This window comes from Camelus bactrianus, chromosome 20, assembly GCF_048773025.1.
Source record: "Camelus bactrianus isolate YW-2024 breed Bactrian camel chromosome 20, ASM4877302v1, whole genome shotgun sequence".
In the NCBI taxonomy this organism is placed as follows: domain Eukaryota; kingdom Metazoa; phylum Chordata; class Mammalia; order Artiodactyla; family Camelidae; genus Camelus; species Camelus bactrianus.
This window is the reverse complement of record NC_133558.1, coordinates 13175999-13320177: the sequence shown is the minus strand read 5'-3', so window position 1 is coordinate 13320177 and position 144179 is coordinate 13175999. Positions and strand designations below refer to the sequence as shown.

Genomic DNA, 144179 nt, shown 5'->3' with positions numbered 1-144179 from the left:
TCTTGATGGATGTATTTTCATGATCGGAAGTCAAGGTAAGTTTAGAATTTTTCGACCGCTTGGTGTTGTGTGTCTGCAGCACTCAGCCCACCCCTCTTCTCTTCTCATCACCAGCTCCATCCTGTACTGTGAGGGCCTTGTGGTACATGGCACACGTGGACACCCTCGTCTTGCATCCAAGTTCTGTCTACCTTCTACCACCTCCCCAACAGCCGTCCACGGCTACCTGTAGTGCTAGGAGTGCGTGTTCTAGCTGTTTTCTGTCTGCCCTTGGGCCAGACCTGGAGAATAGACCAATGCAGACCCTGGAGGAGGCCTCAGGGTTATTTGGGAAGGGAATTCCAAGGTCTTGGGTACCCGAAGTATGATCTAGAGAGAGGTCATAAGCTCCAGAGTGATGTGTCCTTTTGGCCATGAATGGAGCACATGGGCAGAGAAGAGCAGGACTGAGCTCTCTGAAACGTGGGGTCCAGGGCAGCAGCCTGTCCTGCCCACATCCTACAGTGGCTACCAGCTCACTTCCTGGCACCTAAGTGCTGAAACTACCCCATTCCTATTTAACAGTGTCTTGCTTATTTCCCTAAAATAATTGCTTTTATAAGCTTCTGGACAAACACTAGGAGAATAGGCCAGGAGAAGGAAAAGCAGCTTCCAGATATTACTGGAAGTTTGCGTTGCAGAGAGGCTGTTGAAAGCAGGGAACTGAAACCATCCTCTTACCCTTGAGGATGCTTCTTCAAACATGGCAGACTCTCTGAACAAGCAAATGCATCGGCTCCTCATGTCACGCAGTCCCCCTCCCCAGCGATGCCCGTGCTGCGTGCTCTCTGTCATTGCTCCCCTTTCAAAGGACACCAGCAGGGCGAGTTGTGCTGGGCCACCTTCACCCCTCTCTGGTGGTCATCTCCTAGCTCTTGCCATCTGGATCATCCCATGTGGCATCACTGATTTCTTTGTGGGTCAAGACCTGACCTGGTATGTGCTTTTTCTCCCACGGAATTCAATCCATCTTCCTCTGCTTACCTCCTGTTGAGTGACTCATCTAGGGGTGGAGGGGGAAAGCCGGCCACACTTGAAAAAATGTGCCTTTGGATCCTGGTGATTTAATTGCTCTGTACCTCACATTTGATTTTTTACTATTTCAACCAATGTGATCAGAGAGATGAGAATAAAACTATGTGTTGACATTTCCTCATTGCACATTGGGAACCAGAAAATGAAAAGAAGAATGACCTTTTTCTCTGGTGGGGGTCATCTCCTTTTCACCTGAACTGTGTTCCTTAGCTCATTTCCTGCCAGGTGTAATTTCAGGTTCAACCTGTTTTTGAAAGTTGTGAATCATATCAGTGACTCAAAGCCAATTTGGGGAGGAAAAAAAAAAGCTAATCTATCTGTTTATAAAGAATCAAGCCTGGTAGAGAAATGAATGATTATTCCTGGAACTTTTGGCAAACACCCACCAAAGCATTATTCATTCCTTCATTCAGCAAAAATATGTTGAAGCAAAAATACTCTCAATGGATGGTGTCATATATAAAGGCAGTTAAATACTCTTCTGAAAGATGCATAGGTTTTTTTTTTTTTTAAGCTGGTTTCTTATTTTTCTCATGAGGGAAACAAAATTTAGAAGTAGTAGTTACTATAAATTTGTCAACTGTGATATTGTTTTGAAAAAGAGACAACCCAGACATACTGTGATAATGAGTTGATACATTAAACATTTGTTTTCTAAATCGCAGAGCTGGGAGAGGCTTCAAATATCACGCATACCACTTTTCCATTTCACTAATGAGTAAACCGAGTCCCAGAGAGGGTGAATGACTTCCTGGGGGTTGCACAGCCGGTCAGCCTGTGGCAGAGCCAGACCCAGAGCCTGGACCTTCCATCTTTCCAAAGCAAGCGCCCTCTCCAGGCACTTTCACGTATAGTTACTGTTTCTTTATTGTGAGAGCAAGGCATAGCTCTCTTCTGCTCTATTACTTGATATTCAGATACTGTTGCAAGATAGGTATTACCCTCCTTGCTTTAGAGAAAGGGAAGGCAAGTCTAAGAGAAAAATGTCATTTAATCAATGGTTTCCTGACTGGCTAGTGGCAGAGTTAGGATTGGAAAAGGCAAGAATCCCATCCCCAAGGTCACATTCTTCCCAAACTTGAGCACCACTTAACCTACACGATGCAGCCAGGGAGCATGTTCTTACTGTTTGGCATCTTTTCTTATGTAACCAAGACTGAACGGGGATGAATGAGACGCTGTCCCCAAACTGACATGTTTGTTTATTTGATCATTCATTCTTTCGTTCATTATTCTCTGGGTAAAGCACTGAGTTAGGTGCTATGGAAGAGAAAAGGAATGGGTAACAAGCAGGCCCGTCCCTTGTGATAGCCAGTGTCTGCAAGGGACTATAGGACTCGTTCACAAATAGCGTTAGTACGAGGTGGAATGGAATAACAGATTAAAAGTGGTGGGAAGTCTTACAGGACTTCCTGTCTGGGAGGAAAAGAAGATACTTCTATATGGTTGAGAAGGTTTAAGGACTTCTCAGGGAAGGATATCTTGGGAAGATTATGAGTTGTTTTGCTCTTTGAAAACAGTTCCTCTCGATGAGGAAAGAGAGGGAGGTTTCCTTCCAGAAGAATAGGTATAAAGACTTCATCAAAGAATAATTTGAATTAATGAACTTAAGGGGAAGGTGAGGAAGTCTGGATTTTCCATATGGGTCCTTGGAAAATAACAAAAAAGCTTCTAAACTTCTAGACAGCTGAGTCTTCTAGAATGTAAAAATCTAGATGCTAACTAAAATATAGGTAATGACTAAAAATACATAATTTATTACATTTGCTGGGCTCTTGCTCTGAGTTATGTAAATTTGAATGAATTGGTACATAAGTAAACTTTCCAATTTTGATGGAAATAAATAAAAAGTCAGTTGAATAGAAAGAGAGTCACTTGGGCAAGAAACAATCAGTTATTTTTGGAGGGATTTTTGTGATTCTAAGTGGCGAGTCTATGAGGGCAATAAAATATAAAATCAAATACCTTCACTTGTGAAATTATACAAGTTTTCATGATCCCTTTGGGCATTTTATTTTATTTTTTGTTGTTGTTTTGGGGGGAGGAGATAATTAGATTTTTATTTAGTTATTTATCTTTTTTTTTTTTTTAATGGAAGTACTGGGGACTGAACCCAGGACCTTGTGCGTACTAGGCATGTGCTCTACCACTGAGCTATACCCTCTCCACCTCTCTGAGCATTTTAAACTTTGATAACTTAGATTGAAAGCAGGTAAAAATTTCAAAGCACATTTAGATCTGTTTTTGGTTCACAACCTAATAGCACAAGGCATCCTAATTCTGAGTTTGAGACCCTCTGAAAAAAATTTTTTAAAATGGCCCTATAAATGAGAAGGAAAACATACCCTGAAACTGTTAAATGAAAGCCCATAGCAGTAGGCGGAGAAAAAGTTCACTTTGCCTTTAAAGACTGTTCTCAGATTTATTACTACCGTGCTCACAAGGTGGTATTTATAAAGTGTAAAGAATAATAACAACAACTGTAACTTCCCAAAGAGCTATAAAGAGGGCTCCAGCCACGTCTGTGACATTTTATTTCCTTAAAAACATCTGAAGCAAACACGGGGAAAATGAGAACAATCTGGATGGTGGTGACTAAGAGCCTCTAATTTTGTTCTCCCCTCTTTATTGTCTGTTTGAAATGCCTCATCATAAAACACCTGTACGCAGGCTTTACGAAGCCTTGATCATTTTTATAAGTCCTCAAATCATTCTGCAGAGCCACTCCTATATCAGTGTGTTGATTTACCACTGGGGAAATGACACAACGAAAATGACAGTGTAGAGTGACTAGGACTTCCAACCAATTAATGGAGATAGGGAAAGTGACTGGTAGAGGATCAGGAAATTTGGAGGGGCAAGAACTTCTCCCATCTTTAGCATCCCCAAAGCTTGTTGATGTCTTGTTGATGGCATTGTGCCTGGCAGGGGCTCTGAGTCATCTTCCTTCAGTGCAGTTTCCCTTACCAGTAGGCATTGGCTAAATGCCGTCTGAGGTGATTTGGCTACTGGAGGACTCAAGAATGTCTTTTCCAAGAGTTTAAGAAAGGTGTCCTACCCACAAAGCTGGGAGGAACCTCTCAAATATTTTTCCCATCAATTTTAGGTTTTCAGAGATTCAGGGAAGAAGGGCCAAATGTATGGTATCCAGCTGGGATATCTGACCATCTTTTACTAATAGCTTGTCCTCCTCTGTCTCATTGTATGCTTTTGATGAGAGGGCAGGAGATTTAGCTGCAGAAAGCTTTACCAAAAGGGATGGTGGTTATGGGAAAGCATTTTAGAAAATGTCCAAATTTCCCACTAGCATTTTTTGATTTGACAACACTGCCAAGTACAGTTTATTACATGCTAGCCTTGGGGTCCCTTATAGCTATCAGATATAGTTTCAGGGAAATTTGTAAAAGAGATGAGGGCTGTTCTTACTACCCAGTGTGGAAGACTGAGTGCTTTTCATGAGACAGTTACGGTGGTCAGCATTTCTTTGCGTGCGTTATCTTGTTTGATTCTCACACCATTCTTTAAGATAGGGAGTTTCCCTTTTTTAATCATAAGAAAACAGGCTCAACACTAAGAAAACAGTATGGAGTGTTCTTAAAAAACAAAAAATAGAGCAACCATATGATTCAGCAATCCCACTCCTGAGCTATATCCAGAAAAGATGAAAACTCTAATTCAAAACAACACATGCTCCCTAATGTTTATAGCAGCACTATTTACAACAGCCAAGACATAGAAGCAACCTAAATATCCATCATCAGATGATTGGTTGAAGAAGGTGTTGTATGTGTGTGTGTGTGTGTGTGTGTGTGTGTGTATTCCATTCTATACATATATACAGGTATACATATATATAATTGTCCATATTCCAATATATATAATGGAATATTACTCAGCCACAAAAAAGAATGAAATATTGCCATTTGCAGCAACATAGATGAACCTAGAAATTGTCATATGTAAGTAAAGTCAGTCAGAGAAAGACACATATTACATGATATCACTTATATGTGGAATCTAGAACTTAATACAAATGAAATTATTTACAAAACAGAAATAGACTCACAGATGTAGAAAAAAATTTATGGTTACAAGTGGGGAAAGGAAAGGGGAGGGGTAAATTAGGAGTATGGGATTAGCTGGTACAAACTACTATAACTAAAACAGATGAGCAACTAGGATTTACTACATAGCACAAGGTACTATATTCAATACCTTGTAATAACTTGGAAAATAATCTGAAAAAATATATAACTGAATCACTTTGCTGTACACCTGAAATGAACACAATATTGTAAATCAATCATACTTCAGTTTGAAAAAAGGAATAAAACAGGCTAGGAGGTTTAAATAACTTGACAAAAGTCACTTAGTAAATGGAAGAGCCAGGATTTGAACCCAAGTATGCTCAGATGCTACAGGTTAATCTCTTTTCAAAGCTCCTCCCTTCATAATTATCTTTGGAAGCTTTACATTTACTTTATATACTTACTTAAGAGAGATGGCGATGGAGCTGGAAAGAAAAGGACTGGAAGTTTGGCAAAAAGGTGGTCTGGATTAGAGGCATATGGCTGGGCATAAAAAAATGGGCACAAAATATGAAGATTTTGGTATCACATTAATACCCATCAGAATGTATCAGTCATCGGAGATGCACTAAACAACCAAGTAAGCAAGATGATTCTGGCCAGTTGACATTAGCGGCCTTCTGTCATTGGCCATCCTGGAACTGGGCACATCAGTGGAGTGGCCACAGTAGCAAAGATGGCGGCTAGGCGTGTGACCAGCAGCATGGGCTCCAGCTCACCAAGGCCCACTGTGCTACTGTTCCCTCCGAATGTCCAACTTTGCTGTTTCTAAAAATTGCTTTGGGTATTTTAGTTCTTTGGCAATTCCATATAAGATTAAAAAAAACCTTATAAATTTTGACAAAAAGAGAACTGGAATTTAAATGGGAATTCTGTTGAATCTGCAGACCAATTTGGGAAGAACTGCCATCTTAACAAATATTGAGTCTTCCAATTCATGAACGAGGTATAACCTCTCCATTTGTCCCCTTAAACCTTCTTTAATTTTTCTTTGTTTTTGTGTGTTTTATAGTTTTCAGTGTATAGATCTTGAACAATTTTAATTTTATATAACTTTTCTCTTCATTTTTTTCCCTTTAAGTACCTGAAAAAATAATTCTCAGAAAATAATTGGGCATATCTGTAGCTTGCAAAGTGTTGCTCACACAAGTAAAATGAGCAGAGCCAGAAAGAACTTCAGTGGCAAATAAGAATATATAATTATTTTTTAAAAATTTTATTGAAGTATAGTCAGTTTACAATGTGTCGGTTTCTGGGGTACAATGTAATGCTTCAGTCATACATGTACCTACATCGATTCCTTTCCATATTCTTTTTCATTATAGGTTACAACAAGATATTGAATATAGTTCTCTGTGCTCTACAGTTTAACCTTGTTGTTTATCTATTTTATATATAGTAGTTAATCTGCAAATCTCAAAAAAAAAAACAACGTGGAATGCTTCATGAATTTGCATGTCATCCTTGCGCAGGGACCATGATAATCTTCTCTGTATCATTCCAATTTTAGTATATGTGCTGCTGAAGCAAGCACTAATTATTTTTTTAATTTAAGAAATTTATTAACCAAAATTTTGAACAGTTTTGAAAAATTTAAACAAATTCTTTTCAAAATTAATTTGGATGGTAGTTTTATTATTTATTCACTCATTTATCTCTTTCACAAATACTTCTCTTTTCTAATTTAACATTTTTTTTTATTGAGGTATAGTTGATCTAAGCAAATTCTTAATGAAGGTAGGCTGAGTTCTATATTTTCCTAACTAGTGTGGGAAAAAGGATTTATTTTGAATTTGGCGATGCTTTCTTACTGAGTTTTCACCAGAAGTTTTCCTAATGTTAGATCACTCAATACCTTTCCTCAACATACAGGAAACTCTATGTGGATTGCAGACAAACTACATAGATAATTCTTCCCAAAAGAAATAATCTCTTCTCTATGCCTGTCAGAAGTCATTGGTAGAGAAGGAAAATCATTAAAATAAGGACAACTAGAGATGAGTTTTCTGATGCCTGCAAAAATCCGCAACATAGAGATAAATAATTCACGTTTTATTGTAAAGAACACAAGACTGGCTGAAGAGTAGACACAAGCACTTCAGTTAGAAACAGGGGTCCTCAGAGAGGAAAAGGGGAATCAGCACCATCACGGTCTCCTGATGGCTCTGCAGCTCCTGCCTGCTTCATCAGCAATGAGTGAGGTAGTGCTTCCAATTAAGAAGTCATTTAAAATAATTTGCAAAGAGCAGGGACATGTGAAGTGTGAGAAGTTCCTTCCAGAGGAGCCCTTCAGGGCTAGTGATGATAAGGCTGACAGCCATTTGGGACTTCAGAATCTTACTCTGGCAGCTTGAAAGAACATCTAATCAGCGAGTACAGTGATGTTAAAAAAAAAATGTGGGAACCAGTATACAGTCTTGGGCCAGGTAATTTTCAGTGGCAAAAAGTCTTCATGTACTCCAGGAATCCTGCTAGTCTTTTTTTGTTTGTATACTTTTTGTTTTGTTTGGGGAGAGGGCTGACAGCATTAGAGGCTTTTCCCTCCCAGTTTTATTGAGAAATAATTGACATACATCAATGTGTAAGTTTAAGGTGTACAGCCTGATGGTTTGGTTTACATATATTGTGAAATGAGTACCACAATAGGTTCAGCTAACATCTGTCTTCTCAGATAGGTACAATAAAAAGAAAAAAAAGAAGAAAAGAATAAAGAAAAAAATTATTTTCTTCTTATGGTAAGAACTCTTAGGATTTACTCTTAACAGCTTCCCTGTATATAATACAGCAGCGTCAGCTCTAGTCATCGTGTTGTACGTTCCATCCCTAGTACCTACTTATCTTCTAACTGGAAGTTTGGACCTTTTGACCACCTTCTTCCAATCCCTCTCCCACGAGTCAGATCCCTTTCTCTATGAGGTTATAGCACATGCCTTTAAGGTCCATCCATGTTGTTGCAAATTGTAGGATTTCCTTGCTTTTTAAAAATGGCTATGCTATATTCCATCGTGTGTGTGTGTGTGTGTGTGTGTGTGTGTGTGTGTGTGTGTGTATGCCACAACTTTATCCATTCATCCATTGATGGACACTCAGGTAGTTTCCATCCTTGGCTATTGTAAATACTGCTGTGAACATGGGGGTGTATGTATCATTTCAAGTTAATGTTTTCGTTACCTTTGGATACATTCCAAGAGGTGGAGTTGTTAGCATAGTAGTTCTATTTTTAACTTTTTTTTTTGAGGATCCTCCATATTGTTTTCCATAGTAGTGGCACCAATTTACAGTTCCACCAATGGTGAACAAGGGTTCCCTTTTCTCTACATCCCAGCCAGCATTTTTTATCTCTTACCTTTCTATGATGGCCATTGTAATGTGTGTGAGGTGGTATCTCATGGAGGTTTTAATTTGCATTTCCCTAAAGACTAGTGATATCCAGCACCTTTTCATGTACCTGTTGGCCTCGTGTATGTCTTCTTTAGAGAAATGTCTATTCATCTCCTTTGCCTATTTTTTTAATTGAGTCATTTGTTTTTTGCTGTTGTGTTGTATGAATTCTTTATACGTTTTGGATATTAACCCCTTATTAGATATATGATTTGCAAATATTTTTTTCCCATTCTGTAGATTATCTCTTTGTTGATGGTTAGAATATACAATTTTTATGTATATACTTATGATGGTAATTATGGGAAATAATGTGTACAGAAAAATAATGGAAAGAACGCAAGAGGAGATGATAGTAGTGGCAAAGGGAATTTTTCTGAAACCCCACATAAGAACAGAGAACACAGGGGCTCTCTGAGACTCATCCAGTTTCTGCAGGGTGGTAGCCAGGCGCTCCTGAGCTTTCAAGATAGCATTTAAAAATGACACGACGTGTAATAAACAAATCAATATTTTTATTTAGTAGTGCTTTACCTTATGAATTTACACTGATATTCCAGGAATTCTGCCACTGATCAAATTGTTTTGGATTCTTCTTTTGAGTCTCTGGCATATTCTTTGGAAACCTTTCAATGGTAAAAAGACCATCATTTGTGGACAGGCATAATTTTTAGAACAGAAGTTACCTTGATCCCAGGGCGGTAGATAAAGTTGGTAATCCAATGGGTCACACACACAACCAAGATATAAACAATAAAATGAGACTTATTTTATGTATGTGGCCAGACTGACTCTAGTTCTGGGTAAGAGGAGCCCGGATATTGGGCCTATGATTTAGAGGACACTGCATATATCACAAATGCACTAAAGAATAAAGACACGTGGAGCCTCTATCGCTCAGAGTCTAGTGCTCAGTACTGGTACAGTAACTCACATCCATAAATCATCTGCCCCCATGATTAACACTGTTCAGACCCCAGTGCTGTGAGGTGGTACCTCTGCCAACACCGCTTTGGAGAGTCAGGCGATTGCAAGCGTTAGCCATTAAGAGAAATTAATAAACTAGTCAAATACATTTTCTCAGAGAGCTGCATACAATAGATTCTTACTGAAGGAAGATTCATTTCCCAGGTAGTGTTCACTGTGTACTTTCAGCCCCTCTTTATGTTGCAATTTGTGATGGAGGAGACTGTTCACAAGAATTACACATGGTAGCTGAGGAAGATTTTATAATATTGAGCAATTCATATGACTTATAAATACAGATGTAGGTCTGGATGTAACGTGTATGCAGTATGATTCTAATTCTTTACATTAGCTACTAGATGGGCACTGAAGACTAAAATTGTGAGTGATTGTGTTTTTATAAATATGTAATAATGTTTATTTAAAATCTCAAAAAACCCAACTTTGAATAATTTGATTTAAATTTTAATATTCATTCATTGTAATTTGTAACCTCCCACTATTTCAGTAAATGATTTTAAAAGTTTGGAAAAAAAATGACTTTTTTGGAAAGTACACACGTAAAAATTGTAACTTTTTGATTTTTAACTGTTACTTTAATTTACATTTTTATGAAAATGCATTCAAATAATATATACTTTGATTACACATACTTTTTGACTTTTTAATCCTTTAAATCACTAGCATCAATAGAATACAAATTGTGTGAAAATCTTGATTAGCACCACATAACCAGTGATTTTTTTTCCTAAGAGGTAGGAAAGGGAAAGAAAAATTGTGAAATGAATTTATAAATTATATGTCTTTATTTTTTTACTTATCCAAGTTTGCCAATCTATGAGCAAAATATACAAACTTATGCAAATGATAATCAAACTCAGTTACTGACTTTTAGACATATAAAAACCACGGCTTTACAGGCAGTATTTTTCTTTTTACTACAAAGATATATTTGTCAGATGAGAAGAATAGAGCATATTTTACTTAATTGTTGGTTTGATTTATAACTTTTAATTATTAATACGCGTGTTATGTGGATCTGAATTTCCACTCTTCCTCCAGGCTTTGCAAATACTAGGGATGAATCTGAGGCGTTGTAACAAGGAAATTCTAGTACCATTTTGAACACTGTGCTCATAATGGTAATATTTCCAAAGATGACCATGAAGGATAACACTCACTTGCAGATAATACATCTATTTTAAAACTACTCATCTTCCTTTATAGCAATAGCTCCTGATCACTGATCACATGCTTCAGCATGAACACTAGACATGCGTGTTCCTAAAAGATGATGTGTAAATTAGATTTCTTAAGTGATTTAGACGGATCACTTCTTGAAAAAACTGCCTATGATCAATTTGCTGTTGTAAACAGTCTTTTAATAAAGACAGTTATCATCTTTGTAATTTACATATTTTTGGAAATCCACGCTCGCTTAAAACTGTGGTTCAACCTTGAGTGCACACTGGAATAATCTGGAGAGAGTTTAAAAAAATACTAATGGCCTGTCTTACCCCAGGAGATTTTCATCTACTTGGCCTGGAAGAGGGCCCAAATACCAGCATTTTATTAATGCACTTTTTTTTCTTGCTTAAAACTTTTACTTTGAAATAATTATAAATTCACAGGAAATTGGGAAAAAATCTACAGGGAGAGCCTGTGTAATGATAACCCCCCCAATGATAATCTTGCATTCAGTATAATACAATATCAACTCTAGGAAAATTATATTGGTGCAGTGTACAAGAGCTGATTCAGATTTCATGAGTGTTATATACGCTTCTGTGTGTGTGTTTCTGTGCATTTTAGCACACGCATAGAATCGTGAAACCACCACCACAATATACATACAGAACTATGCCATCACCACGGGGTAATGCTCCCTCATGCTGCTCTCCCACATCTCATCCCTGGCAACCACTGATCTGTTCTCCAGCCTTGTAATTTGGTATTTCGAGAGTGTTATGTAAATGGGATCATATAGTATGTGATGTTTTAAGGCTGGCTTTTTTTCACTCAGCATAATTCCCTTGAGATCCATCTAAGCTGTTGATGTATCCACAGTTGGTTCCCTATTGTTGTATTGTACCCATGGGGTGGGTGTTTCCCAGTCTGTTTTACCATTCACCCACTGAAGGAGATTTGGATTGTTTCCAGTTTGGGGCTGTTATGAATACAGCTGCTACAAACATTTATGTGCAGGTTTTAATGGGAACCTAAGTTTTCATTCCTCTGGAGTAAATAACCAGGTATGGACTTGCTGGCTCATATGGTAAGTACATGCTTAGTTTTATAAAAAGCTGTTAAACTATTTTCCAGAGTGCTGTACCATTTTACACACCCACCAAGAATGTATGAGTGGTCATTTCTCCCCATTCTTTCCAACATTTGATGGTGTCACTTTTTTTTAATTGAAGTATAATCAGTTACACTGTGTCAATTTCTGATGTACAGCATCATGTCCCTGTCACATATATATATATCCATATATTCGTTTTCATATTCTTTTTTGTTAAAGATTTCATTAAAGATATTGAATATTGTTCCCTGTGCTATACAGAAGAAATTTGTTTTTTAAAATCTGTTTTATATATAGTAGTTAATATTAGCAACTTTTGAACTCCCAGTTTATCCCTTCCCACCCCCTTCCCCCTGGTAACCATAGGTTTGTTTACTATCTGTTTCTGTTTTGTAGATACGTTCATTAGTGCCTTCTTTTTTCTTTTTTTTTAATTAGCCATTCTGGTAGGGGTATAGTGATATTTCATGGTTTTAATTTGCAGTTCCCTCATTGCTAAATATGTTGAACGACTTTTCATGTGCTTGTTCACCATCTATACACCCTCTTAGGCGAAATGTCCTTTCATGACTTTGACCCATTTTAAAATTGGATTGTTCACTTTTTATCATGAGTTTTCAGGGTTCTTTATATTTTTCTAGAAACAACTCTTGTTGGATATATGGTTCGTGAATATTTTCTCTCACTCTGTAGCTTGTCTTTTTATTCTCCTTTAAGGGTCTTTCACAGAGTAAAAAGTTTTAATTTCAATGAGATCCAAAATCTTTTTTAAGGATCATGCTTTTGGCATACAGCCTAAGAACGCTTCACCTAGCCCGAGGTCCTGAAGGTTTTCTCTTACTTTTTTTTCTGAAAGGTTTATAGTTTTATATTTAAGTCTGTGAACCACTTGGAGTTAATTTTTGTATAAGATAAGAGGTTTAGTCTCAGATTCAGTTTTTGCCTGTGCATGTCTGTTTGTTCCAGTACCATCTCCTGAAAAGGCTATCCTTTCTCACTTGAATTGTTCTTCCATCTTTGTCAAAAGTCAGTTGGGCATATTTATGTGAATCTACTTCTGAGTTCTCTTCTGTTCCATTGATCTTTGTATCTGTTCCTCCATCAGTCCCACACCATCTTGATCACTTGGCTATTTATATATAAGCCTTAATATCAGGTGGAGTGACTCCTTCCAATTTATTCTTCTTTTTCAAAATTGCCCTAGTTATTCTAGGTCCTTTGCCTTTACATATAAATTTTAGAATAAGCTTGTCTATATCTTGCTGGGGAATCACCTCAGGAGATTTTGGTTTAATTGGCCTGGAAGAGAGCCCTGGCATCAGTAATTTATAAAAAGCTACCCCAAGGTGATTCTGATGTGTAGCCAAGACTGTGAACTTTGGTTTAAAGCTAAACACACATAAAGATTACCCTGGGAGACTACATGACTCAAGCGTTGGCTTGAGAGTTTGAAAAACAGGTGGGATCTTCTAAGAAAATGAACCATGAAATGAAATTTAAAGAAGTGAAAGGAAGAGAAAGACACAGAAGTTTCTTTATAGCCTTGGAAAGTAGCCCCCATTAGATGCCCAGCAGAGTGGGAGGAAGCCTAGGTTTGAAAAAGTAGCTCAGCTAATCTTGATGAAGCTCCAAAGAATGAAAAGAATTGGTCTCCAGCCACGAAATTCCCACTTTGGCTTGAAAACAAAAAGAGACTTAGGTGTGGCCAAGGCCACACCTGTTAGAAGCAAAATACTCTAGATAGGTGTGGTACAATTTAGTAATGTGAAAACAGTGTTCCTCTATGCAGATGGTGCTAGCAAGAAGTGCTGAAACTTTAAAGGATTTTAAAAGGTTTTTGAATCCTGAGCCATATTCAAGAGCCCATCAGGAATAAAATTTCAAAATGGCAGACATAGTAATATAGTTGTTGCTTTCTTTCTTTTCCTCTTCTTTTTCTTTTTAACTAAAAGCCTTTTAAGCTGTATCCAGTGAGTATCACTGTTATTGCTTTTCTTACAATCTGCCGGGAATTTACAGCAGCCATTGGTGAAGAGATGACCGTGTGCTTAAGGAGGTATCTGCTCCCTTTAAATGCTGCTGCTAGTCTTCCCCTAACTGCAATTAATACATATTTCCCCCATGGCTATAGAAAGGATGGAATGATTAAAGTGATACTGTTTCAGAGTGAAATACAGTCCTTTTTCTATTTTTTTAAATTTTTATTTTTTATTTTTTGGGGGGAGGTAATTAGGTTTATTTATCTATTTATAGGGGGTTGAACCCAGGACCTTGTGATGCGAATCAGGCACGCTACCACTGAGCTATACCCCTATGCCAACCCCTCACCTTTTTCTGTTTTGAAGATAACCAAGTAGTTGGCAACACAAAAGTTTGGGTCTGAAGACGGAAATCTAAGAAGGCTAAATATCTATTAGCGACGACATATGTTTCTCAAGGCTCCTTTCAGCAGTGGCCACAATGCTGGGAAACAGAAAGCTTTCCTTCTTCACATTTTCTTCCTGTTGTTCCAATTCATTGCCCTTCACCTGATGGTGAGTCTTTATTCTGTTTTCAGTGATCTCTCTCACAGGGAAGGGTTTGTGCCACCTGCCTCCCTGACTCTCAATTTCATCTCCTTGGGGAATTTTGGTTAAGGTGAAGATTCCTGGCCCCCAACACTAGCCATTCTGCTTCGGAAGATCTGCTATGAAGCCCCCACCTCCCTCAAATCTGCCTTTTTGACAGGTACTTTGGATCGTTCTGATACTGGTCAGGTCTGAGCCTGCTTTGAGGTTTGCCGTAGCAGAGGGGTGGCTGTGATAAAGATGCTTTTAAAATACACCTGGCTTGGGGACGAAGGTGGCAACTTTATCCAGACACTTCTCATCTTACTTGTATCTTAATTGTTCCAGGATGACCACTGTCCTGCCCAGATTTTACACTCCATTTGTCCCCTTTGCTTTTGGTTCTGTTTTGGAAGGAGAATACTGGTGATTTAAATGAGAAATTAACTGTAAAGACCCAACTCTTGGAGATCTCCTAGTCGTCCATCTGCTCTCCAGACCCTTTTCTCTAGAGTTGCTTCTCCCATGAAATGCTCTCTGTTCTCTCTCAGCACCCACAATGTCGATCTTCTGTTTTAGTTCCCATGATTTCGTGGAGAATTTGACTGACTCCATTGTGTGTATATACATGTATATATATATACATACACATATACACATACATACCACATCTTCTTTATCCAGTCATCTGTTGATGGACATTTAGGTTGCTTCCAATTCTCGGCTATTATAAATAGTGCTGCAGTGGACACTGGGGTGTATGTATCTATTCGAGTTAGAGTTTTCTCCAGATATACGCCCAGGAGTGTGATTGCCGGATCATATAGTAAGTATTTTTAATTTTTTAAGGAACCTCCATACTGTTCTTTACAGTCACTCCACCAATGTACATTCCCACCAACAGTGTAGGAGGGTTCCCTTTTCTCCACGCCCTCTCTAGCATTTATTATTTCTTTGAGGATGGCTATTCTGACTGTTATGAGGTGATAACCTCATTGTGGTTTTGATTTGCATTTATCAAATAATTAACAATGTTGAGCATCTTTTCATGTGCCTCTTAGCCATCTGTATTTCTTCTTTGGAGAAATCTTTGTTTAGGTCTTCTGCCCATTTTTGGATTGGGTTGTTTATTTGTTTGTTGATATTGAGTGTTTGTATATTTTGGAAATTAATTCCTTGTCAGTCACATTTTTTGCAAATATTTTTTCCCATTCTGTTGGTTGTCTTTTCATTTTGTTTATGTTTTCCTTTGTTGTGCAAATGCTTTTAAGTTTAATAAGGTCCCATTTGTTTATTTTTGCTCTTATTTCCACTACTCTAGGAGATGGATACAAAAAATTATTGCTGTTTGATTATGTCAAAGAGCATCCTTTCCCCAGGAGTTTTATAGTATCTGGTCTTACATTTAGGTCTTTAATCCATTTTGAGTTTATTTTTGTGTATGGTGTTAGAGAGTGTTCTAATGTCATCCTCTTTCATGTAGCTGTCCAGTTTTCCCAGCACCACTTATTGAAGAGATTACCTTTTCTCCATTGTATATTCTTGCCCCCTTTGTCGAAGATTTATTGACCATAAGTGCCTGGGTTTATTTCTGGGCTTTCTGTCCTGTTCCATTGATCTATGTGTCTCTTTTTGTGACAGTGCCATGCTGCTTTGATTACTGTAGCTTTATCTGTAGCTGTAGTATAGTCTGAAGATCTAGAGATTTTTTAATATAATGTCCTTCATTAATGGTGAGTCAGTCTTTTCTTGAATACCCCAGGGGACAGGAAGCTCACTCCATCCATTTTATTTTCAAAGTTATAATTGTCACTAATACTCTTCTCCATTGTTTTTATGAAATAGTTTTATTCTGTATTTTGGAGATAATTGGGATAAATGGCCACAGGGACACTGCTAGCCTACAAAGTGCTTCTGTGGAAAAAAATTAGAAAAAACTACAGCTCCTTTCAAGATACTTTACTGTCTTCTGTGGAAAATTATTCAATGTACCAATTTTGTAGCACAAGGCACTTTTTTTGCCACCAGTCAGAAAATTGTTGCCCTAGAATACAAATCTTTGATGTCTATGAAGTGAGTGGTACCTTTAAATGCAGTCCTTTGTGCAGTGCACCACTCACACATATAAACATGGCACCCTTGAGTGACCACTGATTCATACAGTGCTTTATGGTTTAGATAAGCTTTCACAAAGCTGATATGATTGGCTCTTCACCCTAATCTGCAAAATTGGCAAAAATAATTATCCTAATTGTATAGATGAAGCCAACTGAGGTTCAAATTGTTTAACACATGCCACAGATCACATAGCAAGTAGTAGGAGACCTTTCTGAACTTGAACTTTCATCCAATATAGTTCCTACTCTTTGAGTTTCATATCATTTGTAATCTCAAGTGAACGTATCCTTGACTTCAGACAAGTCATTGATAAAAATGTCTGTAAGGTGAGGCCTGTTGGGGGAGGAAGGGGAATCTGTTGAGTGACTACTTAGCGCCAGGGACTTTATCTGATGTGACCCCAGTCTCTCTAGGAAGAGTCATTATATCCATTTTACAGATAAGGAAATAGACTCAGATTCCCAAGTGCATCCAGTTCTGTCTGAACTTGCGGCCTCCCTCTTCCTTCTTTACATGACGCTACGTCTCACAAGGCAAGTCTCCAAGAGTACTAGATTTTGGACTTCCTGCTGTTTCTTACAAGTCAGTATCATATTTTGCTTATGCTTGGTTGTCTCCCTCCTTCCATCTTTCCCAAATATTTTTTTTAAAAAATCTGAGTTAAATAGAGCCTGCAATTGAAACTATTTTTTAAGATACCCAACTCCCCCCTACCCTTTGGTGAACATTTGCAATTATGAAATCAGAATTCCTCCTTGAATACTTCCCAAGAGTCTTTTTCCATTTAGAGGAGTACTTGCTGATTAATTGATAGTAGGCACTCAATGAAGATTTTTAGAATTTAATTGAAGGATTCCCAGGGAGCTAGCACACTTGATAAACCTTACAACCACAGGAATTTTAATTTTATCGTTGCTTTCATTTGAGAATACAGTTTATTTTTTATTTTTTTGTTCCTGTCTATTTTTTACTCAAGTATAGTTCATTTACAATTTTATATTCATTTCAGTGTACAGCATAGTGATTCAGTGTTTTTACGGATGATACTCCATTAAAAGTTATTACAAGATAATGGCTATAATTTCCTGTGCTATACAATATATCTTTGTTGCTTATCTATTTTATACATAGTAGTTTGTACCTCTTAATCCCATATCCCTAATTTGCCCCTCCCTGCTTCCCTCTTCCCATTGGTAACCACTAGTTTGTTACCCAGTTTTGTTTCTCACACACTTACACAGAAACTTCAGCCCAGGAAGACTGGGTTCATAGGGGTCACAGTAGGGGGAAAATCTAAAATTTTCACAGCTGGCAGGAGAATCCCTTTCAGGGAGAAAATTCATAATAGAGTTGATAAAATAGTTGTCTTTATGTAGGAAAATAATAAGACCATTTATAGGCAGGATTTTAAAGAGCTTGGCAAATAAAGAGATAGTTCAATTATTTTACATTAAAAATGAGGGAATTCCAATAAACCATCACATATGTGGTCAAACGATCTTCGAATGGGTGTCAAGACCACTCAATGTGAAAAGGACAGTCTAAGATTGTGCTGAGAAGCTGGAAATCCATATGCAAGAAACTGAAGTTGGGACTCTATCTCCCACCATATCCAAAAATTAACTCAAAATAGATTAAAGACATAAACATAAGACCAAAAACTGGAAAACTAGAAGAAAACATAAAGGAAAAACTTCATGACATTGGACATGGCAGTGATTTTTTAGATATAACAAAAAAGCACAGGCAACAAAAGTGAAAAGAGAGAAATGAAACTACATCAAACTTTAACACTTTTGTGCATCAAAGGATACGATCAATAGACTGAAAAGACAACCAATGGAATGGAAGAAAATATTTGCAAATCGTATATCTGATATATCAGAATATATAAAGAACTCCTACATCTCAACTACAAATAATCAGATAACCTGACCAAAAAAAGAATAAAGGAATTGAACAGATGTTTCTTTAAAGATGATGTAAAATGGCCAAGAAATAAATGAAAAAGTGCTCCACATTACTATTAGAGAAATGAAAATCAAAACTACAATGAGATATTACCCATGAGAATGGCTACTACTGAATAAAAACAAAACAGAAAATAACAAGTGTTGGTGAGGATGTAGAGAAATTGGAAGTCTTGTACACTGCTGGTGGGACTGTAAATGACACAACTTCTATGGAAAACAGTTCCTCAAAAAATTAAAAATAGAACTACCATGTAGTAACCTATAATGAAAAAGGGTATGAAAACGAATATATGTATGTATATGTGTGACTGAAACATTATGCTGTGCACCAGAAATTGACACATTGTAACTGACTATACTTCAATTAAAAAAAAATGGAACTACTATATGTTTCAGCAATCCCGCATCTGGGTGTATATCCAAAAGATTGAAAGTAGGGTCTCAAAGAAATTACACACCCATTTTGATAGCAGCACTATTCACCATAGCAAAGAGGTGAAAAGAGCCTGTGTCCATCAACAGATAAATGGCTAAACAAAATGTGGTCTGTACATATAGTGAATATTGTTCAGCCTTAAAAAGAAAGCAAATCCTGTCACATGCTGCAACCTGGATGAAACTTGAGGACATTATGCTTCATGAAATAAGCCAGTAACCAAAAGAAAAATATTGGATGATTCCACTTACATGAGGTAGCTAAAAGTAGTCAAGTTCATAGAAGTGGAAAGTAGAATGGTGGTTACCAGGGGCTGGGGGGAGGGGATGAAGGGAGCTGTTGTTTAAAGAGTACAGACACTCCTCTGCTCAAATCCCTGCAGTGGCTCCCCACTGAAATCAGAGGAATAGTCAAAAGTCCCAAATGGCCTGGGACTGGCCCCCCAGACCTCGCTGGCCCATCTCCTTCCCCTCTCCCCTCAATCACTCCGCTCCAGCCTTCCTAGCAGCCCGATGTTTCTCCACCCTGCCAGGCCTGCTCCTGTCTTTGGATCTTTGCACTAGACAGTTCCTCTTTCTGGAATGTTCTTTGCCCAGAAATCTGCTCGGTTAATTCCTTAGCTGCTTTCAAGTCTCTGTTTAAATGTCATCTCCTCAGTGAGGACTCCTCTGGCCGCCCTATAAAACACTGCAACATGTGAGCCCTGCCCCCACTCACCCTTCACCCCGCTGCACTTTTCTTTTATTCAGTTCACTCATCATCTTCTGGCGTGTTAGTATTATTTTTTATGTTTTTTGGTTACATCTTCCCCTGTGAGAGTTATGGGAAGGGTTAGGAGAGGGATTTTTGTCTGTTTGGGGTTGATGTGTATCCCAAGCACCTAGAATAGTGCTTTATAAACAACAGTTCCTCAATAAACATTTGCTGAATGTTGACTCAGTCCTCACAAGCAAAAGCACTGTTTTCCCCAGTGAATCCAGGCATGCTAATCCTGGAGGATGCATTAGGAACAACAACAACAAAATGTCCTGTGATCAACGAAGCTTAATGTCCCACTCTTGGAGGTTGACAACATGAGAACCTGCTAGTCTGTTTTTGAGATACTGTTAAATCATTGGCTAATAATGATTGAAAAATGTTTGGAAGTGGGTGAAAGTTGCAGAAATGGCACAATAGGCGTGTAGGAAAAGGGCGAAAGGAATAGGGACAAATACCTACTTTAGTCCTGTAAATAACAGACTTCCCTGTACACTCAGCATTTGGGGCTTGCAGCCCAATGTGCTGACACCAAAGGCCACGCAGGCTGTGAACAACAAGCCGGATGATGAGGATTTAAGTGAGAAGTCATGGGTACCGTCGGCGGCATTGATTTCCAAGAAGCCACCGACCCCTTCATTCTAAAGCATTGTTCTTGGCACTGTTATTATTGGACCTAGGAATCAGGCAGAAGAACAAAGAGTGAAGAAATAAGGTAAAAGTAGGAGTTGAGGGAGAGTCCAAGTGGTCTCCGAGAGGAATATGAGGTGTAGGATTAAAAGATTAACGCGGTGGGGCTTCCTGAAGCCTAAGATGCCCTGGTCTCAGCAGCAGCACCCACGGTGTGGCTGGGATAGGGATGGAGAAAGTGCCACCAAGCACCTCAGGGCACCCACAGCCTCTAGGGCTTGTTCTTTTTTTTTTTTTCCTGCAGCCAGTGAATCCTAGCAGCATTCGCAATAGGTTTTTGCCCATCTCTCTGTCCTCAGACAATATGTTCAATCAAAACTTTATTATTCATAGGATGCCTTTTTGGCAAAAGTAACTATTTGGAGCACAGCCAAAGAAGCAGGAAGTTAAGAGAAAAAAAAACAAAAACAAAACAAAACCCTCTGAATTCCCAAGATAGATAGCATGACGTTTACTTCAAATTCAAGCACAGCCGGCCCTCCGTCTAGTTAGTACACGCAGTTCGTGAACAGCACTATGTTTCCATACACGCTTGGTTGAATCTGCGGGTGTGGAGCTCGCGCATAGGAGGACCGACTGTAAGACTTGTGTTTCCATGGATTTTGGAATCAGCGGCAGGTCCTGGAACCAGTTCTCCTCGGATATGTGGGGACCACTGTACTTCAATTCTCCAAGAACTCCTTGGGCACTTAGCCAAAGCCTAGTAATTCTATAGAGTTCACCAACTCTTAGAAGAACCAAAATAGCCATCAAGGCAGCAACAACTGAAATATGAGAGGAGACTGAAAAACTAGAAAGTAGACCCAATAATTGAAAAAAAGTTTACCTATTTGGGCATAGTTCAGTGCAGGGACAAACTCTTGACAAGTCAGCGGACTCCAAAACGTCACTGTATTTCTTGATGCATCAGTAAAAATTGTGATCACTAACTCTATTTAAGTATGCAGGGACACGTGCGATCCATTGGAGACATAGCTTCTCGAAACACTAAAGTTAAAAATAAAATGTTAGTTTGTAGAGGGTAAGCTTCAGTTGAGCAGAGGTAATTAATTTTTTTTGAACAATTACTTTGTGACAGGTTATTTCACATATAATCATTCCCTCAGTCATACCAGCCACAAGAGATCATAACTCTTATTCCCATGTTATAGAGGAAGCTGAGACTTGAAGAAGATAATTGATTTGCCCAAAGTCACAAAACCAGTAAAAAAGGCAGTACTGGTTTTCTGATCCAGTTCTGTTTCGCTCTAAAGGCTGGGTTGTTTAGACTTTCATTACCTGTTTCTCTTCTGTGTTTTAGGCTCCAATCCTGACCACTCAGAAATTGTACAAAATTGTATTTATAAATATTGTTATGTGTGTTTTTAGTTGTTGGAATTTTGTTAGCAGGCTTTATTTATTTATTTATTGAAGTAAAGTCAGTTTACAATATGACAATTTCTGGTGTACAGCATGTTTCCGTCATACATAAACATGCATGTATTCATTTTCATACTCTATTTCATTATAGCTTACTACAAGATATTGAATATAGTTCCCTGTGCTGTACAGTAGAAATTTGTTGTTTATCTATTTTATATATAAGTAGTTAGTATCTGCAAGTTTTGAACTCCTATTTTATCCCTTCCCACCCCTTTATCCCCTGGTAACCATAAGTTTCTTTTCTATGTCTGTGAGTCTCTTTCTGTTTCATAAATAAGTTCATTTGTGTCTTTTTTTAAGATTCCACATATAAGCGATATCATATGGTATTTTTCTTTCTCTTTCTAGCTTGCTTCACTTAGAATGATGATCTCCAGCTCCATCCATATTGCAAATGGCATTATTTTATTCTTTTTTATGGCTGAGTAGTATTCCATTGTATAAATATACCACAATTTCTTTATCCAATCATCTGTCGATGGACATTTAGGTTGTTTCCATGTCTTGGCTATGATAAATAGTGAGCAGGCTTTATTTCTGCATTCAGTTATCAGGGACTAACTTCTGCTTTGAATTTCTCATAACTGGTTTCTTTCAGAGGTTGGTGTATTATTTTGGATTCTTTTGTCTTTAGACATATCAGCATCTCCCTCATATAAACAGGTTAGTGTGCTGAGAGGATTTGTGTTGATTTATCTTGAATGACTAAATGATAGTATTCTTGGGAGAAAATGCTACATTTTCAGCAATAATAGATAAATTTGGTAGGTGCTTAGTTATATTAATTTCTTAATTTTCTGAACACGTGCAAATATGAAAACAATGTTTAACTGTGATCTCAACTCAGAAAATATGTTAGGCAGGTAGGCGGCAATAGATGCTTCAAGCAAACACAGAATGGTGGAGCTAAAATGTATAGAAGTGGAGACTTGATGGCAAAATCTAAATTCCTTATGGTTTTGTGTGGATGATGCTTAAAGAAACTGCTTAAATAAAAAGCCAGAATGATATCCATCGTGGGTCAGTTTAGACCATTCTCTGGATCAGATCTCAAATGTTAAGCATGGACTTTAATACCCTATGCAGGCAACAATTTCTGCTGTTTTCCTGAAGGTGGACTCCTAGTATAATAAAAAGATTTCTGTGTAATAAAAAGAACAATAGAACAGCCAAGTTTGAATCTTAACTTTTGCTGTTTACTAGCTGGATAAGCTAGCTGCAAATTGCCAGAAACTGAGGATTCTCATGAATAAAAATGAAGATGATGATGACATAATAATAAAAATGATAATAACACCTGCCCTTTCAACCTCTTAAGGTTGCTGGGAAGATCAAAGGGGACAATATAAGAGAATATATTCTGTAAATATACAACACCATTATGCAAATATGTGTTATTGTTAGCATAGTAATTTATTTTTATATGGGTTATGTCATTTTATATGGGTTATGTCATATGTAGATGGTTTTAATTAGTTTTTTAAATATATATTTTTATTGAGGTATAGTCTTTTTACAATGTTGTGTCAATTTCAGGTGTACAAACATACAAAGAAGAGCTCATACCGATCCTTTTCAAACTCTTCCAAAAGATTGAAGAGGAGGGAAAATTCCCAAACTCAGAATTAGTTTTTATTGGTGATTATTTCTGGTTGAATCATTAGAATGTATCCTCTGGAAGGGTTATACCTTTGTAAATTTTGAAGATGACTTTCATTGAGTTTTGCTGTTTGAGCATCTTTGGCTGGTTCTGGATTGGCACGAGACTGGTGTTGAATTTTTTCCAGACAATAGTCTCCTGCTGCCCCCCTGAAACATGCCAGCATCTTTTCCAGGTCTTTTTGTCTGGCCTTTAATTTTGGACCAGTCATCAGAACCAGCACTGCAGCTTCTGATGACTTCACATTCTGAGCATAGCTTCATAAAGGTTAAAAACCTGAGCTTGATAGCAAACCTCATTCTACTGCAGGTAGAAAACAGGTGAGATGTGGGGGGAGGCCTGTAGCATCACCCCGCCACCTCATTTTGGAATAGTAAGTACAATTCCTGTCCACAGAAATGACGGGCGAGTGGGTGTGTGAGTGGGCCTCTTGCTGAAGAGAGAAATGTTTTGATTCAGAGGAGGCAATGTGGCATAGTGCCCGAGAGCCCAGGCTCTGGAATCAGGCAGGCATGTTTTATTTAACCTCCCCAAACAACCAAGATACTTAAACTCTCTAAACTCCAGTTCCCTCATCTGTAAAATAGAGATTATAATAACTACCACATGAGTTATTGTCCCTGGTAAATGAGAAAACTTTTGTAAAGTTATCTCAAACATGTAATAATGATCATTATTTTATGATTGACAGAGGATGGAAACCGAGCTAAAAGGGAAGGAAAAGAGGATGATGGGTCTGTGGTGCAGCTCTTATATATCTTAGAATCCTGTCTCATCCTGCAGAAGCCAGTTTAACTAGCCTATGGTGTAACTGATCCCTCCTCTTGATACTGCATCATCCAATAGTTTTTGAGCATTAATTGCACTAGAGTATCAGTAGAACAGAATTATTAAGATTTAAGTTCTGTGAGGTTTCATTTTCAAGATCTAAGCATAGTTCCCGCATCTTTAAGGGAAACTTTTAGACTAGATTATAATCTGTGTTTTGTTGAGCAGAAGGAAATCTGTGGAGGGTTCATCTTCTGTTTTTCAACCTACGCCAATGTGAAGACTATTTTTTGAAGTCTGAAGAGCATAGCTTTGTGGAAAATTATGAGTGGTCTGCGTGTTTGCTTTATAAATACTACCCAAACTGGCCTACTTTTCTGGCAGTTCACATTTAAATGTTGATTTTTTTTTTTTAAACAGTGCTTTCCAGCCCCGTCTGCCCTCAAGACACCTCACTTAAGCTGTCATCTTGCTCATGATTAAAGGAACATCACTTCAATTCTGGTCAGTTTCAGGACTATGTGATATTAAATGAGCCTGTCTAGCCTAATTGATCCTCAAGCACGTGTGTGTGTGTGTGTGTGTGTGTGTGTGTGTGTGTGTGTGTGTGTGTGTGTGTATTAAAGCAGAGGTTGTCATCTGGTGGTGGTAGCCTCCTGTAAAGTCTCCATGGGGACAGGGAGTGGTGGTAGGAACAATTTTTTGCTCCTCAACAGGCAACATGAGTTGAGAAACTCTGGCCTGGCCATTTAAAGTTCAGTGCAGTTTTCTGGTTGATGAAACTCTTCCAGGAAGGCCAGGGTGAGGCCTAGCCTTGGAGGGAAAGTTGTTATCAGTGTCTGACAGGCCTTCAGTTGGACTTGAAGCTGGAGGCATTATTGCTAACAATGTTTAGTTCTGCCCAAAGTTACTGCCCCCGTTTGGTTGGATTCTCCATCCACTAATCGTTGGCTCCCTGGCTCAGTAACAGCTCCCAGGTCAACTGCTGATGAAAAGCTTTGGGCTTGAAGCCTGGAGATTCACACCAACTCACTTTTTTTTTTTTTTTCCCCCTACCTATCCGATTCCAATACTGCTTTCCTGAAAGTCTTCTTCACCAGTGAGCATACAGCAATTCCCGGAAAGGATCAAGACTTTCATGATTCTCAAAACCTATTAATTAGCTGAAAAAGTTTTCCAAGTGCCAGTGATACACTTGGGCGTCTGAGGACAAAGAAGTGAACGGGTCAGGTACCGCTTTTTAGAACTCAAAGAACTGATCAGAATACACACAATATAACAGTGGCACTTTTTCTTACAGGGGTGAAATACTTCTCAATCCGAAGGGAAGGGCCCATCAGAGATCAGAAGCTAGCAGTCCTAGTGTACGCTGTGACCCAGACCACGTCAGATCAGGGTGTCGGAAGCTAGGTCTTGCCCACAGGAATGCAAGGGAAGAGAGGAGGCTGGGCTCTGGGGCGCTGGCTAGCAGCTCCGGGGTCTCCCTGGGCTTCCAGCCACTGGCAGAGTAACCCTCTGCAGCAAGGACTGTACCGGAGAAAGCTTGAAAGGAAAGCGCAGGAAATCTTAGTCCGCGCGGGGGGTGCCGAGACTGCAGCGAAACCAAAACAGGGTGGGGCCGGGGTGCTCCCGAGTGCAAGGCGCCCTCCTGGGTGGCCGGGGTGGAAGTCATTTGGTGTGGCGGGGAGAGAGGTCGAGGAGCTCTGGAGAAGGAAGAGGAGCTTCCCCCCGCCCCGGGGCTGCGCACCACCAGGCGCAGGGCTGGGCGGCGGCGCCCGCTTGCGTCGCTTTCCCTCTCGGGTCGGCCCGGGTTTAGGCCGGGCAGGGCGGGCCGGGTGGCGCTCGGGGGCCGGGCTCGGAGTCCCACTTTTCCGCCCTCCCCTCTCCTCCCGGGCGGTCCCTGGCGGCCGGGCCAATGAGCGGCGAGAGGAGGGGAGCGGGAAGCAGAGCGCGCTGGGCCGCGGCCCTCCTACCGCGCCCGTGGCCGCAGCGCCAACGCCAAGTTTGCGCCCGCAGAGTTTGCGCTTGTTCGCGTCCCCCGGCTCGCGGCTGGGTCCCCGCGAGCTAGGCGGCCGCGCGCCCCTCGGGACAGCCACCCAGGCGCAGTCTCGGGCGGGAGGACGCCGAGCAGGGTGGCGCGGGCTGGGGCCGGGGCAGCCGCCTCCCGAAGATGCAGGATGGCAGCAGAACCGCCGTCCAGCCTCTCCTACCGCACCACGGGCTCCACCTGTCTGCACCCGCTCAGCGAGCTCCTGGGCATCCCGCTGGACCAGGTAACTGCGGGCGGCTGGGGCGTGAGCGCAGGACCCTTCCCCGAGTCGGTGCGGGCGTGGAGCCTGGGGAGAGTATCTGCCTCCGTCCCTGCCCCCATAGCAGATTTCTCAGCTTCAAACTAGACAGGTGGATTTTTTTTTTTTGAGTTGACTTTTTCTCCTGTAAGTGTGAAAAAATTGGTACACCCCGCACAGCAGGTTCGAATAAACTTTTTTTGTTTGTTTGCTTGAAGTTTTGGGTTGCCTCGTTTCCTGTAACCATGTTCTGAAGCATTCTGATAAACGAATCAAATGTGTCTTTCATCAGTGGCCTCTAGTCTTTATTATTTTTATTTTAGATGACCCTACATAGAAACTAAGGCTGATTAACCTATAAGCAATAGCCTATGACTTTTGCATGGGAGACCCAGGTTTTAGACTTCAGCAGTGAGGCTTGTGAAATCAGGGTGACAGTTATTTAGTACCATGTATGATATCCATCGGCAAGGGACAAGGGACACAGGATGCTTTGGTTTTTTGTGATATTCCGAAGACCTTAGTATATTCAGTCCGTCTGTCCTTGAGGGTCCAGGATCCCTGTGGGACAGGTTAGTGGGGGAAGAGCTGTTGAAGTTGTTTGGACTGTCCAGGAACTGTCTGCTACCATTAAAACTAAAGATAGAAACAAAGAACAATAATTCCAGGTAAGAAATCTTCCTGAGGGTTTGAGGCTGTCTTAACTCATTTTCTTGTCTCTTTAGGTGCTGCAGGCTAGGTCTGCCCCGTATTTAGTAGTGAGTCAATAAATACACAGTTGACTCTTGAGTAACATGGGTTTGAGCTGCATGGGTCCACTTATATGTGGATATTTTTCAATAAAGAAGTTGTGGTATCTTTATGCAATGGAATACTACTCAGCCATAAAAAATAATAAAATAATGCCATTTGCAGCAACATGGATGGATCTGGAGATCATCATTCTAAGTGAAGTAAGCCAGAAAAAGAAAGAAAAAAATACCATAGATATCAATTTTATGTGGAATATATAAAAAAAAAGACACAAATGAATGTATTTACAAAGCAGAAAGAGACTCACAGACAGAAAACAAACTTATGATGACCAGGGGGGATGTGTGTGGGAAGGGGTAAATTGGGAGTTTGAGATTTGCAGACACTAACTACTATGTATAATATAAGCAATAAGTTTTTACTGTAGAGCACAGGGAACTACATTCAATACCTTGTAGTAACATATAATGAAAAAGAATATGAAAAGGAATACATGTATATGCATGACTGAAACATTATGCTGTACATCAGAAATTGATACAACATTGCAAACCGACTATACTTCAATAAAAAAATGGAAAAGAAAAAAATGGTAAATACTACAATCCTGTACCATCCGTAGTTGGCTAAGTCCACAGATTCAGAGGAATGGCAGATACGAAGGGCTGAGTGTTAATTACAGGAAGATTAACCCCCATGTTGTTTGAGAGTCAGCTGTGCTGGGTTAAGTGGGATTGGGTGAGACACGTGGGGGAGGACCTCCTGTACTCCTGACTTTGTTTTATGCCAAGTTTTCGCCCAGTTTTCTTCCTCTGCTTCTCCCTGGTGGTCTTTTTCAAAATTCTTCTCTCCTTCAAACACGCACATATCTGCTGCTCTTTCCACTCGCATTCCTTCAGCAGTGAGGAAGTGAGACCTGGACGTGTGCCTTATCCCAGGTGCTGTTTACCGAGCCACCCTTCTACCTGGTTCCCTTTGCAGATCTGATTCCGAACTCCACCTGATCTGACTGTTGCCTTCTCATCAGCTGTAAAATCCAGAAGGTCAGGAAATTGGGAGACGTGTCGGATGCTAACCCCTGCTCTGGCAGTGAGGACGTAGTGGCTGCCACGGACCTAGGCCAAGGCAGAAATAATAGCAAATTCTTTAGCCCTGAAATGAAATATGACTCAATAGCCGAATTTCCTTCAGGGGAGTTTACTTTGTCCTTACTCCTCCCTTCCATCACGATTTATTTTAATTGTGTTTTCTGTTTTCAGCAATGCCACACAGCTAGAGAGAGGAATCCAGGGAAGTTTTCTTGTATGGAAAGAGACAGATAATGGACCCTGGAGATTTATGACCGAGAGGTGCTAGTACGATGGTATTAAGCTCTTTATAACTGCATCTACCCCCACCCCCAATCTGGATTTCTGTTTTAATTTATTAAAAAAAAACAAAACACAGGAACCTGTGGGATGTTTAAACCTGGGGAGGAGGGATGGCTCAGGTGAACTGAAGGAAAAATGTGGACAACGGGCCAGGAAGGAGCACCTGTGCTCTCTTCGATCTTAGGACAGCCCCCCTGCCCCCTAGCACAGTCAACTGCATGTGACTTTGGTGGAAGAAGTGCTTGAAAGAGCAATGCCCCAGCCAGCTTATTTTAGGCCGCGGGAGCATCCCAAACCATAAATAATGTGGTTTGAGGCTCAGCTGTGGCATGAGAGTTTGGAAGCTTGATGTGTTTTTCTCCCTCACACTTTCAAGGGCTTTTAAAGGTCTTAGATGTTAGACTGACTTGGGGGTGATTCCTGCTCTGCCAGAAATCTTCCTTTGTGACCGCTGGCTGGATTCTACCATCCTGGAGCTTTAGGGTCCCCACATGTCAAATGGGAGATGTCAGTAAGACATACCTTTTGGAGTTGAGACATTTTATGTGGATATAAAATGCCCTCCATCAAGAAGGTCCTTGAATCAGACAGGGTCCTGGCAGGAAGCAATTCAACTCAATGGGCTGCAATGAAGAAACTTTAAAGAACTGCTTAGAGGGGGTGTGGGTGGCATCAAGGGAACTGGCAAAGGATGTTCAGATACTAAGACCTGGACGCTGGAGGGGTCCAGGGAGGGTGTCCTGTTGCCAGGATGCAGGGGGGAGGCAGAGAGAGGACCTCAGCCCTTCTGCTCCCCGTCCCCCAGCCTTTCCATCTCTTGCAGTGGCCCTCAGTGGGTGGCTGGCCTGGGGCGCCTGGGTGATGTAGGGGCTCCTCCTGGGGCACAAAATGGGAAAGAGAAAGGTGGAGGCAGCTCTGGTGAACAGTCCTAGGATAAGAGCACAGTCCTTGAACTATGTTTGCTCCTGGCCCATTAAGGAGTGACTTTTTATTGGCCTGCGATATACTAAAAATAAAACATGCCTCAAGTTACCCAAATAGCTCTTCTTATGCCACTTAAAGGTATTGAGTCCTTTCCCTAATGTGTTAACATTTTACATGTGTATCTGTAATTTCTGAATTGACTGCATTTCTGAGAATGTCTTTGGGCTTCTGGGTCTCCCCGTGTCAAGTAGTTTATTATCTGCAAAAACTGAAATATCTGCTGAGCTGTTCTACTGTGTGAGTGAAGAACTCTTTAATCATTTTTCATCTGATTCCTCCAGTTATCTGTTCTCTTAGCTCCTGGCGGGGAGCCTGTGAACAGTGGTTTTAGTTTCCAGGGACTTTAACTAGCCTGGCCTCCTCCTGAAGATGTTAAATGCAAAATCATTTTATTTAATTAGAGGGCAGCAATTCAGATCTAGAGTACAGGACATGGATGATGACTTAGGGGCCTCCACACGTGCTTCCCAGATGAGTTTGTTGAAAACTGCATTTCTAAAACAATGAGTCCCTTTCTGTGGAGCAGATGTGGAGCTCAGGCAAGGAATGGAGGATGACTAAAGTTTTGCTTTATTTTTTCTTTAAATCATCTGCTCACACCCTCTTTTCTTTGCTTTCATTGTGGGCAGTGACATTTAACCTTCGAAGTTTGCAAAGTTAACGCAGCTGCCAGGATGGATGTGATAATGCTGACATTATTAATTTGTGTGGTACACAGTCATATCCTGGGACCTGTGCCGGATGGGAAATTCCTGGTTTTAAGGAATTTACAATTTGGGGAACCTTGAGTGCCAAGGCTATTTTTACCAACCGGCATCCTCCAAATTTGTGTGTTTGCATAAAGTATCAATTTGGTATTAAACTAGGATTCTTGGTCTGGATTTCAATTTTTTCCCCCCAATTTAGCATCAGCAGAAAAAAAAAGAGCAAAGGAAAAATAGATCAGGACATAAAGAATTCAGGAAATGATTTTTCAGATTAAAGCAGCTAAAGGTTTGGGTTTATTCAGGTAAGCTTGTGTTACAGTTTAAAAGGCTAAATGAAGGAAGACCAGCTCTAAAGACCCGGCCCTCTTGACTAATGGTGATACCAGCTGTGGGTTTTGATGATTCCACCAGGGCCTCTGACCACAAAGTGTCTTTACCTGCCTGAAGCTTTCAGTCACCTGGTTAGTTCCCCAGCCGGTTCGTGGAAAGCAGCCCAGCCTTCAGTTCTCTTCTTATCTAAGTCTTGCCCTTAGTTAATAACTGAGCTCACATTCCACAGTCATTATTAAATCAATTAAATATTTATTCACATCACTAGCAGTGCCAGGCACCTGATCAGGTCGTAGAAATAGAAGGCTAAAAAAAAATCAAGGGAGAGTTTATACACCATACAAGCATATAAATGCTGTATACTCACAGACCTGTGTAGGTGCTAATAGAGGTCTGTAGATGGTACCCTAGTGGCACAGAGATGGGAAAACCACAGGGCACCTTGGACTCCTGTAGAATTTACTGTTTACCTTTGAAAAGGTTTGCATTTACACTTGGTGCATAGTAAATGTTACCTTATTTTGTTAAGTATTCTGCTGGGTTTATATGCTGAGTTTCCAACTAATTTAAAGTCTCCTTGAGGTCCAGGTTTTCTCTCTCCTTGTGTTCCAAGCACGTAGTAGGTGCTTAAGAACTGTTTATCATTGGTAACAGTATACGCCAACGTTAATGATGTACATTACCAAACTTTGATATACAGAATCTTATTGTTGGTTTTTTTTGGGGGGGGGGCAGGGGGAGGTAATTAGGTTTGTTTGTTTGTTTGTTTGTTTGTTTATTTATTTATTTATTTATTTATATGGAGGTCCTGGGGATTGAACCCAGGACCTTGTGCATGCTAAACATGTACTCTATAAAGAATCTTGTTTTTAAAGTGGATAGTAGATGGGCCTTTTGAGGGAAAGAGTTCTCCACTGAACACCTCCCCCCCTGTTGGTGCTGCCTCCAGGCTGTACCCTTGGGTTTTTGACTTGAACAATCCGCTCGTCACACTAGGACTTTCCAGCTCAGGATGCACATGGCAGGCCACAGAATGTCCTTCCTGCAGGGAGCCTTATTTTTTTTTTTTTTTTTTCACCTCAATCATTTCTGCAAGGCCAGCCCTCCTCTTCCCACTTAATTTTCCTTTCATTGTCTGATATTGAAAATCATTGGCTTATGGGAGGAAGATCATTTGGTTAGAGCACAAACAACAAATACTGAGTTTCTGCTGCGTTCCAGGAATTCCCGGGACTGTGCCAGGCTGTGATGATTCAAACATGAATTAAAAAGGGCCTATCCTCGAAAAACTCACTGTTGGGTGGGGCGGAGACAGAGCAATCCCCCAGTGTTGCGCATATGCGGTGCCTGGATGAGCGGCCTCAGCCTTGAAACTTGTTAGAAATGTACATACATTCTCTGCCAGGCGCCCCCTCTGCTACTCTGGGGGTGGACCCAGCCGTGGGTGATTTAATGAGCCCCCCACGTGGTGCTGGGACACCTCCAAATTTGAGAACCACTGCTGTATACAGATAACTAGAATACGAATTAATTAAGTGCGGAGGAGGGGGGTGAGGAATGGTTGTCAGAGAGCGTCTCACAGGTGGGGAGGAACACGAATTGGGTCTTGAAGGTCAAAGAAGAATTTGTCAGGCAAAGTGGGTAGAAAGAACCGCACGTACAGAGGTGGGGAGGTGTGAAATTGTGCACTTCGTTCAAGGAACTGTGTCACTGGAGTGGCTGGTGGGGCTGCACTTGCGAAGACCGGCAGACCCTAGGTTGGGGAAGTAGGCAGGGGCCACATCACCAGGAAGCTGGAAGACTCTGACAAGTTGTTTGCACCTCATCCTGTAGACCAGGGGCGGCAGACTTTCTCTGTGGAGGGCCAGACAGTAAATACTTTCGGCTTTGTGGCTGTACGGTCTTTGTCACAACTATTCAGCTTTGCCATTGTAGCCTGAGAGCAGCCACAGACAATATGTACATCACTGGGCATGGCTGTGTTCTCCTGAAACTTTATTTATGGACACTGAAATTTGAATTCTGTGTAATTTAGACGTGTTGTGAAATTTTCTTCTTTTGACTTTTTTTTCTCCAACCTTTTAAAAGTGTGAAAACATAGTTAGCATGCAGACCACACAAAACAGGCAGGGGCTGGAATTGGCCTGAGGGCTGGAGTCTGCAGATCCCTGCTCTGCGCTAATTTTCCTCAAATTTGGTAGATGGGCCATCGTCAGAATCTATTGCCAAGTATGCTTTTTGGATCCGGCCCAGACCTAGTGAATCCGAATGCATATCAGTCAGGGTGAAGGGACTCCCCAGGTGATTCTCGTGCCCACTGAAGTTTAGACACACTGACCATCAAAGGGAAGGCATTGAAGGGTTTAAGCTGTGAAAGGGTTGTTTTGTGAAGTGGGGCAGGAGGTCATGGCTAAAGGGTGCAGGGATGGGGGCGGAGCAGGGGTTTTGAGGATGAGTGGATGTTTAGAGTAGTCTTTATGGGGGAGCAGAGGAAGAGCTGAATGGGGACAGTTTCATGATGCTGAGCGTAAACAGCCCACTGAAAATCACCAATTTTAGAATTTGTGCCAATATGTCATTTTTCTCTTTCAGCAACTCCTTCGAGGAGCAAAAGGAAAACAGACAGTTGGGCGTTTGCAGGGAAGGATTTTGGAACCTTAAGAAGCAAGGGTGTTGAAAGATGCTGACAAGTATTGGGGGTGATGAAAGTGAAAAGGGAAACATCTAGAGATTGAAGGGATGTTGAGGAGCAGATGCAGGGGAAGTGAGAGAGGCGGGGGCCGGGATATTCGAGTGGAAGATTCCTAGTGAAGCTTCCCTGGGCGGTGATGAAAGTCAGGGTGGTGACGTGGGGGTGGGGTGAAAGTTGATTCGCTTTAGCAAGGCGAGAGACTGGGAGGTTTGGTGGATTGTCCACCTAAACACTGAAGCTGCCCAGGTGACTGGGGATGCGAGGTGGAGAAAAGGACTGTGCGGAACCTAAGCTCTCTAGGAACGTGGAGACTGATGGATTCTGACAGCCTGGGGAAGGTATAACCAGCTCCACTATCCAGGACTCTGCCAGCTGCTCTGCAGGGCACATCTCATTCAATGTTAGGAGTCTGAGTGAAGTCTAGAGGGAGGTACTTCTTGGCTGAAAGGATGGTACCTCTCCCAAAGGGCTTTGGAAGAGCTCTCCTAGCCTGTTATAAAAGGAGGCAGCAGCTGAGACTGAGGAGGGGCGGTCAGCCTGCTGTGTTCTTTGAGTGCCCACCATCCCCTTTTCCCTCCAGCCTATCCCATCCTAGGGGTCCGGTGCACACTGAGCACTAATTAAACACTATTAAGTAAATACAATACCAAACAAAATGCATTCAAATGCTTTCTAAAAAAAAATCAGTTTTTAAAATTAATTAATTAATTAATTAATATTTTGTATTAACATATAGTTGATTTACAATATCGTGTTGGTTTCTGGTGTACAGCAGACTGCTACAACTACAGCAGATTTGGTTACATATACATATTCTTTTTCAGATTCTTTTCCGTTATAGGTTGTTATAAGATATTGAATATCTCTGCTATACAGTAGGTGCTCGTTGCTTATCTATTTTATGCATAGTAACGGTATCTGTTAATCCCATAATCTTAATTTACTCCTCCCCGCTTCCCTTCCCGGTTGGTAACCATGAGTTGGTTTTCTTTGTCTGTGAATCTATTTCTGTTTTGTAAATAAGTTCATTTATATTACTTTTTAGTTTCCACATTAAGCAATATCATATGATGTTTGTCTTCCTGACTGACTTCACTTACTGTGATCATCTCTGGGTCCATCCCTGTTGCTGCCAATGGCAATATTTCATTCTTTTTTTCCACATGTGGCCTCTTAACCTGATGTCTCAGATATTCATTGGTCTTTCTGCCCTGCCTGACTCTGAGAGGCTTCTTTCTATAGTTACTTACCGAGCACTGGATGCCAAACACTGGGCTGGAGAGGGATATAGATATTAATTAGGGTCTGTGCCTTCTAGGAGACAAATCTATATGCACTTGTTAAATTATTTTATTCGGTGAAAGCTCTTGTAAATAAATGTGCTGAATGCTGGAAAAAATGTGTGCACATGGGCCTCAGCTGCCCTGGGCCTGTCTTGGTGAAGGCGGCGGTGGGGTGGCAGGTAGCACTTCCTGGGAGCTGCTGCTTTTGACGGAGAAGGGGAAAGTGCAGGGGTGGGGCCAGGTGGGACAGGCAGATCATTCCAGATAGAGGAAGCTGTTGAAGCAAAGGTCCTGAGACTGGAGAAAAGATGGAAAGGTGAACTTTCTTGGTGGGCGTGACTGACGATGAATCATAGTCATCTTGCTGCTTCTTAGCATGAAGTTATGAACTAAATAAATGTTGGTTCCATTGGAGTGGAATTTTATTTACATGCTTATATTGGAATGAATGACTAAATCAAGGTAAAATTAGGAGCCAGTTCTTTTTACCAACCGGTTAGGCCTGTTTATTATTTGGAACCTGCATTTCAGATCGAATAGGCCTAGTTTCTGATTTGAAAGTTGATGAATGGCCCAGTTGATGGGAGTTAAAAGTTAATCTTACGTTGTTTAAATATAAAATTCTCCAGTTCCGTTTGCATCATGTGGCGTTGATAGGCGCATTGCTTAGATGCGATTATCAATGTGGATATTAATGTCATTTTGGGGGCCCAGTTGTCTCAGGTTTGTGTGGACAACATGTAGAAATTTCCTTTGGCAGTCTAAAATCAAGTCGCATGTATGTAAAGTGCCACATACCCGGGCACTCCCAACTGTTTTCAAAGCGTGCGCTCCAAATTATATTTATCAAGAAAAATTTCATGAAAAGATTATCTGTCTAAGGAGACACAATCTGGAGTATCTTTTGTCACAGCAATTTGTAAAAAGAACTCAGTATGTGTAATTTAATAACAGTGTTTGGCTGTGTGCTTTTCAGAAGCTTTCTATTTCAAGTCAGTCAACCCTTCCAGTGAACAAGGGGAAGAGACTTGCCGCAGTCTTATTAATGAGAATTTCTAGCAGTTTTGCCAGGATAGCACAAGGATAGAGAGTGGCCCCTGGGAAAAGGAACTTCAAGTAGTGTATACTGGTTAAAAATATGCTTTATGGAAAGACCGCTGTCCCTTAGGGCTTAAGAAACGTGACCATCTGGCAAAAGATGAACTCATTAACCCATTTGTAATGTGTTTTTTAGTTATCCAGAGAAAATAGGCACTTGGTGAATCATTTACCAACTTCCTTGTAATAGTGGGGCTCTGCTCATAACTTTGCTATCAGTGGTTAATCTTCTTTGAAGTATGGTTTTGAAGGTCCACACCAGCATTAACGGGGCTCTAAGTGTTGCGTTAAGATTTTGGGGCGGGTGGGGGTGCAGGTGGCGCTGGGGATTTCCTAAGCCATCCTATTACTGTAAATATTCCATTCTCAGGTTTGTTTACCCAAACAGCACCACAGAGCTTGGGTTCTAGTCTCATCTGAAAAAAAGAGCAGGGGTACATTTGAAAAGTTTTTGTTCTGGTGGTTCTAAGTTCTTATTTCAAGCAAGTAATCAGAATGAAAAATACTGTGGTTTGTTTCCCTAACCCCCCCACCCGCCTCACTTTTGTCTCAGTCATCATTCTGTGGCTCTCGTTTGGAACAAGCTCAGCAGAGGTATTCAGCAAAAGGTTGCTGAGGCCTAGAGGAAGTTGCTAAATTCAAAAGTCATTTGGTGAAATTTCATGAAGTGGTTTAACTGTGAACGTCACTGGTCTTTCTTCCAAGCAGTCCCACCCCCACATTATTTTTTGCGCTGTCTTAAAAAAATTTTTTTTTTGTTTATTTATTTACCTTTAAATTACTGTTACTTTACTGTTTATTAATCTTTTAATTGCTTTTTATTTTTTGCTTTTTTGGTTTTTATTTTATATAAATACAGTTTAAAAAATTAGTTTTCTGCTGAGGTAGCTTATGTACTTAGTATCAAAATCACAAGGCAGAAAAAGGGATATAGTGAAATGTCAGTCCCTGTGGTGTCCCCTCCCTTCTGTTTGCAGCTGCCCAGGTCCCCCCCCCTGGCAGCTGGTGGCATCCTTTTAGATGGGCTATGTGTCCACGCGCACAGAATCTTTCTGTCTTTTCTGACACGAAGGATAGTGTACGGTTCTTCCACTCCTCGTCTTTAAAAAGAAACTTAACAGTGTCTCTCAGGGATTGATTCATATCTGCATATTCAGAGCTCTCGTTGACTTCCTTTCTGCCTTCTCTGAAAGTTCTGTTTCTGTGGCTTCCAGGAACGGCCTTGGCCTTTAGCTAAGACTGAAAGATGTGCTGGTGTCGGTGGATGAGACGGGAGGGAGAGCACGAGGGCCACTTACAGTGGGACGTTTTGGGGCATGAGCACTATGCTCGGGGCAGAGGGCAGAAGATGGGGCTTGCCTCCAGTTTCCCCTCTGAGGGAGAGGGGTACATTCTGGACTTAGGCACTAGGTCATTAATGATGCCCTGCCCCTTGTGCCTCAGGGATGAAAATGGTTCTGTCTCTAATCAGCCTGGTGCCAGCGCACGGCTCCAGAATTCCTGGTACCTCCATCTGGTGGAAACGATGCTCTTTATGACCAATTCAGCTCTAAGACTCTGTGATTCCAAGATCTTCAACAGTAGCAAGGAAGGCTTGGGTTTGGATTGTAAAGGAACACTTCTTGAGGGTAAAGCCCACAACCTGAGGCTTTTTCTTTTTCTTTTTTACTTTTCAGTGGATGTACCTGTATATTTGACTTTCTTATTTCTCCCAGTGAAACACACGCAGCATTTCCACGCATGTTGGCTGAAGTGTATCGGCTCTCCGGCTCTGGAATCTTTTTTCCTTTTATCTTCTTATTAGAGTAAGGTCAGAATGCCTTAGGAATTCGTGTGCTTTACTCTGGAAATAAGATCATGCAAAAAAGCGCTTCTGTTTCTTGTTTACTAGGGATGTTGAGCTGGCTTTCCTCATTTCTCTGTTCCCAAAGGTAATTGCCCATTCATCTCGAGACATTTAAGTGTTAACTCACCTGCAGGTTATTTAACAAAATGGAAGCAAATCAACATGTCTATGAAATTACATTCACAGAGCCATTTCCTGCACTTTGCGGAGGGAAGGACAAAAAGATTTTTTTTTAACATTTTGAATGTGTAGGGCCTGGATTGGAGTTTATCAAAAGGGTATAGTGGAAGACAATTTTGTAGTCTCAACCTTATCGAGTTAACATTTACCTCAGTTTTATAGTTAGCTTGACGAAGTTGCAAAACTTAAGTTGACATGTGTTTATCTTTCTAGTGAGGTATTCAGTGTCTTTATGTATATGTCTATCTTTATCTGATGGCCAGTTTTGTTATCTTAGTTTAAAAGAAGGACAAAAAGAGGCTTATAAACTAAAAATAATCGTTTCATCAAGATACAAGGTGAGGCCCAATTTTATCTTAGGAACCAGTAATGAATTATGACTGTGCTTCTTCTTAGTGAGTCCAAACTGCAGAGACAGTTTGAAGGAAGGCTGTTCAATGATTTAGAAATTGGCCACTTACATGTTTTTGAAAGAACTGGAAAACCATCTCGTATGTACTTGGCAACTCTCAAATAAATACTAGAGTTGCATGTGTCGAGACGTGGTTCTCTGTTGTAAAGTTTCTAGATGATACGGAGAAGTTAGAAAAGAGCAGGAAATACAGTTCTAAGAACTGGACTGAAGGTTGCTAAACAAAAGGAGATGAACTTGAGTAAAAGAGTTGACCAAAGATGGTGAAAGCCACAGACAGTGGCGTGGCCATCAATGGGGACCATAAAATGCTGGCTAGGTGACCATAGGAGGGCGTGCCACTAATGTGTCTTATTTCCTGAAGAAGGCCTTGAACTTGATGGCTTCAGAGAACTCCTCTGTCTTGTCGTTGTGTAATTACTCCTCTTTAGCTCAAATGAATATGTTAAAGTTCTCACCAGTATTTCAGGAAGTGACTTCCGTGTCATTTAAGGTTTGCCTTTTGCTTCATAATAATGGATCATATTCTATGGAGATTAAAAAACAAAACTTATTTGGGAATACTTTTAAATTTACAGAAAAGTTTTAATGATAGTACAGAGAGTTTTTATATATGTCTCCCCCAGTGTTCCTCAAGACTAAAACACTTGTCAAAACTAAAACATCAACACTGATATATAAGTATTAAATAAATTCCAGACTTTTTTGAATTTCACCAACTTTCCCATTCATGTCCTCTGTCTGATCTGGGATTCTGTACCTTAGAATTCACCCATTTCCAATTCAGTGTTTTTCAGTATGTTCACAAGATTATGTAACCATTGTCGCAGTCTAATTTTAGAACATTTTTTGTCCCACCTGAAAGCCCTGTGTCATTAGCAGGTCCCACCTCCTCCCAAGTTCTACCTCTCCACACCCCCTCACCCCTCAGCCCCTGGCAGCCACTAATTTGCTTTCTGTCTATAAATTGGCCTATTCTGGACATTTTGTATAAATGCAATCATATAATATATGTCTCTGTGATTGCTTTCTTTAATTTTCAAGGGTCTTTGGTGATTTTTGATTGGATGCTCATTCTCTGCTGTACTTTATCTGGGAGAATATTAAGACCTGATCAAAGCACCATCTTTTTGAGAGAAGTAGGATTTCCATCTGCCAGGGTACCTGGGAGCACTCCCAATTTAGGGGTACCAAAATTGTGTTTCTTATTTTGGATTTTTTTTTGAGGGGGTGGCCATATAGAGCATGTGAACTTAGGCCTCCAAACTCAGAAAACATCATCAATAAAACCAAACAACTGATTGAAAAATGAGCAGATGTTCATGTCCCTGTGAACATAAATGTCCTGTTCTAAAACAAAGGAGTTACATGTATAAGATGTACACTGTGGGGAATATAGTCAATAACTATGTAATATTGTTGTATGGTGACATATGGTCACTATATTCAGTGTGGTGATCATTCTGAAATGTATAGAAACATCAAATTATTATGGTGTAAATGGAGCTAATATAGTGTTATAAGTCAATTATAGTTCAAGAGCAAACAATCTCATAGGAAGAAAGATCAGATTTGTTGTTACCAGAGGCAAGGGTGGAGGGAGAGGGAACTGGATAAAGGTAGTAAAGGTACAAACTTCCAGTAGCAAGATAAATAAATACTAAGAATATAACATACAACAGGATAAATACAGTTAACACTGCTATATGGTTTATATGAAAGTTGTTAAGTGAGTAAATCCTAAGAGTTCTCATCACAAGGAAAGCATTGTTTTCTGGTCCTTTAATTTGTATTTACATGAGATGATGGACAGTCACTAAAGTTACTGTGATCATTGTTTCATGACGTATGCAAGTCGTGTCATTACGCAGTACATCTTGAACTGATGCAGTGCTGTATGTCAGTTACATCTCAATAAAACTGGAAGGAAAAAAAAAAGAATCAATCTACCCTTCAGGAGCTGCCTGGGAAGCTGGGAGTCAAGAGAAGACGTGACTTTTTGGAGCATAAATACTCTGAGTATTGGGGAAAGGTTTGTCCGAGCATTTACTCCTTTAGGGGCTTGCTCTAAATTTTTGCTCACTTAGGGATGTCGGGTCCCCCACGGTGGTCAGGCACCTTGCTGTTTCTAAGCCAAGCCAGGTTTGTAGGCGTGAATGTGTGTTGCGCTGCTTACTGTCCGCGGCCTGCCACGTCTCGTTCCCACAGAGACTCCGAGGCAGCTTCGAACACCCTCTTCTCTAGGTGCCCTTTCAGTTTGCAGGGTTGCCGCTTCTGACTCACACAGGCAGACCTCGCAGATGCTGGGGGTTTGGTTCCAGACCAGTACGATAAAGCGAATACTGCAATAAACTAAATATCACAATAAAGCAAATATCGCAATACAGCAATTTTTTGGTTTCCCAGCGCCATATGAAATTTCTATTGACACTGCACTGTAGTCTGTTAAGTGTGCAGTAGCATTATGTTTTAAAAAACAACGTACACACCTTGATTAAAGAATGCTTTATTGCTCAAAAATGCTAACCATCATCTGACTACACAAGGTTGCCCCAAACCTTCAATTTGTTAAAAAAAAAAAAAACACATTATCTGTGAAGCACAGCAAAGTGAAGCACGATAAAACCAGGTCTGCCGGTATAGTGTTCCCATTTCATGTTTAAACTTAGGTAGAAAACCAGTGCGCCGTTAACGTTTCTTCTTATCTTGACCTGACCTACGGAAATTTTTCTTTTTCTGCTTATTCTTTCATATTAATTCAGCCAGGAGTCTAACTCTTAAGTGACATGACTCTGTTTCCTCCTCTTCTTTGCCGTACCTCTCCTGGTTTGGTAAATTGTTCTGAGTTTGTAAAGATCAGAATTTGGCACTATCTTTGCAGGGGAAATGAGGAGAGGACAGTGAGCTCCAGGGCACCGTAGTAGCCGTTTGCCCTGGAGAACGCTCCCCCTGAATTGTGGCAGGGCCGCTTAGAGGCTTGTGCTGGATGTGTTCCATGTGCCTGGTTATGGAATTTTCAGAATTATCCTAGCAAGAATTTTATTCCTAACAGGAATCTTCTTCCCTTCCTCATTTTACAGACAAGATGATCTAGGCTTACTGAGATTAGATCACTTGCTCAAGCCGGCTACTGGTGGAACTGGTTGTCGGACACCAAAGTCGTGCTCTTTTCCTTTACAGTGTACTTGACTATTTCGCTCGTATCTTCGGGTTTAATAAAATGTGGCCGCGGTGAGATTAGACCTTTGAATTAAATGGTTATTGCACACGGAGTTGCCATTGGTCGGTGTTTAAACACTCCAAGAAGCTTAGGAATCCTCCCTCAGGTCCTTAGGAGGACTTTATGTTAATATCTGAATGGGCAAGTTGTGGTGGTCAAAGATGTTTTAGTGGAATAAACATAGGAAGTTATTTTTATCCCGAAGATGTTTAAGTTTGAAAGAAATGTCTCCAACCAACTTGGTAAATAGTTTTATAACCATATTTACAGGCTGCAGGTTTTGCTTAAGCTGAATGGCTTCGGCTTTGCTTTCCATGTGTCAGAGTGTGGTATGTGTTTCGTTAACTAGATGTCAACCATTGGGAGTAACTCAAGGCTCTGTGGCTTTTCTTCTGAATTTCTGGTTAGTTTGTTTACTTTCAGAAGTAGATGCTTACTTTCTCATGTGGTTCTCTTAAGTTCCAGAACCAGATAGAGTTTAAACTCCTTTACATTGTCCAGGTGTACCTTTGATAGAAGATTCCTCTTTGTGCTACTCTGTCAAAGGCTCCCCCGGGGCTCAGCTCCAAAGCGATGATACTTCAGGCTGGCCTCGCTGGCCCTCCAGGTTCAGACCCGGGGCCAGCCAGGCAGGAACTTGCCTGGTAAGCTTGCTTCAAAGAGCAAGGTCTTGTCCCTCCACACTAGGTCACATACTGCCTCTCTTTCTGTTTCTCATCCCCTCGCCCCGGGCTGCAGGAAGGGTGATGACACTCAGGGCACATGCATTTTTAAGTGCTTGGACCTGGAGAACGAGGACAGTAGGAATAGTTATGCTAGAAGCATCAGTGAAGATGGAACACTTGTTGGCACAGCCACCATGGAAAACAGTCTGGAGGTTCCCCACAAGACTAAAAATAGAATTACTCTATGATCCAGTAGTCCCACTTCTGGGTATATTTACAGAGGAAATGAGATCACAATCTCGATGAGACATTTGCACCTCCGTGTTCATGGAAGCATTATTCACAACCGTCGAAACATGGAAACAACCTAAGTGTCCAATCATGGATGAATGGATAAAGAAAGTGTGGTGTATATATGTGCAACAGAATATGATCCAGCTCCCTCCCCCACCTCCAAAAGGGACATCTTGCTATTTGTGACAACATGGATGAACCTTGAGGGCCTTATGCTCAGTGAGAGGAGTCAGACAGAGACAGACAAGCACCGTATGATTCCACTTACATGTGGAATCTAGAAAAGGTGGCTTCATGTTCAAATACCCATAATCATGTTGAAAAGCCATAGATTCTTGTTCCCTGGGGTGATGGAGCCCCAAGGGAGGGAGGAGATGGAATGCCTGCAGATGAAGACATAGCTGGAGCTTTCAGCAGACTCCAGCCCTCTCACCCTCTCACCCCCACTTCCTTCCTCCCAGTCATTTATTGATGTGAAACCATACTTGAAGACAGGGAGTCAGAGCTGGTATTAACTCCCTGTGAGGGCACGCAGCTAACCCCCCTTGGGTCTCAGTCTTTTTGTTGAATGGAGATGATAATACTTGCATCATAGCTTTGGAAGAGAATGGAATGAAAACATACGAGAAGTGCTAAGGCTTTAGAGAATAAAAGTAATTTTGATTATCATGTGTTAGACACTGTCCTAGGTGCTAGGCTTACAAAGATGAGTAAAACTTGTTCCTTGCTTACAGAGAACTCAAACTTAGCTAGAATGCAGGCATGCAAAAAAAAAAAAAAAATGCAATGATATGTGACAATTAAAACATTAGAGACATACAGTAGTACACCTGTAGGCAGACACCTAGCCTTGCATGTGTGTGCAGAGATGGGGGTGGGAGGGTAGGTGGGAGGAGATGGTTTCCAAGAGGAGAGAGGAGGTGGGGAGTTGGGAGTCAGATGATGGCAGGAGTTGGGGTGTACTGGAAGGGCTTTAAGCCTGGAAGAGGCGTGGCTAGATTGTTGTAAGCAGTTCATACGGTAGAAGATTGTTTGCGTGAGTATAGACCACTCACTCACCACAAACTTTGGAGAGGCTTATAGACACACGGGGGTTAGTTACCCATCCAGGGATTGAGGCTTCGCCCTCAGCCTTGGCCTAATGTCTAGAGTCTGCTCTCCAGAGTAACTGCCCATCTTTTGTACCATGTCTGCTAGTGTGGGCTTCCAGTATGGTCTAGTCTACCTGGGTTGTCACCAACTATTCTCTGCCCACCAGTTGTGAATGGCCTCACTGTAGACAGTGCCCTGTCTTCCCCCTGCCCCTCCCCACCCCATCTGCACAGTGACCAGGGATGCTCTGATCAACAGAGGTGGCTTTGCCAGCCCGGCTGGACTTCCCTGTTAGGGCAGCATCTGGATGGTTCCCAACACGGCTCCCTCCTGGGTAGCCCGGATGCTACATCCCTGCCTCTTCCTGCCCATCTTGCTGTGAGTTATTGTCCATGGATTCCTAAGATCCCGTTCAACTTAAGGAGAAGTGATGTCAGAGATTTTGGAGCTGCATGGCAAACCTTGGGGGCAGCACCTTGCTGGCAGCAGTCACTTGATGGAGTCACAACTGTTCAGATCCTGTTCTTAGCTTTGTTCATTAGTCTAGAGTCTTGCTTTTTGTTGGTGGACTTACACTTGATGGGGCTCAGGGATGGACACCAGCTGAACAGAATGCCATTTTATCTGTTCACTGGGACTCATACAAGTGGTAACCAGGATGGAAATACTGATGTGGGGTTGTCATTCTATTTCTATCCCATATAGGAGACTTTCTCTATAAATTCAAAGTATAATCCGCAGTAAGTGGAGCCAGCTGGGTGGGCATCTGGGGGGGCATGGTGACTGAGCTATGCCGGCCACGTGGAGCCAGCTGCATCATATGGCCATGCCTGGGTCAGATGGTTGAAGCACCTCTTCACCTATAGGGTGCTCATGTGGTCAACTCTTTTTTTTCTTTTTTTCTTTGCTGTGTAATAAAATCCTTGCAGACCTCCCCTTTCTGTCAGCACATTATCTAGATCATAGTACCATGGATTAGATTACGTTTATTTTAGTTGCATTCCAGCCTTGAGGACAGGGCGGCCTGCCAGGTGCCTTGAGTGAGAGAGAAACAAAGGCAACAGAAGACCGGGAGTTCTCTTTGGCTGGCGTCACGGCCTCGCCTCTCTGGACAGGAGTGAGAGATAAGGCCAGGGGATTTTTCCAGTGTCTGGAGAGCACTGTATGTCAACTTGTTCTTTTTAGAAATGTAATACTGACCTTTTCCATTGCGTTTTCTGATTTTTTTCTTCATTGCCGAAAAATTCACCATCGTTTTCCAGAGTTACAGAAACGATCGGGGTTTGGGGGGGTTCCATTTGTACCCTCACCTGTGGGTTGTGAGCCAATTGAGACGTGCACAGGGGTCAGCTAGGGGTCTGGATAACACCTTTGATAGTGAGAAAGCTGAAATGGAGATGTCAGTGTGGTCCTGGGGTTAAGTAAGAGCTCCTGCAACCTAAGTGGAGCTGATTTACCCCAGGGATGGGTGGAGCAGCTGCACAGAGCTGCCTTGGGGGCTTACCCATTGTGGGAGGGGGCAGGGAGACTGGGCAGCCTTTGGGCAAGCATCTCAGGAGAGAGGGCCGGAGAGCGGATCCTCAGTGCATCGCTCCCCTCTTCTAAAGGAAGGAAGGGTCTCCCTAGTGTCAGGCATACCCTCCCTCAGCAGACCGAGTGAGGAGGAGGAGAAAATGGAGCACAGTTTCTTCCCAACGTTCTAGAGATGAGAAGCCTTTGATTATGTATGGGCCCAGGAGGAAAGGTCTGAGTAATCTTGCGTGACTCAGATTCCCCTAACAACTTTGGAGGCAGGCCGATACTCCCATTTTATAATGGAGGAATTTGAGTCATTTGTCTGGGGTCACCCAGATCTATGTAGGAGAGCAGGGACTCAAACCCAAGTCCCCCAGACTGCAAAGCCCAGGCCACGCTCTTCCACCAGGTCACGTATGAGAAAATGTGCATACTGTCATCTCTTCCTTAAACTTACTGTAGGTGTAAACTAGTCTCCCAGCGATCCAAGGCACTAGATCATAAGTATATGTACCTGCGTCCTTTAATCATGCTCTGTTGGAAGCACAGTCCCCCTTTGGATGGTCCCCCTTTTTCATCTGGTTCCCCACGCAGATGTGAGCTCTCTCCTCCGCATGCCCACGGGCTCCCTGTCTCCTGTGTGCGAGGACCGATGATGCGTTAGTGGTCTGTTGTACCTGCTTTACCCCTCTCCCCGGAAGGCGGGCACCACAGCACCTGCCGTTTTTGTACATCTAGCGCCATGGAGCACAGTGCCTGGCCTCGGACGGGCTCTCTGGGACTAGTTATTGAACTGAATAAATGTAAGTGGCTGCTTTTCACTCACTTAAGAGTTCAGGAGAGAAGGAAACAGGAAGAAGAGGAAAAGGCAGCAGTTGAAAATAGAATAACATGGGGGAAGGACGAAGGAGGACAGAAGGGAACTGATAATAAGAGGGTGAAGGAAAAGAAATTTTAAAAAGAAGGAGAAAGGAGAGGTTACACTGCAGGCATCTGGGGAGGGCTGGGACATGCTTCCTCCTCCACCTGAGATGGTCCTACCCCACTGAGTGGCTCTGACCACCCTTGCCTTGGGGTGGTACTTAGGGACAGGTCGCCACAGCAGGGCCCAGTGTGGCCTCTTATGTGGCCAGAGCATCATTCACCATTCATCCCTCTCCGCTGCAGCCACCAGGATGGAAAATACACTCCATGGGCAAGTCCTTTGGCAGCTGCGAAGTAGACAAGGTTAAATGATCTGGTTTCTATTTTTAGCTTGCTGTTAGCACTGCCTAAGACTGATCAGTTCAAGGTAATCATTTGCTACTTTTTCTACTTTAATTATATGTCTCATTAAACTCAGTTTGGGTGACATCAAACTGGTTTCTGGTCCATTTCACTTTCGTTAATTCTTAAGTTTTAAGTTCTAATTGAGCCTTTGTGTACCTCCAATTTGAAAACATTTTACAAGTTTACGTAAGATGTCATTTATGAAATGAAAGTTTTTCCTCAAGTCACTTGTCCATGGATACCCTATATGTTTTTAAATTTAAAAATGAAAATTAACAAAATAATTGGTATTTGTTGGGTGGTAGAGGGGAGAGTTGGTATCATATTTAAAGGCCAGAAATTAGAAAGACGAGAAATTTAAATAATGTTTGGGGCAGCTCAAAGTGGAATTCTGTTGGCAGATTCACCAAGGGCAGGAACTCTTGAGTTTAGTGGGCAAAATATCAGAGCAGCTGATTCTGTGAGGGACAGAATGTGGGGTGCAGGCCATCCAGGGCCACTGGTGGTTATTAGAACAAGAATGCGGTTAGTGAGCTGCCCATGAGGCCTGTCTGAGCATCCAGACTGGGAGGCCCTGGGGAGAAGGCAGGACTGAGCAAAGGGTGGAAACCGGCAGGGCCGGGGTGGGTAAAGGTGGGCAGGAGAATCAGGGAACATACGGAAATGGCCACTATTGTGACCAACGGGGATGGAAATGGTTGGGAAAAAAGAATAAAGGGGAAATTAAAGAAGGTTGGAGGACATTAAACTGCATCAGAGGTTTGTTAAAAAGAGCCCAAGAAGTGTCTACCTTCTGGGCAATGCAAAGATCAGCCAGGCAAGGATCCTTTCTTCCAGGAAGAGACAGTCTAGTCATGGAGCTGACATGTGCGCAGACACTTAGGGTACTGGACAGTACGTGATGGGTGCTGTAGGCTGGCATCAGAGTAAAGGGAAGGCAGGTCTGAACCCTTTTGGTTGCTGTTTGCTGCTTAAGGTAATGACGCAGGAGAGACTGTAACTTCTTGGCGATCAAAGGCCAACTCACAAGTGAAAGGGGACGAAGCACCAGCCTATTTTTAATTGTTGAAACACCAAGAATTAGTGTCTTTAGTAGTGTTTTTATTAACCTATGGGCAGGTAATTTTTTTTTTTTTTTGGCAGGTAATTCTGAATGGTAGGTTAGACTGTTAAAAAAAAATCCCATGTTTCTAATATGTATGAAATATTTTGTAAACTGTCCAGTTCTATTCATCCTTTTAGTTAATAATTACGAAGCTAGACTTCTTTACTATCTTTGAAATGGAGCAAAACCTGATGGTAAATGCCATTATCTCTTCTGCCTCTTAGTCTGGGACAGCTCAAAGCTTCGGCTTTAAGAAAAAATTAGCTTTTACGCACAATGCTGCACTATATTAACCCTGAAACAAACCCCCAAACACACATGCCGACACAATGAAGCTCCAGATAGCTCTTTGCTGACAGCTCTGATGACGCGATCGGGTTCCTCGGTGTGTATTGCAAATAGATGTATCTTTTCCAACAGGGATTTTCTTTTCTTGGATTTCTCTTGAAGAGGAAAATACAAATTTGTCTTAAGAACTTAAGCTTAAAATTCTCCATTTAAGGGGAAGCAGTGTCCCTGCTATCAGATAATTTCTCCCCTGGGCCTTTCTGGCTATCTTATTTTTATTAATTAAAAAACATCTTTTTGGCTGGGTTCTTAAAGGGGACCAGCTTTTAGGGGAGGGAATGGTTTGGATACGTCCCTCTGTTTGCCCTGCTTGCCTGCAGAAGTCTTCATCCTGCATTCAGAAATGCCGGATAGTGGCTTTGCGGTGAACTCTCTCTCGACTGTCCTATTAAGTGATATATCCAGGGTGAATTAACTCGTCTCCTTTGGATGTCACTGCCTCCCTCCTGACAGGCACCCATCATGTCAGTCACGGAAGTAGAAATCAGGGGAATCTTAAAAATAGTAACTAACTTTTTGCTTTGAGAATTCCTCTCCACAATTGGTTACTTGGTGTCTGTTTTTTTTAGCGTGGATCCCATGAGTGGAACTGTTTTCAAGTACTCTTAATTTCCTCCAGCTACTCACAAGAAGGAGCCCTTCCTTCTTGAGCCTGGAGTCACCTCTCCCCTGCCCCCCCACCCCGTGTCACACACAGCAGGGCACGTTGTGATGTGTGGGACCCGGGAGCGGCCGCCTGGAGCTGACCCGTGTGGCAGTGCTGCTCACCCTTCCGCAGAGTGGTGGCCGGGGCACCTGGACTCCTGATATTTTTTTTCCTATTTCTCCCTCACATGTCTTAGTTTTTCTCTTTTGAGCATACTAAACAACATGAACCATATTATGAGGCTCAGGTTGTTTAAACTCTATCTATCTGTCTATTTATTTATTTACTTAAATGGAAGTACTGGGGATTGAACTTAGGACCTCGTGCTTGCTAAGCACTCACTCTGGCACTGAGCTGTACGCTCCCCCCAAGGCTCAGTTTTTTCATGAGAGAAGAGCAAGTGCATCCTTACCACCGGGAAGAGGTGGTCCGCTGACACCCAGGCACGTTGTCCATATACATATGTGTCTTCCTCGGACCAAGGTGGATTTGACAGCACCACAAGCATTGTGATTCATGCCATCACAGGTTTGTTTAGTTAGTGTGCTATCATTTTTAAGATTCCTTCAAACCCTTTGTTTTTTTGTCAAACATGCAAATCTCTGCAGAAGTCCTGACAGTTATTATTAATCCCGTTTTTCATTGGAGTGCACGGTGGCCCTGGGAGGTGGCTGGCCCCAGGTTGTTGGGGCCAACCAGGTAGTCGGAGGAGTTTGGCCCCAGGATGGAGAGGGAGCTGCTTTCCCCCAGCCTGGCGTGTGCTGTGATGTGTAGGACTGGTCCCTTGGGCATCGAGAAGAGGTGGGTAGAGTAGGAGAACATCAGGTTAGACTGGCATTTGCTTTTCAACTCTAGAGAAAGAAATCAAGCAGTTTTCCAGCCAGCAAAGCCAGAGTATAATTTCGCCATTACTCACGTAGCTGTGATCTTCTGTAAAGCCAAGAAGGGAGAGGAGCTGGAGAGTCATTCTTTGGAGCCACCAGGTGTGGGCGCCACTGAGTGATACCTGCTGTGGCTGTCTTAGTGTTCCTCCTTTCTCTCCTAGATTTTCTTTAGCTTTCTTCTCTATGCCTTTTCCCATTCTTATTCATTCATTCTACGGAGATTAAATGCTTATTATGGGCCAGGCACTGTGATAGGGCCCCAGGATCCAGAGAGACCATCACATTCTATTGGAAAAATAATTAGACTTCATCTAGACTTTTAATTGCTTACACTATGCTGCCAATTCTAAGATCTCTGAGTTTTAGAACAGTCTTGTAAGACGCAGCAGTTGAACTATATCCTTTTTGTCTTTTCCCTCCTTATTTCCTTCCCCAACATTTTTGTCTTTCTCCTTTCTCTGTTCTTTAAACACAGTATTCCTAAATATTTACTGGCACTGCCTAGCTCCTCACATAATCCTCAGATTTTAAAATGTGTCTGATTTCTGGTCTGTTTCCTCCTAAGTCAAATAACATTTTAAATTTCTTTTATATCCTATTTATGAACAGCCAAATGTATTTTGACTCTATTTCAGGTATTTTCCAAAATGAGTCATTAATCATTTCTGATGAAATGGTTCCATTCAATTGTGGTATCTTTTAAAAACCTGTTTAAGTCTCTAGGATGATTTTGTGGAATTTTAAGATTTAAATCCTAGATTAACTTGCAGAAGTTTTTTTTTTTTCTTGTATGGGAACTGAGGGCTAGAAAATACCAGTTTCTATTACTCACAGACCACAAAATTCCGATTTTGTGTGACATGGAAGAGACTTGCCTTTTCTTCATCGAGTGTATCCAAGCCAAGCTGTATTCATACATTTCTACACTTTTTTTTTTTGCCATTTTCCCATGTTTTTGTGCATCCTATCATGTTGAAATTTGTATTAAATATACAGTTGATCTATAGATCAAGGTTATATGTATATATATGTACATGTGTATACGTACATACATATTTTACTTTTATGAATTTGCAGGAATTTTCACTGTAGTTGTAGCTTTCCTGGGGATTTACTTCTCTTGGAACAGGAGAACAGGGCATTTGCTATGTACAGATTTGGAAAGGCGAGAAAGGTGATGTCACATTCTGTTTGGTTTTAAGAGCAAGAGTTGAGAAAGCAAAGCAGTAGTTCCTCCTTTGATTTTGGAGGTATAGGATCAGAAAATGCAGGAATCAACTTTTCATAGCAGTTTATACCACAGCGTATTTATCATCTTCTCTTTTGTTTTCCTTCTGTTAAAGAACGTAAAAGGATTTCCTGCGGTCAGCAGTGCTGCTGGGGTTGGATTGATGGGGTTAACTGTAATGCTTTCTGTTGAAGATGGCAGTAAGGATGAGATATGAAAGACATCATCAGGTTTGGTTTTATTAATTACGTCTAAATAGATGTACAGGAAATAACATTGATAATTTTAAAAAGTGACACCTGTAACTCAAAGAACACTTCTGATGACATTACCCGTGGCTCCAGAACAGTCCATCCTTGCATATCAAACTTTCAATAAACATTTTCTGAATGCCTAGTAGAGCCTGGAACTGCATTCTTTACAGAATGAAGAGTAAGCATGGTCTTCAGATCCTTTTATTACTTGTTCTCTGCTCTGCCGTTCCTTTATCTACCTTTTCTCATCCTCCTAAGAGTTGCTGACCAACCTCCCTTGCTCCTGAGCCTACCATTCATTCATTCATTCATTCACTCCAATATTGAGACCCTAACCTATAGCAGGCACTATGGATACATTGATTGAAAGGGTAGACATGACCTCTGCCTTCTCAGGTCATGAGATCATTACAGCACAGCAAGAGAAGATGTGACCGCAGACGCTTAGGGTGCTGTGGGAACAGCAGAAGGGAAGCCTTCCTGGAGGAGTTGCCTTCTAAGCTGAGATTAGAAGGATGGAGGAGGAGTGGAGGGAGGGTTGAGCACTGTCAGAGGTGGGGAGATTAGTTAAGCGGCTGTTGACATCGTCCAGGTGAAATGGATGGTGGCCTGAATTCAGGCAGATGTAGCAAGGGAAGCAAATATTTAAGAGAGATGTAGAAGGTAGATTAATAGAGTGAGGAGATTGATTCTCTTTATTGGGTTTAAGGAAGAGGAGTTCTCTGGTTGCTGGCCTGAACAATTGGGTGGTTGAAGGGCCCGCCCTAAGATAAAGAGGCTTAGCAGAAGGACTGGCTGAGGGGGAGGATGATGAGCTCTGTTAGGACACAGAGAAATTTATGTGTCTGTGGTTTATTCAAGTGCGGATTCCAGTAGGTGAGGGGGTGTATGCGAGGGATTCAGGAGAGACATCTGGGCTGGAGAAGAAGATCTGTAAGTCATCTGCTGGCATTTGGAGGCACAAGATTAGGAGAGATTCTTTGGCATGTGACGTAGCATGAGAAGAACAGCTGCCCTGGGATGTCCCCAGAGGGGACCGTTTTAGCAGGGCGAGCGGCAGGGGCAGCTCACAAAGGAGAGAGTTAAAGAGCGATCAGAAAGGGCAAGACAGCCAAGAGAACGTGGTGTCAGGAAGTCAAGAAGAAAGCAGAGTACAACGCGCAGCATCAAATGTTGCCGAGAACTTGAGGCAGTCGTAGACTGGGTAGCATTCCTGGGCTTTAGCAGACAAGGAGCTGGTAACTTGGTCAGAGCAGTTGTTTCGGAGCGTTAAGGATATGTTGTGATTTATGGCATGAAGGGCAGGTTAAGAAACAGGGTATGATTTTAGGGGTTCTTTGTAATTAAATTTTTAAAATACAAATCCTTCACCCTGCCCCATCTTATGACTCTATAGGTGGGAAAATTAATAAGCACCAAAGATAAGCTTGCTCACTACTTGAAATTTTTTTAACCTGTAGTTGGTCATTTGTTTCTTGCCTTTGAAAACCATTGTCTTGTTTGTTGTTGAGAAGGCTCAGGTTTTTTGTTTTTTGTTTTTTAATATGGATGCACAATTCCTTTGACTCTTGGCCCAAATTGGAGTTCCCCTTTTATTATAAACACATATTTTAGAGAAGGTGATTACATAATAGGAACCAAAATAGCTTAGTTCCTAGGGAGCAGGGAGAGTCACAGATATTCGCACTTTGATGGCCCACGGGTGCACGATGGCTCCAGGTCTTGGGCCTCACCACTCTTGGAATTGTGACATTTGTGTTGTATCCCATCGGGCCCCACAAGAGCTCTATTTTACAAAGGCTAAATGGTGATATGTTTAATTTTCAACTTAAACTGAATTAAAATTAATTCTTTGTTGAGACTTTTGAGAATTTCATAGGAGTCTGAGATAATTGGTCACACCCTAGGGTGTTGCATAAGAAAATATAGCCCTGGTTCTGCATTTTCCATTGTCTCCAAAGATCTCTCACAGTAGCATCTTAAATAGTAAGTAGTATTATGAGCGATGCGAAAGTGGATCTGTCTATGGAGGGCACTTTCTGTGGAGTGGTGAAGTTTTTGCTTTAGTCCACCAGGAAAGAAATTGTTCAGGTTGGGTTTTTTGTTTAGGAGACAACATATTGTTGGGGAAACAGGTGACTTGGGAGTATGTTTCCCTCTCTCTTGTTAAGTAACCTTGCTTAACCTCTCCATTTTTTCCCACTGAGAAAATACTGATGATATTTGTACCTGTTGTCTCCCTAGTGACATGAAACAACCAAACACAGTGCCTGCATGTGTGTGTATAGTTGCTTTTTATAAGAAAGGCGACACTATCGTATTATAGAATAATTGATTCCTGCTCCATGCTGGTTGGGCTTATATTTCTTGATTAATTCTACTATTTCAATTATGTAATGTCTAAGAATTTTTAAATAATGAGGAGATTTTTAAAAAATGTTAGAGTAATGAATATGGCTTCTTTAAAGCGCAGTCATGAGCTCATTTGAATCTCATTTGGGAAAGAAGATGGACTAATTGCATTTTTTACATTCAGGACAGGTGTCTGACTATACAGGAGCTTATTATGCATTTGGTAGGCCATCAGTGGTTGGGGGTGTTCATCATTTCTATGCTTTTTACTAAAGTATGTGCAGAGAAATTGATCAACTCTAGTACATTTGAGATTTTCTCCTTGCCACTGTGTTGGGTAAACAGCTTGATAGAAAACAAAGAAAGAGATAATATCTAGCAATGCATTAAAAAGTTTCTTTTGTATAGTACAGGGAACTATGTTCAATATCTTGTAATAACCTTTAATGGAAAAAATATGAAAACGAATATATGTATGTATATGCATGACTGGGGCATTGTGCTGTACATCAGAAATAGACACGTTGTAACTGACTGTACTTCAAAAAAGAAAAATCTAGCATGCACTGAGCATTTCATGCTGGGTGGGCACAGGGCGAATCAGTTTACATGTATTAACTCACTTAGTTCTGTGAGGGTGGCTGTATTATCATTCTCATTTTACAGAAGAATTGGAGACACAGGTTAAATAACTAGCTAGGGTTGCAGAGCTGGGATCCAGTCCTCAGCCTCTGACCCCAGAGCCTGTGCCCCTAACTCTGTGTTCTGCTACGTCTCAGCACTGTCTGCCCTCCCCCACTGCGGACCTGCAGTGGGCTGAACCTGAAGATATGGACGGCCGACTGTACTCGGCCATTTTATATAAGGGACTTGAGCATCCCCAGATTTTGGTATCTGCTGGGGTCCTCGAACCACAAATACTGAGACACCGTGCTGTTGACTAAACCTAAGTGCATTCATTCATCTGCATGAGTTCCTTTTTACAGTAATGAAAATGTTAGTCTAGTGGCTAATAAATGCACTGGCCAGAGGCCAATAGTAAATGAAAAGGTGCTCAACCAGTGGTCAGGAAACTGCAGATTGAAATTACTATGTTACCAGTTCTTTACCTGACTGGAAAAATCTCTTTAAAGATTCATAGCATCCTCTGCTGGCAAGAGTGAGGGGGTAAAACACACATCCTCATGTGTAACTGGTGGGGCAGGTGGGAGTAAAAAATTATTTCAATTTTTAGAGAAAGTAATCTGCTCATATTTATTAAAAATTTAAATAAATATTCCATTTGATTGAACTGCTAGGAATTTATCTTATAAATTTAAAATCACCAGTACATAAGGATATATGTACAAGGATTTTTTTATGGTGATACTTGTTTTTGTTTTGTTTTTTATTGAAGTATAGTTGATTTATAATGTTATATTAGTTTCAGGTGTACAGCAAAGTGATTCAGTTATGCATATAGATATATATATTCTTTTTCAGATTCTTTTCCATCATAGGTTATTACAAGATTGAATATATTTCCCTGTGTTATACAGTAGGTCCTTATTATCTATCTGTTTTATATATAGTAGTGTGTATCTGTTAATTCCAAACTCCTAATTTATGGGTGTTATTTGTAATGGCCCCATACTGTAAATAATCTGAAAATTTGTATGGAACCAAAAAAGACCCAGAATAGCCAAAACAATCTTCAGAAAGAAGAAAGAGGCTGGGGATATCCTGTGCCTGGATTTCAAACTATACTACAAAACTACAGTAATTAAAACAGTATAGTATTGGCACAAAAACAGACATGTAGATTAACTGAACAGAATAGAGAGCCCAGAAGTAAACCCAAGCACTGATGGTTAAGTAATTTTCAACAAGAATGCACAACAGTAACTGGGGTTGGGAAAGCTGGACAGCCACATGCAAGAGAATGACTGGACTACTTTCTTACACCAAACATAAAAATTAATTCAAGATGGATTAAAGATTTGAATGTAGAACCTGAAACCATAAAAATCTTGGAACACTGGCAGTAAACTTCTTGATACAGTCTTGGCAATGATTTTTTGGATTTGACACTAAAAGCAGAGGCAAGAGAAGCAAAAATAAACAAGTGGGACTCCAACAAGCCAAAACACATCTGCACAAGAAAGGAAACCATTAACAAATGAAAAGGCAACCTATGGAATCAGAGAAAATATTTGCAAATCGTATATAAGGAGTTCATACCCAAAACATATAAAGAACTCATATAAAAATAAAAGGATAAGAAAGAATAAATGTTGGCTAAGTTGTGGAGAAAAGGGAACCCTGTGCACTGCTGGTGGGAATATAAATTGGTGATGCCTTTATGGAAAATAGTATGGAGGGTCCTCAAAAGATTAAAAATAGAACCCATATGACCCAGCAATTTCACTTCTGGGTATTTTTCCAAAGGAAACAAAAAATACTAACTTGAAAATCTATCAGCACCTGTGTGTTCATTGCAGCACTATTTACAATAGCCAAGACATGGAAGTAACCTTAAGTGTCCATTGCTGGATGAGTGGATAAAAAAAAGTGTGTGTGTGTGTGTGTGTGTGTGTGTGTGTGTGTGTGTGTGTGATAAAGGAGTATTATTCAGCCATAAAAGAAGGAAACCTTGCCATTTGTGACAACATGGATGGATCCTGAGGACATTATGCTAAGTGAAATAAGTCAGAATGAGGAAGTCAAATGCTGTATGATCTCACTTTTGTAGAATCTAAAACAAAACAAAGCAGAACTCATAGAGACAGTGAACAGACTGGTGGTTGCCAGAGTTCGGGTTTGGGAGGTTGGTGCAATGGGTGAAGGGGTCAAAAGTTCCAAACTTCCAGCTGTAAAATAAATGTCATGGGGTGTAAAATGGACAGCATGGTGACTATAGTTAATAATAATGTACATTTGAAAGTTGCTACTATATATATTAGATTATTTTCCACTGTAAGTTATTATAAGATATTGAATATTGTTCCCTGTGTTATACAGTAACTACGAGATAGATCTTAAAATTTCTCATCACAAGGAAAAAATGTAACTATGTGTGGCGATGGATGTTAACTAGATTTACTGTATTGATCATTTTATAATATATGCAAGTATCAAATCATGTTGTACAGCTAAAACGAATACAAGTTTATATGTCAATTGTATCTCAATTAAAAACATAAAAGATTATAAAGTTGTCCCCAAACATTACAGTGCTTGTTCAGTGGTGTTTCCTTCAGCAGTGTGTGTCACCTCCTCCCTTTGGCAGACCAGGGTTCCTCACTCAGAACTTCTTTCTAGTTGGGTCTGTCTGACCCCCTGCACCCTGTTTTATTTCCATCCCACATCCACGGCTGCTGGGGAATTTGGAGAAGGTGTGCTGGACTAGGGTCAGGTCGCCTTAGTTCTTGTCCCAGCTCTGATGCTCAGTGGCTGTGTGACATAGGCTGTGAGTGATTGGCCATCTCTGGGCTCCACTTCCCTCATCTGGAAAACTGAGATGTTGGAATTACGGGAGAAGATTGAACTCAGTGAATCATTCCGGGGTGGCTGAACAGATGGACGCTGGAACCAGATTCCTGGAGTTGAAATTCTGGTGTTACTTCTTACTGGGTGTGTGATTTGGAGGAAAATTTCTTAACCTGTGACTTAATGTACACATTTATGAAAGGAATGCCTCAAAGAGTTGTGACTATTGAAGGAGTTACTCAGGCAGAAGGACTCAGAGCTGTGCCTGGGGTATAGAAAGCACCCTAAGTACCAGCTGCTGTTATTATTGTTAGTTAGTATTATTTTTTACTGGCTAACATCGGAATTAATTCTAACGGGCAAATGATATCTCCAGGGGAGGTAGGTGACAGCATGCTTGCGGGCAAGGTTTTTCAGGATGCCTCAAATGGTCCTGAGTCGTATTAAGGCTTCCCTGCCTACGTGGCCAAGGATTATAAGGGTATGATTTATGGGGTGGGAGGAAAGCTGGAGAAAGTTCCTTAAAAGATATCACCCACGCATTTCAAGGTTTTTCTTTGCCATGGCTAAAGAATTGGCATAAATATTTTCCCCTTTGTCTCCATTGAAGTCGGTTTTTAAAGGGTTTTTAATTGTAAATCATAACTAATACATGACATGAAATTTACAGAATAAGGTCAGCCCCATGTCTTCCTGTACAATTTAAACTCTGACCAAGTCTATAGGAATCTTTTCTGAGATAATGAGAGAAGGACTGGATGACTTACTCTGAAATGATGGAAGAAGGCTTGTTTTGTGAATGAAAAAACTCATGGAGAAGGTTTGTGCAAACCTCAAAGGAGAGCTGTTGGAAAGGACTTGGAGCAGCTGATCCAAGGCTTCCCCTGGACAAGGGTGAGGTCTTGAGAGGCCCCAGTGGGTAGTGACTCAGCGTCTCGCTCTAACTCACGGTGCTGCCCTGTAGCTGAGTGTTTCAGGGCCATTTACTTTATGTCTTAGTTTCCTCAGTAACACTTGAGGGTTGTTGGGAAGATTAAATGAGATAATAGATGTGAAGCTTTTAGAATAACAGCCAGCATTTATTGAGCTTAGTAAACATACGTGCTCAGTAAATGCCGACTGTTACTATTTAAAACTTGTGTGTTTGAAGTGCAGGCTAAGGGGTAATGAACTTTCTCAGCACGTGTAAACCCATTATTGGCTAATGAGCTTTTGACATAAGCAGGAGCAGGAAGTTGGCAGCAGCTGGGAAGCCCTCTCAGTCTCTGTTTGTGGGCTGAGAGGTTCCTCCAGGTGAGAAGGAGGCTCTCGCTTATGCAAAGACTCAAGCATCCCTCACTATTTGATTTGGGTCTTGCTAACTTCCCACTTGTAGGAGCAACGAACGTGGAGTCTGTTTCATTCCACGTGTTTGAGTAGAGGATTTTTATTGGGAAATGTTATAGGCTGAATTGGGTTCCCCCCGAAATCCAAATGTCCTAAACCCCAGTATCTCATAACGCAACTATATTTGGAGATAGTGTCTGTAAAGAAGTAATTAAGTTGAATGAGATCATTAGGGTGGGTCCTAATCTAATGACTGCTGTTCTTATAAGAAAAGGAAATTTGGACACAGACATGGACAGTTGGAAGACGACAAGAAGACACAGGGAGGAGACGGCCATCTGCAAGCCAAGGAGAGAGGCCTCAGAAGAAACCAACCCGCCAACATCTTGAATTTGGAGCCTCCAGAGTTAAGAGACGATCAAGCCTTCTGTTGTTTAAGTCCCCCATTCTATGGCACTGTGTTACGGCAGCCTAGGCAGATTAATTCAGGCAGCTACTAAATTCTCCCTGAGTGATTGTATTACTGGGGAGAGTGTTTGGAGTTGAGGGCAAGAGGTACTTTATACTGTGTGAGGACTCAGACCAGGTTTAAACCCCGGCTGTCACTCACTAGCTTTGTGAATTCAGCGGTTGGTACTTAATTGTTTCGTTTTTTTCTTTTCCTCCTATGGGAAGTGGGAGGAAGCTATTTCCTGAAGTTGTGGTGGAGCTGAAATCTCATCAATTATGTAAGGTTTATCACTGGGCCCCCCACATAATAAGCACCCCAAAAACAGTATTTATTGTTACGATGAGACAGAATGTCAGTTGGAAGCTTGGTTGTAAGTTACGCACACTGATTATCAATCTTAAATAATATTTTCTCATCTACAAGCTTGGAAAACATTGGCTTATTACAGACTTAAGAGCATTTCTTGCTGACAGTCCGAGGCGTTTGGAATTAAAGTATAACAAGGGTGTCTTTGAAAGTGCAAAGTGGCTGAAGGCTGTGGGACAGACACTTTTTGTTCCGTGGCACAGAAAGTAATTGCGTGTTTCGTGCTCTCCCCCGGCCACATTTATTTGTAGGAGGCCATGCAAAAGAGCACTGTTTGTGGAGGAGAAACGGCTCGCCTTTAAATAAGGAATTGTTTAATTACATTGGTTTTGTCTTGGAGCATATAAGGCAGTGTTGCTGAGAAAAACATTCCAGGGCTGGACAGTTGCCTGCACCTCACTGGTGAACTACTGGGAAATCACTGTAGGAGGGGAAATAATTTTGGACTGTTAATATTTGCAGTTTGTTAAAAATAGCCTGCTTGCATCTCTTCGTTAGGAGGGAGGCAGTGTTTTGCTCTCCTGGCGAAGTTCGTTTTCTGTTGGAAGAATATGAAGGCCATGGAACAGAAATCCCCAAGCAATGCCTTTCTGGCAGCACGTGAGAGCAGAGATGAAAAACTTCACACTGGAAAATTGCAGCTCAGTTTGACTGGGCTTTGGTGAATTATGAAGTCAAAGCCTTGGCCACGTGTCGTGTGATCTTGCCGTGACTCTGAAATCTCGCGAGAGCTGTGGAAATCGAGCTCTTGCTGAATCTGAGTTGTCAGGCTTGTTTGTGCTGAAGAGTCTGATGAAAACGGCTGTGCTCTACCGTCTCCTTGTGCAGAAGGGCCCACGCCCTCCTTTAATTGTGGAGGGCGTTGTTGTTGGGCATCACGAATGAAAGTGCAGCTTTCTTTCCCGCTCTGGAGAGAGGGCATCGGTAGAAAAGTAAAAACTTGGCACACTTGCCTTCTAAATGTGAAGGTTTAGTAAATGTGGAGATACCTATTTCCATCTTTTTTGACCATCCACATTGTTAGTTCTGACATCTTGCCACTTATAAAGGTGTTTTTAAGGTGAAACTTTTTTACAGGTTGACTTTTGTTTATGCTTAACTCCTCTCTAAAATTTATAGTAGGTGCTAATGAATGCAACCCTGAGCATAAAGTAGAATTAAATAAGGATTGTTGTGAGTGGGGAGGGGACAGCTCAGGGGTAGAGCACATACTTAGCGTGCACGAGGTCTTGAGTTCAACCCCCAGTACCTATAAATAAATAAATAAACAAACAAACAAACAAACCTAGTTGCCTCCCCCCCCAAATGATTGTTGTGAGCTTCTTAGAGTGCCCTGATTGTAGTTGGGGTGTGTGTGTGTGTGTATGAGAAACTCCACATGGGAATTAAAATTACACACTGAAAAAAATTTTACCAAGAATTTGCCTAGATTCCTGTCAACCTGATAAAATAGCCATATTCAGTTTTGCATGTTATCTTGGCCTTTTTCCATATGCCACTATTTTTTTTAAATATTATTGTACATGTCCATATAGTAGTATATTCTGCTTTTTATTAGTTACAGCAAATGGCTTTCATTTTATTATAGGTGCTTTATTATGCCCTTTTTTACTGTACTGAATGGGTTTACCATTAATTACTTGGCCTCTATTATCCTATGTGTAGGTAGGTTACTTAATTTTGTCTTATAAATAATTCCTCAACATTTTTTTCAGCATTTAGCTTTTCATCGTCCAATGAATAAACTTCCAGGCATTGGTCAAGAGTATGGCTTACAGCAAACACTACCATATTTCTTTTGAAAAGGATTATCATACAAGTTGCATCCTTTAGTTTGTTTCATGTGTTGACCAGTGTCTTTACTAATCGTTGAGCTTTTAGCTTCCTCCTTGCTCCTAGAAATAATACTGAGGTGTGTGCGTATGTGTTTTTTTGGTATGTAAAATTTTGTGCACATTTCTAATAGTGGTAGTCATAGTGGGTTTAAAATTTATAGCCACGACAGATATCCAAAGAATGGAACTTTAAAAAATTTCTCCTTAGTAAACTTAATTCAGCTTTCAGGCTAAATTGCCAGTTTTAGGCAGCTCACCTCTCATTTAAGGCTGGCTATATTAAAGGTATGTCTCCCTCTGCACCTGGGAATGAGCTAGGCCCTGAAGGGTCTGCAGACCTTGCTGGCCTCTGCTTGGGAGGAACCCATCCTTGTGGTCTTGGGTGTTGACCTCTGGCTGCTACATCATCTGCCGTTCCCTACAGCCCCTTCCGTGGCTGCTCGGTCCGACTACAGACCCTCTCAGGCCTGCTGGCTCTCAGCTGGCCTCTCTGCTGTTTTCAGAGCCCGGGAGAGGGGCCTGTGTGATGCCTCCTGGAAGGAGTCCTCTGCAGAGCTGGCCACCTCCCCAGGCTGCATTCTGAGAAGCGAGGCAACCATCTCTTCTACTGTGATACCTGCATCCTTCCTCCAGACTTCCCGAGGGATCCCATCCACTTCCGTGGTCTCAGCTCCTTGGCTCTTGCCCTTCTGCCCCCACATCTAAGTGCCAGTCATGCCCCGCTGCAGCCCTCCTTCAGTTCGCTGGCCAAACTCTTTATCAACCTTGGTGCTAAAAATAGCTCTTACATCATGAAGGGCTTTTCTTTCCCTCTGGGATTATGGTAGAGACTCCATGCTTTAAATTCTTTCCTTTTGCTCTGAATCTCTGAAGATAACCTTTCAGAATTCAGAAGGAAAAAGGAATCTTACCTAAGTTTCTGGAGACTGCTTTGACTTTGAGATTTATCTCTGCTTTGGGTTTACAAAAGTCTACTCAGAAACTGGAAAACGCCGAATTTGGCTCTTTTGTCCCAGGCTGCATCGCCTCTCTCTGTGGAAGTAAAGCACACGGAACTCAGGCAGCTGCCTAAATGATGGGCGGGCAAGGGGCTCAGTCCACGGGCAGCAGGGAGGGGACTGAAGAAGCCAATTCTTAGCAGCTCAGCAGTAATGACCGCATATTGAGTTTAATCTGTGCATAATTTGTGTGTTTATTTAGTAGAGAACAATATTAATAGCAGGTGCTTTAATTAATTAATAGTCCATGCCAGGATTGCTTTGAGTGATCTTCTATATTAACTTCTTTAGTCTTCAAAACAATCTTGTGAGGTAGCATGACTATTATTACCTCCACCACGTGGACTGGGAGCCAAAACAAAGTGAGCTTGGTAACTCTTCAGCCAGGAAGTGGTGGACCTGGGTCTTGTAGTCCAGGAGTCTGGCTCAGCTGGTAACCAATGGATCTGTTGCTGGTCATGGCTGAGAGGTCACAGGTACTTAATTTGATTATTATTGAAGGTAGATCTTTTTCTCCCAAACTTGCATGTGCATCACAGTCACTTGGGGGCCTGATAAAACCCAGATCGCTAAGCCCACCCTGGGAACGTCATATGTAGTGGGTCTGGGGAGAACGTGCATTTCTAACAAGTTTCCAGGTGATGCTGCTGCTGCTGCTGCTCAGGGGCTATACTTTTGAGAACTGCTGCTCTAGCCGCCAAATCATTCCTCACGTGCAGGGACGCTCAGTAATTACTGGCCAGCCAAAAAGAATGGAGCCAATTTCCCCTTGGTTGCTCTCCTGAGTAGCTATGTTCTGCTGTGACTGTGGGCTGGTCCCTGGGCAGAGAGGTGGAAAGAACATGTGATTGATCACTCACAGACGGTTGTGACTCTGATTTTCTCATTGCCAATTCCTTTATGTTCTGAACCTTGCTGAGATGGTTATTTTTCTATTTCTGTCTCTCTCTCTCTGCATGCGTGTGTGTTGTTGGTTGTGCATTTAGGCTGTTAAGAGCTATGACCACATCCTGCAGACTAGGATCCCACTTCACATCCTCTCTTGTCTTTCAAGGTGGAATGTCGGAGTGAGGCAGTAACAGGAATTCGTTTTTGGAAAGACTGGCAGAGAATGATCTCCAAATAGAAGGGAAACCCAGCACAATTTTTAAAAATAAAATAAAAATGCAGAACAAAAATTAATACTCTGCAAGTATTATTTTCTATGAATGATAAGGAGTTTAAAGTATTCTTTTTTTTTTTTTAATTGGGGAAACAAATGAGCTCAGGTCGAGCTGACATTGGCTCCCTCCGCCCTCCCGCAGAGCATAACCCTGATGAATTTCCCCAACAGCCACAGTTTTCTGTAGCGCGAGAAACTGCCGAGGCTGAAGTGGAGGGTCTATTCAGATATCTATATCCTTGGTCCCTTCTAAAAAGCAAACTGATACTGAAGTTTTCATCTTGAATACTCAGTTTAAACTGCTTTTCTGGTGTAAATTAATGGTTAGACCACTGAATGTATTTTGATTTTGAGTTAAATCAGCTGATCATTCCTAAGGGTATCAGGGAATTATTTTATAGTTTCTTTTAGGTAAAATATTTTTGAAAGAGAGGTCACTGAGATTTTTCTAAGGAAATGCGATACCTATTTTGCATAACTGGATAGTATTGGCATTGGAAGTTGAATGCAGGGCTGTTTCTTTTTTTTTCTGGATCTTTAGTGTCACACCTGGGGTTTGAACAATGCTCTTACTTATTTGGTGTTAATTTAAAAGGAGAAAAACGAGAATCAGAAAACAGCTGATGATTGCTTTGGAGAAGCATCTGATTTCTTAGGTACCAGTGAGGGAAGCCGCATGGCTTTGACTCATCTGCATCTCAAAAAGAACACGTTCTTTATCTTAGGATAATACAGGAGGGGAGGTGGAGGGAGGGAAAGACACCCAGCAAAGTGACGTCACAATCAGCTAAGGCTGTTTCCAATAAAAAGTCTCCTGTTGGTCGATGAGAAAGCAACCTTGGCTAGTCTCCAAGGATTGGAGGAGAGACTTTTGGGCTCCTTGACTTCTTATACCAGACAAGGGTAAGGTTATCTTTTCAATCTCTCGTAGCTCCTCTAAATGAATGCTTTACTGAGGGAAACATCCAAATCCAAGTCGGAGATGCACCTTGATGAGGAGATCAGAAAAAAAGTAGGGAAAGTTCACACGCAGGCCAACAGTACAGGTTCTGACTCTCTCCTTTTCCCCCGCAGGTGAATTTTGTGGCCTGCCAGCTCCTTGCTTTGTGTGCTGCTTTCTGGTTCCGCATCTACTTAAGTCCCGGTAAAACCAGTCCCCATGTCCGGCATGCATTTGCTACCATTTTTGGCATCTATTTTGTCATCTTTTGTTTTGGCTGGTGAGTAGGAGCCTCCCAAATTCTAATATTTATCGTTTGGGTGTTTTGTGGCAATATTCTTAGCATTTCCCAGGCACTAAAGAAAAATGATATTTATTCTTATTGTAAAATAATGGGGATGTTGCAGGAATCTCCCCTTACCGTTAAGAACCTGGAACCAATAAACTACTTATTTGAAGTCAATTTGGTGAATTCTTCTTAAAATTAGACATCTGCTGATCTCACCCTGAGTCATGTAAATGGAATGTTATGATATTTTATTTTCCCAACAAGGAACCTTTCCTAACTGTTGGAGATATTAGTGTTTTTCTTGCGTCACTGCTAGAGATAAGAGCAATAGTTTTAGTGCTGATCTTAGGGAATGTGTCATTCTTTAACAGAGAAACCCTGTAGAGTAGACTTTTCTTTACTAGGTAAGCCGAGTAAACACCCTGGGTGTGGTACTTCTTGAGGAAGAAATTTTAGGAATGAACATTTCTAGAAGTATAAGTTAACGGAATTTGTTCAGGATTCTGGAATATTGCTCTTCCCGTCTTTAATGAAAATTTGACAAAGAATGATGAGTATTTTGAATTACCACCAAGTAAGAGTGTTGGTATCTGGGGCAGCTCAGCTTTGATCTTAGTTCTTTAAAATAAAAATAGTCCTGGAGTGCTCTACACTGGAATTTGACACAACATTGTAAAAATTATTATAAATCAATAAAAAATGTTAAAAAAAATAAAATAAAATTTGCTCTTGATAACTTAGTAGACTGAAAAAAAAAATTAAAAAAAAGTCCTGGGAAAAAAAAAAAGAGCTCTCTTCACTGCAGTTGGCCGACTAGGCCATGATTTCCTAGAGTCGTTTCAAGATACGGTATCTTAATTACATAAACAAAAACACTTGATTTATTTTCTCTTCCGTAAACCTGAGTTAATTGACCATTTGCTTTTCGGCGGGAGTGGAGGTAGAGTGGCAGTGTGGGTGGCTGAGAGGTATGTTAACCAAAATTTACTCAGTGTTCTCTCTCCCTCCCCTGTTCCGTGGTGTATTAAAGGTACTCTGTGCATCTTTTCGTGCTGGTGCTAATGAGCTACGGAATCATGGTCACTGCAAGTGTATCCAACATTCACAGGTAAGACCCTGGGAATGAACAATGCACGGTGAGGTTTTTCATGAACTTTGAAATGTATTTCCAGGATAAAGAGGTACCCGTCCCTGTTGGCCATATCCTGAGTCCTCCGGGATATCAGAAGGGAGGGATGAGGTCTTAATTGCTCGGAGTCTCCAGAGAAAGCTTTACTTAAAAAAAGCATGATGCAAACTGGGACTCAGGTGAAGGAGAGTCTGTTAAAATTAGGCAGCCTTATTTGTGATAGCACCAACCTGGAAACAACCCGCATGGTTACCACAACGGACCACTACTCAGCGATAAAAACGATGGGATGATTGACACACACCGTGACATGGATGAATCGCCAAATAAACATCCTGAATGAAAGAGGCCACACAAGTTCTGTTCTCAGAAGTGCAAACTAACCTCTGGTGACAGAAATCAGATCAGAGGTCACCGCGGGTGGGGTGGGTCAGGGCGATGTGAGAGGGGAGCCCACGGGGCCCGAAGCAGCCTGGGTGGGGGCGACGGGTTTGTCTGTTATCTTGGATTTAGCTGTGGTTTTCTGAGTATGAAATATGTCACAACTTTGCATACTTTAAAGGTGTCCAATAAAACTGTTAAAAAAGGAAGAAATATTCTATTATGATATTTTGATTTCAAAGTAGAGAAGTAATTTAATTCTACCTTGACGGCTCCATGCTTGGACAGCCAGCGAAGATCCCTGGAGTGTCTGGCTGGCATTGTCTCTGTTTCCCATGGTCTTTCTGAAACCTCAGTATTAATCTGGCCTTTCAGTAACACTGGAATGTGAGCTCTGTGAAAACAAAGACTTTTCTCTTTTGTTTGCTGTTGTACCCTCGGAGCCTAAGATAATACCTGGCACAAGTAAAAACTCAATAAATATTTGTGGAATGAATGACTGAGTATATTCGAAAAGACACTTATCCTTCTATGACTTCCTTTCCAGAGGCTTCTCTGAAAAAGGAGATGCCTTATTTCAGCTTCTGAAGGCTCTTTGATAAGACTACTAGCGCAATAATTTTCTGAAAGCATTGGAATTTAATTTTTTAGGTGTAATCTTATAATTACTCTCAATAACTTTCTGGTTTTCAAGGAGAAATCTTTTCTGCCTGCTTTTAACTTGTACAGACACTCCACTTCGTATCCAGATGAGCTCTGGAGATCTGATTTCTAGTCATCTCTCTTCTAAGTGCCCTTCAGAAGGGAAATAGGAAATCTGTATTTCTAATATGGTAAGGATGGGTTTTGGAAATTCTTCATAATATGACAAAGTGCTTTTTTCAGTGGGAGGTAAAAATGCCTGGCTTTTCCTAAATGTGCTGTTGGAAGCAATTAAATGATGAATAAAAATGTCATTGCATCTCTAGAGCATATTTGTCGTCTTCCCCCACACTTGTGTGATGCTGAGGGGGTGTGGTCCATTTTTCAGAGGGTCAAGCTCTGTTTCCAGGTTCACTGTGTTAGTCTCTGGCCAGGAATGGAGTCCTCCGGCCTTGGCAGACCCAAGCCCTTTACAGACAGGCTTTCTGTTTCCCCACAATAATATTGTGGTAGCAGAGGGCCATGTCATAAGACCGAAAGGGAAAAATACCAGAACAAGTTTCTGCCCCTCTTTTTTTGCTGTGTGGTTGCCAGTACTGCAGAAGTAGGGAGTGGTTCACATTTCCCGATGGAGGGAAGTTGTTTCCTCTTGCCGCTGAGAAAGATCACTAGCCTGGAGTCAGGAAACCTGGCTTGCTAGCAGTGTGAGTATGGAAAAGCCAGGCAACTCCTCTGCACGTCAGGTTTCCCGCTAAATGTGGGCTTTGTGGTGGTTTGAACTTGTTCTCTTGAAGACCAGGATTTCTGGGTTCTTTGTGAATACTTTTCCTCTTGCCGTCACTGCGTTATGAGTTCTCTCTGACGGCTGAGGAAGAGGAGAGGAGGACGAGCATTTGCTGCCATGTGGAACTGACCCACTTCAGGACTGACTGTGGTTATTCAGGATTTGTCTAGAGAGTTCTTGGGGTACCATGTCCACTTCCTCCCTAAGCCACTATGTTGGGCAGAAACCACAGGCATTAATTTACTTTATATGAACCAACTGGAACAGAATATAGTACCTCCTAGGACGGAAGGCCTTCTATGGGAACTTGATGATAATTACCAAGTTTGCAATGCTTGCTTGGTGCCAAGGGCTAGACCAAGCTCTTTTAAATATATTATGTTTCATTATTTTTGATGTAAATGATATACTAAATAGGAGTTTATGATTTTTAAATTAATTTCTATATTTATATTTAAATATAAATATTTTTATATATTATACATTTATATTTATAGTTAAATATATTTTATATTATACACTTATATTTATACTTAAATATAAGTATATTTAACACATTTGTTATATATTTATATTAAAATATAACTATATTTGATGTTTATTTTATTATATATGCATTATATATGCATTATATATGCATTATATATCATATATAATTATATATATGATATATATTATTACGTTTAATATTGTCTACCATTATTGCAAATATATTCTTTCTAGGACAACTCCATAGGATATAATTTTTTTTTCTGAGATGAAAAATTTGAAAGCTCAGAGAGGTCAATCTGTATACAGTTCAGTGAGTTTTCACAGAGTAAATACACTCCTGGAACCACTACGCAGGCCAGTAAGGGTAATGTTACCATCACTCATGTTCCAGTCTCTACCACACCCTCCTTTCCTAACATGACTACTGTCCCGACTTCTTACACCACAGATTAGTTTTGCCAGTGCTGGGATCTGAACTCATGTTGGTCTGTCTCCAGAATACATGCTCTCTGCCGCTCCTGGATTCCTTAGATGTTTCAGGTTTGTCCAGGGCATGAGTGCATTGCCCTCTTGTTTGGGGATGCAGTACTTGGCCCCAGCCTTGATAAGTGGGTCGTATTATAACAACTGAATTGAACTGGCTTTTCTCTCTTGGCGGGGGGGGGGGGGGTCACGGCAAGGTTGTGTCTAGCTCCTGTGGAGGAGAAAGAGGAAGCAGAGGCGTGGCTGCACTTGAAAGGGTCCTGGAAGAGTGTCTTGAATCTGCTTGTGCTTCTGCCGTGACCCTTGTGAACTGGCTTAAGAAAGGGACTAGGAGATGGGGGCAGAAAGACCTAACTCCATTCCATGGCTTCAGCTCCTCGGGGAGCTGGGTTTTCTTATCATTTGCTTTGTGCACCATCTTCTTGGTTTGGAGAGGGTTAAGGATGAACCCTGGGTAGGGAAAAATTGTCTTTTGTGTGGTAACATCTTTGTTTGCCAGTGATGGTAAAGAGAAAGTAAAGTCACGGGGCTTTAGAGTTTACAGAACCCCTTCACGCTCAGCCGGCTTTCCCTTGCTACCAAGTGAATTTTTATTCACTACTTGACTGTTCCTTCGGTTGATCTAGTCTTCATGAGCGGTTTTAATGTGAATTTGTGAATTTCAGTATAATTTAATATCAGGATATATATCTTCCCTGTTTTATGACACATGTTTAAAAGTCATCCCTCCTGAATTTATGTCGGTTTCTGATGAGTGTCTGAACCATTACAGATGTTTAATGTTCTCATTTCAGTTCATCTCTACTGACAGTTAAGTGAACCCCTCCTGTGGCCAAGGGTTGGGATGCTCAAGGTCACAATGAGTTGGGGAAACAGATACACACATAGACTTTTAATATTATAATTCTGTATGTTAACCTGTTGCACTGGAGACATGCAGGCAGTGGAGCGATGACTTGTGTTGGGAGTGGGGGTGGGATGAGCAAGGCTATGCCAGGTGACGTGGGAGCTGAGTCTTCTGATAATTAGGCAGTTTCCAGATAGACCATAGGGTGGAGAAAAGAGTTGCAGGCAGAGGGAGGAGCACGTGGAAAGGGATCTGGCCTGAAAATGCAGGATGGAGTTCTGGAAAGGGAGCAGTCCAGGGCGGTTTAACCTGGGTGGACATGGAGCGTGGCTGGAGGGGGGTCCGGGGAGACAAGGCAGAGCTCAGCCTGGGAAGCACCTTGTGTGCTGGGTTTGGGAGCTCTGATGCGACTAGATGGGGGCCCACCGGAGACTTTTAAGACAAATGACATTTTAGTTGTTTGCTCATGCTACATACACACCAGTGGTGAATGGAACACACATGACCGCCCTTGGCTTGATGGAGCCTTCAGGCTACTAAGGGAGACAGTAGTTAATCAGATTATCACATAGCTTTATAAGTACAAATTGATGAATTTAAAAAATTTTATTTGTTGCTTTATTACATTTTTACGTTTATTTGGAGGGGGAGGTAATTAGATTTATTTTTTTTTTTTCCTTAATGGAGGTACTGGGGATTGAACCCAGGACCTTGTGCATGCTAAGCACGCACTCTACCACTTAGCTATACCCTCCCCTTGATGTTCTGAATGGTGCACATGTATATGTGTGTGCATTACTAGTTTATACTAGAGGGTGGGTCAGGGCCCGTCTGCGAAGGAAGCCAGGGAGTGCACGTGAGCAGGTGGTAATTGAAGCCTTAGACATCGACAGGGAGGGTCCTGAGCCGAGCACTTGGGGATGCTAACGCCGAGGGAGTAGATGGAGGAAGATGAGCTTAGCAAGAGCCTTGAAGGAATTAACCAGAGAGATGGGAAGAAACCAAGGAGCATGGAAGCCAAGAGAACAAAGTGTCTCAGGAAGGGAGTGGTTGGCAGTATGGTGATGGTTTGTGTATTAGGAAGATCATTGTGTAAGCAGGTTGGTTTGTGCAGAGGAGAATCTGAACGCAAGACCTTACAGGTCCGCGTTTCCCAGCTCTGGCTGCACATTAGAGTTGCACCTGCCAGGTGTGCCCCATACCAATACCAATAAAATCAGAGTACCTGATGGGTGAGGCTGTGGGCTCTCCAGGTGATTCCATTATGCTGCCAAAGTTGAGCAATACGGCAGTGGTCCAGGTGAGAAAGGATGAAGGGCTCGGGGTCGTGGATGTGACAGTGAGGGGAGGGGATAGGCTGAGATGTAGATAGGACTTTGTGACCAGTTGCCTGGGTGTGGTGGGGTGAGGGAGAGGAAGAAGGGAAAATGGACTGAGCACACTGTTGTCATGCACAATAATCTGATCCTCTGTGTTCTTGGTTCCAGATACTCCTTTTTTGTAGCAATGGGATACCTTACAATATGCCACATCAGCCGGATATACATCTTCCACTATGGAATTCTCACTACAGATTTTTCTGGGTGAGTATCTTGATTTGGTTGAGGCCAGCTGAACTGCTGACTTTGAATCAGTCCCTTGGGGTCTGTAAAATGTGCACAGAAGAGTCATCTGGGGCTGGTTACATTGGCTGGTAAGACTGTGCTAATGAATTTAGTTCTGAGGATGTGCGTGTAAGTTATATCAAGTATATCTGGTGGATTCCTGCTGACATGGAGGACAGGGGATTTTGTTGTTGCTGCCGAGTGCCGAAGTATAGATGTCAGATCTTTACGAAGAGTAATGGAAAGAGTGAAAGCACCTGCTTCTCTGACTGACCATGATGGGTCTGAACAGATACCAGTGAACCCTGAAATGAGTCCAGAGGAGTTCCCACTGCCTTCATTTGCAGCCCTGGGAAGCCTGTGGAACTATGTACTTCCCTCTCTGTGACTCCAGGAGTCCCTTACTTTCTCCCCCTGCGTGCTGGCGTAGTTGATAGGAGTTTGGGAGCATTCTACAGAAGCTGTAATGTCATCACCCCCCTGTTCAGTCATCTAGGGAGCAGGGGATACGGAGGGGCAGAAGCAACAAGCGGATGAGGAAGTCCGGCCTGAGCCTCCTGTGTCTCCCTCAGCTTGCTGGGGCCAGGCCCCGGGCTGCACAGTTTGCATTGTATGTTGGTGCCCCCTGTTGTTGTGCAAGACGGCAGTCCCGGCCTAGGTTGCGGCTGATTGGAAGTTTGCTGTGCTTGGATTCTCCGAACCTGCCAAACTGCTTGCTTGTCTGAATCCTTGCTTTCCTAGGATGTATATATTATAAGTGGATTTGTATTATAAGCAAAGGATTGATGAAAATATGAAGTATAACTTTTTGGATCTAAAATTACCTGTTGGGGAAAATAAGATCCCTGAGTGTCAGATGTGGCTCGATGCTGGCCGGCCTGCTGTGATTGGTCGGCTCTTTTGACACCTCTAATGACTGCATTGTCTCATTGTACCATCGTAGCTTTACCAGGACAGAGAACTTAAGCGCTTTAGGTCCAAAGATTAAGGTACCAGAGGTAGGTTTTATTGGAATGTTGCTCAAAATGGAGTTTCACTGAATGTTTTAGAAACAGGTTATTTTTTGGTTGGGAGTTGGTATGGAAAATAGAAATGGATGAGTGGGTACCATTTCTGGTAAATTGCCCGACGTATGTATCAGAAGGCATTGAGTGCGTGTGTGTGTGTGTGTGGTGGGGAGAGTGGCACTGTTGTATCTTTTTACTCCAAACACATCTCCATCTGCCTGTTTTCCCCTTACTTCATTTCCTCCTATATTTCTTTATCCAAATTACACTAACAATTTTAGGTTCAGGAAGAAAAAACTCATTTTTGAAAAAAAATGAAAAAAATTCACAGGACAAAAAAGAAGTGGCCCTACCTCAGCCACGCTGGACTCGAACTTTGGTTTCAGATTCGTCACACAGTTCCCGTAAATTCAAGGGCAGGGGCTCTGACTGATGGGTGTGTAAACATCCAAAGACAGGGCCTGCTTCTCAAGGGCTGGGTGAACAGTACAGCTCAACGCCGGTTGCCTTTGAGGAAGTCCCTTGGCTGCATGAAGGCGCTTTTCTGTGTCCTTCCTTTGCTGTACGATGTGCTTCTATCTCCTGGGTTTTGTATTTTTGCCCCCCCCCAAAAGCATGAATTACAATCATAAACCAATAAACATGTCTTCAGTTATATCATGTTTTGATTGAAAGGCAACATGGATGGTGTTTGAGTTTTATCATAAGTCAGTGACTATGGATTTGACCCTGGAATCGCGGTACCTTGTGCAGTCTAAGCTTGGCATCTGCCCTACCCACAAGTTCAAACAAATGGATGGATGAGAAAGCATTCCGAACGGAATTCCTCTAAGCAGAAGCCTCTGGTGCTCTTCCTGTGCCCGCAGGGAAGTAAGAACGTAGGAGGACTCTCTCCGTGTCCTTTTAGTGAGCAGGCTGTAGTTCTAGTTGGTGGATTTGAGATCTGCTTTTCCACAAGTTATCCGTATGCTGTGTTTTACAAACCCATGATCACATGTGTGGTTGTTTCTTATTTAAGTTGCTAGAAACGTCTTCAGATGTTTAAAAGAGTGTATTATTGAGAATACTGTCTGGATGATGTGTAACAATATTTGACCCATAGCTTTTTTTTCCCCCCGCAAAAGGGGATATTTTTTCCTAAAGAATGACAACAATATGTTCTTACATGTGCTCACAGGTGCAGATTTCATACTGAATAATTGTTTTTTAATTGACATTGAACTAGATATTCAGTACAAGGTATTGCCTCCGTCAGGTTCTCTGAGAAGCAGATGCCAAGGTGGGAACAGAAGTATGAGATTTGTTGAGTGAAATACCTGGGAGGGAAGACCAGGAGGCAGCTGGATGAGGCTGGGGGAGCCATCGGGTTGGAAATGCACGTCTGAGCCCTGAGATGGGAGAGGGAAGGGACGAAGAGATGTCCTGGGACTGCAGTGCAGGGCTAAGAAAGTTTCAGCGAGTTCAATGATAAGTCCTCGGGCTAGAATTCCGTGGCTGGGGAGCACCCTGCCTTGTATGGAGGGGCCGCTGGGTACCGTGCTGCACTCAGTCACTGGCCGAGAGCAGCCTCAGGGAGGTGCGCGCTCAGCACTGGAGCCGGTCAGTTACGCTCCCCCAGCAGCTGATCTGAGAGTGCCCACTGTTTATGTGACTATAAATGCTCTTCTGAACATGTGCCTAATTATGGAACACATGAAATCTAACCTCAGAAAGAGGAAAACAAATCTTATATTTGTACGGAGAAGGGCAGGCTACTTCCATGACAGATTTCCTTTATTGTTACATCAATCTTTTAGGCCCTTTTAAAATGAAGTTGTGGATTAAATCAAATGTAGGAACTTGGTTTGTAAATTGCATAGTCATCAGAATGTGTGGCCTCAAGTTACAAAAAAAAAATTTGCGTCAGGCCTGTGTAAGGAAGGCTAGGACCTGAGGTCCTGAGACTGATTCCTGAGACTTACAATCTTACAGGAAAAGAAAAAGACAAAAAGGCTTTGGAAACAAAAACAGTCATATTTGGGAACTACCTTGAATGTGAAGCTTAGGATGAGTCCCTTTCAAGAAAACTAGTTGTCGGCATCTGTTAAGCATTCTGGGTCAGAGGTCTTATTGAGTATCGGGAAGATGAGCTGCAAAGTTCTATTGGTCTGTCAGACCAAATTAGTCTTTTTTTTCAATTGAAGTATATAGTCAGTTACAATGTGTCAATTTCTGGTGTACAGCACAATGTCCCAGTCATGTGCATACATACATATATTCATTTTCATATTCTTTTTCATTAAAGGTTATTACAAGATATTGAATATAGTTCCCTGTGCTATGCAAATTAAAAAATTTGGTTTTTTAATCCGTTTTTATATATAGTGGCTAATATTTGCAAATCTCAAACTCCGAAATTTATCCCTTCCCACCCTCTTTCCCCCAGTAACCATAAGATTGTTTACTATGTTTGCAAGTCTGTTTCTGTGTTTCTGTTTTGTAGATGAGTTCATTAGTGTTCTTTTCTTTCTTCCTTTCTTCCTTTCTTTTCCACACCTAAGTGATATCATAGGGGTTTTTCTTTCTCTTTCTGACTTCCTTCACTTAGAATGATGATCTCCAGGTCCATCCATGTTGCTGCAAATGGCGTTATTCTTTCTTCTGGCTGAGTAGTATTCCATTGTATAAATACCCCACATCTTCTTTATCCAGTCATCTGTCGATGGACATTTGGGTTGCTGCCATGTCTTGGCTATTGTGTATAGTGCTACTGTGAACATTGGGGTGTATGTGCCCTTTCAAATCAGAGTTCCCTCCGGATATATATATGCACAGGAGTGGGATTCAAATTAGTTTCATAGAAAGTTTCAATGGTCCTTATTTCTAAAACCCAAGCCTCCATGTTTTGGAAGCAGGGTTTTTTTGGCCTCCCCCCCACCCCCAAGATAAGAGTGTGGTCAAAACCAGTGCCAGCTCTGAGCATGTCTTGCTGCCATAGAACAGCCACTTTGGTGGCTCCCTTGTCTGCCACACCCATTTCTCCCCAGTCAGGGCAGAGCACCGCTGCCCCTCCCTTCCACAGTCAAACTCATTTCCCCTTCTCTTTGCCTCACACAACATGAGGAATCTTGTTTTCAATGCTGACCATTGAGCTTTTGCAAATAAGATGCAAAGTTGAGCGTTCGTGTTAAGATTTCAAAGGGCGTTCGTTGGTTCTTTTCTTTAATATAGTTTATCTTATCAGTTTATATTGATAGTGTAAAATATCACATGCTTATTTTAAAGAAATGGAAAATAGAATGAGAACGAGAGGAATTAAAGAAGGGAACGGGCTCATAGAGAGGTGGCTGAGTGCAGCTGACCTATCAGCTTCGGCCTAAAGGTGGTTTGTGTCCTGTCCCATCCTCCCGCACCTGGGCCTGGCCTGGGCTCAGGGCACAGAGGCTGTGTGGCATCCTAGGGTCATCCCAGGGCTGCTGGTCATAGGATGCTGACCAAAAACCTCAGCCTTCTATGCAAATGAGCCATCAGTCCATATGGGTCAGAGGCAGCAAATTGAGTAAGAAGCCACCAGAGCAGAGATTATAAAATCAGGCTAAACCAAGAAGGTTTGAAGGAAAGGATGGTAGTTGGGTAGGGGGATCTTATCTTGTCTCATTGGGCAGAAGTAGAGCTATTAAAGGTACTAAACTAGGCTAGATGATTGGAAAAACAGGCGCCATTGTTAATTGCAGCTTTATTGAGCTATAATTCACATACCATATAGTTCACCCATTTAGGGTATGCAATTCAGCAGGTTTTGACATATACACAGAGTGAACTCAGAGAGCGCAACCATTTACCGCAGTTAATTTTACAACACTTTCATCACCCCCAAAGAAACCTGTATGTGGTAGCTGTCACCCCTCATTTCTTCCCAGCTCCTCCAGCCTTAGGCAACCAGCAGTCTACTTCATTTCTCTGTGGATTTGCCTCTTCTAGACATTTCAGATAAATGGAATCATACAATATGTGGCCATTTGTGTCTGGCCTCTTCAACTCAGCATAATATTTTCAAGGTCTATCCACGTTGTGGTGTGTGGATCAGTACTTCATTCTTTTTATTGCTGAGTAATATTCTATCAGATAGACATATCACATTTTATTTATCCATCCACCAGTTGATGGGCACTGGGTTTATTTCCTTTTGGGCTGTTATGAATAATGTTGCTCTGAACAGGTACATACATGTTTTTGTGTAGACATATTTTTATTTCTCATGGGTATGTAACTGGGAGTGGAACTGCTTGGTCATACAGTAATTCTACATTTAACCTTTTGAGAAACTGCCAGACTGTTTCTCGAGTGGCTGCACCATTTCTTATTCCCACCAGTGATGTAGGAGGGTTCCGGTTCTCCACCTCCTGGCCAGCTCAGTCTGTCTTTTTGATTCTAGTCGTCCTAGTGCTTATGAAGTGGCATCTCGTTGTTTGGAGCAGCATTTCTCTGATGGCTGATTACTGTTGAGCATCTTTTCATTTGCTTATTCCCCATTTGTATATTTTTTGCTTTAGATCCATCGGCCATTTTTCAATGGGTTATTTCTGTCTTTTTATTGTTGAGTTGTAAGTGTTCTTTATATATTGTAGTACAAGTTCCTTAGCACATAATGTGATTTGCTCATATTTTCATGCATTCTGTGAAATGTCTTTCCACTTTCTTGACGGTGTGTGTCCTTTGAAGCACAAAAATTAAGTTTTAATGACACCCATTTAATTTTTTTTTTTCCTTTCTTTTCCTTGTGCTTTCGGTGTTACATCTAGGAAGCCATCACCAACTCTAAGGTCATGGAGATTTATGCCTGTGTTTTCTTCTTAGAGTTTTATAGTTGTAGTTCTTATATTTAGGTCTTTGACCCATTTTGAATTCCTTTTTGTATTCTTATGTGGCTTTCTAGTTGTCCCATCACTGTTTGTTGAAAAGACTGTTCTTGCCTCCATTGAATTACCTTGGCATCCTTAGGCTTTTATTTGATGGCTTTTTTCAAATTAAGATTCATGTTACTTTTTTGTCACTAAGTGGTTTACTTACAAGCAGCTACATTTTACGAACCTTTTACTATGGGGTGATTGCCTTTAAATAGAACAAAGCATATTAGACCAGATTAGGATGAAGAAACCAAACTATGTATCCATCCAGGTGGAACCAGGGCACGGGATTAGGTGTCTCCCACACCAGAGCTGCTTGCACTTAAGCGTGCATTTGAATTCCCTGGAGGTCTTGTTAAAGCACAGGTTCTCATTTTCTGGGTTTGGAATGGAGTGTGGGATTCCAGCGTTTCAAACGAGCTCCAGGTGGTGCTGGCGGCGCTGGTCCTGGAACTGAGCCGTGAGCAGCAGCGTAAGGGGGGCTTTGCAGTGCGACCTGGTTGTGCAGCGTTGTTACAGCTACTGATTTAAAGTGATTTGGAAGGGAAATAAAAATTGTTTTCAATTCAGTGTTTTTGTATTTATTCATTTTCAAGATGAAAAACTACCGTGCTCAGAAATGGAATAAAAGATTTCCTTTTTCCCTCAGTGGCAAAACCTTGCCGATCTTGACTATTTTCTATCTTCCTTTTAGGCCCCTGATGATTGTCACTCAGAAGATCACAACCTTGGCGTTCCAAGTTCATGACGGTGAGAAAAACACCCTCCTCCTGGTTCTAAGAGTGAGCCTGACATTCAGGGCTCTTCATGAGGCCCAAGTCCAGACACGGGCTGGCAGATCTTGCTGTGTCTTATAAAAAAAATTTGCAGCACGCTTTAATCACAGCTTTTTACTTTCCCAGCTATTATTTCCCATTTCCCTGCTGAATCTGGAGCGTTGAGTATTGACATATTTGCATTGAGAACAGTGGGTTTTCTGTATAGCTTTACAGTGTTTTAAATTTAAGTTAATTTGTGGCGCTCCTGCCCTTCCTTTCCCAATCTGTTAAGAAGAAATGGCATCCTTTTTCTTTGGTTTAATCTCTGAGATGCTTATGAGGTAATAAGAGTAAACAGCATTGGCTAGTTAACTTTTTTGGGGGGGGGGCTTGGAAAATTATCTAATGAAATCAGCCTGACCCTATAAAAAGCTGGGAGGAATCTTCTGTTTGTAGAAAACTGAACCTTTTTTCTCTCAGACCCTTCCTGAAAATGGCCAGAAAGTGTGATTATTGCCACTGTTAAAACTGAGTTACACTTCAGCTGGGCAGGAGATTTCAATACGGGCTTAAGAGATGCCAGATGCAATTAAAAGTCTGTTCTGCGGATTTGACTGCCTCTGGCCCATGCTTTCCGACTGTTGAAATTCCCTTGTGTGTTGACAGGTTGAGAAGATTTTACCTCTGCTAGCAGGTCTTCTTGTTTATCCTTAAAGCTTGGAAACTGATTTAATTTCATTTTGACCCTGTTTATTCCTACTTCATTCTTGGTGATTAGTCATTATGTAGAGAATGGAGTAATTTTATTCCGAGGATGGTCTTTCTAGGGTGACCAATGCTCTTGCTTTGCCCAGAATCGAGAGTTTCCCAGGGTCTGAGGTTTTTTAGTGCCCAAATCGGGAAAGCTCTGGGCAGAGCGGGGTGAGTTGGTCTGTGTTTCTGTACCTGAAAACCATCTGGTAGTGGCTCTAGACGAACATAAGCAACATAAATCGATGGCTAATATCAATTTAATTTTGGGATTGCTAGAGCTGTATGTACTATTTGATAAGATCTTAGAAAAAAGTGTGACTTTTTTTTTAACATTGCTTCTTGGTTTGGTTTTGTTTTGAATACATAGGCTTTTTGACTAAATTCACTTTTTAAAGCATTCTCAGTTTACCCTATTTTGGAGGAAACATTGCTTACATGAAACAAAATGTTTACTTGCCTTTTTCTTTTTTTTCTTGTGTGTAGGAGGAGTAAGTAAATTCCACAAACACTTTGTCTTCTCACCATAATCAGTCTTAGCTGAATATGTGGGTTTAAAGTCAACCTCCTTTGCTTTTAAGGTGACACTTGGGTTTCCCTGACCCTAAGTTAACATACACATTTTATAGGAAGCACAGATGTGATCTGGTTGGGAGTTCTATGGCATGGATGGGGTAGATTGATTGATTGACTGACTGATTGATTTAACACCTTTATCGTTGTATGGTTCCTGTACAGTAAACTACACATATTTCAGATGTACAATTTGATGAATTTTGATAAATGGATACACCAGCAAAACCACTACCACAATCAAGATAGCTAACATTTCCATCACTCCCTAAGAGGCGCAGTTTTCAAACTCTTGATTTATCCCTTCCTACCCACCTTCCCCTGGTAACCGTGAGTTTGTTTTCTGTGTTTGTGAGTCTGTTTCTGTTTTGTAGATATGTACATTTGTGTCCTTTTTTTTTTTTTTAGATTCCAGTATAAGCAATATCATATGGCATTTTTCTTACTCTCTCTGGCTTACTTCACTTAGAATGACCATCTCCAGGTCCATCCAAGGCATGGATGGGTTTTAAAAGAAGACAGATCTCCTGACAATCGTTTTGTGTGTCCCCTGCATTCAGGGTGGTGTCTCCTGTTCTTTTCCTTTCCCTGCCCCTTTCCAACCATCCTCAGCGTGGACTGGCGTCTGCACCAGCGTAATCAGGGAGGGAGTTAAGCTGGCACGGGCTGCAGAGGCAGGCTTGTCTGTCATGTAGCAACAAAAACATACACAGCGTGTTAGGAGTGTATGAATGTGGAGGGTTCCCCGGGATCCGTGTTCATACCGTGCGAGTTAAACAGGGGTCACCCTGGAATTCTTCGTTCTTCGTAAGAACCAAAAGTGACTTTCCGCCTCACACTTGTGTTTATGGGCAGCCCTTTGATCCAGGGCATTTAAAAAAATGGAAAACGAGGACACTTTATGGCTTATGAAACAAAAATCACTTCTTTCAAGTAAGTTTTATAAGCTCCTTTTAGGATTAGTTATCTACATCACTTCAAACATCTTATTTCTAAATATTTCTTTCCATAGGACTAGGCCGAAGAGCTGAAGACCTTTCCACTGAGCAACATCGACTTGCTGTAAAGTAAGTTGAATTTAATAATCTATTCTCGAGCCCTTTGGGTATCAGTCCCCAGAGATCCTCCTTTTTTATATCTGCTTATTGACTCCATTATATGGATGTAATACTGATTTTTTAACGAATCTGCTTTTGATGGACACCAGAGTTGTCTACCAGTCTTTGGCTCTGATCAGTGGTAAGCCACGATAACCTTGTTCATAGGTCATTTCAAATGGGTTTGGGTGTAGCTGTAGGATAGATTCCCAGACGTGAGAGTGCTAGACCAAAGGGTAAATGGCTCTGTAATTTTGTTAGTTTTGTAGGATTCTCCTTCACTGGGGTGGTTCTGTCTGTTTTTTTCGGGCATGTGTCTGGGGGTCTCTGAGAAAGGGTTAATGATCAATGCACATCAGTAGGATTAAATCCCGGCATGAAAAAGGAAGTGGGGCTGGAGAGAGAAAAATGGGCTGGGGAACAGGAGGAAGCTACAGGCTGAAGGGGGACTTTGGCCAGTGTTGACATGCAGTAGACAGGGCGGGGGTGGGGGGTGTTGGAGAGGGAGGGGGGCTGTGTAGAGTGGGAGGCTAACAGTGATACAGGAATTGGGAGTGGCATGTGGCACTCTGGGGACAGTGGTGCAGCCATGGTGGGGGTTCCCACCGGGATGTGTAAGAGAGGGTCCTAGGTAGTAGGGAGATTGAGTGCTTCATCCCTTCCTGAAGGAATTGGGACCTGGAAGCAATGCAGAGAGAACCACTGGACGGTTCTAATGAATCAAGTTCTTTGCTAAGCACCATGGGGTGTCAGTTCTCTAGGGCATAATTCCAGTGACTGGTTAGCCATAGCATCTTAGGGAGCTTTTCCCCACAATTCTTTCCTGCTTGCAGAGTATGCCCTTTAAAATGCCATTAAAAACACAAGACAGAACTGGTCTCTACAGAATGTTTTCCTGCCACGACCCTTGTCTGCTGTCCAGGACCTCGTGCCTGGATGCCAGAGCAGATGAGAGACTGTACAGTGATAGTCCTGTGCGGCCTCTTCAAATGGAAACCGGTTCCACGCATCATTTGTTTTGCATTTATTTTGGCAGTTGGGAGGGAGTTTTCCCATTTCAAAGCATCTGGACCCACTGGTTCCCACCCTGCCTTACTTAGCTTTATTGCCTTCACTTTCTCGGGTAGACAGACAGCCAAGGTTGTGGAGAAAGAACATTTATATCCCAGCCCCTGAGGTGCCTTTGCCCCAGTCCTGGTCCTCCGCGGTTATAGCTGTGCTTGGCCAGCAGAGGGCGCCACGGAGTGCTGCGCCTCCCCTGAGCCACTCACCTCATGAACGTCCTTTCAACTAGATTTCTCTCTTAGGCGGACTTTTAAAGAAACAGAACAAGGAAAGATCACATCACGTTTAACAAGCTACGGAAATAACACCTGTGTTTATGATGGGCACATTTGCAAACATGAAAGAAAAATCAAAGACTGAAGACTCTTCAACTTTTTCACTTTATTTTCGCAGAGCAAAACCCTCCTTTTTGGAATACTTAAGCTACCTTCTCAACTTTATGAGTGTCATAGCTGGCCCTTGTAACAATTTCAAGGATTATGTAGCCTTCATTGAGGGGAGACATACACACATGAAATTGCTGGAAGTGAACTGGAAGGAAAAAGGTTTCCACAGCCTGCCAGAACCTTCTCCCACTGTAAGTTTTTAGTGCTAAGTATTGACTCAGAGGTCCAGAAAATAGAGCTTTGCTGCCCGGGCTGACTGTCACTAAACACAGTTCTAATTAAAAGCCAAACACCTTACCAGAAAGCTTGGCTGATAACTTTTCCCCCTATTTGTTTTAAAACACCAGTATTGGTCTGTATTTGCCGTGGTTCTCTGTGTTGGAGCAACAGATGTTTATTTCACAAAGGAGCTCACTGCCTGGGAATATTGAAGCAACTCATCCATTAGCCAACCAGCCAATATTTAGTGCCTACGATGTGCTCAGCATTGGGCTAGTTAACACATTCAGATTTATGGGCATTTTGTCTTAATGAATAGAAATTCATAGACAGCCAAAGGATACTATGTCACAAAAGGTAGTGGGGGAAAGAGTGGGGACCAGAATAAATGTGCTTTTGACTGAAGAACCTGCTTCTGGCAAGGGAAACCAGTTTTACACCCGCATGCTTGGTGCTTGCTTTTATTGACGTCGAGAGAGTTCAAGATGTTTTTTGAAATCATATTTTAATTTTAATCTGAAATGTATTCATCTCAAATTTGTCAGCATTAGGGTAACTCATTGAACTTTGTCCTTGAGTTCAATTCATTCAGATCAAATATCATAGATTTAAGGGAAATTTGTAATCAATTGACGGGATGGAGAAAATTGGAAAAGGGGAAATTGAGAATAAGTTATTTAAAAATGCAAACGTCTGGGCAATCTTGAGTATTTGAAAATGTAAGTGACTGATTAATTAAGCATGAATCTTCAGAGCTTTGACATAGTCGGGTCCTCGCACTTCAGGGTGAGTCTGGGCTCCAGCGGCTTTATTGACACAATCTAAGAGTAAGGTCGCCGTGGCTGTGAGACGTCAAAGTAACCACAGGCGTTTCTGGGCAGATTCTGTCGCAGGAGTGCTGTGTTTGTTTCACATGCTTTTATTTGAAAAATGATATTATCAGAGAGTCTTCACATCACTCTCCAAGGAGACGCTTGCATTTCTGTGCACAGAGATTGCTAAGCGGTGAGGCTGCATTTTGGCTAAAGACACACCGATGGGGGGGCCTGGCACGCACAAGCTGCTGCCCCCCTCGGTGGTGTCATAGTGAATCGTGGTGCGCACTTAACCGGGAGCCCGGCACTGTTCTCAGTACCTTGTGAATACTCACGCGCTTCAGCCCCAAGCTGCCCCGTGAGGGAGGTGCTATTGCTGTCACTAAATTACAAATCAAAGCAGTGTGTTTATAAAAAGTCGGGAGCTGTAACTGTTAGCTGGCATTCCCTGAAATGTCAAGGGGATCGGGCAGAATTAGTCCAGCCAGGGGAATTAAAAACCTCAGTGCATCTTAACTGCAGAGCAGACTGCATGTAAACCATCCTGAAGGGTGTTCTAAAGTTTTCCATGACCTGCCCACATCCTGGCTCAGACGTTGACTCTCCCTAGCTAAGCCTGGGTGCTCCTGGCTGGCAATTCAAACCCATTTCCTGGGCCCTGCCTGCTGCAAAGTGGAAGGCCAGTGGGTCTGTCTTTCTGATGGAAGATTGCCACCCTGGAAGGTTATTGATTTCTCTTACGTTTTGGGAAAGGAGACCTCCAGCCTCTCGGTAGAACCTGCTGGTGAAAGTTGTCTTCTGTTGCAGATACACCCTCAGGGTCCGAGGTGTATCCTGCATCGGACTGCAGCCCGTCACGCAGTCTCTGCCGTCAGGACGAATGCCTCCCACCACTCCTTCTGGAAAAGGCTTCTGAATGCTCACCCTCATTTTCTGCCCCCCGTTTTCAGGGAGCTGTGATACACAAACTGTGCATGACCTTGGTGTCTCTCCTGTTGTTTCTGACCCTCACAAAGACCTTCCCTGCCACCTGCCTGGCTGACGACTGGTTTGTTCACAGAGCAAACTTTCTGGCTCGGCTCTGCTACCTGTACATTGTCATGCAAGCCTCGAAGCCCAAGTATTACTTTGCCTGGACGTTAGGTGAGTTCCACGGAGTGGTGCTACGTGAGTGAGGGGAGGGGCCTCCTCGGGTGGCTTGGCCAGAGCCACGTGTGGATCACCTAATCAAACCAAAAAAAAAAAAAAAAAACAAAAACAAAAAACCTGTACCTAATGGAAGGCAGCATAGCCCTCCCCGTCCCGCCATCCATACGCTCAATTATCCATGATCAGGAGAAAAGAAATCCTGGCTGCTGTTTAAACCCAAAGTTAGTAACAGATGTCAGAACCTGGAAGCTGCTGCTTCTACCAATGAAACATGGCTATTGAGTGCAGGGCCAAGTTCGGGAAAAGCTCCAGACTGATCTGGATTTCTTGTAATTTTTCTGGGTTGTCCATAAGACAAGATACACACTGACTTCCTTTTACTATCACGTGTGCTAATTGCTACCTTAGGTTACACTTTTTAAGACATTGTGGGTTAAGCTTTATGCCTTAGAAAGAAGCTGACTTCCAAGTGGTTTTTTCCGAAGGTAGAAAGTTGAACTTAATTTGGTTTTATCACACTGTTTTTTTCCTGTGAGATAACTTTAGTCAACTTTAAACTTTTCTCTCTTTCCTTTTAAAGAATTTTAGACTGGGAAAGCTTCAATCTATGCTAAAGTGAGCCGTAAACCCGCCTATTTACTTACCAAGAACGGTAAAGTATTTGGATAAGGCGGGGCCGGCGCATCTGTTTACGTGGGGAGCCCTTTCGGGAAGGGACGTTTAACACCTTAGCAGAAAGTGACCGGGGCCTGACGTCAGAGAGCGGTGACTTGGCCCATTAAGTCTGATAGATTGTTGGACTCGGTTCCTAGCGCCTAGTCCATATTCCATCAGCGAGGGCAGGGCACTTAACTGAGTTCCTCTTCTCTCGTTTCATGCTCCCAGTTTTTTAGCCCTAAAATCAAGTTTGTAGCTACTAAATTGTTTTTTTCACCAGCTACTTTTTTATTGTGGTAAAATATACATGACATAAAATTTTCCATTTTAACCGTCTATAGTGGACAATTTAATGGCGTTAGGTTCATTCATAGTGTTGTGTAACCATCACCACCATCCATCTCAAGAACTTTTTCTATTACCTGAAACAGAAACTGTTCATTAAAGTCATAACTCCCCATGTCTCTTTCTCCCCTGTTCCTGGTCCAAATTATTTTTAGGCTTACTTAGTTCTTTATTTTTTAAGTGGCAGTACTGGGGATTGAACCCAGGACCTCGTGCATGCTAAGCAGGCACTACACCACTGAGCTGTACCCATGCACCCACCCAAATTATTTTTAAAGGTTGAAATGTTCAGAGGTAAGTTCAGTCCAGGGCAGTGTTTGTGTAACACTTGATCAGAGAGAGACTGAGAGCTTTTCTAAAATTCGCCACGTGGGAAATTGTTTCTGGTCACATTCAGTTTAATTCAGGGAGTTTTGATTGCCAGGCTCTGTGCTGTGGGGAACTCAGAGGTGAGACATCTCAGTCCTCAAGATTGTTCCCCTGTGTGGCAACACAGGTGAGCCCACCAACCAGGCGACAGGCGTCCCGGGCTGTCCCAGTGGCAGGATCACAGAGGAGAGGATGTACATGGACTGGCCCCTGGGGGAGGCTCCCGGAGTCTCCTGGTATCTGATTCCTTTTTCTGCAGATGCTCTATTATTTAAAACTAATTTCCTTAGTAGGTAGGCATTACACCTGCTCTGGATGGAACCCTACTTGGAATAGCGGGCATGTTTTTCTATGTGAAGTAGCATTTTTGCTTTGCTCTAAACTGTGTGTGTGTGTGTGTGTGTAAGTGTAACAGAGACTCTCTCACTCCTTCACCACCCTCTGCTTCTTCACTCAGCCTCCTTTTCCTTCCCCGCTCCCCTTCCCGCTCCCGCATTCTGTACCCCAGGGCTTAAGGGCTGGCTTCTGGACTAAATCAGCTCCTGATTTAAGGTGGAAAGAAAGGCCATTCCATGGTCTCATAGGCAAAGTCTAACACGAGGCGGGTCGTGCTGGCGGGTATCTGGGTGGGAGGGGGTGTCTGGCATCACCATGCCACTTGGGGAATGAGCCCAGGTACCTGGAGTACAGAAGTAGCCCTTTCTGTGGATAGCTCTCTCATGGACTTACCTCTTTGTCTTTTCTTTGCCCCCCTCCTCCCATTTCTGTATTGTTTAGGGTAGCTCCCATAGAAACAGTTCATTAATTTGCGTGGCCTCAATTTGAAGTTGGTTTTAGTTTAGATTGCATGGGCTGGCCCGAAATTAACCTTTGTATCCTTTATGAATAAAGAAGCAGTGAAGAGTGCAACAGGGAATATTTAAGCTGCTTAACCGAGTAATTGTTTTATCCATCTCCTTAAAACACCGTTTACCTATAATTGATGTACTAATTATACATAATTATAAATTTAATCCTATAGCTGGCCTCCTGATGCATCTCAGTGAAGCTGCACTGTGTAAGCCTAGTTCTGGTTCTATTTCTATTGAAAGAATATACTCCCCACCCCTCCCCAAAAAAACCTGAAAAAAAGAATATGGCTATTTTCTCTGAACTTAAGGCATAAGGCTGATTGTTCCTCTCCTACTAATTAGTACTAGTTAGTGTGGTCAGTTTTAGCCCAGGCTGTGTTCTCAAGATCACAGATTCTAAAATACGGGTGTCCAAATTAATTTATCTTCAGTAATATGTTAGAGCCATGCAGAATGCGAGCAGACAGCTTTGGACGGAGAATCCCTAAGGCAAAACCCAGTCCTGGATACACAGTAGCAGAATGTGCTGAAGGGGCGGCAGGAGTTCTCACGTTGTCAGATGCGGTGGTTCTGAGAGTTGCCGCTTCTGGTTCTCCATCGTCCCCCTCTCTGACGGCTGTGGAATGAGGGCTAGTCTTCAGATTCTGGCGTTGTCGACCCGCTGAGTGATCTTCATGTTAACATCACTACTGAGCTTTAGTCCTCTTAGGAGCAAGATTGGGGCGGTGGTAATAACAACACCACCACTAATAATAATAATAATAATAATAATAATAATAATAATAATAATAATAATAATAATAATAATAATAATAATAATAATGGCAGCTAACCTTTCCGAGTGCTGACCTGGGCCAGTCCCTGTGCTGTGCACGCTACGTGTACTCAACTTGGTTTAATCCTTTCAACATCCTTTTAAAATAGGTACCGTTATTATATCCATTTTCTGCTCAAGAGAAAAGGTTTCTAGAAGTTAGACAACTCTCCCTTGGCCATGAACTGACCCCGTTCCCAAGTGGAGCTAGGGACCCGGGAGCCCTGCCCCTCCCCCACTCTTCCTCATCATCTTCACACCATTGTGAGCATTGAATGAGAAATGTCCATGCAATGCTTTGTAGATTCCTGGGGAGATAGTAAGCACCAAAAAAGTTTTTTTTGCTTTTTTTGCTTTTTTTTTTTTAGATCTGACCAGGTGAGGCAGATCTGAGGCTGGAGATGGGGGAAGGTCCTGGGGTTGCTCTGCTGGTCCCGCATGGTCAGTCCAGCCCTGGTTTTAGTTGTCAGCACAGACCTCAAGAGCTCATCTTCTCCTGGTTTAGTTTATGTCTGTCATTCACCATTTGTGGCCACACACTGAAAACTGTCAGTTTCTTCACAGAAACATCCTGTCCTGGCTTTGTTCAACTTTTCCACTGAGTTTCCTTTCAGTCAGCTTGGGAGAAAAGACGTATCAGAACTCAGTACTTTTCCTTCTTTCTTCTAAAAGAAACCAGATCATTTTACAGTGAAGCCAAGCATAAGATAAGCAAGATGAAATCATCAACTCTGCCAAGAGTAAGGGAGCCAGACTTAGAACAGGTGGCTTTTCTTCAGAGTAGCCCTGCAGGAATCTGACGTGAGTTGGACATGAACGCCCATAAAAACTGAATGCATGGAGCCACAGGAAAGAAACTTTTCTCTGAAATCTCCCCCAGACCTAAGACTTGACAGTGTTATGGCTTCATTAGTTTGATTAATTATTTTTTTTAAGAAAATAACAGAATGAGCTGAAAAGAAGACAAATGGAAAGAGAAAGTTAGCCTCTTGGCCTCATAATGCAAGCATGCTGATTTCATCAGACCTCTTTGATTATAAAAAATTTCATTAAGGAATTGATTAGAAATGAAATACGGCTGGGGGACACTTTCTTAGAGTTTATGGAAGTGAAATAATGATGGAAGTGAGGCTTTTAGACTGACTTTGAGGTAGGATGGCTTTGGTGACTGTGTCCACACGTGGCCTCTGTGGCAGCTGGCCCCAGATTCACATCTCTAGCTCTGTTCTTTTTCCCGGGTTCTAAGTTCTTCTGTGTCTTAACCACCTCCACTGCAATCCTAGTGGCTTGTCATGCTTCACACGTCCAGAATGAGCTCCATTTTCTTTCAGAGCTGGTTCTCCTCCTGATGAAATGCTGTCTGTCAGCCTGTGTCCAGCCATCTTTAATGACAGCTCTTGGATGGGGGCCCCTGGATCTTCTGGTCTCTGCTTCTGAGCTTCTGTGTATTTTTACCTTTCTCTTTCCTCTTCTATCAAGTTGGTCACTAAATTGTCCCATTTCTTTGTTTTGTTCCTTCATTGCTCTTTTTCTCATCTTGCATTCTGTGAGCATCTGGCATCTTTCTTCTTACTTAGCAGGTGCTCACTAGATGCTCGTGAAGGAATAAAAGTTGAGGTCTCCAAAGAGCCAGAACTCCATTCCATCATGGTACCAGGTCCTTCACAATTTTTTTGTTTGTTTCTTTTCCAAGGAAACAACCGCCTGTCTTCATCTTAAAGCTAGACAGATGTGTAGTGTCCTTTAAAGCAGCCATGTGACTTTTGTTCTATATCCTAATGTGTTGTTTTAAAAACCATAGCTGATGCAGTGAATAACGCAGCTGGCTTTGGCTTCAGTGGAGTGGATAAGAATGGAAATTTCTGTTGGGATCTACTTTCTAACCTAAACATCTGGAAGATTGAGGTGAGTTAATCATGCTTTTAAATCAGGCTGTCATGGTGAACAAAGCAAATGGTTTGCTTTGAGTGTGGTACCCAGAGTTCATTATCAGTGTCCCAGGAAAAGCTGCTCTCGGGGAGTATCAGGTCCAGCAGCCTCCCAGACACTTTTTATCTCAGGATCTTTTTCTTTTTTTTTTTTATTTTTGAGATACCTAGTTTCTTGGCAGTATTCATGGTCCAGGTCATAATGATACACACACACACAGATTTGAAAAATAGCCAGGCAAATCTTTCTGTTCCTTCCATTCTTACTCTATCAACTCGAAAAGTACAGATGTCGTTTTCTCTTGCTCACTTTCTGCTCTCCTCGGTCAAGAATACAGACTAGCAGTTGTAGTTACAGTTCACCATCACACGTGTTCTCTGTGGCTCCTTTGGAAACATTTAGCATGCATTCGCTTTTAAGAATGGTCACCATGCTTTTAGGCTACCAGAGTCAGTGTGGCTTTTCTCTTTTGCTGGCTTTGCTTTGGCACTACCGTTCTCCATGGCTCCATCACTAGAGGTGGTCTCTTTGGGGCTACATCCTTCTTGGTTTCCTTGGCATGGCCATCCCTTGGGGCTGAAAAGAATGCCAAGTCTTGAACCACTTCCTCCTTGCAGCTGGGGGGGGGGGGTAAGGGCCGGATTCTCCACATTACAGAAGTGCGGGTTCTCTAGCCAGGTGACGCATGGTTGCTGTTGGTGATGGTTCTCCACCCACCACGGGGCAGGCAGAGTGCCACCAGGGAGTCCGGGCAGAGGGGGACTGTGTATGTACAATAGAAAACCCGGGATGTGGGGACGACCACCTGCCACCCATATTAGGTGGAAACTAGGCTACAAGGAGACATGGGGGACACACCCTCCACCTTCTTGATGCCTGGGACATCTCTTCATGTTGAATGGACAAGCTCCAGCCCCCAGAGCAACCTTTTTCATTTTTGGAAAAGCAGCGTAAATAATGCACAAGCTTCTTTTTTTTTCCTATATGGATGATGCCAGAGAGAGAGCAATATAGTACGATTTTCCTTTTTCCCACTAAAATTCTCTCCCTCAAAACTCGTGGACCACAGCCGGCTGCTGTGGAGTGCTGTGGGCAAGGGTCCTTCAGAGTGGTTCCCCTTGACCTTGGGCTGCCCACTTGGCCCCTCGACTGTGCACCGGAAGACAGAGTCCTCTCACTGTGGGCGTGTGTTCTGGGTAAAGGGCTGAGTTATGTCTTTATTATAAAAGAAAACCAGAAGAAGAAAGTTTGCTTTTTCCAATGAAGTTGATACAGAGCAGGGAGCTAAAGAAAACCGAGGGAGTCTGATTTAGTTAAGGCACCTCGAAGCTGTGTGTATAGCATTTTATTAGCCGTAGAAGACATGGACGGATAAAACTCCTTAGGGTCTTGAAATTAAAAACTCATAATACAAAAATCTGTCATCAGTCTGTTCTCTCTCCCTTCCAAACGTAACAGATTAAGCCAAAGTGTAGCCTAAGGTTTTCTTACGGTTGAAACAGAAAACAGAAAAAAGTGGCATTTGCACTTCCTACCACGTTCATGAGGAATTCTGTTCTTGGATGTTTGCTTCAGCCTCTGATAAGTCTTTTTTTATTTTGAATGAGAAAGCCCCATTGATGGCTAATTTTGGGATCTCCCTTCCTCAGTGGTTGAATCACCTGCATCCTTGCCAGCTGGGCAGTGTTTCTTTGTTTTCTTTTGTCTTGTGACTCCTTCATGCATAAAATCTCTTATTATTCCAGATGCAGTTGGAAGCCTTTGAACCTCTGTAGCTGTTTTGTAGACTAACTTCACAAAACTGACCTAGTTTACAGACGGCCACGTCCGTGCAAAGATGACAGTTAAATTCAGACTGTCTCCGTAAAGGCGCTAAATTCACATGATTAAACCCTTCCTGTGGCAAATCCCATTTTAGAGTACTTAGTTTTAAAATTCAGATGACTGAAAAGTTTTTGTTGAACCAGAATGGAAGGAAAACACACAGAACATTCCTTCAGTTGTCCTATAATTTGAAAATAGCTTTTAAGAAAAATGGAGACTTTGCAAGCCAAGTTTTAGTTGCAAAGTAGATGTTAGAAACACGGGGAAATTTTACTGTCTCCTCTCGACTCAGTCATCATTATAGAAAGAGCCCATCTAATCTGCCACGAGGGAAATTCTGGGGAGGACTTTCCATTTCTCGGGGTGTTTTTAAAGCTAATGATAGGTGCTATTTTTCTCCCTTCCAGACTGCCACGAGTTTCAAAATGTACGTAGACAACTGGAATATTCAGACAGCTTCTTGGCTGAAGCGGTAAGAAACACACCAGTGACCTCATTACTCATGGCTTGGATGGGCATCATTAGGTAAACAGTGGCCATCTGCCAGCAGTAATGCCGTCTGACACTTTTGTTTGGTATGAACGTCTATGCTGTGTAAATGAGAGAGCAGAAATACAGTGAATTGAGAAGGTCACAACGTAGCGTATTTCTGTTAATGTATCAAACATTTAATACTGCCATTATTGTGTACCAGGTACCCATTTCATTCTCATATCAATCCCATGAGATGTTGGTAGTTACTATCCCCATTTTGTAGATGAGGCAAGCGAGGCACAGAGAGGTTACGTAACTTGCCCAAAGTCACACAGCGAACGAGTGATCGATACTAGCCCAGTCTGTCTCCAGAGCCAAGCTCTTCGCCTCTGTGATGTGTGCTGCCTCTTGTCTGCAGGAGACCCTCTTGCTCAGATGGCAGCGAGGGTCACTGCCAGCGTCAGATCACTGAGGGTTGCTGTTAATCCCTAGTATCGAAAGCTTTATGGTGCCCGCAGTGTTCATGCTTTTCAACTTGGTATTTTGTTGCTATTTCTCTTCTTGTTTTTCTACACGTTCGGAAATTTAAAACAATCCTTAATTTGGAACTAATGACATGCTATCCTTGAGGCGGCAGTTTCTAGGTAGTAAGCGTTCCCATCCTATGAGCGCCAGGTGAGTGTAAAGATATTAGGCTGTAGATTCTACTGTTTCTGAGAAGTAGCGCTTTTCGTAGGTTAAAACATTGGGGTAAAAGAAGAGACGATGTATCATGAGCCCAACAAAGTCGACTCAGGCAAGTGACCTGAACATGCAGTTTTTGAAAACTTGCCCTTAATGTCATTGCTGTTAATTTTGCAGATTGTTTTTGCCTAAAACTCTGTTCTGTACATTGAGTAATTCCAGTGTATAAGAGTCCTACAGTCCCCACTGGCAGTTTATGTTCTTTGATGACTGAACAAGCGTGCGTGCACATAAAAGATGAAAAAATTTTTTTAAACTATTCTAGAAAATGAAATATTTTATTCAGACAAAAAGATAGAGGGTAAGAAAGAAATGCCCATGCAAACTAACTCTTGTTTCAAAAAGAAACATTACAAATGGGGTCCCGACCTGTGTTTCCTTCCTCAGATTCACTTTCTTCCCATGAAGAGAGAGCCAGGATCCTTAGTTTGGATTTAACTTGGTAACTTTTGACAGCCGTCTAGGCTGGGTTAGTGTTAACTGTTGGGGTTTCTATTTTATCCTTTACCTGGGTCCTCTCACTGAGGAAGCCATGTGGTGGCTCCTTAACAGGGCTACTGGCAATTCATAAACTGAATTTGGGAGGAAGTCTCCTGTCACTTTAATAAACAACCAAGAAGCCGACGATCTCCAGGGTTTTTGCTGACATTTCTATATCCTCACGATGTCCTCACTCTTAAAGGCAAATTCGTGGACTGGAATCCAGTGGATGCCATGAGAACTGAAAAGGTCATATAATGGACACATTGATTTTGTGCTGGAGTCATTGCCAAGAGAGACAAAAAGGTTGCAATGCTGAGTAGTTAGATGGCATTGGGGCCAGCTTGGAGAAGTAAATTAATTTCAACTAAATGTGGATATCTGCTTTTAAAGACCCTTATCCTGATTCTAAAATTTTTAGTGCCAGCGGCATGCACTTATCCATAGGTATTCCTGGTAGATCAGGCCATTGGTGGAATAAGCTTCTATAAGGCAGGAGCTCTCGTTGGGACCTTTTATTAGATATTGTGTGATGGGGTCCAGATCATTTAGTTCTAAGGAGATTAAAGATTCATGCATCTCCCCAAAAGGTTGAACTATGAATGGCCTATCTGGTAGTGTTTAATAAGTTCAAGGCTGCTTGGATTATCAGTCGGGGACCAGGTGATGCTTGCATGCTCTGATCCACAGAGATGCAGGTGTAGGTGGAAGTTCCTGGTATGTTCGGCCTGTGGCTCAGTGTACCTTCCTCCCTTCACAGAGTGTGCTATGAGCGGGTTCCCTGGTACCCCACAGTGCTCACCTTCATCCTGTCTGCCTTGTGGCATGGTGTCTACCCTGGATACTATTTCACCTTCTTAACTGGAATCCTCGTCACACTAGCAGCCAGGACGGTAAGCTTCCTCTAGTGGTGATGTCTTTTCCTTAGTAACTGGATGCCTGGATGCGTGTCATCTTCTAGGTCCCAGCAGGAGTCGGGGTTGGGGTGGGAGCGATGTTTTGAAAAATCATACAACGGAAGTCTTCCCATGAAAGCAAATACTTCAATATACGGGAACTTCTGGCCATAAAATGGTTAGCCGTTTTATTTTTGTATTGCTTACAGAGGGTGTTTGCAACACAAAAGGACTTTTAGGAGCAATGTTTAGTACCTTAAGAGATGAAAACATTTTTAATCATTAAAGGCTGTAAACGCAGCCTACTAATTACAGGTGATGATGATTGTTGATTAATGTAAGACTTCATTTTGCTTACACTCTAATTTCTCATTTCATTATCCTGCACCTAGAAATAATTCAGACTCTGAGCAGCCAGGAAAATTGCAGCCCCAGGAACTGGCCCGTTGGAGACTGCTCTAACCTCTCATGCCTGATCGAGTTAAATTAGTTTGTGTAAAGTCCTTGTTGAATGTTATAAATTTGGTTCTCCAGCTTTTTCGGGTGGCCTTCAGTGGTTCCTAGGCTGTTCCTAACATTTGCTGGCTGTAGAGCAATGATAGTAATAGACTACAGACGATGCCTGCCCTCCAAGAATGAGATGAACATGCGTATAAGTAATTACAATTCCGCGTATTCTAATTGTCAAATACAAACGCTTGTATTTTATTTCATTTCAACATTTGACAATGATTGTGGCTTTCCTTATTCAGGGGCCAAGAGCTTTTAATGAACTTTGTTGGACTGTGTTTTAGATGTGGATTTGGGAGCTCCAGCATAACTGTGCACTCATTCTTGAATCCATCTCCTATTATTTCAGGAGCACTACTATGTGCCAGTAGGTGCTGGGGCTACCACAGTGAACTAAAGTCCCCCCCCACCATGAAATTCTTATTTTCATTAGATGAAGGTTTGTTGGAATACATGTGTGAACAAGATGAATAATTGATGACTATTCAGTCTGCTTAGCACACTTCGTATAGTGTATGTATTTGTGCATTGAAACCAGTGAAGATGTTTTTTCTCCCATTCATATACCACCTTGGATCATAAAACTAAAAACCAGGAGGATAAACTTAAGAAACAAAAGCCAGCATTTTGTAAACATATTCAGAGTATTATTTTTAAAATGTCTTTAGTTCAGTTGATCTCAACGGGCCTTAAAAGCATTGATTTATGTAAAGCCCTTCTCTTGGGTGACCTGGAGATGTTTTTCACAAATGAGTTGGGGGGATGGAGAGGAGAAGGTTGATAGTACAGTATTTCCTTTTTTTTTTTTTTTTTTTTTCCTGAAAGGAGAATGAACTCCAACAGTCATGAAGTGTGTCAGGCCCAGGAAGTTACCTAATAAAATCTCTTACGTGCGTCCCAGTACGGCCCAGGGATGGACCTCTAGCCTCTGTCTGAGGAACTCAGAGCTCAGGAGGGGCCCTTAGCATCCCAGGCAGCCCTCGGAAGCCCTTCGGCTTTGAGGCTGTCCCACCTCTAAGAGCCATTGTTTCAATGCTGCCCTTGGTGCTGGAAATTAGGCCTCTTTCTGGAGCCAAATCTAGTTCCATGTGTCGGAAGACCTACAAATGAGTGTATTCTTTGACCCAGCGTTTTCCATCTGAGAATTCTGTTTGTCTGTAAAATGGACATCATGATGCTTACATGACAGACTTGGGGGAATCAAGAGGTGATACCTGTAAAGCCTGAGCCAGAGGCTTGGCACACAGTGAGCACTCAGTAAATGGTACCTGCTCTTATTATTATAGTTATTACTGTTACTCAAAGGAATAATTGGGAAACAGCGCAGAGACTTTTCTACAAGGGTGTATGGTCACAAGTGCTTACAGTAGCGGGGGCAGGAGACTAACTTTTCTCTAATTAAAATTGTTTAATTTTAGTTTAATATTTACTGATATGGAAAAAAATCCTATGTTACTAAGTGAAAACAGGCTATTGAAAATATAAATATGGATATATATGAACAGAAGAAGACTTGGAAGGATATGTGCCAAGTTTTTAAACAGTACTTTTTGTTGGGAGATGTTTAAAAAAATATCTGACTTTGCTTAGTTGGTCTTTAAAAATTTTTCTACAGTGAACGTGTACCTTTTCTATGATAAGAAAACCATAATGGTATTTTTAGTTGAAAATAGAAGTCAGATGGCTGGTATCCTTTATCCCCTGTGTCCCTGAGGTATACTGCCTGCATGCATGGAGTAAAAGTTTTTTTTTTTTTTTCCTAACCCGCCCTCCCACCCCTTCCCTGGCGACTTCCGTGGAGCGCAGATGAGGAACAACTACAGACATTACTTCCTTTCTTCGAAAGCCCTCAAGGCTGTCTATGACACGGGCACCTGGGCTGCCACACAGCTGGCCGTCTCCTACACGGTCGCACCCTTCGTTCTGCTGGCCGTTGAACCGACCATCAGCTTATACAAGTAAGTTTCCGTTGTTCCTGACCACTGTGTGGTCAACGTGTGTTCTGTGTTTGACTTGGGAGTGGGCGAAGGGAAATGGACCTGTACTGACAATTGCTGTGCATGGTTTTGGTGTGAAAACGTCTAGAGAAAGCATTAGGAGGAAGTGGCTGTGCTGAGACACTAACAGGCCATTGTGCAGATGAGCAGAGTTGACTGGGAGCCCTTCAGCTGCGCCTCACACAAGTCAGGGATGCTTAGGGCAGGGACTTTGGAAGGGATGTGTCTAAATGACCAACAGCAGGTAAGTTCACTGGCCTTGCCTCTTTTTGCTGGGATTAGGCTGTGGGGCATTCTGAGTGCAGGGCAGACCTGGGCGGGGGCTGGGCACTGATCTGATGGTCCAGCAGAGGGCTTTGTGCTCCCCTGAGATGGCAGTTCCAGCAAGTGCCTGTGGGGGCGCCCTTGTACATGGTGGAGGAGAGTAGGATGCAGCATTGAGGGTGGGGCCTGGGGGTCGCACCGCAGACAAGAGGCCTTTAGGAAAAGGGTGTCTGGCCCTCATACTCAAACACCAGCCCTCCAGATAAACTGCACCCCTATCCTTGCTTGCTTTTATTGTTTCACTCTTGTGGAATTCGCTGCATTTCTCTACTCTTGGAGAAATGGTTCTGTGACCCCTGGCACATTATTAACCTCGTTACCTGTGTCTTCTCAACTGTAAAATGAGGGTAAGAATAGCATTCATTTCAAAGCACCTCTGTTAGGATTGGGCAAGGCAGATGTGTCCAGGGCTCAGTCCCAAGGTCTGGCATGTAGTCTGCACTCGATAAATACTAACTTGTCTTACTGACCGATTTGTGGGGACTTCTGTAGATTAAGTATGGGACACAACTACCGTCAGAAAAGTGGCTTAGAAATAAACAGGACAAACATGCCTTATTTGTACGTCCAGGATTGGACGCACTGGTCAGGGGTGATCAAAGAAACCTTCACAACCCAGTCCAGGTATCAGTGTCTAGTAGTGGGGGGATTTTTTTCAGGTTATAGGAAAAGAAGATAGAGGGAACTATGCAACACTCATCAACAAAGTCTGTTTCTGTAATACAGTTAGGGCGTGGGAGTTCTGTGTCAGTGTAACATGGAAGTGGGCTGGTTTAGACACACATTTTTCTAGGCAAAGGTTGCCAGAATGGTGGAAAAAGAATTATAAGCCTCAGTAAAAAAAAGCCCTCAGTTCGGCTGCTACAGAAGAAGGAGCCCTGAGTCCCCTCAGCTCTATCTGGAGAAAATCAAGCACCCTTCCCTGGGTGCCTTCCCCAGAGAGGCGCCCCCGCCCCTGGCTCCATCTTGATGGTACCTCCTCGGCGCCCTCCTTCCAGCGCCCCCACCTGCTCACAGCTCCATGTCCTTTCCCTTGTCTTGGTGCCCTCCAGTCCGCGTTGCCCTTCATCACCTTGTACATTTTAATGCTCCCTGAAGCAGCCTTTCAGCCCAGTTGCGAGATCGGCCTAGGCTGTCCAAGGGTTTGGCTTTGGTACTAACTGTCTTTGTGAGGCACTCTGGTTACAGAGTCTTGTAGATTTTGAGTTGTCTGCTTCTAACTTGTAACCCTGAGCCCTCCTCCTCACTTTTTCGTTTGAGGCACCCAACCTCCTCCACGCCCTCCCCCGTCTAGGGGAGAGAGAGCGCTGCTACTGATGGTGAGGAGATGATTGTTTTATTTAGTGATTTTTTTGTTTTTGTTGTTGTTAGTGGAGGTACCGGGGATTGAACCTAGAACCTTGTGCATGCTAAGCATGTGCCCTCCACTGAGCTAGACCTCAACCCCGAGATGAGTATTTTGTAAAGAAACGGAACAAAGTGAAATAGAAACTGTGTTATGTTAAACCAGATTTTTTTAGGGAGGCACTTTTTTTTTTTTTTTTTTCATAACAGGCATTGAAACACATTGACTTGCATTCCTTAAGCAAGCGGAATGAGGCTTCCTCCAATGTTTGGAAAATCTGTCACTATGCAGACTAATAATTAAACAAGAACTAGAGAGAGACCAAAAAAAAAAAAAAAAAAAGAAACAACGACAAAAAACCCACCCCAGCCCTGGTATTTTAGCACATGATATTGCCAGATGTTGAGTTTTTTTTAAGGAATTATATGGATTACATTATACCAGAAATGCCTGCATTCAATGCAATACCACTCAATACCTACAGGATGCTGGGCAGTATCCTAGAATCTGGGGGTAGATGGGGGAGCAAAAGACAGAAATCACCCCTGCTTCCACAGAGTGGGTAGCTTGATGGAAGCGACCGGAAATAACTGACATATTTGTAAATATCCACTAGGATCATACTTTGAATGGTACAAAGATTTATGTGAGCAGGGAACAGGAAGCCAACTTGGGTGAAAGTCACATTTCGCTAAATCCTGGAGGCTGCATGACGGGAGTTTGAAGCAGGCATGGTGGGTGTGGTGGATGGAGCCCTGTGAGTCATCCCAGACACAGGGAGCAGCATAGATACGCCCCCTCATGATAGGAGGAGGCCCTGTGCACTGAAGACCCAAGAAACACATGTGGGCAGAATAAAGAATTAATTCAAGGTAGAAGGTAGTGAGCTGAGAAGAGAGAAGGATAGGTATCAGTTTCACTGTTTATCATGTATGGAAGTGGAGGCTCAGAGAAGGTGAGTAATTTAGCAAAACTCTCACAGCAAGACCCGAGTTTCAGATGCAAAGTTCCTTTAAACAGCAAGAGCAGTAGTGCAGTTACTAAAAATTTCTCTAGGAGAAGCTATTTTGGAAGACTATTACTACTTGGTGAATCACATGACGGGGTGATTTTTTTTTTTTTTTATGATCATGTGCATTGTGTTTAACCAACTAAGCATTTTTACACTTAGGCAGGGGCTCTAGGGAAAGAATCAAATCATTATCAATCCAAATCACTCTCTTGTAGACTTCCATTTCTTTTGAAAGACAATCTAAAATGTTTATTTTTTAAAAAACACCTTTGTTTAACAGGGTGAAATTGACACTTCGGTCACTTTTGTCAATTTCAAATAGTTCAACCTAGTGTGTTATCTCATTTTCATAGTTGCTTATGTGTATAGTTTAAATTCCCTATCTAGATCAGATCTGTCCAATAGAAGTTTCTACAGTGACCAAAATGCTGTCAAATACATTGGCCACCAGTGTGTGTGGACATAAATGTGGCTAGTGTGACTAAGGAACTGAATTTTCAATTGTATCTAATTTTAATAGCCATATGTTGCCCATTATTACAGATTGCCTCTAAAGGTGTTTTCTGAATCTTTTTAAAAAAAGGGTTTTTTTTAAGACTCTCAAGATAATCACTGACTAACAAAAGAAATGAAAGTAAAGGTAGGTTGGTTGCATTCCAGATCTGCCCCTCCCTAAGGGCTATTCAGTAATGCAATAAATGGCAGTTGTATGCAAATCTATCTCTCCTGGTATCCTTTCCTGCTTGACATTTAAATGTCAGGTGGGCTTCATTTTGCCGTCTAGTCACTTTCCAGTCTATCGTGACTTCAAATCCCAGCTTTAAATTTCTTAGCCTAATTTTTTTCCCCTTAAGTTGCAAATGAGCCCCAAGTAAACATTTAAATGTATTATGAAAGAACTTGTCTTAGCTTGGGCTGGTAGGACTACATACTGTAGATGGGGTGATTTAAACAACAGACATATACTTCTCACAGTCGTGGAGGCTGGGAAGTCTGAGATCAAGGTGCTGGCAGGTTTGGCTTCTGGTGAGAGCACTCTTCCTGGCTTGCAGAAGGCTGCCTTCTCACTGTGTCCTCACGTAGAGAGGGATGCGAAAGAGATGGGGTGAGGGACAGAGACAGCTCACACTCTGATTTACGTTTATTTTCTAATAAGGGCACTAATACTATCATGAGCCCCCCACCACCACCTTCAAGGCCTCATCTAAACCAAATTCCTCCCAAAGGCTAGTTCTCCACATAGCATCACATGAGAAGTCAGGGCTTCAACATAAGAATTTGGGGCAGAACACATTCAGTCCAGAGCAGAACCTTCCTGTGAATTTAACTAGATAACATTTTATTAACTTCAAAGTATAAGAATGTTAGAGTTTGTGTAGGAACTTTTGTAAATAGCAAAAAACTCCTTTAGAGTAGGAACTAAGCTTTCTTCATCTGTGTATCTGGAGTACCTAGTTTAGTCCTGGCATGCTCTCTGTAAATGCTAGCTGAGTTCTTCCATAAGAAGAAGACGAAATAGTCCTTAAAATTTGAGAGCAGTATGGAATGTCAGAATAGGTTAGTAAACCTTCCTGGGGGGCTGAATTTTTTCCCCTGGACTCCCAAAATATTTGACTTTAATCTAACGTAATTGCTCCAGTGTAGATTTGGCCATATGTAAAAGATTAAGGCAAAAGGCAAGAACAAAGTATATTTTAGGAGAGACTTTGAAAGCTGGAGTTGCCTATGCCTGGAGCGTGCCTGTGAGAGTCCTGGTTTACCCTTGTTGAGCCAGCGTGTCTGACTGTAGGCATGTCTTTCACTCTCAGTAACGTCCTGGTCTAAACAGTACATCAGATGATCACTTACCTGGGGCTGTTGACCCCTCTGCTGGTTACGTTGCTACCATTCCATTCCTTGGAGAAAGGGGCGGGGACTTTGCACTTTCTGTAGATGCTGGTTTAATGCTTCGTACATCCTAGGTAGTAAGTGTTTATTGAAAGAAGAAATGTTTGCTTTTGCTAGAGCTCTTGACGTTCTGTAGACCACACCTTATGATCGTAGAAGCTGGGGAATGATACAGAGGTCAGTTGGTGAGTGGAAAAAGTGTAAATTCAGTTTTTCTAAATGGATATAGAACAGTTGTACGAATGCAATGTTTTCTCATTACTTACGTGCATTGAGATGTACAGTATTTATTGAGTATCCAGATTGTGCCTAATATCACACTTATAAAACCTACAAACCTCAGAAGCAAAGCTTGTTTCTTATTAGTTTGGATGGAAAATGATTTTGCGTTATGGAGTAGGCATTCAAAATCTAGATTCTTTGGGCACATAATGTACACAAGAACCCCGACACTTGAGTGGTGCACACCTTGGCTGCAGTACAGTTGCATTTGTGTCTCGGGAACAGAGTGCAGGGTTTGAATTGCATTCCATGTCTCCTTAGGCTTTTAATATGGTGGCTTTCTAGCTGTTGGGGTTAATTCTCTCCATATGCTCATTATGTCAGTGGGACAGTGCCACGCGTCTATCTGCGGACGGGCTGGTTGATTTGCTCTGCCCAGCTTTGTGGGTTCGGTCCTTCCCGGGCCCGCTCACCCACCCAAGGGAGTTCTCTGTGGAATGGATCAAGACAAGCCCGAGGGCAGTCAGGTCTACCAGTGCCAAGGGCAGAGTCTTCATTTGCTCCAGACTGCAGATGATGTCATTGCTTCATGTGACGTTTCCCACATGTATCCTTGTGTGAAATGTAATTTGTGTGTGTATTTGTTCCTAGATCCATGTACTTTTACTTACACATCATCAGTCTCCTGATCATCCTGTTCCTGCCAATGAAACCACAAGCTCATGGTCAAAGGCGGTCTCAGACTCTGAACTCTGTTAATAAGAAAAAAACAGATTGATACCTCTAAAAAAAAAAGCTGAGCGCATAAGACTGCAAATTTTTGAACAGATGAGATGGAGAGACTCCAGAGTTCTCCGGGGACTTAGAGGCCATGTTTACATGCATCTTTTTTGTTTTCGTTTCTTAAGGGCAGGGAGTATTTTTATAAAGCCTTTTTGTACCGTTAAATCAGCGACGTCCAGTTGATTTGTTTTAATATTTTGTAGGACATGTGAGTGGGGTGGGGTAGGGAAGAATGTGCCAGAATGGCAGGGACAGTGCATTCTGGGCAGCTGGGTCTCTGCTTTTCCAGCATGACTTCCAGCCACTGAAATCTGGATGTTGGAAACCTGGACGTCTACTCCAGAGGTTAGAAGGTGAAGCCAAGGTGCCTTGTCTGCCAGAACATACCCAGAGATGGTTATTTCCCGGGGAGCCCCAGGTCCTTTGACTGGCGACATCACTGTTTTCAAACACAGTAACTACACTCAGAAGACTGCCGGGGAGGGATTGCGTTGCGGGAAGTTTCCAGAATACAGAAAACTTGACGAGCCAGGAGGACTGACCGTGAACGGATGTTTGGATGGACTGAAGGTCAGGCATGCGTCCTGAAGTTGGCTGTGTTTTTTTTCCCCCAGGGATGAAACCCTTCTTTTGCTCCTTAAATGAGCCAGGATTGGAAATCAGAAGGTCCCCTGTCCACGTCTCCCAGGAGTTGGAGAGGGGCTGCTGTTTTCCAGGTGTTTTCCTTTGCGTTCGCGCCTTCTGCGTGCCCAGGGATGGCGCCGAGCAAACACCCAAATTTTGCACCGAGGCAGCACCATGTCTTTTTAAAAATAATTTTTCTTAAAAGTTACACTGAAGCTTGGGAAGAAGAGGCAGATACTGTTCTTTTCTCCTCTCACTTCACAGAGACATGTTGATGACCACGGCCATGATATATGTTCGGGCTGGTCCCCCCCCCCCCTTTTTTTTTTTCAGTTTCACAGCCGATTAAATCTGACTTTGTTTTAGTTTACTCATCCTATCGGAAAGCAGAACTTGAAAGACAGTTTTCTTTTCTATCTTTGTAATGAATGTGCTGTGGCTCCTTTTGGGAACTTCTGTTGGGTGATATTCGATGTAGGAGAAGGAAACATATTAAATGTTGTGGAAAATTAATAATAATAATGATAGTAAAGTACATGCCACCAGGTTGTTCCCTCAGTCACATACCTTGGCAGGAAAGAATTTGTTCACATCAAATGAAATGGTAAAAAAATTAGTTTCTTACTAAATGAATGCTGCGTTTCTATATAAAGGAAATATTTCTGAGAAGAACTGCTTTTGGTTTGTGTACATAGAGACTTGCCATTCTGAAGTGTGTGTATATATCTGTGTGTGTGTGTGTGTGTGTGTATTTTAACAAATGTGAACAATATTAAGGTTTTACTTAAACGTTGAGCATCATATGTTCAGTTTGTACTTTGGATGGTTTGGGTTTGGGGTTTGACGTCTGATCTTCATCCCTAACAGTGCAGGTAGGATTTAAGCCCTTTCTACAGATGAAGAAACAGAATCGGGAGGATGTTTGCCAGCTCCCCCACAGACAGACTCAGTGGTCGAGCTGAGAGCTGAACCCCAGGCCGTCCCAAGAAAGCTGCTGACCGTGGGCCTTTCCCTGAGGTACCCTGCTGGTGCTTCTCTTTGGTCAACGACATGGGACATGACGCACCTGTCCTGATGCTGGGGCAGAAGTGCTGGAACCTGAGCTCTGGTCCCTGGGGAGGCAATGGAAGTTAAGAAGTAGCCCATCTGGGCCAGTGTAGGAGGCTCACCCCAATTTAACCCAGCTTCACTATCCCAGGAGGAATATTAGATGGTGGACAGGGGGAGAGACGTAGGTGCCTGAAATCCGCCAGGGTCCACCTCCAACAGCAATACCTTGAGGTTGCAAGACCAAGGAAAGTACACATCTTGTGTGCCAGCAAAAATGGTATGATCACCATTGGTGTGGACTGTGTAGAATATTCCTTATCATAGTGAAATCTTGGAACTTGCAGTGTGATTTATGTCTGGGCTTCACTGTATTTAAGTACCCTCATTTCTGAGAGAAGAACTCTGATGGTGAGAAGGGAGGTGGTCGCGAGGGTGACCAGCAGTCCTGCTTTGCCGGGACTCTGCCAAACCCCTCAGTCCTGGGCAGACAGGGACCATTGGCCCCTTTAGGGACCGCCTAGAATCAGTTACTTGTTACACGACGGAGTACAAGTCCAGCCCGGGGGACCCGGGCTTATAAAGTTTGTATGTCAGGCAGTGCTAGGTCCTGGGGGACACTTTTCGTATTAAGAAGCCTTATTCAATACTGACAGGACAATACATGGAAGAGAGATGAGTACCTTTTTCCCCTGGGAACATTCAGCAATAGAAGAAAATTTCAATCTAGGACCAAAGTTTAGACAGAAGATTGGGTCTGTTCTTACTGCCTCAGAGTTCCTATTGTCCTAAATATCATATGCAGTAATACGTATCTGTTGGGTTGATGAGCTTTGCTGAAAAGAAATACATTTTATGGTTTTGTTTTCAAAAAGGCCAAATCTAAAATACTCTATGTATTTCCCTGATGATTAGTGATGTTGAGCTAAAATAATCTGAAACCCTACCCCGGTCTGTCCATCCATTAATTCACGCATTCACTTATTTAGCAAACGTCATGTCCGGAATAGGTCTGGCATTCTGTTAGGTAAAAGATGCTAAAGACCCGTTCTCTGCCCTCAAAGAGCTCAGCGTGACCAGAAAGACAAGATCAGAGCACCTGCTGCAGGAGCGCCCCAGGGAATCCAGCGTTCAGAACACCCATCCTGTAAGTTTGGAGCTACCTCATGTCACAGTGCCCGGAGGTTACCCAGCACTGCCCCATCACTGCTCGCCAACCTCCTGACCAGGTGACGTTAAGCCTGCCCTTGTTCTGAAACTGGATGCTGACTTTGCAACAAAGCAGTACCAGTGAATACAGAAGCCGCCCAGAGGAGCAGGCTTTGCTCACTGTTGCCCATAGAGGTAGTGGGGTGGCTGGGCCCCGCTCTGGAAGGATCTTCAGTGAAGGTTTCAGGCTCAGTGAATGATGTCATGAGGTCCAAGAGGCAAGATACTGGCTGAGAGAAGGGCCAGTCCACCTGAGCTTTGTCTAAGTCCCTCAGCTTGTGTAAGGCTACCTCTCACGCACTGGGCAGAGAACTAGCGGTTACTGGCGATTCCTTTCACGTTACCTAATACAGTCTGGGAACCTGCTGTTAATATCCTGCTTTTGCACACGTGGAAGCCAAGGCTCAGAGACTGAGTGACTTGCCCGAGGTCATCCAGCGTGTTAGCCAGAGAGCCAGACCGGGATCCAAGCCACTCAGTCCACCTCGCCTCCTGGTGCAGAAGCACTTTAACAAAGGACTTTAGGGCTGAAAGCAGCTCTACAACTCCCCTGGTCCGGTGGTTTCCAAATGCAGATGGGCTGGCCCTGTCCCTCGGGGAGCTTGTTCAGTGGGCAGGGGTGGGGAAATGGAGGTGCCGTTGACAACAGATTGCGGACTGCCCGCGGCAGGAATCCCATCAACCGGGGGGATGGAAACTGTGCTTTGCTCTTACCCTCGGCAGGTCAGGGCAAGGAGCAAACTGGTGAGGTGGGAACGATACCAAATCATTTGACTCTCTTCTAGAGAAGGTATCCTGTCAGTGCCTGGGTTGCTAAAAAGACCTCTTCTCTAATGTGCATAATGTGCTTTGAAATATGCAAAGGTTGGCCTAGACTTTTGGTACCTGATGTATGTTGTGGGGGCAAACTTCTTTGCTGGAAAAAGTGAACAGAACTTCGAGGGAGTTACCCAGACCTACTCGGGAGCAGAAGGACGAGGCGGCAGAAGCTTGCAACCTGAGATGGCGTGTTCCTAGAGGGAAGACCAATCGGGGGTACTCCGGAGGATAGGAAGGGGGAGAATTGCTGGGCTGTCCTGGGATGTCCCTCTCTTCCCACCAGAGCTAGAGACGCTTTCCATCTTAAAGAGGGGGGCTTGGCTCTGGTTTGGGCTGGCACTGGGAGGAGAGAAGAGGACAGACTAAGAGAGCAATGCAGTAGATGTTAGAAATGGGGGGAAGATAAACCCCAGAGTCATCCAAGCCTCCTATGAGAATCCCCCAAATTACTGGCAAAAATATGGTGGTGCTTTGTCTCCTTCTCTCCCTGTTCTTAGAAATTCAAGTATCTTAAAAAGCAAGAGATCTTGGGGTTACGCAGGGAATAGATGCCTCAACAGGTATTTGGTTACGAACAGACCCCAGGGTCCCGGTCCTCAGACACTTTGATTCGATTGGTTTGGAGTTACGCTTAGGGATCCTATCTCCGTTTTGGGAGCTCCTGGCTTTTTCCCCCCTACATCTGCGGTAACTAAGTCCCTGGGAGTGTCATGACCTGTCTGAGGCATCACAGAGCTCTCCTGTAGCGGAGCTGAGGGGAGAAGGACATTCTCTCGTTCCAGCAGGGACTGTACCTCCCGCAGGGACGTACGCTTCTTCCAGCAGTGGCACCGCCTGCGACAAACAGGACTGAGTGGAGCCCTCTGAAGTTTTCTTCTTGACTTCTCAGACGAGCATGGCCCTCTAAGGCCTGAGAACGAGCGTACAGGTGAGCGCTGGGGGTTTCGGCGTGGGACCCGGACACCTGCAACCCCTGGGTATCAGTTGGCCTCCACGTGCCATGGCATCATGTCAGTTTCCAGGCCACCTCACAGTTTTTCCAGAACTGCTGATCCAACCAGCGGAGGCAGATGGGGAGCGCTTTTCTGGACACTACAGCACTTTTTCTCTGTGCCTTTCTGGACCCACAGCGCCCTGAGGATCAAATGGCCTCTTTTGTTTTCAAAGCAAATCATCGGAATAAGCACTTTTGACATTCAAATATACTCAGTCTAAGCAGTTGCCAGTGACAATCATCCATTCATGGCGGACTTTCTGTCCATTGTCTCGTGTTTCGCAGGCAAAATGACCTTTCAGCATTTCCAGCTGCAGCCTCGGGTGAGTTGCAACTGTCTCTGTGTGTACTGGCCCCGAAAAGCCTCAGAAGCTGGAACAAGTTTCCTGCCTGATCACCAACCCCTTCTCCCCACCTCCCCCGCAACTTCTCCAAGCTGCGGCTAGAGAATCTCCCCAGACAGCCCAGCAAGCCCGTCCTCTTCATACAGACTTCTGCTGTCTCCCACTGTCTAGCACACACTGCGTCCCCTTCCCCTCTGACCCTAACCAGCCCGCTTCCGCCCCGCAGTGCTGCTGCCCACCTCCAGCCCTGTCCCTGCAGCCGGGACTGTGCCTTCGTACCAGTTACTGTTACTGCCTGAAGACCTGCCTTTTTTGAGCGAACAAAACTGACAGGCCTTTCCAGCAGAGGAAATAGAACGTGGAAGACGCTGTGTTCACTGTGACATCTTCCCCCACTGGCCTCTGCCCAATAACCCCTCGAGTCCTGAGTGACCTGATTCCATTCGTCTCTCCCCGACCACACTGCCGGCTGCCTGCTGACCACGAGGTGTGTTTATATCTTCATATCTAGTGAGGCCCTGATTCACACAGGAACTGGAGTCAACTGTTAGTTGAACAAGTGAGGGCAGGAGTGAGTTCCACTCGCTCCAGCAGGATTGCTTCTCTGGGGTGTGAGGTTCTGGCCCCTGAGTTTAGAGGCCAGCCCTATACATGGCCCTAGTCACAACCCAGGTCTCCACGTTCCCCTGTCCTTCAGTGTCGGGCTCCCCGTGAACAGGGTGCTGGACCAAGCCCTTCTGGCCACTGGAGTGCAGGGGGCCGGGACCAGTGTTGCCGGAACTGAGGCCCGGGGGTGTCCGCTCACTGGACTCTGTGCTGCTGGGATCTTCTTTACAGCTTTGGTAATTAGTGGTTCTGTTGTACCCAAGGTTTTATTCATCCATCCCTTGCTAACAGACTATCTGCTTGGACTGCCATCCCAAAGTCCCACAGACTAGGGGGCTTCGACAGAGGAAAGTTGGACTGTCTCACAGTCTGGAGGCCTAAGTTCAAGACCAAGGTATGGCAGGGCTGGTGTCTTCTGAGGCCTCCCTCCTTGCCTCTGAGACGGCCGCCTGCTCTTCTGTCTTCACGTGGGTTCTCTCTGCGTGTCTGTGCTCGCATCTCTTACAAGGACAACAAGCATACTGGATTAGAGTCCACCCCTAGTAACTTCAGCTCCACTTAATTACCTCGTTAAAGAACCTATTTCCAAATGTAGCCCATCCCATTCTGGAGTGCTGGGGGTGAGGACTTCAGCACAGGGATGTGGGGAGGATGGGACTCAGCCCATCACAGACCTTCAGGCTGTTCCGTTTCCACGGCGATGAACCACGCTGGAGCCGGCAGACTTCTGTGCTTCTCTGTGCAAGCGTGGGTGAGGAGCTGGATACAGGGAATGGCCTTGCAGCCTGCCTCCGTGTCACTGTTCTCTGCGCGGCTACAGGAATCCCCCTCACCCTGCAATGTGTAACATTGTCCACATTCTCATCAGACCAGGTATACTGGACTCTTGTTTGGTGCTGATCTGACCATCTTGCAAAACCACACAGAGAAGGATGAGTCTCCCTCCTAGGCCTGCCCTCGGTGCTCCTGCTCCGTTCCCTGGAGGCAGCCACTGTCACCTCCTTCGGCTACAGCCTTCCAGAGAGGTTCTGCACCCCGCATCTGGCTTTGCGGAAATGCCACGAGCACTTCTCCACGTTGTTCCATACACTTCCCAAAGGCTGTTTCTGACAGCTGCATGCTGTTCTGCGAATGAGTGCGCCAGAGTTTTAGAAAACAACCCCCGCTCCTTGGTGGACCCTGGTTGTTGCTTCATCAAAAATATTCCTTCCAGAAAATTGTTAAACTCATGAAAAGACTAAAAGCCCCCAGAATCCCAGCGCCTGTTGACATTTTATTATATTTCTAGTTTTTCTCTTATAGTTACATTTTTCTTATTCTTTTTAGAGGTACTTATTTTGACAAAAGCCTAATACTTCCTGCAGAGTTTGGGATTTTATTTTTTACTTAACTTTACGGCATGAGCATGTCCTCGAGCCCTTAAATCCTCCATCCCTTTCTCTTCTGCTCCAGTGAGCACACCGAGGAGCGAGAACCAGTGAGGCTGTAATGGGGGTTGACGCTAGCATGGTCTAATAATTTAGTTAATTTTTTACAGGTAAATTAATTGCTAACTTTAGCTCTTTAAGAAATTACTTTGACTCATCCCACGACCCGTCAGCGCGTGGGAAGCCGAGGCTGCCTCCTCCAGGCCTTTTCACCCACCACCTGCTCTGCCTGCTACGTGATCCGCTGAGCCCCTCAGGAAGCAGGAGTGTTGGGGAAGGAAATAGGAGCCTTGAAAGTGAAACAGCTCTTTTGGTCTATCAAGTGGAACCACCTTCAAAAAACTCCCAAGCAGAAAAGATTCACTTTTTGTAACAGAAGGAGTTCACTGCCTTCGTAGGGTGGCCAGACTCGACCTGCTATTAATATATTTTTTTTTCTCAACTAAAATTGAGAAAGATTAGGGGAAAGATTAGGAGAAAGAATCCCTCAGAACATGAATAAAGTACATAAAACTTCAAAGCTTGCTGGGACCTTTACAAATCTATAATCTGCAAGCTGATTTTGCATCAAGAGATCTCATGAATAAAGTCTTGAAATTGAACAAGTTTTGTCAACGCTCAATACAGCTGAAGTTGAAATCTAGTTAACATAACTGTGGTCTTTTTAAAACGTGTAAAAACTTGAAATTCTGACTTATAAACTGGATTCTAATTTAGACATGGGGAAGAAACCTCAAGAGGCAAGTACAGAACAGCCCTGAACTGAATTATGAGTGTAGTGTATGCTTTGTATTAAATGCATTTATAACACATAAACTCACCACAGTTATTTGAACTTCAGTCCTTACAAGGGAGAATGTGAGAAATATTTCAAGAAGAAAGCAGAACTATAAAACTCCTAGAGGAAAATACAGGCAGAGCACTCTTGGACATACAACACAGCAATATATTTTTTGAACTAGCTCCTGCAGTAATGGAAATAAAAGCATAAATAAACAAATGAGATCTAATTAAACTTAAAAGCTTTTGCACAGCTATGGATACCATCAACAAAATGAAAAGACAACCTATAGAATGGGAGAAAATATTTGCTAATGATGCGACCGACAAGGGACAAATTTCCAAAATATACAAACAGCTTATACACCTTAATATCAAAAAACAAGGAACCCAATCAAAAAAATGGGCAGAGGACCTAAACAGACATTTCTCCAAAGAAGACATCCAGATGGCTAACAAGCACATGAAAAGATGCTCAACTAATTGTTAGAGAAATGCAAATCAGAGCTACAATGAAATATCACCTCTTACCAGCCAGAATAGCCATATCATTAAAAAGTCTACAAACAATACATGCTGGAGAGGGTGTGGAGAAAAAGGAATCCTCCTACACTGTTGGTAGGAGTGTAAGTTGGTGCAGCCACTATGGAGGACAGTATGGAGTTTCCTTTAAAAACTAAAAAAAGACTTGTATGATTTAGCAGTCCCAGTCCTCGGCATATACCCAGAGAAAAATATAATTTAAAAAGACACATGCACCCCCATGCTCATAGCAGCACTATTTACAACAGCCAAGACATGGAAGCAACCTAAATGTCCATCAACAGATGACTGGATAAAGAAATTGTGGTATATTTATACAATGGAATACTACTCAGCCACAAATAATAATAAAATAATGCCATTTGCAGCAACATGGATGGGCCTGGAGATTGTCATTCTAAGTGAAATAAGCCAGAAAGAGAAAAGAAAAATGCCATATGATATCACTTATATATGGAATATTAAAAAAAAAAAGGACTCACATGAACTACTTATTATTTACAACCTAGATGACTGATTTCTTGAATATGTGTAAGCACATTTGACTGTCCGTTATGACTGGATTACCGCATTCTGTTGATTGTTATTTTGTGATTGGCTTTAGTCCTTTGATAACTGTGTAAGTTTAAAAAACTAAAGCTCTAAACTATTCTTAGAAACAATGAACAGTACATATATATAAATTTAAAAAAATATGTGCAGTATCTGTATTTACATGCAATATATTGTATATGTACAAATTGTATCAAATTTACCTAATAAAACAGAAAGATGGGGGAAAAAAGGAAGCACAATTTAAAACCCCAAAGTGCTGTCTTTTGAATGTTGCTGAATCACTGCTTCCTTCAGTTCTGAAGCACTGAGCGCGGTAGAATTACAAGAAAGTGCTGACAGGAGCTTTGGAACTGAGCAGTTGAAGGGCTTCGTGCAAGGTCTCCAGCCTTGGAGCAGCCTGGGAACCCATCTAGTGGATGGCTTCTTGGTTAATATTTTCCAGCATTAGAATAGTAAGTCTCAGGACTTATTTAAAGTCTACGTTTACGCAGTCTCTCTAGAGGTACATTTAAGAAAAAACAAGGAAGCAGTCAAAAGGCATTAGAAATGACCGAGCTTCTTTCAATTATAAAAGATAAATCATCTCTGTCGAAAGATCAAATGGAATACAATTTGAATGTGGATGGCTTTTCTGAAGTGGTGTAAAGTAGTGACATCTTGTGGACATTTAAGGTAATTGCAGGCAACTATTGCATTACAAATCCATTCATTCATTTACTCTTAATATCTTCAGCCCTTCATTTATTCATTCACTCACTCTCTGAATAAGCAGCAATTTCCACCTTAACCTCTGGTGTTCCTTTTAAATAGTAAATGGTAGTCTTTCAGAATGAAGGTCAGATTTTAATGACTGTTCCTGTAGGGTCAAATACTGCCCTGTCCTCTCTCTACCTTAAAACCAAGAAAAACAGGAGGGTATATGGAAAGGACCATTGTTGTTGGATGCAAAATAGCTTTGTTTAAGGCAAGTTTCTGCTTACTGGCTGTGTGACCGTGGAGAGAGTGGGCCAGTGCTTCCTCTCACGTAGAATGCCAGTCAGAGTTGTGGAGGTTAAAAATGAGTTAAGCCCTGATGGGAATAGTTAAGGTGACAGATTTCTAAAATGATGATATTGTGGAAATAATGAAGTCATTGTGATATGGGGCCATGTCAGGTCTTTAGATATCAATTTTCTCACCCGTAAGAGGTGAGTATTAAACAAGCTGACCTGCAAGGTTGCTTCCGTTTCTAACATCCTACAATTTGATATTTTTCTTCACATTCCCTTGAGTCCTTTTATTTCTAGGAGTGAGCTCCCTACCCCGTGGTTGTGCTGGTCTAACTTACTTGGCTTATAACTTTGGAGTATTTTGTGTCCTGGGTAATAAGTTCCAGGTGGCCAATTTCTAAAGGGATAGATAAGCATTTTATGTATTATCTTTCATCATTGATGTTCCAGGATTATGGTTGGGGCAGTTGGGCAAGTTTCATTAATTTAGAAAGAAATAGGTAAGCATTGTAGCAAATATTCAAAGCTCCCTGGTGTGTCCAACAGTCCTGTTCACATGGGGAGTTATGTCGTGGTCACCTTCCTCTTTTGGGCCAAGATTACTGGACAATCAATGCAGTACATTAATCTTTCTTTCTGCATTTCCCTTCCCAGCTCACTTCTTTCTCAGCAAAACAAGGCACTTGGATAAAATTCACAATTGGGTTTATGCCTCAGTCATAGGGAAAAATGTTAGAAAGCAACATATCTTTTGGGCAAGTTTATTCTTTCAACCCTCCCTCCTTCCCTCTTTTTGTTTCTCGTGATTAGTTTTCTAAACATCACAAGAATAGTTTCAGTCCCTCGTGAAGAGGTGATATTCCATTTCACCCCACACTTTATTTGTAATCGGCAGTTCATAAAACCCATTCCCATACAGTCTCTCCTTTGCTTCCCAGACCCAGAAAGCAAGGTGAGTGCGACCAGATGTGACTATGCATTTTTAAGTTAGGAACCTAAAATCTGAACAAACTGAGTAACTTTCCTATGGACACACACACAGTGAGTGACGGTGTCAGCATTGGAACCCTGAGCTGCCCTCTTGGGTACCACCAAACTGTGCAAAATTCATTTCAAGAATTGTATCAAAAACTCTTCTTGTGCTGTTAGCTTGGAGAAACCATGGTTAGAATGGTTCTGAAGCCTCATTAATCTCCACATGAGGATGATCCCTTTAGAAAGACAGCAAGGCCACAGATGGTCTTGGGTTGCGTCTTTCCAGAAGCAGACCTCCCTGAGGTGGAGATTTCATGCCGAATAACAGTACTAGGTTTGGGAAGCGATACCAGGAAGGATTTGAAATGGGGAAGTGAGACACCGTAGGGATGGAAGCTAATCAGGGTGCACTCATTGGGAGATTTCCACTGCGGGCACCTGGGGCTCAGTCTGCTGGGGATCCTGGGAGACAGCGTAAAGCACACCTCAGAGTCATCCCACCCAAGGAGAGGAGACTGAGGTATTGATGAACTAACTCATGTGCCACTGAAACAACGCTCCAGCAACATGGCAGATCAAGCACACTCAGCAGGGAGAGGCGCCCCAAGCAGAGTTGCAGGGGGACTGCAACCAGAAGCTGCTACACTTCCAGGAAGGGCAGCGCTGAGAGCATGTGGGCAGGCACTGGCCACGCCCCCATCAGTTACACTCATCTTCCTTGTCTGGTGCTGTTACGACTGGGAGTCACACGTCTAGCACCATGCAACATGGTGAGGGAGACACGAGATACATGTAAAGATCCAGAACCTCTACCTATCACAATAAGCTAATTTAAAATTCACTCATACATGAGACAAGCCACACTGTAAGACAGTTTAGTAGGGAGAGGCAAGACAAGGCAGATGGATATCAAATACTGTAAGAGTTCAGAGAAGGGAGAGATGGGAAATCCTTGCTGAGGAAGAACTTCAAGGACTGGTGGGATTTGGGTGGGGAGAGTGGAGACCGAAGGTGGGGGGAATTGGAAAGCATAGGGCAGGTGTGTACGGATTTCTCATCTGTCCTCGAGGCAAGGGGAAACTGAAAGCTCCCCGCCTCTTTTATTAAATATATGCATATAGCATAAAAGAAAACAATTTCGAGACTCAGGATGCAATGTAAATAGTAGTAGATCCAATAATACTTTTTAAATAAGTGATAAAATACAGGCTTATGCATACAAAGCTACAAAGGTACTGCTGCTACTAATAAATCAGGTGGGTGGGACGCAGTGAAAGCCTGGCTTAAAGTTCACAGCCTTCAACGTGCATGTTTGTAAAGAACAAGATTGGAAAATAAATGAGCTAAGCATTCATCTCAAGAAGTTAGAATAAGAAAAGCTAATTAAACTCCACTCCCCAAAAGTAGAAAGAAATAGTAAGAGAAAAAAAATAAATGAAAATAGAAAACAATTAGAAAGAAGACCAAGAAAGCTAAAAGCTGGTGCTTGGAAAGGACTAAGACAATCCATAAACACTGGTACAGACTGATTAAAAGGAAACAGGTAGAAAACACAGCTGACACCAGGAATCAAAAAGGAAACGTTGTAGATCCTGCTGCAAACATTGAAAAGGTTTTAAGTGTATTACGAACAGCTTTAAACTTATCTATTAAAATTAGATAAGTTAGATAAAATTGACACATTCTCCAATATACTAGAAGAAACAGAAATATCAGAATAATGTTGTAACTATTAAATAAATTGGATCTATAATTAACAAGATTCCCATAAAGAAAAGTTCAGCTCAGAAATCTCACTGGTGAAGTCTCCCGTACGTTTAAAAGGGTTAATGGTAAATTTTAAAACTCAGAGATTAGGAAAGAAGAAAAAAAAAGAAGCTAATCCCCACTGCCTAAATAAGCTTGATACCAAAACATGACAAACATTATAGGAAAAACTACAGTTGTATCCACTCAAAAATCCTAAACAAAATCTTGACAAAGTGCAATGAACAATATATAAAAATGTAACAAATCTTGCTCATATCGTTATATTTGAGAATGCTGGCTTGGCCCAGTGTTCAAAAACTAATCAGTGTGATTAACATGCTTACAGAATGAAGGAGAAGAATTTTAACAATTGTTTTAATGATGCATCATAAAAAGCAATTGGAAACATTCAATATCTACTCATGATTTTAAAAAGCGTTGGCAGTGCCACACAAATACAAAGGATCATAGGAGACTGCTATGAAAATCATACACCATACAATAGTACAACCTAGAAGAAATGGATAAATTCCTAGAAACATACAACCTACCAAAACTCAATCAAGTAGAAATAAAAATTCTGAACAGACTGATTACTAGTAAGGAGATTGAATCAGTAATCAAAAACCTCCCAAACAAACCAAAGTCCAGGTCCAGATGGCTACATTGGTGAATTCTACCAAACATTTAAAGAAGAATTAATGCTAACTCTTCTCAAACTTTTAAAGATGAAAGAAGAGGAATCACTTCCAAATGCATTTTATAAAGCCAGCATTATCCTGACACCAAAACCAGAAAAGGACACCACAAGAAAATTACAGGCCAGTATCCCAGTGAACATAGATGCAACAATCCTTAACAAAATATTAGCAAACCTAATTCAATAATATATTAAAAGGATTCAACGTCATGATCAAATGGGATTTATCCCAGGGATGCAAAGAAGATTCAGGATCTGCAAATTAGGCAGTCTGAAACACCATGTTAACAAAATGAAGGATAAAACTTATGATCATCTCAATAGAGGCAGAGAAAGCACTGGACAGAATTTAATATCCACTTATGACAAAAGCTTCCAACAAAGTGAGTATAGAGAAAATGTACTTCCACATAATAAAGGCCATATATGATGAGCCCACAGCTAACATCATGCTCAGTGATGAAAAACTGAAAGCTTTTTCTCTAAGACCAGGAACAAGACAAAGATGGCACTCTCACCACTTTTATTAAACTTAGTATTGGCAGTCCTAGCCAGAGCATTTAGGCAAGAAAAACAAATTAAAAGCATCCAAATCAGAAAGGCAGAAGTAAAACTGTCACTACTTGCAGATGATATAATATTATATAGAGAAAACCCTAAAGACTCCACCAAAAAAAAGCTCTTAGAACTAAGAAGCAAATTCAGTAAAGTCGCAGGATACAAAATCAATATGCAAAAGTGTTGTGTTTCTATATACTAATAATGAACTATCAGATAGGAGTGTTTTCTTAATTACCCTATTTACAATTGCATCAGAAAGAATAAAATACTAGGAATAAATTTAACCAAGGAAGTGAAAGAACTGTACACTGAGAACTGTAAGACATTAATGAAAGAAATTGAAGAGGACACAAATAAATGGAAAGACTTCCACGCTCATGGATTGGAAAGTTTAATACTGTTAAAATGTCCCTATTACCCAAAGTAATATAGATTAAATGCAATCTCAAAAATTCCAGTAACATTTTTCCACAGAAACAGAACAAACAATTCTGAAATTTGTATGGAGCCACAAAAGACTTCAAATACCCAAAGCAATCTTGAGAAAGCAGAACAAAGCTGGAGGAATCACACTTTCTGATTTTAAACTATACTACAAAGCTATACTCCTCAAAATAGTATGATACTGTCATAACAAACAAACACATAGATCAAATGGAACAGAATAGAGAGCCAAGTAAACCCATGCATATATGGTCAAAAAATTTATGACAAAGACACCAAGAATATGCAATGGGAAAAGGATTGTCTCTTCAATAAATGGTGTTGGGAAAACTGGACAGCCACATGCAAATGAATGAAACTGAATGAGTGAAAATGAATGAATAAAGAATGAAAATAATTGCTCTCTTACATTACCCACAGAAAAATCAACTCAAAATGCATTAAGGGCTTGAATGTAAGACTGAAACCATAAACTCCTAGAAGAAGTTTTAGGGGTGAGATCCTTGACATCGGCCTTGGCGGGTAATGACTTTTTTAGAGTTGACACCAAGAACAAAGGCAACAAAAGCAAGAATAAACAAGTGGGACTATATCGAACTAAAAAGCTTCTGCACAGCAAAGGAAACCATCAACAAAATGAAAAGGCAACCCACAGAATGGGAGAAAATATTTGCAAATCATCTATCTGATACTGGGTTAATATCCAAATATATAAAGAACCCATATGACTCAATAGTATAAAAACGAGCAAACTGAATAACAAAATGGGCAGAGGAACTAGACATTTTTTCAAAGAAGATGTACAAATGGCCAACGGGTACATGAAAAGATACTCAGCATTACTAATCATCTGGAAAATGCAAATCCAGAAAGACAACAATGAGATATCACCTCTACCTATTAGAATGACTGTCATCAAAGAGACAGGAGATAACAATGTTGGCAAGAATGTCAAGAGAAGGGAATCCTGTGCACTGTTGGCAGAAATGTACATTGGTTCAGCCACTATGGAAAACAGTATGGAGGTTCTTAAAAAAATTAAAAGTAGAGCTACGACATAATCCAGCAATTTCACTTCTGGGTATATATTCGAAGGAAATGAAATCACCATTCTGAAGAGATACCTGCACTCCCATATTCATTGCAGCATTATTTATAGTAGCCAACACATGGAAACAGCCTACATGTTATTGACAGATGAATGGATAAAGAAAATGTTTACACACACACCCCCATGGAATATTATTCAGCCAAAAAAAAAACCAGAAGGAAATCTTTCTATTTGTGACAACATGAGTGGAACTTGAGGGCATTATGTTAAGTGAAGTAAGTCAGAAAGAGAAAGACAAATACTATATGATCTCACTTATATAGAGAATCTAAAAAAAAAAAAAAAAAAGAACAAATTTATAGAAACAAAAGGCAGCTTGGAGATTGCCAGAGGTGGGAGGTGAGGGGTGGAGAAATGGGTGAAGGTGGTCAAAATGTATAAACTTCCAGTTACAAGATAAATTCTGGGGATGTAATGTACAACATGGTGACTGAAGTTAATAATATTGTATTGTATATTTGAAAGTTGCTAAGAGAGTAAATCTTAAAAGTTCTCATCACAAGAATAATAATTGTAAATATGTAAGGTGGTGAATATTTACTAGACTTATTGTGGTAATCATTTCACAATATATACATATATCAAATAATTATGTTGTACACCTTAAATTAATAAAGTGTTGTGACTTTATTATGAGATAGTATCTAAAATATATAAAGAACTCATACAACTTAATAGCAAAAAACCTCACTAAACATTAAGCAAATGACTAGAATAGACATTTTTCCCAAAAAGATACACAAATGGCCAACAGTTATGTGAAAAGATGCTCAACATCTCTAGTCATTAGGGAAATGCAAATCAAAACCACAATGAGATATCACCTCATGCCTGTTAGAATGCTGTCAGGATGTGGAGAAAAGGGAGTACCTGTGCACTGTTGGTGGGATTGTAAACTTGTACAGCCATTGGAAAACAGTATGGAGTTTCCTCAAAAAATTAAAAACAGAAAATACCATATTATCCAGCACTTCCACTTCTAGGAATATATACAGAGGAAACAAAAACACTAATTTGAAAAGATATCTGCACCTCCATGTTCTTAGCACCTTTATTTACAGAAGCCAAGATGTGAAAACAACCTAAGTGTCTGTCAGTGGATGAATGGATAGAGAAGTTGTGAGATTGTGTGTGTGTGTATGATAGGTTTTAAATATATCATAGATTATATATCTATATACACACATACATACATATATACACACAGTGGAATATTATTCAACCATGAAAATGAGGAAAGCCTGCCTTGTGACAATATGGATAGAACCTGAGGGCATTATGCTAACTGAAATAGGTTAAACTGAGAAAGACAAATACTGTAAACCAAACTTGTAGAAAAAGAGATCAGATTTGTGGTTGCCAGAGGTGGGGTGTTGAGGGAGGGGGAAATGGAGCAAGGAAGTCAAAGGTACAAACTTCCAGTTATAAAACAAATAAGTACTAGAGATGTAATGTACAGCATATTAACTATCGTTAACCCTGCTGTATGATATATGAGTTAAGAGTAAATTCTGAGTGTTCTAAACAAAAGAAAACAAATTTATTCCTTTTTTATTGTATCTATATGAGATGATGGATGCTAATGAAACTTATTGCAGTAATCACTTTAAAATAAATATGTTCAAACACATCTTAAACTTGTACTGTAAGGTCTATCAATGATTTCTCAATAACTAGAAAATAAAGAAGCAGGCAGAACCATGGGAAAGTTCAAGGAGTGGTTTTGATATTAGGTAGGAATCTGTGAGTCATCAAAGGAGGGAACCTCGAAAGGAGTCTGTGGCTTTGTATGAATATTGAAACCCGAGCATGTGCCTTCTAGAATTTCTGGAATACTGCTGGTGCATTGCTTCTCCCTCCCTCTCTTGAATGTCTGTGTAGGATGTATCCAGGTACCACATCTATAACACTAAGAGATCAGTACCTCTGCCTAGAGTAACATAGCATCTGAAGAAGTTGCCCAGTGAGTGGACCTGGGATGGGAGTGATCTTGGCTGTTCTGGGAGTGTTCTTTGGCACAGTTCTCTGTTCCCTTCTACTCCCACACCTTCACCATTCCTGTTTCCCAAAGGCAACCAACTTCAAGTCTTTCTTGCTGTTTATCTCCATATATCTACCTAATATTCTACTGATATTTCTTGATTTACCAATTCTAGACCTTATCTGTTGACTTATGATTATGGTAGATTTTAACTTTTTTAACCCCCTATTTACTTTCCCTTCCTCTATCCTTCTAATAGTCAATATTTATATTGTCATTATTATTAAATATTATTCACTATTAAGTCGAATGATTTACTATAATAGTATTTCTTTTCTTGAGCTTTTATTTAACCTATTTTCTCCTTTCTATTTGCTAATTTTCTGTGTATTTATTGGTAGTCCTTCCCAGACTGTCTCATGAATTTCTAAAGTGCCTTTTAATATTATTTCTCACTTGGTCAATCCCTTAAGACAGTTCATCAATTCCATTTTTTCTCCTTGGAGATACTTCCTGAAGCCCTTCCACTCTCCTTCAATCTATTAGCCTTGCTCTCTTGGCATGGTGCCTATCTCCATTAGCCTAGGAGAAGCCTTCACCCCCTTTTAAATTTCATTCTCTGCTTCTTGGGATCTTTTATCTTTTTCTTTCTTGATTTATTCCCTTTTTTTAGTGCAGCGTATCCTAGAGTAGCTTCAGGAGAAAAATTGCGTGAGACATAATGTCTAGCCCACTCAAAGCTTTGTTAAGCATTTGGTTGGGTATAGAACTATGGATGAAAGCCATTTGCCCTTAGAAGTTTAAGATATTGATCCATTGTATGTTGCTTTTGTTAATTTTTGGTTGTCAAAGTTGTTCTTTATATAAATGTTTTATGTTCTAATATTTTTTCACAATATATTTTGATATGGGTGACTCACTGTTTGTTGATTCACTGTTTGGGATTTTTGACAGATCCTTTCAATACAGAGATTCAAGTTTTACAGTACTAGGAATTTGCTTATATTATTTCTTTGAAAGTTTTGAATCAAGAAGAAATAGATCACTTGAACAGGCCAATCACTTGCAGTGAAATAGAATCAGCAATAAAAAAACCTCCCTGCAAACAAAAGTCCAGGACCAGATGGATTCACTGGGGAACTCTATCAAACATACAAAGGAGAGCTCATACCGACCCTTCTCAAGCTCTTCCAAAAGATTGAAGAGGAGTGAATACGCTCAAACTCATTCTATGAAGCCACCATCACCCTGATACCAAAGCCAGACAAAGATACTACCAAAAAAGAAAAGTATAGGCCAATATTGTTGATGAACATAGATGTAAAAATCCTCAACAAAATATTAGCAAACACAATCCAACAACACAAAAAAGATTATACACCATGATCAAGTTGGGTTCATCCCAGGGACACAAGGATAGTTCAACATATGCAAATCAATCAGTGTGATACACTACATCAACAAAAGAAAGGACAAAAACCACATGATCATCTCAATAGATGCAGAAAAAGCATCTGATAAAATTCAACACCCATTTATGATAACAACTCTTACCAAAGTGGGTATAGAGGGAAAGTATCTCAACATAATAAAATCTATTTATGACAAACCCACAGCCAGCATAATTCTCAACAGTGAAAAACTGAAAGTCTTCCCACTAAAATCTGGAACAAGACAAGTTTGCCCACTCTCACCACTTCTATTCAATATAGTATGGAAAGTCCTTGCCACAGAAATCAGGCAAGAAAAAGAAATAAAAGGGATACAAATTGGAAGAGAAGAGGTAAAATTGTCATTATATGCCGATGACATGATACTATATATAGGAAACCCTAAAGGCTCCACACAAAAATTACTAGAGCTAATAAAAGAATTCATCAAGATAGTATTCATCAACATAACATACAGAAAGCAGTGGCATTTCTTTGCACTAACAATGAAATATCAGAAAAGGAAAGTAAAGAAGCAATCCCTTTTAAAACTGCATCCAAAAAAATAAAATACTTAAGAATAAATCTGACCAAGGAAGTGAAAGACTTAGACCCCAAGAACTACAAAACACTGACTAAGCAAATTAAAGATGACTTAAAGAAATGGAAAGATATCCCATGTTCTTGAATTAGAAGAATTAATATTGTTAAAATGGCCATACTACCCAAAGCAATCTACAGATGTAATGTGATCTCTGTCAAATTACCCAAGACATTTTTCACAGAACTAGAACAAATAATCCTAAAATTCATGTGGGATCACAAAAGACCCAGAATCGCCAAAGCATTACTGAAGAAAAAGAATGAAGTTGGGGGACTAACCCTCCCAGACTTCAGGCAGTACTACAAGAGCTACAGTAATCAAAACAGCATGGTATTGGTACAAAAACAGACATATGGACCAATGGAACAGAATAGAGAGCCCAGAAATAAACGCACAAACTTTTGGTCAATTAATCTTTGACAAAGGAGGCAAGAACATACAATGGAGAAAGACAGTCTCTTCAGAAAATGATGTTGGGAAAACTGGACAGCTGCATGTAAATCAGTGAAGTTAGAACATTCCCTTATACCACACACAAAAATCAACTCAAAATGGCTTAAAGACTTAAACATACAATTATGAAAACGTAACACAGGATTTAACCCGGTGTGAGGAAACAGGGATACTTTCTTGAGGAAGGGACCTTTGGGGTTAGCCAGGATTAACTAAACAAAGGGGAAACTGGGCTGCACATGTTCCAGGTAGAAGAAATAGCCTGTGTGAGAATCTCGGCTAGGGAAGACGTACGGTGGATCAGTATGGAACTGAAGGCAGCTGATGACTAGAGCTAGGATCCAAGGGAAGAGTAGCTTAAGATGATGAGGCTGCTAATATAAATAAGAACCCAACCATTTAGAGATTTTGGTCAAATTAAGGATTTCAGTGTCTATCTTAAAGACGTGAGAAGTTATTACAAGGTTCAAAGTAGACCAGATCACCTAATGCTCAAACTCACAGGTAAAATTTTTATGAGAAACAAGACATTTACATAGTCTCAAAGTGTCTTGTCACAAAAAACTTACTGAGCCCCACCAAGGTGGATATTTGCAGCCTTGTCTGCAGAGGCTTCCCATAATCACCACCGACAGTGATCCCAGCTGACTGAGCAGCCTGGAGCGCCCCCTTCTGCATCCACTCCCAGAGGCGGGAGCTGTTGCTAAGGGGAGATTTGCCTCTAGGGGCTCTGGTTTCTGCTATGCCTGTTCTCAGGGATTGGCAGCCACACACACAGCACCTCACTCTGTATGAGACCAGAGCTGCCACTGCCCTTTGCCCACCCCTGTGAAGTCTTTAATTGCTGCTTTGGTTAACTAGGTAACTAAGTATTTTGTTAGTCACTGTTTCACAGTGACCTATGATCCTATTTGACCAAATCTTTTTAACCTTTTTGATATTTTTGACAAACTCCCCCCACCACCCTGGCCAAATGAAGTTTTTTTTTGACCTCAAACTAACTTTGGAATTTTTCAGAGGGTCCCTGGAACATTCCAAAAGATTTGTTCTCTCTCCTTATAAAAAGAGAGGTTATATTAATTAGGCATATTTGATACGTTAAATTACATGAGAAGCATTGTCAAGTAAGTAATGGTAAACATTTTGTAGATTATATTTGTAAGGATGTTATTAATGTAAGTATTCCAGAAATTGTGTGAAATTCCTAGAAATCTGATATCTCTTGATACGTTATCACTTACAATTCTAGTTATTATCCTGAAGAGTTATGTGTCACAGAAATAAGCAAGTTTCCCTGTTAATTGCAATTCTCATTAGATTTTTAGCTATGGCCATTTTTAAGTCTTTTGTCTTTTACAGTTATTGTTTGACTCTAATAATTTTATGAAAATATTCCTACAAAAGTGCTTTATCTTCAGAGAGATTCATGGAAGAGTCTGACAAGTACTCTAGAATATTGGTTTCTGATAACTTTTCAGATCATACCATTGAACTAAATAAGAATTTACAGAACTCTACTGTAGAAACAGATAGCTTCATAAAACTTCTAACAAAAGATCAAGATTAACAAGTATTAATTACATGGGACTAAATGAACTGAGAAGAATGGTCAGAATTTTTTATGACTTTTATTTGAAATATTGCTGATTTTTAAAAATATTTTGATTTTCCAGATTTAAGAAGACTCTCTCTCTTAAGCTACAACTTATAGCAATTTAACAAAATGTAACTTTAAAGATAAAGCATTTACTTTTTCTCTTTGCCTGATCCCTCCAGAATTCAGAAACTCTCAGTGAATATTCTTAATTTCATGGCAATACAGTTGTTTGCATAAGTTCAGTAAGAGTCTGTTCTCCTTGTAACAGGACACAATGGGAAACACTGGTCATGTTACCAAGGCTTTGACTGAAGTGTCATCCTTGAGAAGAATATACATGGACTTGATATGACCAGACCAGCTTTAGGGAACTGAGATTCACTTTATGGAGCCAAAAAAGCCCCTTGGAAAAACAGCCTGGTATCTTGCTTACAGAGTTTCTAACGGACTTACTCTGTAAGGATGGTCACTTCCTGGCAGGTACAAGAACACTGGGATGTTGCGGAGACCTTGAGAAGAAATGAACTCATCCGTACCGATAGGTATTGCAAGGAAAGTCTGATATGACCTGTTAGCTTCAAGAGGCCTTTGAAAGTTCAATCTGCATTCCTTATGAAAAGTTCTAGCAAAGCAAATTAAAATATTCTATACCATCCATTGCTATTCTTACTGAATTTATGTAATCAAGCTAAGATGAATAAAACTGGACTTAATTTGCAAACAGATTAGTCTTCCTATGGTTATCATTGATAGATATGGGGGTGACTGTAGAGAGAGAGATGTTTCAGTAATATACCTTCATGGATATTAGATTCTAGTTCTATTAATTGTCTTTGAAGTTTTGCTTTCTATCTGTAAACTGGACTACATCCTGAATTCTTCCAGTTTCCTCAAAATGTGGCTACAGCTCTCCAGCTTGGCTATAAACATTTCCAGCTTTCCTCTCACCCTTCTGATTTGAAATCACTAAAAACTAAAACTTCTTTTTCTAAAGCCATGCAAACTAAAGTTGGACAACTTGATATAAACTTCAGATAAGTCGTCACCACAACTTATGCACAGACAGTCTTCATGCCTGTTGCTGTGTGGGCTACTCAGAAACCACCTGAAACTTTCAAACTGCAAACCAGGAAAATCTATTCAATTGTCACTGCCTGTCCTCACTCAATCTGAGGACTGCTTCAAGCCTGATATCCATAAATCTGCTCTACCGTCCACCCTCCAGAACTCAGAAACTGGTTTATAATTTCCTATAATCATTGAACACTGTTTTTTGTTTGTTTCCACAGAAATGACTTATTAAATATGACATTTCTTGCACAATATAGGGCTAACTTTGGGATCCCAGCTATTTCACTATGTCCTAAAATGAGACACACCTGTTTAACTGACCTATTTTTAAGACTGAGAGATAAATTCAATGAAATAATGGAGCAATCTACCATCTCAGCTTTTAACATGGGAAACTTCCAGGAAGTATCAGATGAGGGAAGTGATGGGGCTCAAGGTAGGGCTGCCCCCAAATATGCCAAAGCGAGATTATTTTGAATTAATTATTTTGATCATTTTGAATTAAAATTACCTGAGAAGCAGCCAGTACAAAAACAACACTCTGATCCTCCTTTGTTCCCTTCAAAATGGGACACAAACTCCCTTGGGAAGGTCTCTTCCCTATGCCAGGAGGATGGAGGGCGTCTTTATCCCCAGAGATAGGGAATTTGAGGCCAAGAAAGATGTATAAACAAACTTTGTTATTTCTTCATTAATTTGACACCCCAAGCAATAACCTCTTTGTTTTGTCAAACTTTTACAAATGATTGATTCTTTGTCTAAAAAATTATATAAACATCCTGCTTCAGTCACTTCTTTGGTCCCATATCTATAGGGCCTCCATATGTATAAAATTAAATGTTTGTTTTTCTCCTGTTAATCTGTCTTATGGCAATTTGATTATCAGACCAGCCAAAACAACCTAGAAGGATAGAAAAAAAAAAACCTCTCCCCTACAAAGTATACATGAAACATTCTTTAGAATAGATCACATATTAGACCACAAAACAAGTCTCAATAAATTAAAGAACAATGAAGTCATACTGAGCACCTTTTCCAATCACAATGGTATGAAACTAGAAATCAGTTACAAGAAGAAAACTGTGGAAAAAAAAACACAGAGACTACACAGCATGCTACTAAACAATCAATGGGTCAATAAATAAATCCAAGAGGAAATCAAAAAATACCTTGAGACAAGTGAAAACGGAAACACAACCTTCCCAAATCTATGGGATGCAGCAAAAGCTCTTCTCAGAGGGACGTTTACAGCAAGGTATGCCTACCTCAAGAAAGAAAAATCTCAAATACACACTTAAGCTTTACACATAAGGAACTAGAAAAAGAACAAACAATACCCAAACTTGGTAGAAGGAAGGAAATAAAGATCAGAATGGAAATAAATGAAATAGAGACTAAAAAAACAATAGAATAATCGGTGAAATAGCTCATTCTTTGAGAAGAAAAAATTGACAAAACTTTAGTTGGACTCATCAAGAATAGAGGAGAAAGGGCCCAAATAAATAAAATCAGAAATGAAAGATGAACAGTTACAGCCTACACCACAGGAATACCAAGGGTCCTAAGAGACTGCGATGAGCAATTATATGCCAACAAATTGGGAAAACCTAGAAGAAATGGATAAATCTTTAGAAACATACAATCTTCTAAGACTAAATCAGGAAGAAATAGAAAATCAGAATAAGCCAATTACTACTAATAAAATTGAATTAGCAATCAAAGAAAACAAAACTCTCAATAAACAAAGGTCCAGGACAAGACAGCTTTACATATAAATTCTACCACATATTTAAAGATAAGTTATTACCTCAATCTCCAAAAATTCTCAAACTATTCAAAAAAATTGAAGAGGACAGTACACTTTGGAACTCATTCTATGAAACCAACCCTACTCTGATACCAAAGCCAAAGTTACTACCAAAAAAAAAAAAAAAGTACTAGCCAGTATTCTTGATGAACATAGATGAAAATTCCTCAACCAAATATTAGCAAAGTGAATTCAACCATACATTAAAAGGGTCATACACAATGATCATCAGGCGAATGCAAGTCAAAACCACAATGAGGTATTACCTCACAGCTGCCAAAATGACTCTTCTAAAAAAGATAAAATATAACAAATGCTGACAAGGATGTGGAGAAAAAGGAACCCTTGTATACTGTTGGCGGGAATGTAAATTGGTGCAGCCACTATGGAAAAGGATATGACAATTTCTCAAAAAATTAAAAATAGAACTACCATATCATCTGGCAACTTCACTTAGGAGTATTTACTCAAAGAAAATAAAAACACTAATTTGAAAAGATGCATGCACTCCTATGTTCATTGCAGCATTATTTGCAATAGCAATGATTTGTCCATCTATAGACAAATGAATAAAGAAGATGTGGTATATATACATATAATGCAATGTTACTTAGCCAAAAAAAAAAAAAAAGCTTGCCATTTGTGACAACGTAGATGGATCTAGAGGGTATTATGCCAAGCGAAGTAAGTCAGACAAAGACAAATACTATATTTCACTTATATGTGAAATCTAAAAAACAAAACAAAGAGAACAAACTAGAAACAGAATCATAGGTACAGAGAACAAAATGGTGGTTGCCAGAGAGGAGGGAGTTGGGGGAATAAGCAAAATAAGTGAAAGAGACTAAGAGTCACAAACTTCCAGTTACAAAATAAATAAGTCATGGGGAGTAATAAATAGAACAGGAAATATGTTAATAATATCAATAACTTTAATGATGAGATGGTAACTAGACTTGTCATGGTGATCATCTCGTAATACATATAAATGTTAAGTTACTATGCTGCACACCTTAAATAGAACACTGTATGCCAATTATACTTCAATAGAAAAAAGACAAGAATGCCCACTCTCGCCACTTTTATTCAACATAATATTGGTAGTCCTAACCAGACCAATTAGGCAAGAAAAAAAAAGTCATCAGAATTGGAAAGAGAGAAGTAAAACTGTCTCTGTTTTCAGATTACATATTATATATAGAAAACCCAAAAAACTTCACCAAAAAAATGTTAGAACTAATCAATGAATTCAGTAAAGTTGCAGGATACAGTATCAATATACGAAAATCAGTTGCATTTCTATATACTAATAAAGAACTATCAGAAAGAGAAATTGAGAAAACAATTCTATTTACAATTGCATTGACATTGCTAGATGGAGGTCCAGTGGGCCTGCTTTGGGAGTTTTCCCGGGAAGGGTCGAATGACTCAGCTGCAGAGGCTGGGGTGGGCCCCTGGGGCTGTATACGGGATGGAGACCTTGGCAGAGATCTGCAGTGTGAGGCTGTGAAACCCAGGTAAACCCAAGTCGGTTAGGAAGGAGCTCTGGTTCTGGGAAAGCTGAGAAAGAGACCAGTAGCTACTGAAGTTGATTTAGGATCTAGGGGGGAAAGCTTGATAGTGGCCCAGACTCAACAGACTTTCAAAGACCTGATTTCCCCTGCACCACAATACACAGCCCTCAGATCATACACCTGGCTACTACCTGGAAAGAGAAGTGGGCAAAAGAAATTTATCAGTTAGGATTCTCCTGAGAAGTGGAACCAATGGAAGATATCTTTATGTCTATCCAACCATCCACCCATCCATCCATCCATTGAGTTTGCCCACACTATCGTGGAGGCGGAGAAGCTCCCAGATCTGTAGTCAGCAAGCTGAGGGCCCAGGAGAGCCAATGGTATCATTCTAGTCTGAGTCTGAAGACAGGAAACTGACGCTCTGTTGGAAGATAGCAGAGAGTGCATTTTCCCTAATTCAGCCTTTTTATTCTAGTCAGGCCTTCATCGGATTGGATGAGGCCCACCCACACTGGGGAGGGCAATCTGCTGTGCTCAGTCTACTGATCCAGATGTCAGTCTCATTCAGGAACACCTCACAGACACACCCACAATAAGGTTTGACTAAGTATTTAGGCCCCAGTGGCCCAATCAAGTTTATACATAAAATTAACTATCATGGGGAACCACCCAGAAATGGAAGTTTTCCTAAGAGAGTATAAGGTGAAGGGGCTGTTTACATGGTCAGAATGCACTAAATTTAACTAAGATTGGAAATTCAGTGGTTTTTTTTTCTTTTCATCCCACTAACTACTAAATGGGAGATTACGAAAGGGACTAGATGAAGGAAAAAAAAATGACATTATCTCTGCATATTCAGCCACAGATAAAGATATATACTATGTGGTATCACACTGTATCTGTTCTGTAACCTGTTTGTCCCATACAAACATACATCATAGTCAGCTTTCTGGATTAATAAATATGGAGCTCCCTAAAAGTCGTATTTAATATTTGCTTAGTATTTCATTGTCTAAAAGTATCCATTTAAATACCCAGACTCCCGTTGTTGGACATTCAGTTTGTTTATTTTTCACTTTCATAATAAATGCTATGATTGAACACCAACAAGGAGGATTTAAACGCACACAATTCACCCTCAAAAGCTTCCAGACTCCCAACTGTTTTTGCCACATTACAGAGAAAAATAATTTGTACTTCTTTTTCACATGTGAAGAGTATGGGAAGAAAAAAAGAAGAGACTAGGAGTTTGACAAGGAGCAGGTACAGGGCTGCGGGGATGCCCAGGGATGGGGCCCATCCCTGCCCGACCATGACCACACCAGCAAGATAACGGAGCACAAGGTGATCATTCATGCCTCACAGAAAATCCTATTCTCCTGCCAGGCGCAGGCTTTCCACTGGGTCCTTGCCACAGCAGACTTCCATGGGCTCTCCCGGGACCAACGGAGGGGACGAGGGTAACACGGGGCAGGAAGCATGCTTCTGCCTTCCTGTCGAGATAATGAACTGGAGGAGGCAGGAGAAGCCGGGGCCACCTGAAGGACAGCCAGCAGCCGTATCTAAAGCGCCCAGAGCGCGGGTGGCCGTGGGCAAGCTCTCTTTATCGGGAGCCGCCTGGTCCCGATTGCAAGCTACTGCCTGGGCTTCAATTAGGCTTTCTGACTGATGGCCAGTTTAATGAGCCTATTTACAGAGGGTCATTCAACATGGCAATTACACCTATAAATCTATTTGCAGCAGGGCTTGAATAACCTTCTGCACACAGCCTTGTATAAAGCTGCTGTCTGATTAATTAACATTAATTTCCCCGCCGTATGGAACCAGCTGCAGTCGGTGTAAGTGCTTCCAGCTCCTCTCCACAGGCCCTGTGCAAATGGCAGGGGTTCCCTGAGTGTGGGAGCGCTTCAGTGGCTGGAAGGGAGGGAAAGGCCGGAGGACCGAGCTCCTATTTCGAAGAAGCTCTTCGTTCTTCTTCCATCCCTGTTCTTTCTCTGGTCCTGTTTGATTGATGTTTCAGGGCAGTGTCATATATAGGGGGCAAAATTCAATTAATTGGATATGAAATATTTATAACCCTGCTGTATGTGTCTATCAGAGAAGAGCCCTTTAATAGATCTTCTCATTAGTATGAGCTGGTGACTCATTTCTCTGCTTTCACAGTCATTTGGAATTAAAATCCAATTAATCTAATATCCCTGTGAATGTTATTAAATTATTGGAAAAACTGCATTGAGGAGATAGGGTGAGGGGAAATGGCGGGCCTGGTGGGTAACTCATTTCCTCTCTGCAAAGCACACAATGCCAGGGGGACCAGCCCCTGCCACCCCTCCCACCCCCACTCCCTCCAGCTCTTCTAGCTTTTGGGTTGTGTCTACACTTGGCAAATAAAGCACAGGATTGTGAATCCGGGGCTCGCAGCTGCCAAGGCTGACACTGCCAAAGCTTGTAACACAACCACCACCACAACCAGAAAACCAGATGTTGACACCTCCAAAGCATTCACAAGATTGTAATTAAGTGAAAAGGTAAGACTTGCACTGTTTTAAGTAGCTCTAGATGAGTCTCTTTAAGGCAGAAGCTGCATTAAGAATGAAGGCTGGGGAGCGGGGAATGAAAGCCGACTTGGAAGTTCCCAGGCTTCATGCGGTTCTAGAATGCTCTGGTTTTATGAGTTCGTAACCTAGGTGCCTTGTAAAAAAGTCAGCAATAATGGTCTCTGATTTCATAGGAATGACAAGAAAAAGACAAGGACCCTCCTTGTATTTGGAAAAACAGGGACCATTTCGATCATTATTAACACGTTTTCATATCACAGGGCATTTTTTTTGTCCAGTGGTCTATGGACGCACTTGACATTTTTGCATTTGCAGGGACCGAGGAGGAAAAAGATGTTGCAATAATGGTGAGCAAAGGCGTGAAGCTTTGCCACTTGACTGATATAACATTTTGATGGAATATTTGGAAATCGCTAAGTCCAGACTTTAGATATAACTAAATGGCATAACAAAATAATAGTAACATCACGATTCTAGTAACCAGTGACAAAGGCTCTTAAATTTCTCCCTCCTTTCTGAATCCAACACTGTAGCTAGACAAACACTGACTGACTTTCTACTGCATGCCAGGCATTATGGAGCTAGGTGTTACTTACTTACGCATTTGTAACCTGAAATGTTCCCCAAAGGATGCAGTGCTGAAAAAGACTTGGCCCCTGACTTTGAGAAGCTTCTAGATATGAAAACAGATGACTGAAAATATGAAGGGGTGGAAAAACTTTGCTTCAGGAGCACAGCAGGGAGACCTGGCAGTCAGGGAGAGCTTCCTGGAGGAGGTAAGTGATAGAGATGTGTTGCATTGGCTTAGGCTGTTCTGTTTCCCCTCCTTCCTTAGCTTCTGTCCTTTGCAAGTCCCATCTTTTTTGGGATGCCTCTCCTTACCAGTGCAATCCTATATTGAACCTGTCCATCACCCATCGTATATGTCACTCATTCTGCCACTAAATCAGATATTGCATTTATTGTTTTAGGGTTTCTATGTGTGTCTTGTGGCCCCTACATTATAAATTGTTTGAGGGAAAGGACCGTTTCTTACATTTTAGATTGCATCTCATCAACAGAAAGCAATTTGCTAAGAACACAGTCGATACTCAAAATTTGTTGGATGAAAGGTTACCCAGCATTTAGTTTCTGTAGTAAATACTTTTCCAAATGTAATGCAATTCATTCCATAGTTTTCCATTTTCTCTCTTAGTTATTAGCTCTCAAAAATGGCTGCTCTAATTGTAAACATTGCTCGTGGGACTGTAAATTCATACACTTTTATGGAGGACAATTTAGTCATTTCTTACAATTTACAGATGCATTTACCCTTTTGACCCAGTAACTGCACTTCTGAGACTTATTCTATAGATAAATTTGCACATATGTGAAACTATGTATATATAAAATTATTCATTGCATTAATGTTTGTAGTAGTAAGATTAGAGACAAATCTGTCTGTCATTAAGGGATCAAGTAAATTGTAGTACATCCATACAATGAAATATTTAACTGTTATAAAAAGAATGAAAATGTTCTCTATACATTGATATGAAAAGATTTTTGAGATAAATTGTCAAGTGAAAAATGCAAGGTTCAGAACGGGATGTATTAGAAGCTGCCTTTTGTGTTAAAAGAGGGAAGAAACATAAACTTGGTGTATAGGTTTAAAGAAACTCTTCTGAAAGGTAAAATAGTAATAGTTTCCTCTGGTCAAGGATGTGGCAGTAGGAAGAGGTTAAAGATGATAAATGCGTTTTTCATCCGAATTTTTTTTAATATTTGAAATTTTTGTTTAAAAATTAGACCATAAAGTTCTTTTTGGGTATACGATCCTATGAATTTTAATACGTGACTATCACATAATCTATATGATCCTATGAGTTTTAATACATGTGACTATCACGTAGTCATCACCACAGTCTGGATACAGATTAGTTTCCCCACCTCCCCAAATTCTCTTTGTAGCCATACCCTCCTGCCCTCAGCACCTGGCAATCACTAATCTGTTATCCATGGCTGTACTTTGCAACAGTGTCTTATAAACAGGATACTGTATGTAATCTTTTGAGACTGACTTCTTACACTAACAGGATGCCTTAGAGATTCATGTAAGTTGTTGTATCAATAGTTTGTCCCCTTTTTCTCACTCAGTCCTGTTCCATGGCATGGATGGTCCATGGTTTGCTCACTCGTTCATCTGCTGAACATTTGGATTGTTTTCATTTTTTGGCGGTGGTGATAGGGATGCTCTAAACATTTACATTCATGCTTTTGTGTGAACGTGTTTTCAGTTCTGCAGGGCAAACATTCAGGAGTTGGATGGTTGGGCTGCGTGGCAGGCGTATGTGTGCCTTGATTAGAAACTGCCAACTGTCTTTCAAAGTGACTATACCTTTTTCCATTCCCTCCAGTCATGCCTGAGAGTTCCAGTTGCTTCACATCCTCAACAGCAGTTCATGTTGTTGGCATTTTAAACTTTAGCCATTTTAATAGGTTGTGCTAGTTTATCATGGTTTTAGTTTGTATTTCCCTAATGGCCTATGATGTGCTTATTTGCTATTCCTATATCCTCTTTGGTGAAGTGTCTATTTACCATGTACACATACACACACACACACACACACACACACACACACACACACACATTTTTATAGCTTTGAATACCATGAATGTATTACTTATTTGAAAATTAAATTTAAAAAAAATGTCTGTCTTATCCCCAGGGGCCCAAGCCCTATTTGCCGTTTCGGGAAGGGATTCTGGGTGTGGTAAATCACTTCATAGTAACATGGCTTTCCCCATGTTAAAAATGAGAGTAATAATGCTTACTCCACTGACCCAGAGATACCCTTCTTGGGGAAGCTAAATGACAAGGAGATTATGTGACCTTCCCATGGTCTCAGGGATTGGTTGAGGGGCTGAGGAAAATCCATCACCATCACTTAAGTGGGAGAAAATGAACTCACAACCTCCCAGTGGTCCAACACCAATTTAATTCAAGTCAGCAAACGTTTTGAACTCTTATTCTACGCCTGGCCTGCACTAGGGAAAGCAAGGTAAGTCAAGTGTCTGGTCTTAAAAACTCATGTGCAAAAAGGAACCCTCCTACACTACTGGTGAGAATGTAAGTTGGCGCAGCCACGATGGAGACAATATGGAGTTTCCTTAAAAAACTAAAAATAGAGTTACCATACGATGTAGCAATCCCACTCCTAGGCATATATCCAAGAAGACTCTAACTCGAAAAGATACACGCACCCCAATGTTCACAGCTGCACTACTTACAATAGTCAAGACATGGAAGCAACCTAAATGTCCATCGACAGATGAATAAATACACATACATACAATGGAATATTACGGAGCCAGAAAAAAGAATGAAACTTGACATTTGCAGCAACAGATGGACCTAGGGATGATGATATTAAGTGAAGTAAGTCAGACAGAGAAAGACAAATATCATATGATATCATTTATATGTGGAATCTAAAAAATGATACAAATGAAATTATTTACAAGCCAGAAATAGACTCATAGACATAGAAAACAAACTATGGTTACCCAAGGGGAAAAGGGTGGTGGGGGAAGGGATAAATTAGGAGTTTGGGACTAACATATACACATTACTATATGTAAAATAAACAACAAGGACCTACTGTATAGTACAGGGAACTATATTCAATGTCTTGCAATAACCTATACACGGAAAAGAATCAAAAAAGAATATTATGTGTAACTGAATCACTTTGCTGTCCACCTGAAACACAACACTGTAAATCAATCATAATAAAAAAAATTCACAGGACAGTTCTGCAAAGTGAAAAAAAAGAAAACTCATCTGCAGTCACATGCCATTCATTACAAGGGTCTCCTAGTGATAACCTGGGAGGTAGAGAGAAGGCATGCGTCCCCCTTGTCCAGATGAGAAAACTGAGGCCCAGAGAGTTCAGATAATAACAGATGGGAGATCTGGGATTTAAACTCAGGTCTGTCTGACTCTAAAATCCATGCTGTTTGCAATACACCCGTGATTGATTTTGTCATCAAATTTTTTAATGCTTATTCGTAAATCTACAATTTCTTTGCCATATTTGGGAGAAACTCAGGCATTAAACTTTAAGTTACTAAACACAGGATATCTAAAAAAAGTATGGAAGTATCCCCACCCTCCTCAGAATAAATATTAATGAGTTAAGTCTTAATATCTTTAAATGAAAAAAACCAACCAACCACACGCTTATCCTACTGAGGCCATGAATCACGTCAGTGCAAGGGGCTAAATAGCTTCTCACAGAGTTCATCACAACGACCAACAAGCAGTGACACCTTCCTTAGCGAGCGCTGCTAGGTGGGAAAGCAGCGGCCTGTTGCTACATCTGCTTTGTAGACTGGATTTTGATAAACTGTTTGAAACCAAAAATTGAATAACCTACAATGGACCTTTTTAACAAGGAGGCAGTCAGTCCTAGATGCCCTGAGAACTTGGTTAACCAGGTCATTGGCACAGGTCACAGCATAGGCAGGAAGAGCCAGGAAGTGTCTGCAAGCAGTGTCAGAGGGCTCTGCCCTGAGGTCAGGCTGCACACCTCCTCCCAGAAACAGCCAGCATTCGAGAAGCAAAAATGCAGGGAACTATATCAATATCTTGTAATGGCCTATAGTGTGTGTGTGTGTGTGTGTGTGTGTGTGTGTGTGTGTGTGTGTGTGTATTCCTTTTCATATTTTTGAGAAGCGGCTTCCTTCCCGCTCCCCACCTGCACCTGAGGTGCTGCACAGGCGAGCAGGGCTTCTCGGAAGCTTAACAACACTCCAAAGAGTTAGCCCGTAATTTTTAAATGCCTCTGGTGATTGGCTTTTTCATGCTGTCTATGAGCCTTAATTGAGATTACCATGGAGATTTAGATTTAAAAAATGACTCCAGGGGTTCATTTGATATAAAGATGAATAAAAAAAGAAACTAAGTCAGACAGAGAAAGACAAACATCATACGCTATCACTTACATGTGGAATGTACAAAAATGATCCAAATAAACTTATTTACAAAACAGAAACAGACACATAGACATAGGAAACAAACGTACGGTTACCAAAGGGGGAAGGGGAAGTGGGAGTCATAATTGGGAGTTTGGGATTAGCAGATACAAACTACTATATAGAAAATAAAGCACAGGGAACTATATTCAATAGCTTGTAATAAACTAATGGAAAAGAATCTGAAAAAAATGTCTATGTATAACCAAATCACTGTGTTGTACACCAGAAACTAACACTGCAAGTCAACTATGCTTCAATTAAAGAATTTTAAACTTTATGATAAATGCAGCATACCAGTCTGCAGTGTATGACAAGGGGGGTCATATTGAACCGGTTTTCTTCGTAACTTGCTCTTTCACGTAGTAGTGTGTATGCGTGTTTTCTCCATGTTATCAGATACATTAGCTCTCTGTTGCTACGTAGTAAGTTAGCCCCAAACTTAGCCGCTTCAAACAGCAGGCGCTTACCACCTCGTGCAGTTACCAAGGGTCAGAAACACATCTGAGCTGGGGCTTCGGGCTCCTGGTGGCTTACGAGGCTGCAGTCATCTGAAGACTGACTGGGGCTGAAGCAATTGCCTCCAAGCTCACTGCCAAGGCCTCCGATGGCTGCCCTGTGGGTATCTTCACAGGGCTCCTTTAAGGCAGAGCAGCTGGCTTCCCCCCAGGGGTGATCTGAGACAACAAAGCTGCAATGTCTTCTATAACCTAATCTCAGAAGTGACATGCCGTTACTTCTGGCATGTTCCAGGGAGCACACAGACCCAGTCTGCTCCAGTGTGTGAAGGGGTAACCCCAAAGTGCGCGTACTGGGAGGTGGGACCTGTCAGTGGCCATCCTGAAGTCTGGCTACCCCTGGGTGTGCGTATTTCATCTTAACAACTTTGGTGCAAGGATCTCCCTGCACCCCCACCCTCCTCGGTAGACACACCGCAGGGCTGGACCAGCTCCTGCCACCGCAGCTTCTCCCCTTCCTCCTGCTTCTCAGTCCAGCCTGGTTATGAGGCTGCAGAACAGCAGGGAGGCTCCCCGTGGGCCTCTGGGCATCCTGCCTCCACACCTCCCTCTTGCCCTGTCTAGTTTCCACCCAGTTATCAGAGCCTCTTAAAAACCTCTCCTGAACCCCCGGTCCGGATGAGGCACCCCCTTAAGGGCTCCCCCAGCATCCCCTTCTTCCTCTGCTGAATATTCTCACGTACACTCTTATCAGTCACATGTGCACATTCTTGTCTCTGCGTCCAGACTGTCGGCTTCTTCAACATGGGGCCTGGTGTCTTATGGACTTACTGCCCTTCATACCATGTGATCCTCAACTTTTGCTGAATCAATCAATGAACGAATGAGCACGCTGCCAACGTGCCTCAGGGATCTGTGGTCCACAACAGCATGACTTTTTCCCCACCACTGCCGCCGTCACCACCATCACCATCACCACTGTAGTTTTGTTCTTGATCCGCCCAGCTGGCTTCAACCAACTGTCTAGAGCTCTGCTGTGTGAGCTCTTCCAGATCCAGAGTGTGCCAGCCAGCACTGCAACTGAGAGTTTTGTTTTCATTATGCAGGCTTCCTGGGATGCTCCAAATTAATTATAATCCTCTCCTCACTTTTAAGGCCTCTAAAAAGGGCCATGTTCCTGCCTTCCTTGGTGAACCAGGGCCTATCCCGTTCCCTGGAACCGCTCTCAGCCTGCCGAGGGTCACATGTCACCGTGTCCCCCGTTCCTCCCCCGGCCCAGCCGGAGGCTTCCAGACGACTGAGCTGTGGGCAGCTTATCCTCTGAGCACCGGGAAAGCCAGCCCAGTTCATAGCAGCCAGGCCAGCGCCCATCTGGATCTGATGGACTCCGAGCCTTTAAAATGCAGCCTGCACTATTATTTGTTTTATTGCTTGCGTTCACCCCCTGTTAAAGTAGACAAGATGAAAACAAATGTTCTGCAGAGCTTTGTGTGTGTGTGTGTGTGTGTATCATATATATATATACACACATATGAATATATATATATTTTTTAAACAGCTGGCATTTTGGGTCTGAAGCTGACTCTATGGTACTGAGGAATATGTATACTGGTATTTTTTTTCCTCCTTTCTTGACACATATTTCCATTTCTTACCTAGATATACTTAGAGGTTATTCACAGACCCACTCAGGAAAATAAATATCAAGAAATGGAAGCTATTCAAATCATCTCTACCATTTATTTATCACCTACTGAGTTCTAGGCTTGTTGTTAAGAGTTTCTACATACTTGGTCTCACTGGGCCCTCATCACAACCCTCTGGGGCAGGTACTAACACACCCACTTTATAGACATTCCAGGAGGCGACATGGTTTGCCCAAGGGCACCGAGCTGGCCGGTGGTGGCACTGAGATTTAGTCTTTAATCGTCCGACTCTAAATCTCACTCTCTCATCACCACCTGGCTCTCCCTCCCCTAGCTTCTTCCAACTGTCAATCTGCAGGAATGTCCTGGTTGCCTGAAGATTCATTTTTTCACTGAGATTGGAGAGTTTCGAGATTTGAGAAGATCTGGCAAGTGACCACGGTGAGCTCCTGTGCCCGTTTGCTGCTGGGCATTTACAGGGAAAAGTGAGCAAAGCAGGTTAGCTGTGTTTGGCTGAGACCCCAGCCCTGGGAAGGGCATTTCTGTGATGAGCGGGGGTGGGGGTGGGACAGTGATGACCTCACTCAGAGACAAAGCCTGAGGAGGAGGAACCCCCCCCACCTCCTCCCCTGCGGGAGCCATTCTACTCCTCCATCCATTGGGACCCTTTCTTGGTTTTTATTCCCAATAGTATTTCCAGTATCCAGAGACGAGCAGGTGGTAGGCAGGTACAGGTCTCCCACTGGCTAATGCTGCTACTCTGTACACGGCAGGGTGCCTCAGTTTCCCCAGTCAGCAGCCTTCTTGAAGAATAGGGAGAGATTTGGTGGTGTCTCCAGATACCCACTGCCAGGTTCCCGCTGTCAGAGCCTCCCATAAGCGTCCTAGATTAATCTCAGGCTTGGGCCTCCTGTGCGGCAGCTGAGCCATCAGGCTGGCTGTGAAACGCCTTATTTTATTTTCTGCCTAACATCAGGCTGCAAATGAAAATACCTTTTCAACCCTAGTATTATTACCCCTACGGATGGCACCTTTAATGCGTGCTATTCATTGTTATAATGGCCGCACCTGTGTAGCACGCGCACATTGGAACGGCAGCAGCTGTGGACCGTAATTGCTAAACATTATTTTCTGTTTCTCCCTGAAAGCTTTTGTGCATGCGTGCGTGCGTGTGTGCGTGTACCAACGTCCATGTGTTTGTTTCATCGGTAACGACTCTGGTCCAAAGATGACCCCTTCTCCTTTTTTTTTTTTTTTTTTAAATAAAGCTAAGCGTAAATGCATCTATTTCTAAATTCACGTTTCAGAGAAAGTCAGATACAATCACCAACCCCCAACCCCACACACACACACACTCAGTAATGAGACTTCAGAGAGCGACTTGTGTGCGTGTGGTCTACGGCGAGGTCCACAGTGAGGTCCACGCGATCGCTGCTGCTGGGAGCAGTGGTCTTTCTGCACCTTGGCACTCAGGCCCTGCCTTGATTAATGCATTTGTTCCTGGATACTCGCCCCCGGGTGTCTGCAGGACACTGAATTAACTTAGCACTTGCAGGCCCAGGTGATCACCAGCACCAAAGACATTTCTGCACCAGGGACTTCCCAATTCAAACCATGATTTGTAAGAACACTTCTTTTTTTCCTATTTCCCCTTTTCGTTCTCTTTGTGCTTTTCCACGCAGTCATTCGAGGCCCCTGTGCGAGGCTACAGCCACTGAAAGGCTGCTAGGCAGCCTTTGAGGTAGTGCTTTTAAAGTCAGCTCTGCAGCTCGTAATTTGAGATTTATACGGAGGCAGGCGGCGGCCGAGTTCCCCTCCCCTCACACCCCCCACAACGAGTCCTCCCCCACCCCTCCCCATGCACATCCTACCATCCCCAGGGGACCTGTCATCATGCACAACCTGATCACTGGCCTCGCAGGTGACATTTGCTGTAATCATCTCAGCGAGAGTCTGGTGGACGACACAAAGAACTGATGCCCGTTGGGCAAAGAAATTTGCCTCTTCTCCTTCCCTTGCACTTACCTCCTTCACAAAGGTGGAGAGGAACTTGCTGCTGCCTCCAACCAGAGACTGATCCTAGAAGAAGCAGGCGACATTCCAGCACAGGGTTGCCACTTTAGGATGGGGAGACCGGGCTCCTGGCCATCTGCCCCAAGCGTTAGGGAAGAGAGGACCAGAGGATGGTCCACCAGCAGCATTTGGGACATGCTCAGTGAGTGAGTGTGGGCTTCCCCACAGGTGTCCCCAGTATAAATACAGGCAACTCATCCCAGGTGGGCAGGGTTGTCAATCACCGTCAATCACTGTCAATCACGTCTTCACAGAGATGAGTAGTTTCTGAAAGAAACAGAATCACCTTTCCTTAACCTCTCTGCCAGGTTCTGCACGAAGTAGGGGTAGCAAGTTCACTGTAAACCTGCAGTTAACAGGGCTGAGAAGAGCAGGAGTGTGTGTCCTCTGTGTTGTGGTCAATCAACCAAAAAGTAACCTTTCTAGACTTTCAGACTTCTTCACATTAGAGACTCAAGCAGCAGAAAGACGGCTCCCAGCTTTGGGGAGTGGTGGTGTTTCCTGAGTCAGTGTGCTGCTCCCTTCTTTGATTTTAATTTTTCTGCAGAGGGACAAACACATAGGTGTTCAAATAAATAAACATGGCCACTTAATTGCTTTATTTATTGACAACACGTTTGTAGCGAGCCTTGACTAGTGGGAGGGGTCACACTCCAAAGAGAGAGGGACATAAACATCTTGTAACTCTTCAGGATACGAGCAGCCGCATTTCACTTTTTTATGCTCAAAATATATGACTTTAAAATACAAAAGTATATTGGAAAAAAATCAAATTCAAGACCATATAAGCTAGGCAAACTCGAACCCACTTTTGAAAGAGAAATAAGTATTAACTAAAAAAAAAACTAAATAGAAAACCAGACTGAGAATCTATTCAAGCCCTGTTAGAGTTAAGGAGTCTGAATGAGGTTGAAAAAATCTGGCAAACTTTGTCAGTGATTGATTATCCTTTCTTCAAAGAATCTGCTTCATTGGTGAAATGGGCTTTCTATTCTATTATGCATGATTAGTGCTTTTTTAAAAACCTTTTAATATTTTTTATTTTTTGTTTGTTATGTCAGTTATAAATATATATATTTCAAGATAAGGAGTATGATTTTATTGTAGCATAGTCAGTTTACAATGTAGTGTGAGTTTCTGGTGTATGTCATAGGGCTTCAGTCATACATATACACACATGTACTGGTTTTCATATTCTTTTTCATTATAGGTTACTATGAGATATTGAATATAGTTCCCTGTGCTATACAATAGAAACTCATTTATCTATTTTTTTTCTTTTTCGTTTTTTTTGGGGGGAGATAACTAGGTTTATTTATTTTTAATGGAGGTAGTGGGGATTGAACCCAGGACCTTGTGCATGCTAAACACACACTCTACCACTGAGCTATACCCTCCTCCCTTTTATTTATTTTACAAAGTTAGTATCTGCAAATCTTGAACTCCCAATTTATCCCTTCCCACTCCCTTTCCCTGGGGTAACCATAAATGTGTTTTCTATGTGAGTCTTTCTGTTTTTTAGCTGAGTTCATCAATGTTTTCTTTTTTCTTTCTTTACATTCCACATATGAGTGATATCATATGGTACTCCTCTTTCTCTTTCTGGCTTACTACACTTAGAATGACGATCTCCAGGTCCATCCATGTTGCTGCCAATGGCATTATTTTATTCTTTTTTATGGCTGAGTGATTAGTGCTCTTATAGTGACCTTCGTTAGTATATCAATGTCACGCAGGCATAATGACAGAAAAGAAAGGAAGCCAAAGGAAGCCAAAACCCTCCTTTTTAACCCACGGAGCTGAGTTTACAAACAGGCTGGATGGCAAGGTTGTGGCGACTGCCTACTCTGCTTTTGCCCAGAAGGTGGCAACATTTCCTTAAGAATTTGTAAGAAAACTCACTTCAGAAAATGTCAGTTTATCTCCGGACACTGTGTTTTGTTCTCTTTTCAAAGGCACAGCACAAAACGCATGGCCCCCCACACCCACTCTCACCAGATTAAAGGGGAAAATATTGTTTCTCTCTCTCTGTTGTCAAGATTTCAGGCTGAAATGAGTTTATGCTGAAGGGAATTAGGTAGCTGACAGTTTTAGGCAGTTAGTCCTCCTACTCCCCAGCCTCCCAGAGAGGGGATGTCTTTTTGGAGGGGGGTCAGTGTGAAGATCCACTTTCATGTAAAGCAGTTAAATCAGATGCTCGCTCACAACCATAGACATTCTTTCCTTTCTGAAAACCTCAAGATAATTCTTTGCAATGATCACTCCTTCTCCACTTGGCTACTTGCATGTCTCTTAATACTTGTTCGTTCTGAGATTCAGGAGCAAGATGAAAGGCAGTGGAGACACTGGGAGTGGAGAAGTTTGTCCAGACTCAAACGTTCAGAACCCTGCGCGCAGTCCAAGTTCTCGCTGGAGAGCTGGGGACTGTGGTTCCAGGAACTGAAGACGTTGCTATGTTCTTTCCCACACCCCCAACCCATTCCTCCCCCATTTTCCAATGTATTTTAATTTGGGAGGCGCGTGGTAGCTGTAAACACACACATCCACACACACAAATGAGTCTGCTTAAAGTCTGTTTACTTAGCCATGGGAATTGCTCCAAATTACAATAAGAGATTCAGATGAACATTTTAAAATGTATTTGGAGCGATTCTTGGTGTTGTATAACCTCATGATCTTGCCTTTCACGTTGGAAGGAGAGACAGGATGTCCATTCCCAGGAAATACTCTACCCGCCAGTCTTACTGTTCTCAGTGTCTGTCTGTCTCTCCCTCTCACACACAGTTCCCAGTTAAGATGTGCACTACAGCTTCTTAATCCACAATTTCTCTTGGCCAGAGAATAGGAAGTGGCTTCTAGAACATTCAGGTGGCTCTATCTAGTCCTCATGCCACACACAGGCGCCTTCACCCTTTCTTCCCACAGCCACCTGCACAGCTGCCCCCCTCCCGGACTTTGGGAGGAAAGAGGAGGAGATCCTCTCTCTCCAGCCCCTTGCCCACGGACCCCCGAGTTCCTCCTCTCTCCCGCCCGGCCCCACCACATAAGCCGAGATTCCCTTCCTGCTTTCTTCCTGGGTCGGGGGAAGAGCTCCTCTGAGCTGCCCCAGAGGAGGTGCGTGTCTGGATGACCTAGACATGGCCGGAAGAAGGAGACAAAATCTCCCTCCTCAGATGCTCATCAGCTTGAAAAATTTTAGAAGATAGAAATCTATAGATTATCCATGAACATATAAGACAGTATGAAACAAAAGCCACAACACAAAATAACACTGAATGAAATTTTACGCTCTTGAAGTCAGTTAACAGCGACTTTTCCCGAAGTTCAGAATTGTCCATTTATACATGTAGCTGATTTCGACTTTTCTTGAAGTTCCTGGACCCAAGTCACAAATCTGCTCCTGCCACACTCCTCTGCCCCAAGGAAAGATGACCTCTCTGTTGTTCCTATCTTGTCACAAGCCCCTGTCTGCTGGGTACTGGAGGTAGGGAGGAGAGGGGGCTCCTCCTTTTAGTAAAATTCCACGAACCTAGTTTGATGTTTGGGATGGCCTCTGCCTCCTTGGGTATCTCAGATTTCCCATCTCTGACTCTGCTCTTCCCCCAGATGGCCTGGGACCTCCTGGAGGTGAGGTCATCTGTATCCCCACTGTCTTCCAAGACAGAGTCGCTGGCCTTCCCTGCTCCTGGCTTGAGGGCCACAGAGACATGGCTGATTGCATCCAGCTTTTGGGGGGCTGATACGCTAGGATCCACCACTGCTTTGGGCCATTTGCTCCTTTTCTTAAAGTCCCTACTTGAGAGCCTGTGCTGATGCCCCTATGCATCCTTGCACAAGGCACAGAGTTCTTCTGGAATCCCCAGGCACATCACCAGGAAGGGAGATGCCAGAAGCCCTGTCATGCCCTTTCCACTGGTGATGCTGTCCCCTCCCTTGGGTGGGGAGCGGGGAAGCTTTGCCGACACTCCCTGCTGCACCATGGGAACGTGTCACTAGTCCAGAGTTGGCTGGCTCTCCCATACCTTCTGGGCATTTCAAAAGCTCTGCCCCATCCTAAGGATAAGGAGCAGTTATCCTTACATCCAAGTGATGTTGGAACTTGCTTTCTCGGGGTTGCTCAAGTTCCCATGATTCCCTCCTAGAAAACCCAACCTTCAGATTTTTCTTAAAAGCTCAGAATCTTCCATCCATATGCTTTCCTCTGTGGCATACCCTCCTTTCTACTTTAGGGGAACAAGTGTAAAGACCTCATAATCATTAGCAGAGGGGAATCTAATCTACGTTCTAAGAAAAAATTTAAGATCTGAGCCCTTGGGCTTGGTTCCTGATACACTAAAACAATTTAGAAAATTTGCTTTCTCTCTCTCCCTTCTCTGCAAAGCCTGTTTTTCACTCTGTCGTGTTCCTCAGTTTTGAATGCCGAAAGCTAAATACACTTCTTCTCCTTGAGTTTCTGTTGGAATAATCCTAACGCTTTCTACTCTACCCCTACCCTTCAGGAGGTACTTCCGAATGAAAGTATGTATACAGAAATGCAGAAGAGAGATTCATATTTGTTGTCCTCTGCGTGCTAATCTTCACGTGTGTCTGGTAAGGGACCAATCCTCCTCACCCGCTCCCCAGGCTCTATGCAGAGGAAATGCTGCTTCTTCCCAGTGGTCCTGTCAGCGCAAACACCTTGGCTGATTTGTTTGGTTGGATGGTGATGGAGGGTAACTTGTGGCAAAAGCTGATTTGGGGTTTGGGTTTATTGATTTTTGAAGCTGCTGCCTGCCTTATTCTAATTCCCTTACAAAGAATGTCCTATGAATCACTTCCATCTGTAAATTATGAAAAAGTGTGTGTGTGGAGGGGGGGTTGGGTGTGGTAGAGGAAAGTATTTAAAGAGTCTCTTTTCTATATCTGTTCAGTCTTTGACTTACTGCTGAACATCAGGAAGACATCTGGATTGGAACCAAATTCAGCTTAGCACTTCAGTTCTTACCAGTTTTGGTGGACAATTAGAAAAAGAATTTTTTTTGGGGGGGGGGTCATTCTAAGGACCAGAGAGTCTCCTAAAGAAAAAGCTACCCCTCCTCTTTACTTCCAGGGAAATCCCAGTGGATGGCACTGGGACTATCACAGACTTACAGAAACTTCCAGGACCTCTTGGCCTCCCAGTCTCCTCCTGGTCCTGTGTAGCAGGCTGAGTCAGGGAGACGATTTTCTCCACTAGACATCCTAAAAGTCACTGAACAATGAAGAAATATCAGAAGTCTCCTGCAAAATTTCTGTCCGATAAGCCCCGATTGTATGTAGAATGTAGAAAAACGACTACAAGATGTCGTGACTAAGGATCGTGTCTACATTTCCACCATCAATGTAAACAGTTGTTTACACTGAGAGGTCCCGGTTTAGTTCATTACTGTTGGTTAGTGAGAGATTGTAAACTTGAATTTCAATGGCATGTGCTAGGCTCAGCCTTAGTCAATATTTACACATAATGATGGTTCTCATCCAGGCATAAGGACTCAGATAGTTATGAAATGATTATACATCACAACCCATCTATAAACAGGATTGTAATTATCATCGGCAGCAATGACAACAAACATTTATTGAGGAGCTACCCTGTGCCGTAATTGAATTAATGAATGTGTTAATCGTTGCCTCCTGTTCCCATCAATATTTGCTTAAGTCCAGTCTCAGTCACATCACACAGGCACCAGACCAAGACACCTTGTCATTTAAGAAGATTAACTGTTTTCTTAGAGTATTAAGAGGTTTTTACTTGTGTTTGAAAGTGTCGCTATGAGTTTTCTCGGCAATGTCCGCTTGACAGGGACAATCAGAAGTCTCCGTCTACGTTGGTGAATGCAGTGGATGTGGAGTTTTGCAGAGTCACCAGCAGTGGGGGCCCTGGATGGGGAGGCCCCAGCTCCCGGGCAGAGCCTCCGAGTGTTGGGCACAATTGCTTAGCCTGTCCTCTTGTTCCAGTGCCCTGGGGGCTCCCCTTGCTGTCTGCCCGCTTTGTGTCCACTGCAGGGCTCTGGGTAGCCCGGGGTAAGCAGGATTTCTCCTGTCCTGCCTGGTTCTCAGGGCCCCTTCAAGCTGACTCCGGGCAGTGACATTATTCTGAGCCCAACTTCTCT

The 144179-nt window shown here is 42.0% G+C and overlaps 1 protein-coding gene and 1 non-coding gene across 2 annotated transcripts; one reads left to right on the top strand and one right to left on the bottom strand.

The window, feature by feature from the left end:
• Positions 1-6589: 6589 nt before the first annotated feature.
• Positions 6590-6696, bottom strand: LOC123614115 (U6 spliceosomal RNA). Its single transcript, XR_006721610.1, has one exon. It is a non-coding gene; the product is annotated as a U6 spliceosomal RNA (small nuclear RNA).
• Positions 6697-25855: 19159 nt separating this feature from the next.
• On the top strand, positions 25856-101656 carry MBOAT1 (membrane bound glycerophospholipid O-acyltransferase 1). Its single transcript, XM_010974256.3, has 13 exons — positions 25856-26453; positions 63676-63821; positions 64861-64938; positions 70076-70171; positions 76780-76835; positions 79179-79233; positions 80722-80905; positions 82699-82891; positions 87735-87838; positions 90094-90158; positions 92145-92277; positions 94597-94748; positions 100229-101656. Exons 1-13 carry the CDS (start codon positions 26358-26360, stop codon positions 100353-100355), a joined length of 1485 nt encoding a protein of 494 aa, XP_010972558.1. The 5' UTR covers positions 25856-26357; the 3' UTR covers positions 100356-101656.
• Positions 101657-144179: the final 42523 nt, after the last annotated feature.

Coding starts and splice junctions, on each gene's coding strand:
- MBOAT1 (XM_010974256.3), top strand. CDS start 26,358: ATGGCAGCAGAACCGCCGTCCAGCCTCTCCTACCGCACCACGGGCTCC. Junction 64,939..70,075: donor AGTGTATCCAACATTCACAG/GTAAGACCCTGG, acceptor TCTTGGTTCCAG/ATACTCCTTTTTTGTAGCAA. Junction 87,839..90,093: donor TAAACATCTGGAAGATTGAG/GTGAGTTAATCA, acceptor TCTCCCTTCCAG/ACTGCCACGAGTTTCAAAAT.